This window comes from Ipomoea nil, unplaced genomic scaffold, assembly GCF_001879475.1.
Source record: "Ipomoea nil cultivar Tokyo-kokei standard unplaced genomic scaffold, Asagao_1.1 scaffold0418, whole genome shotgun sequence".
NCBI classification, from domain to species: Eukaryota; Viridiplantae; Streptophyta; class Magnoliopsida; order Solanales; family Convolvulaceae; genus Ipomoea; species Ipomoea nil.
The window spans coordinates 616562-758772 of record NW_017616846.1 but is presented as its reverse complement, the minus strand read 5'-3'; the positions used below and the strand labels follow the sequence as shown (position 1 = coordinate 758772).

The 142211-nt window shown below is 35.3% G+C and overlaps 15 protein-coding genes and 1 pseudogene across 26 annotated transcripts in view; 5 read left to right on the top strand and 11 right to left on the bottom strand.

Annotated features, from left to right (window-relative positions):
- Window positions 1-5234: 5234 nt before the first annotated feature.
- On the top strand, window positions 5235-7094 carry LOC109172588 (tropinone reductase homolog). Its single transcript, XM_019321770.1, has 5 exons — window positions 5235-5426; window positions 5521-5728; window positions 6033-6249; window positions 6330-6442; window positions 6561-7094. Exons 1-5 carry the CDS (start codon window positions 5335-5337, stop codon window positions 6732-6734), a joined length of 804 nt encoding a protein of 267 aa, XP_019177315.1. The 5' UTR covers window positions 5235-5334; the 3' UTR covers window positions 6735-7094.
- A 3765-nt stretch (window positions 7095-10859) lies between these two features.
- Window positions 10860-12581, bottom strand: LOC109172586 (ethylene-responsive transcription factor RAP2-4-like). The gene has a single exon (XM_019321769.1). It carries the CDS (start codon window positions 12131-12133, stop codon window positions 11144-11146), a length of 990 nt encoding a protein of 329 aa, XP_019177314.1. The 5' UTR covers window positions 12134-12581; the 3' UTR covers window positions 10860-11143.
- Window positions 12582-23734: 11153 nt separating this feature from the next.
- Window positions 23735-26794, bottom strand: LOC109172762. Of its 5 annotated transcripts, none has more exons than XM_019322019.1 (5): window positions 26593-26794; window positions 25475-26444; window positions 25259-25312; window positions 24958-25142; window positions 23735-24061 (listed from the first exon to the last, which is right to left on the bottom strand). In XM_019322019.1, exons 2-5 carry the CDS (start codon window positions 26142-26144, stop codon window positions 23966-23968), a joined length of 1005 nt encoding a protein of 334 aa, XP_019177564.1. In that variant the 5' UTR covers window positions 26145-26444; window positions 26593-26794; the 3' UTR covers window positions 23735-23965. The 5 variants fall into 5 exon arrangements, with proteins under 5 accessions (XP_019177564.1, XP_019177565.1, XP_019177567.1 ...); XM_019322020.1 differs by having other exon boundaries at window positions 25475-26150; window positions 26593-26786; XM_019322022.1 differs by lacking the exon at window positions 26593-26794 and adding an exon at window positions 26486-26571 and having other exon boundaries at window positions 25475-26150.
- An 8797-nt stretch (window positions 26795-35591) lies between these two features.
- On the top strand, window positions 35592-38486 carry LOC109172576 (cellulose synthase-like protein E1). The gene is made up of 8 exons (XM_019321759.1): window positions 35592-35945; window positions 36027-36336; window positions 36413-36556; window positions 36654-36785; window positions 36880-37089; window positions 37191-37418; window positions 37511-37858; window positions 37937-38486. The coding sequence occupies exons 1-8, from the start codon at window positions 35659-35661 to the stop codon at window positions 38480-38482; spliced, it is 2205 nt and encodes a 734-aa protein (XP_019177304.1). The 5' UTR covers window positions 35592-35658; the 3' UTR covers window positions 38483-38486.
- Window positions 38487-39197: 711 nt separating this feature from the next.
- On the bottom strand, window positions 39198-42114 carry LOC109172577 (cellulose synthase-like protein E1). Its single transcript, XM_019321760.1, has 7 exons — window positions 41735-42114; window positions 41173-41623; window positions 40944-41075; window positions 40641-40850; window positions 40338-40565; window positions 39899-40246; window positions 39198-39798 (listed from the first exon to the last, which is right to left on the bottom strand). Exons 1-7 carry the CDS (start codon window positions 42022-42024, stop codon window positions 39253-39255), a joined length of 2205 nt encoding a protein of 734 aa, XP_019177305.1. The 5' UTR covers window positions 42025-42114; the 3' UTR covers window positions 39198-39252.
- A 1868-nt stretch (window positions 42115-43982) lies between these two features.
- On the bottom strand, window positions 43983-50024 carry LOC109172581 (annotated as a pseudogene).
- Window positions 50025-51928: 1904 nt separating this feature from the next.
- LOC109172578 (cellulose synthase-like protein E1) lies at window positions 51929-55008 on the bottom strand. The gene is made up of 8 exons (XM_019321761.1): window positions 54676-55008; window positions 54241-54550; window positions 54020-54160; window positions 53791-53922; window positions 53483-53692; window positions 53157-53384; window positions 52715-53062; window positions 51929-52617 (listed from the first exon to the last, which is right to left on the bottom strand). The coding sequence occupies exons 1-8, from the start codon at window positions 54963-54965 to the stop codon at window positions 52072-52074; spliced, it is 2205 nt and encodes a 734-aa protein (XP_019177306.1). The 5' UTR covers window positions 54966-55008; the 3' UTR covers window positions 51929-52071.
- On the bottom strand, window positions 51929-58571 carry LOC109172575 (cellulose synthase-like protein E1). The gene is made up of 9 exons (XM_019321758.1): window positions 58194-58571; window positions 57783-58092; window positions 57409-57549; window positions 57171-57302; window positions 56855-57064; window positions 56527-56760; window positions 56091-56438; window positions 55460-56009; window positions 51929-52058 (listed from the first exon to the last, which is right to left on the bottom strand). Exons 1-8 carry the CDS (start codon window positions 58478-58480, stop codon window positions 55461-55463), a joined length of 2211 nt encoding a protein of 736 aa, XP_019177303.1. The 5' UTR covers window positions 58481-58571; the 3' UTR covers window positions 51929-52058; window position 55460.
- Window positions 58572-59633: 1062 nt separating this feature from the next.
- LOC109172582 (olee1-like protein) lies at window positions 59634-61090 on the bottom strand. The gene is made up of 2 exons (XM_019321764.1): window positions 60782-61090; window positions 59634-60084 (listed from the first exon to the last, which is right to left on the bottom strand). Exons 1-2 carry the CDS (start codon window positions 60942-60944, stop codon window positions 59753-59755), a joined length of 495 nt encoding a protein of 164 aa, XP_019177309.1. The 5' UTR covers window positions 60945-61090; the 3' UTR covers window positions 59634-59752.
- A 6205-nt stretch (window positions 61091-67295) lies between these two features.
- LOC109172579 (low affinity sulfate transporter 3-like) lies at window positions 67296-75792 on the top strand. 2 transcript variants are annotated; one of them, XM_019321763.1, is made up of 13 exons: window positions 67296-67315; window positions 67630-68001; window positions 68101-68149; window positions 68261-68468; window positions 69634-69811; window positions 69918-69983; window positions 70074-70304; window positions 70579-70705; window positions 70838-71124; window positions 71514-71710; window positions 71824-71918; window positions 75183-75259; window positions 75373-75706. In XM_019321763.1, the coding sequence occupies exons 2-13, from the start codon at window positions 67642-67644 to the stop codon at window positions 75511-75513; spliced, it is 2016 nt and encodes a 671-aa protein (XP_019177308.1). In that variant the 5' UTR covers window positions 67296-67315; window positions 67630-67641; the 3' UTR covers window positions 75514-75706. The 2 variants fall into 2 exon arrangements, with proteins under 2 accessions (XP_019177308.1, XP_019177307.1); XM_019321762.1 differs by lacking the exon at window positions 67296-67315 and adding an exon at window positions 67433-67460 and having other exon boundaries at window positions 75373-75792.
- A 317-nt stretch (window positions 75793-76109) lies between these two features.
- Window positions 76110-85630, bottom strand: LOC109172574. Of its 2 annotated transcripts, none has more exons than XM_019321756.1 (8): window positions 85305-85630; window positions 84644-84777; window positions 84292-84365; window positions 80708-83750; window positions 78029-80573; window positions 77127-77581; window positions 76654-76770; window positions 76110-76531 (listed from the first exon to the last, which is right to left on the bottom strand). In XM_019321756.1, exons 3-8 carry the CDS (start codon window positions 84306-84308, stop codon window positions 76382-76384), a joined length of 6327 nt encoding a protein of 2108 aa, XP_019177301.1. In that variant the 5' UTR covers window positions 84309-84365; window positions 84644-84777; window positions 85305-85630; the 3' UTR covers window positions 76110-76381. The 2 variants fall into 2 exon arrangements, with proteins under 2 accessions (XP_019177301.1, XP_019177302.1); XM_019321757.1 differs by having other exon boundaries at window positions 78029-80576; window positions 80726-83750.
- A 4079-nt stretch (window positions 85631-89709) lies between these two features.
- LOC109172737 (MICOS complex subunit MIC60) lies at window positions 89710-96757 on the bottom strand. Of its 2 annotated transcripts, XM_019321979.1 has the most exons (13): window positions 96583-96757; window positions 96287-96350; window positions 94814-95426; window positions 94671-94783; window positions 94483-94581; window positions 93733-93873; window positions 93525-93602; window positions 93117-93209; window positions 92878-92997; window positions 92174-92251; window positions 91373-91552; window positions 90320-90421; window positions 89710-90234 (listed from the first exon to the last, which is right to left on the bottom strand). In XM_019321979.1, exons 1-13 carry the CDS (start codon window positions 96591-96593, stop codon window positions 90001-90003), a joined length of 1926 nt encoding a protein of 641 aa, XP_019177524.1. In that variant the 5' UTR covers window positions 96594-96757; the 3' UTR covers window positions 89710-90000. The 2 variants fall into 2 exon arrangements, with proteins under 2 accessions (XP_019177524.1, XP_019177523.1); XM_019321978.1 differs by having other exon boundaries at window positions 94671-95426.
- Window positions 96758-99759: 3002 nt separating this feature from the next.
- Window positions 99760-105185, top strand: LOC109172570 (regulation of nuclear pre-mRNA domain-containing protein 1B-like). Of its 2 annotated transcripts, none has more exons than XM_019321750.1 (8): window positions 99760-100216; window positions 100309-100408; window positions 102330-102577; window positions 102692-102847; window positions 102937-103093; window positions 103269-103411; window positions 103487-103522; window positions 103976-105185. In XM_019321750.1, exons 2-8 carry the CDS (start codon window positions 100333-100335, stop codon window positions 104741-104743), a joined length of 1584 nt encoding a protein of 527 aa, XP_019177295.1. In that variant the 5' UTR covers window positions 99760-100216; window positions 100309-100332; the 3' UTR covers window positions 104744-105185. The 2 variants fall into 2 exon arrangements, with proteins under 2 accessions (XP_019177295.1, XP_019177296.1); XM_019321751.1 differs by having other exon boundaries at window positions 99760-100408; window positions 103976-104778; window positions 104828-105185.
- Window positions 105186-105358: 173 nt separating this feature from the next.
- On the bottom strand, window positions 105359-118000 carry LOC109172572 (nucleolin-like). 3 transcript variants are annotated; one of them, XM_019321754.1, is made up of 4 exons: window positions 117807-117999; window positions 117326-117465; window positions 116123-116526; window positions 105359-105733 (listed from the first exon to the last, which is right to left on the bottom strand). In XM_019321754.1, exons 2-4 carry the CDS (start codon window positions 117443-117445, stop codon window positions 105730-105732), a joined length of 528 nt encoding a protein of 175 aa, XP_019177299.1. In that variant the 5' UTR covers window positions 117446-117465; window positions 117807-117999; the 3' UTR covers window positions 105359-105729. The 3 variants fall into 3 exon arrangements, with proteins under 3 accessions (XP_019177299.1, XP_019177300.1, XP_019177298.1); XM_019321755.1 differs by having other exon boundaries at window positions 116126-116526; XM_019321753.1 differs by lacking the exon at window positions 105359-105733 and having other exon boundaries at window positions 115857-116526; window positions 117807-118000.
- LOC109172571 lies at window positions 107857-113205 on the bottom strand. Its single transcript, XM_019321752.1, has 7 exons — window positions 112802-113205; window positions 112073-112158; window positions 111683-111829; window positions 111473-111581; window positions 109122-109245; window positions 108429-108702; window positions 107857-108320 (listed from the first exon to the last, which is right to left on the bottom strand). The coding sequence occupies exons 1-7, from the start codon at window positions 112944-112946 to the stop codon at window positions 108213-108215; spliced, it is 993 nt and encodes a 330-aa protein (XP_019177297.1). The 5' UTR covers window positions 112947-113205; the 3' UTR covers window positions 107857-108212.
- Window positions 118001-140226: 22226 nt separating the features above from the next.
- The window catches only part of LOC109172565 (TGACG-sequence-specific DNA-binding protein TGA-1A-like), a 5707-nt gene continuing 3722 nt past the window's right edge, over window positions 140227-142211 (top strand). Inside the window, exons 1-3 of one of the 2 annotated variants that reach the window (XM_019321741.1) lie at window positions 140227-140641; window positions 141238-141439; window positions 141526-141600. In XM_019321741.1, the coding sequence (XP_019177286.1) occupies window positions 141248-141439; window positions 141526-141600 (267 nt within the window). In that variant the 5' untranslated portion in view covers window positions 140227-140641; window positions 141238-141247. The remainder of the gene's footprint in view (window positions 140642-141237; window positions 141440-141525; window positions 141601-142211) is intronic. The other variant, XM_019321742.1, reaches the window with a different exon arrangement.

The window sequence follows — 142211 nt, the reverse complement described above, 5'->3', positions numbered from 1 at the left end:
ACACTGTTGTCATTGTTTTTTGTTGGTGGCGGTTTTTAAATTAATATGCAAGGGGAACACGAAACAATTGGGACGTTTTTGTGTGTGTGTTTTTTAGTAAATAGAAGAATGTTTACGCAGGTAGGTAGTTGGGGGACGGGCGGTGGGTGCATTTTTTAGTTGGCGTTAACATGACGTGCATTACGAGGGTTTTGATGCGATGTGACATTCATCGTGGAGCCGAAAATTATTATTACAATGGGTGTGCGTGAAAGGAATTTGTATGTTCATTTTGAATAATAAATTAGACGGTATCACTAAAGGAATTGTTAGTGCATGAAATGCGGTGTGTGCGTTTGTTTACGACGGAGTATGCGTCATGGGCCATAGTAGTTTTGTGTGTGCGTTTGTTCACGTCGGCTTGTGCGGTGTGACATTCATTGTGGAGCCGAAAATTTTTATTATAATGGATGTGAGTGGAATGAAATTGTGTGCTCATTTGGTATGAATTAGACGGTATGGGTGGTATTTGGTTAGTGCATGAATTCTGGTGTGTGCGTTCATTTACGACGGAGTGTGCACCATAGGCATTAGTAGTATAATGGGTGTGCCGGGAATGAAGTAGTTTGTCTGAAATTAGTTTTATAATGGGTGTGCGTGAAAGGAATTTGTATGTTCTTATTGAATGAATTAGACAGTGTGACTGTTTTTGTGGTTAGTGCATGAAATGCGGTGTGTGCGTTTGTTTATGACGGAGTGTGCGTCATGGGCCATAGCAGTTTTGTGTGTGCGTTTGTTCACGTCGGCATCTGCGTGTGTGTAATGTGGAATATACAGATGTAATTCAATATAAGCTAAGGTGGATTCGATGAACGAAATACGAATTTGAAGGTGAATACTAAGTTTATAAAAATATAATAAAATAAAATATATATATTCAAGGAGTCAACAAGAATTACAATTATGTAATCATCAATTTGTTACGCTCGTGACTAATTTAGGGACTTAAATATTGGCCTAGAACACACCTACTGCCCCTCATAAAAACACAACAATACGCACAAGTTATTAACCTTCGTGGATTTGAAGATTTAACAACTCTCCTAACCCCAACTCGACCACAGCTCTCTTCTGACAAACATTAAACAGCCTCATCGGTGCGACCAATTGCTTGGGAGAAGCACGAATCTTCAAAAGCGGAAATAGTTTCGAGTCATCCACGTCTAGCCCACCATCCTCCTCATCCGAATTCGTGTCTGGTTGCGGAACAGGGGGTGCTTCAACATCCTCGGACAGCATCAAATGTGCAGCCTCTACCGCATCTACCGTCTCTACAGCCGTGACACCTAGACATACCAAAATTAATGCACTATTAGCAACAAAAGATACCACAAAACAGTAAAAGAAAAAATCATCATACTCCTGAGCACTCACTTTTCCCCCGCAACGCACAGACCAGAATCGGGAAACCAGCAGCCCAATATTACGCACTAGCTTATTACTTAGAACGCAACAACCAATTAGCAATTACAGTATTACGCACAAACATCACACAAAGAATGCACACACTAATAGTACGCACTAGCTTATTACTTATAACGCACCAACCAATTAACAATTACAGAATTACGCACAAACGTCACCCCAAGAACGTACACACTAATTGCCAGTACAATATGATCTACACTATTATAATAAATGAGAACATGGCAAAACAACCACAATTAAAATCTACCTTTCATACACCAAAAAAAAAAAAAAACAAAAAAACAAAAAAACAAAAAAAAAAACAAAACAAAACAAAACAAAAAAAAAAAACAACAACAAAATATATGATCTACACTATTATAATAAATGAGAACATGACAAGCCAACCATGATTAAAAGCTACCTTTCATACACACACACACAAAAAAAAAAACAAAAAAAACAAAAACAAAAACAAAAAACAAAAAACAAAAAACAAAAAAAAACAAAAAAAAAAAAGAAAAACAAAATAAAAAGCTCAAACAACAATAAAAAGCTCAAACAACAATAAAAAGCTCATGTAATACTGTTTTTCTTTCCTACCACATCTGTATAGATATAAATGCACATGCCTACATACAACTACGCACAAACCAGTGTCAACACGTCCCTGATAAAAAAATTAGCATTCCGGAAACAAAAAGAATCTAAACATTTGATCCTTGAGATAAATTAAAATGAATCTGGAAATACGATTAAAAATCCATAACCAAACACTAAAACAGATACATTATAACACCATCGTCAAGCCAAAACCACTCGTTCAAGTACAATGCAAAAACTAATGTTTGTCTACGCACACACCATCATAATACTACATTTCAAACAGCAGCCCCCCAATTGTAATATCCTTCAAAGCATAGCAGAACTGCAAAACTACTATAGATGAACCCCTATTCATTTTGAATATACTAATTGTTCAAATTAGAATTCCGTAACATTGCATTCGATTTTACACATTACTAGCTTTGTGTGTTTTGGTACCCTAACATCACACCATCTCAATTGTATTACAGTACTTCTATAGTTCAAAGTATGCAGCAAATAATTTCTCATATTCCCAATTGAAACAGATTACCAATACTTAATGAAAATATGGAATTGAAATTAATCAACAGATTCAAATCTTCTTTTTGGAAAATTCTTTTATTAAGATATTAACCTCAAAACCTAAACGTGAAACAGAAAAAGGCTCAAACGGCCTAAGTCGCTGATAAGGCTAAGATCAACCATGACCGACTGACTCACCAACAACACGAGATCGTTACTTTCATAGAAAATCATGCTAATTTAACAGAAAAAATAATTAGTAATTCATCATCACAATCAAGAGATCCCCAGAACTAAAACTCCAACAAGAAAACGTAATTAAGCAAAATTGATTTCTAGAAAAAAACAAATTAAAGAAAGTAAAACTAAGAGACCGAAGTATCGGAGCAAAACAAGAAGTAGCTTACATTGATGTCATCGCCGACAGAATTGATCTCCTTGTTCGCTCTCTGGCCAATCAAGTATGAACGAGAAGTTGAGAACGAGACTACGAACCTGAGGTGAGGCGTTGACTGGAAAGTGGTGAAGATGGAGGCGGCTCACGATCGGCGACTGAGGCGGGATGAGAGTGAAGACGGAGACCGCGAAGCTGGTGGCCGGTGGCAAGGAGAGGGGAGCAGCTGCGACTCTTGATAGGAAGAAAAACCGAGAAAAAAGGCAACTATCGGCTTTGAAGAAAAATATAGCACAAGGAAACAAATAAAATATCACGATTTTGATAAGGAAAGAAATAAATGTGTGTGTAAAATTACTCAATTACCCTAAGTATATTACAGATCAGCCATTTACAAATAAAAAAATCTGAAATCTGAACCGTTAAAATAAAAAAATGAATGCTCAGGATTACATCTCATCATCTCACCTAACTAGGGGTCTCATTGGATCTAATATCTATATATATATACATATATAAAGTGAGAACGCTTAGTTTGCTTGCATGTTTTAAGAAGTGTAGCATTTTGAAACATTTGAACACTGCTTACAGCCACATTATATTACTTAAACTGGAAACACATTGAACTACATCAGAAGAAAATTTTCATAACTGCTTTGCTAGAAATATGTACTTTCAAGCTTTACCCAAATACCAAAATTTGATCAAAGAGAGCCGCCAACCATCAACACTTCCAACAAATTTTATCACATATGACATACCAAAATTACCAAACACTGGATATTCAATTTAATCAATTACAGACATAATTAGGGCAAAATTCGCAATATATTAAAAAAAAAAAAGGAAAATCAGGGAAAAAACATAATAACATTGCTGGATAAGTTTAAAATTCAAAATTTTTGGCAAACAATTGAACAAATTAAGATTTATAGACGGAGTCGATGAACTACGAACATGAGGCCTGAGGGTGAAGACGGAGCCGGCAATGGTTGAACGAGGTTGGGCACCTGGCGACGATTACTATTAGTTATTAAGTTAATTAATTAAAAAATTTTAGAAAATTTATTGTAGGGAGGCTTGAACTATAGAGATAATTTTCAATTTCCCCACCCCGCATTGCTATTATCACCTGCCCACACCCTTGGTGTTGTTCATGTTGGGTAGCATATATCATAATGGTTTAACACTCGTTTGCCTTCTACAGAATCCAGCACAAATAAGGATGTATATTAATTATTTTCAAAAAAAAACAAAAAACAAAAACAAAAAGATGTATATTTAAAGTAAAAGGTAGAGTTATTCTTAAGAAACAAGAATAAGTACTTGTCTTGGAAGGGGTCGGGTGACTAACTGAGTGTGTATTATGTAATTTGTGGACCATTACACAGAAATGAAGTTTATCTAACACACAATCTTGGATAGTTGTTATAGATTTATTCATCCACTCAAAGAGAATAAATACATGTTACATACGATGAAGTTTGGCAATCTATCAATTTAATGTTGGTAAAAATAATTTTTCTTGTTAATATTTGTCCGTACAGGTTTAGCTTACTGATTTAGTAGGCAATATTTAAGAGAAGAAATCAAGATTCAAAACACCGACAATAACAATATGAGGATTATAAAATGAACAGATTCATTGTGCGCTTGCACACCCAGGCATTTGGCTAGAAATAAGTTCATTTTCATGGTCTATTGAGGGGACTACAGCCATTCAAAATGACAATTGACAAGTCATAAATGGCTTAACGGATTAGCCGTCTTTGCTTGAGATATTTTCTTTTTCTTTTTCTTTTCTTTTTTTTTTTTTGGAAGAAACTTGAGATATTTTTCTCTTCAGAAAAATATTACGCGTAATGTTATTTACCCATTAAAATATTTTTTTCCCTTAATTTCACCCGATGAAGTCATTTAATTCATGACACTCAATGATTACAAATTATGTCAAAAAAGAAAATTAAGAGAGGTAGAAAGCATTTTTCTTTCAAATATTACTTGGATTCTTAACTTTTATTTCTAATTTTTACTGTTTCACTCAAATTCTTGATGTGATTTTTTTTCTTTTATAATCTACATGATAAAATAACTTAGCTTGTCATTACTTGCCATATCAAGAAGTAAAACTGAGATAATAGAGATTGGAACTACATGTATGTAAAAAAATTTCTCTTCACATGAAAAAGGATGATTGTTTAGAAGGGAAAAAATGGGTTGATACTTTATGGATGTTCATAGATGTTGATGTATATATAATTGGACAAAACAAGTGGGCATGTAGCTAGTATATTACTCTATATATATGTGTGTGTATTCTTTGGCGTAGTTAATGGTATTATCATAACAACCAACTAAAGATTTTTTGAGTTCATAAAAATCAAATGGCTGAAACTGAAAATAGGAGTAGTGGAGATGGAAGGTGGTCACTTAAGGGCATGAATGCCCTAGTAACCGGCGGCACCCGAGGTATAGGGTATGTATCTTGAGCAAGTCGCTCACACCAATCAAACTGGTTATAATATTTTGTTTTTGGAGTGTGTATAATGATTTCTTTTTTGTGTATATAGATATGCCATAATAGAGGAATTGGCAAGTTTTGGAGCGAGTATTTATACGTGTTCGCGTAATCAGGAGGATCTGGATAAATGCTTCCAGGAATGGAAAAGTAAGGGATACAAAGTAAGTGGTTTAGTGTGTGACTTGTCATCAAGACCTCAACGGCAAGAGCTAATGGAGAAAGTTGGAGATTATTTTAATGGGAAGCTTCACATTCTTGTAAGTTTTGTTTATTATTGTCACCCTCCCATCCCAGGATTAATCTAGGGTGTGATTGAGTGAAAGAGATTCATCCATCCTTAATCAAAGGTCAAGGGTTCCATTCTTGACTTTGGGTATGAAGCAGCCTTAAATCTCTAGGTCAGCAGTTCCACCCAAAAAAGGTGCGTACAATCCAGCGAGTGGATTAGTCACTATGTCTGTCAGTGGAAATCTTGGGTTCTGGGTATACCAAAAAAAAAAATCACATCCCAGGATTAAAATTAAAGGTCTTTGGTGTGGTAATATTTTGGTTTGATTTTAGGTGAACAATGCTGCAACATCTATTCCAAAGAAAACTACTGATTTTAGTGATGAGGATTACTCAGTGACTATGAGTACCAATTTTGAGGCACCCTACCACCTTTCTCAACTTTCATACCCTCTTCTAAAGGCAACTGGACATGGAAGCATTGTTTTTGTCTCTTCTGTTGCTGGGCTCTTGGCAGTACCTTATTGTTCTCTCTACTCCGGGTCCAAAGGTAGTGTGAACTACAAATCTAAAACTGGATCTAAACCGTAATCTTTTCGATATATCTAACTATAGTTGGTATGAATATAGGAGCAATAAATCAAGTTACAAGAAGTTTGGCATGCGAGTGGGCAAAAGATGATATTCGTGTTAATGCTGTGGCTCCTTGGTTCGTTGAGACCCCCCTTAAGGATGAAGTAGTGGTAAGAAAAAATCTCTTATATGTATCCTCCCTATTTATAAATTAAAATTTCGATCTCCATTCATATATGTATGGTTATTTACTATATTTAATTTGTTGTTTGTTTTTATCATTTCCAGAAAGTTTTTAAAGCAGGAGAGGTAGAGGGGGCAATCAAAAGAACTCCAATTAGCAGGCAGGGAAAGCCTAATGAAATCTCATCAGTGGTTGCATTCCTATGTTTACCAGCTGCTTCTTGGCTCACTGGGCAAGTTATCTGTGTGGATGGGGGCATAACTGCCACCAGCTTCTGATCTCATGAGCATGTATAATATATATATAAAATAAGATTCTGTGGAAATCATTTAAAATCGATCATTTTAAATCTCTTGGAAAGTTTATAAAAGTCTTGATTATATACATCCCGGCCCTAAGGAATTGTTACTTAATTTTTTCATTTTATGAATTTATAACTAAACCAAGCATTACTCAGGCCACCTCATCAAAGCCTGTAAAGGTCGCCAAGAATTGCTTGATTCTTGGCATTTCTTCATCCCTAAACAATATCTATCTATCTGCCTCTCTATTCACACTGCTTTTTAATTGGCCTCTTTTGTATAATTCAATATGCCTTTTCTTTGGTCCAATATCGATCAAGTAATTTCACATTTTGATATATATATGGAATATGTGTTTATATTTGATATTATACTTAGTACATTCAAGGGTGAATTTGAGCTTGGATCTCAATCTTTAAAAAAATTTGTATCATCTAACATGACTTGTGATAAGTGGTTAATTATTACATTTGTTATTTGTAAAATAGGTGACTATGCTATAAATTAATTTGATGAATATATGAATTTTAATACTAAAATTATTCTCTTGTTATATATAAAAAAAAAAAAAGTATCATTTAATTACTCCCTACCTAGCATTTTTTTTTGTCAGGCTATGAGGTGTCCTGAGTAGACCAAACCCTAATACAAAATTAGAAACTATATTAAAAATTTATATTTTTAGAAATTATATTAAAAATATTATTAAACACACAAAAAAATCAAATTTAAAAATAAGTAAATAATACAAAAGAAAATAAATGAATAAGAAATAATTGATTTGACCAATGAATAATAAATAGGACTGATAAAATGGGACCGAACGAGTATAATTTAGAGAAAAAAGTTATAATTTTTCCAATTATTATAATCAATTTGTATAATTCAAGACGGGAATTTGGTTCCTTAAATTGTGTGTAGAATCTTCATCAAGACGGGACTATAAAGCTGGTTAAAAATTTTGTAAATTAAAATTAAAAATTAAAAAAAAAATTAAAAAAAATTTTTAAAAAAAGAAGAAGAACAGAGTGGGGATCTTTAAATTCTTAATTAGGATAACTTTGAAAGATTCTTTCCTCATGGCCTTGGGAGAAGAATAAGGGATCTAAGCTTTTCAGAGTTGCTTTCTTCCTTCAAGATTTTTGGCAGTTGGAAACTTGTCTTTATAGAACGGGACGCAAAGAATCGCACAAAATTTTAAATATTCTTTCAATTAATATAGCCTCGTGAAAATGTCGCAGAGTAACAAATCTTTTTTTTATATATAATTAAGTTTAAATTTTAAAAATTATAATAATATTTTCAAAAGAGTAAAAGACATTTTTGGTCTTAGACTTATAGTGGCTTGGACAATTTTAGTCCTTTATAAAAAAAATTGTCATTTTATGGACAGAGTTATTGTGGCGAGGACATTTTTGGTCCTCCGTCTATATTTCTGTTAGATAACCGTATGAGAGAGGGGCAATTACGTCAATTTAGGCTATCTCTTTATTGTGAGATGGACGATTTTGGTCCCACAACCATGCCTTTACTCAGACCCTCATTTATTTGTAGTTTTGCACTACGAAATGCTCTGCCCACAACCATGCCTTTACTGCAACTTGGACTCTCCGAGTCCTTCGAATTATGACCGAGAAGAAAACAAAACACACATAGATATAATAGATAGAAGGAGATAGCCTAAATTGACGTAATTACCTCTCTCTCAGACGGTTATCTAACATAAATATAGACGGAGGACCAAAAATGTCCTCGCCACAATAACTCTGTCCATAAAATGGCAAATTTTTTTATAAAGGACTAAAATTGTCCAAGCCACTATAAGTCTAGGACCAAAAATGTCTTTTACTCTTTTCAAAATTACGATGGTCCATTTAAAAACGTTTGGCAATGTATTCAGGACGATAGAATAAGGGGATGTTTGGTTCATGGAAAATGTTTTCCAAAGGAAAATATTTTCCTTAAAGTGGAGGAAAATGTTGTTTTCTTGTGTTTGGTTCATGGAATTCATTTTGTTTGGACCAAAATTTGGTTGGAGAAGGAGATAGCCTAAAATTTGAGAAAAACAAAATCCTTGGTTGGACCAAGGATTTTGTTTTCCATGGAAGATGGGAAGAAAAAGTGATATGGAATGCATATTTTACCCTTGGCTACTTTTTTTTTAATTATATTACTTTTATTAATTTGTAGGGGCATATAGGTCTTTATACTCGTTATTCCTTACAATGTCAAATCTAACCAAACAATAGAATTAGTATTCCTAGTAATTCTTTTTCCACCAACCAAACAATGAAATTCATCTTCCTAGTAATTGTTTTTCCATGAAATTTCAATTCCACTTCCCTTAAAATATTTTCCGCGAACCAAATGAGCCCTAAATAACTTGGGGTATAATTGAGTGGAAGGGACTCATACATCCTTAACCAAATGTTAAGGGTTTGATCCGACTTTAAGTATGAAGTAACCTTAAATCTTCAGATCAGTCTCGCCTAACAGAGGGAAGTGCCTTAAATGATTAAAAAAAAAATTCTCTTTAGTAAAAATCTATTCCGTAATTATTTTTAAATTATGAAAGTTGCGGAGGAGTGGAGGACTAGAGGGTCACTGTCATATTTATTGTTTCTAATCTTATCTTTTTGATGTTTAATTTATTTTTATACATTGATAGACAATTACAAAGACTTTTTCAAACCTTATTGAAAGACAATTAAGTTATTGTAATAATTATCTATTTAGTTAAATATTGTATTTAATATGAAATAAATTAAATTACATTATAAAATTTGGTCGACCCTTATACAAATGATATTCTATAATTGAATTTTCAATTTTGGGTGCTAGATTGGAACTGTGGAGTGTGGACCACACAAACCTAACTTTGAATGGCATTCGAATACTTGTCATTTGTCAACTAACATTGGGTGAGGCTAAGAAAATTTTGGGATAAGTTTGAAGATTTGAGGTTTAAACTTAAATATAATGTTGTAGTTAGATAGGGCAAGATAGGCATTCAAAAAAAAAAAAAGATAGGGCAAGATAGACCATAGAGTTTGGCTATCAACGTCTATATCAATGGGAGTGCGAAGAAACAATCAGAGGCTATGACAACAAGTTAGAAACTCTTAGCGAGTGGTGATGTGGATTTACATATAAGATAAGGATTGAATTAAACCTACAATGAAGATTTGGGTATAGTAATTTGGATGGAACTCCAATCAAGTTAATTAGCATATTGATTTGTTAGAGTGTCTCATTAGACTTTTTAGTTTAAATCGATCAGTTATGGACGATCGGAGTGTTTTATTAGACTTCGTAATTGAGTCGATGATGTTAAGATCAAATGCTTATCACTACGCTGAGTCGATGATGTTAAGATCAAATGCTTATCACTACGCTAAAAGTTATAGTTAGTAACTGATAGTGTAAATACGTTGTTACCCGTAATATGGGTCAGATTATATTGGGTCTTAGTATAATCTATTAGTTAGTCTAGGTATTGAGCTCGGGTAGCCAACATGAGGTCATAGATTTCCGAACTGATAAGTGGTAGGTGAAAATGTCTCCTAGCCATACATGCAGTAGAATAAAAAGACACATGCCGGGCTCTCAGCATGAAAATGTCTCCTAGCCATACATGCAGTAGAATAAAGAGACACATGCCGGGCTCTCAGCATGACTGACACATATTGCAGACATACATACAGGAATAAGGAGACACATGCCGAGCTCTCAGCATGACTGACGCTCTCAGCATGACTGACACATGTTGCACATGCAATTGGCAAGCTCGGAAACATTGTCAAAGTTCGATTGGGTACCGAATAGGTGTATAGAACATATTAAGAGATATACTCGGAGAATATTTTCCTATCAGTAACAAATATACAACTTTATTTCCTTATACCCCCACACAGTTTCAAGATATTGGGTACTAACCCTCCCATCATTGGGTGCTAGACTTGGCCTTTATCAACTTCCATCCAACAAATGAGTTAGAACACAATAGGGTGGCTCAACTATAATTTGTGAGAGATCTCAAAATTAAGTTAGAATCTTTTAGTTTGGGATGGCAATTAAGTACATGAATGAAGAGCATAAGAGTGCAGTAATAAACATAAGTCATACATTAAGTTTCTAAACAAACAGACACATTACAAAGTCTCCTTGATCATGGCATAACAAAAACAACAGCCTGACCAAGGAGACAGACACCTTACAAAGTTACATTAAAATATTAACATAAGACATTAATAAAAGACTACTATTCTTTTCCTGACTCACCCACTGCACATGTCAAAAATTCCATTGCAGTGTGACCCTTACATACCTTGACTCTCACTGAAGAAAAAAAAAAAAAAAAAAAAAAAAAGCTATGAAATTTATAATCACAGCGCTGACCAATCGATCTCCACCGACGGGAACTTCTGAAGCGAGAAATTCTCGGATTCCTCGAACGAGGGCTCGGGGAAATCCAAGAACGTGATGTCGGATTCCGGCGAAGATTCCTCGGAGAGCGCAGGGGAATCTGAAGATGAACCCGATTCCGCTTTGATGTTATTGCTTTCCGGTTTGTTCTTCGTCCGCTTTGTCTGAGAGGCCTTCGAGCTCCCCTGTTTCTGCGACTCCGCCAGGTTCTGGCAAATGGCTTGAAGCTTGGCGTCGACGGAGGAAGGCAGCGGCTTAAAGTCGGCGAAATCCTGGCTGAGCTGGTGCCGGAGATTCGGGAAATTCAGCCGCGCGTACTCCCCTCTCAGCTTATACGCCGCCTTGTCGTAAGCCAAGGCGGCTTCTTCCGCCGTGTCGAACGTTCCAAGCCACAGCCTCGTCCGGTTCCTGGGAAGTCTAATCTCCGCAACCCATTTCCCCCAGTGCCGCTGCCTCACGCCCCGGTAAAGCTTCGTGGGTTTATTCGGGGCTCCGGTTTGCTTCATCGGGACGGGTCTGGGTCCGAGATAGCTCAAACAGGAGCTCGGTTGTTGCCGAGGAAGAACAACAGAGGATGAAGCTAAGGATTGTTCCTGGTTTTGCAGATGGATCTGGGCTTGAATTTGAAGGATCTGAGATGGGGTGAGCTGGTTTAGCCCAATCGGACCTCTTTGCTCAAACCCCATACTCTCAAAACCCGAAAACATCCCGGCGGCCGCCGGGATCGGGGTAAATTCATGGTACAGATATGGATCCGTTGAGAAAGAAGATTCAAACGGATAGTACGAGGAAGAAGAAGAAGGGGGAGAAGAAGATGAAAAAGAAGAAGAAGAAGGGGGAGGAGAAGAAGCACCTTTCATAAAAGGTTCAAGTGCCTTCATGAGTTCTTCTCTAAAGGGATCTATATATACGGGACTGCTGCTATTGTATATATCTATAGCTGCTGCCATGGCTTCTCAAAAGTCAAAACACACACAGAAAAAACAGAGATCTGAAGAAAATCAAAAGATCACAAAACAAGAAACCCTGCAGAAAATCAAGAACCTGAGGGATAGAAAAACAGACCCTCCTGGTTGTTTTAATCAAAAGATTTATACTATAATCAAGCTAAAAAAAAAATAAAAATGGATCTCTATTCTGAATCACCTGGCTTTCAAAAAATCAACCACCACCTGTAATCTGGCTTGTTTTTAACGAAAATTTCAGTATTAATCAAAACCCAAAACCAAGAAAAACAAACCGTTTTTAAAATCTCTGAAAATTTCTTGAAAGACAGACGATGACAGAAAGGGATCTCAAGAAGCGGGATGTTAGAGAGGGGGAAGAAAAAAAAATTAAAATCACTCTTTTTTTTTAGATTGCCTCACTGAATTTTTCGCTCTGGTAAAATGGTGGGATGGCTCAGCGTATATAAAGGCCCAGGCCGCGCCTTCCTTTCTCTCTCCCTTCTTTCGCATTAATTCATTTCTATTTTTCTTTTAATATTTATATTTATTTCCACCAAAATTCTTTGCAGTTTAAATACTCCGTATATAATAATAATTTAAAATTAAAATTTAAAAAAAAAATTGCCATTTCGTCAAGATTCGGGAACCCGCAATTCGATGCACATTCACGCGTTCACACCGGGCGAACCTTTTGACGAAAGTACAATCACAAAATTTTATAAAACTATCTCAAATGAATTATACATGTGTTTTCGAATCTTACTTCAATAATTTTATACTCTGCTAAGTTATTTTTCATATACGTCCCGACGGTCCCGTTACAAATGTCTACATCAATATTTTGTATGTAGAATAAAAGTTGGGAGCATAAAGCGAAAATACACATAATATTTTCCTGATTTTTGTTTAATAAAAATACAATACTTTTTTTATATGTGAATAAATGTTATATTTTTAATAAAAATATAATCTGTCTTTTAAAAAGTTATTGCATTAGGGCATTCTCAACTGGTTTTTTTCTCAGTTTTTGTGGATCCAACATCTACCTCATTATCAACTATCTCACTCAAATCACAAAAATTATTCTCATCATTAATTTTTTATTTTTTTTAATTTTTTGTGGACCCACAATTTTACCTCACTATATTTTAATTATTTTTATATCTATTATCATTCTAAAAATTATAATTGTAATTGTAATTATAAATTTGATAACAATAATAATTATACATTTAATAATATTGATAATTAAAAAATTTAATTTAATTAATAATTATAAATTTAATATTATTATTAAATTAAAAATTAAAAACAAAAAAAATGTTAATAAATTACATTAAAAATAAAGTAAAAACCTGGCTATACATTAGTCACGTCTGAAATATATAATATAAGAAATTGTTATAGTTCAAAAATTTAACAGAGTTAGTAGTACTAAAAAAAATTGTCCCGTAAATATAAAATAAAAAGTAATGATAATAAAATTTGTGTTGGAAAAAAATAGCTTAAAATGACATGTTAAGTGACTATTTTGTGGTACAATTATCTGTGGGGTCCGCTTCTGATTTGGGTTGGGTAGAAGTGGATTCAGGTTCTTCGTAGTGAGACGAAGAGATTGATATATTGTACGCTCAAAACTGATAATAGGTGAATGAGATATTGATTCTCAAAATAAACCCATTTGAGTTGGAAAATGAAGGGAAAAAGTTTGGGAGTAGCTTTTGTCCCACATTGGTTTGAGAAGTGGATTTGCACCACTATTTATACAAGAGCTCTTTTAAAATTTATTGAATTGTATAGCATAGAGGTTTTCTTTTGCGCGCTAGGGATGCAAAAATCAAATCTCAACCTCTACCAAACCCGAGTCATATCTCTTCACACTTTCATTCTCAATCTTTTCGTACGATTATTGTTTGGGTTTTACCAACGATATATAAAAAATAATAATCTTTTCGTAGGTTTTACAAACGATATATCCAACAATTTACAGATCCAGCAACACAATCCATGCACTGTGAGATGGCAAACTCCCCGGCCAGGGTGGATGAAATTGAACGTTGATGCGGCTTTGGATGTCAATGCCGGCAAGATGGGTCTCGGATGGGTGCTTCGTGATGACCACGGGAATTTTGTTGCAGCTGCCTGCTCACCATGGACTGGTTCCTTTTCCCCCAGTGAAGCAGAAGCTCTTGCAATCAGGGAAGCCATCAATTGGTCAAAAGCTCTTAATCTGGATCATCTACATGTGGAGACTGATTCTTTATTGGCTGTCCAGGGACTCAAAAGCTTAGCTTATGCCTCCTCTTTTGATTTACTGCTTTTGGATGTAAAAGATACATTGAGTTCTTTTACTCACAGTTGTATCTCGTTTGTTAAGCGTTCTGCGAACTGGACTGCCCACCTCTTAGCTAGGGAGTCTGTTTCTAAGTCTGAATGTATGGAGTGGTTTGCTAACCCTCCTTCTTTCATTTGTAATGCTCTTTATCATGATTTAATCTAAGCTTTCCTTTTCTTCTAAAAAAAAAAAGAAGATAACCTCAGACAATTCATCCTTCCCAATCTTTTCCATAAAATAATAATCTTTTCGTAGGATTATTATTTGGGTATTACCAACGATATATCCAACAATTTGGATGGTTAAAAAAAACCTCAGACAATTCATTCTTCTCAAAAGGTAACAGAACATTTGGGAGGATGTAAATCGTGGTAACTCAACTGAACCACAAAGGCTAGACCGTTGCTTACTGCGCACAAGGAGTCTCCTCACTTTGAGAGATTGCTCTTACAGTGCCGCTAGTGAGATTTAATCATTGGTCATTCTTCCCAAATTTCACCATATGACCACTTGAGTTGTCCATGCGGGCAAAAAACTCAGACAATTCATTATCTTGACGCTGACTGGTGGATTTATGGGACAAGTGGCGGAAGAGTATTGGTTGAATGTAAGCGGCAATCTCCGCGTTAGCTTTAGGAATTTAATACGATGCTTGTCCTATCTACCATTAAATGATGGGAATTCCGGACCGATCTGGATCATTCATTTACCTTGGTGGACCTAAACCATCCATCCGTTGATGTTTCATCCTTGTACAGTACAACTTTTGACCAACTATATCGCATCCGATCTTATTTTATGTGGAGTATATGTATATCTCACTTATTACTTTTAATTAATAATGATTAATTAATTTTTGTTTCTAATATGAATTAAAAGTATATTAAACAAATTAATTTGACCATTTTCACTTACTATTTTTGTCTAACTTAAAATTCTAAATGTTTCATCTAAGTGCGAACCCAAGTAGCGGACCACAATTCCATGAGGGGGGAGGGGCACAAGCAAGACTTACTTTGGCTCATAGCCGACCTTAGTTTGATTGAACCCCGCTTTAGCGGAACACACATTAAAGGACTCAGTCTTGTCCAGAGTAGACATGCTCATGATTTTTCGAGATCACACCGGAGAGCTCATCTTTCTCTAGCCCTCCTAAAAGCCAAGCTCGCGTTGAAGAACCTTTCTCACCTCGGGAAGTCGAGATCGTGATTTGTTGAGCGCATGCCAATGGCCACGCCTCATTTCATAAAGTTGGGCTCATGACATACCCAAGCTCATGAATTGTCGAGTTCATCTCAAGAGACTTAAATGAGTCCAAGCTCGGCCACCACGAGTACAAAGAGTATGAGCATGGGGACTACAAGTGCAAGGAGCTTGAGCTCAGCCTCCAAGAGCACAAGAAGCATGAGCTCGGCCACCAAGAGCACAAGGAGACCGAGCTCGACCACCATGAGTGCATGGAGCCCAAGCTCGGTCACCACGAGTGCAGGAAGCCCGAGCTCAACCACCAAGAGTTCAAGGAGTCCGAGCTCGACCCCTATGAGTGCATGGAATCCGAGCTCAGCCACTAGCACAAGGAGTTCAAGCTTGGCCCCCACAAAAAAGCAGTCACATACCGCTAAACCTACACTTTTAATGGTATGTTTTAGCCTTTTTTTCCAATCTTTTTTCATTTTTCACCTTTCTCCTCCCCCTTTCTAACTTGACAAGAAAAATCAGACAAAAAAATCTCAAAATTAAGATTTGCCGTTACAAGGTTCGGATTCCTCACCATTCTTGTGAAAAAGAATGGCCAATTCAAAACCTATAACGAAAGTGGGGTCACCTCTAGACTAGTGTTTTAGACGTAATGGGTAGAATTTTAAAGGTGAAATAATGTCATACGTAGTAAAGCAGTGTAGCGATGAGTAAAGGGATCGGAGTAGGAGATTATGAAATTGGGGATAGTTGGGCGGGAATTGAATGAACAACATGGTAATAATAGACTAATAGACAGCGACAAGTGGGTCCCAGGTGAGAATAATGAGGATTAAGACGAGAAAAAAAGGGGATTAAATTAAGGAAAAATTATGAGGTTAGACACGGAAGTCAAAGTTCCGGCGCATAAGGTAAGTGAACAGCAACATCATACGTAGTAGTTGTAAATTGTGATTGAGAAGAAAAGCAACTTATTTAGGGTGTGGTTCAGAAGTGACTAATTTATTCTTAATCAAAGGTCAATAATTTAAATTTTATTTTTAAATAATGAACAATTATAAATATTCAGATCAATTGCCTGACCTAATAGACGTATTTATAATTTAACAATAGAATTAATCACGGTGTTCAATGAAAAAAGTCTTAGATTATATTTAAAAATTAAAAAATAAGAAAAAAAAAAAAGCAAAACATGTGGCCATGTGGGTGCGGTGGCACTTCCCACTTGCCACACACAGGGAATGGAACAAATTCGTCGTTAATTGCGGCGCCACCGGATTTCTAGAATCCACTCCCTACAACCAAAAAAAACAAATTCATTCTTGTATTCTTAGAAAAGAATTTTATTTTTCTTTTTCTTTTTCACATATTTTGATTTTGTTAGAAAAAAATTTGTCAATATTTTGTTTAAATTAAGCAAAGCATGTTATATACAATAAATAAAATCAATTTATAAGTTTTACTTTACAAACAAATTATTTATTCTTTGATTATTTTCTTTAATATTTTTATTTATTTTTAAATTTAATTTTTTTATTTAATGTAATTTTTAAATATATAAATTTTATATACTAATACTAAATTTAATGTTTAAAAAATTAAATTAAAAATAATTTCAGTCAAACCTTGATAACTAAATCAGACATATAAAATTGAACGGATGGAGTAATATTTAATTAATTATAAAAGTTTTTATAATTTTTGTTAACTATTTATTCTTTTTTAATTTTAACTAATAAGTTTATTCAGAAAAAAAGGAGATAATTGAATATTTATATTATTTTATGTTTAAGAAATAACTAGTAAATTTTATTATGTGTAAATAATTTAAATATTTTTTTTTATAAAATAATAATTTATGAGCATTATATTCACGGTAGATATCCGCATTTGGTGAGGCGGGACGAGTTTTTTAAAAAAATCTACTCGCTACAAATCTACAATAATCTCTGCATAATAGTGAGACAAGTAAATGTAGTATTGGATACTTTATTGTGATCCTACTTATTATCACATAATTGTTGAGCAATAATAATAATAATAATAATCCAATAGTAGTGTGAGAGCAACTTTTCAAGGTGAGGGGATTTCTTGTGCATAGTGAACACCGGTTTAGCATATGTGCTTTATATTCAGTTGAATTATCATAATTTACATCCTCTCAAATACTCTGTTGGGTTGGAGTGTGGGGACCCTTAGGATTGAGGTTAGCCTTTTTTTTGGAAGAATAATAGTAATGATAAATAAAATAGGAAGCACATGATAACATAGGTGTGTCTCCCTAAAGTGGCGTGAAATTGAAGCATCCCAGAATGATTAAAGACGAAGGGGACATGTGGGTCCCACGCTGACCCGATGAAACGTCGTTTCTTACGTGGATTGCACATCTCCACTGCCTGTCTTGTATTGCACGTAAAGACAACCGCCGCGTTACATACACATTTTATTTTATTTGCTACTCCCTATCAAATTTAACATTATTGTTATCCTATTCCGCTCAAAAACAACATATAATCATATTTAAAATATTTGCTGTCAAAAAAGAAAAACATAAATAATTTCTCCACAATATCATATATATTTTTTTGAAAGCACCACAATATCACATACACACACACATAAAATAAAAAATATTGATCGCTTTTCACTCGATCGATGATAAAAAATCGTGACTTTAAATCACAATGGTGATGATCCAAGAAAATCGAAAATAAATTTGGCCAAGATTAAGCATGCATTCACACTTAAAAAAAAAAAAAAAAAAAAAAAAAAAAAAAAAAAAAAAAACTACCCTCACTTTAACAAAAAAATATCAATTCATGTTATCTTAGGAAAACAAATAAAAAAAACGAACGCGCAAGGTTAGTCCTCATGTTCACACATTACAGGATGTTTGGTTGGAGAAAATTTAAATTCCATTTCCACTCAATTTCCACCTAATTCCAAAGGCCACTAAATTCCTTAGTTTGGTTGGAAGGAATTGCAATTCCCTCATTTTCATGGAATTAAAATCCCATGCCCCCCTTGGGATTTTAATTCCAAGGATTTTAGGAATAAAAAAAATTAATAATGATGAGACGAAATTACCCTTCCCTTTTTTAACCTAAAATTGATGCTTGACAACAACAATGAGCATTTTAGACTTTATACTACTTATTTCCGCTCAATTCCCATGTATACCAAATATTGAAATTAAAATTCCCAGTAATTTTATTCCAAGTAATTCATCTTCCATGAAATTGCAATTCTTTACTCACGTAATTCCCTCTCTCCAACCAAACACCCCGTTAAGACTGGTTCTCATTTGAACGTAACTATATATATATATATATATATATATATATATATATATATATATATATATATATATATATATATATATATATATATATGAGACGGATCATATGAGAATCAACTGCCCAGGAGAAAATTGAGAATCAATCGTAGCCGTTCACGTGTACAGATCTAACGGATCATAAACATTATTTAAAAAAAAATACGGTGGCATTTTCGTAAATAATTGAACTTTGAAGTGCAAGTAAATTGTGTTAAAAGTGTAAGTAACAATTTCATATAATGCACCTAAGTGCGAGTAGAATGTATTAAAAGTGTAACAAATAATGTACACTAAGCATAATATTAAGTGCATCTAACGTTATCATTAGTTGCATCAAACGTTATCATTAAGTGCACTAATGTGAAAGACTTTATCATTAGGTGTACCAATATTAAAAAAGTAAATTACTTGCACTATTAAGTGAAAATGATTGCACTTTTTACTTGCACACTTGCACCAATTACTTGTACTTTTATGTTTTAACACATGTTACTTGCATCAAAATTTGAATTATTTACAAAAATGTCGCCAAATCTTTTTTTTTTTAAATTACATTTTATCTATTAAATCTAGACAAATAGACAACTGCGATTGGTTCTTATCATTTCTTTTCTAAACATTCGTTCTAATCCGAACGCGCCCCTATACATCTTCAACATTAAAAGTGAGAATTGTTACTCCATTAAAGTACATAAACTATACATCTTTTCACTTGATTGAGGTTTAAACTTTAGATTACATTTACTTTAATTCTTCTATTTTTCTATTTTCTTAGTTGTTTATCTTTTATTTTCTATTTTTAAAAAATGTAAGTAAAAATATTATCAATTTTTCTTTTATTTGTTGAAGAAAAAAAAGAAGTTCTCGTAAACACACATTTGTAGTTTCTTCAATTCCAATGATACTATGTATTCCGATATGTTGGAAGTGATGTTGGGTGGTGGCAATCGATGAAGCGATCCAAGTCAAAGAGGATAGTGCTCACCCACCACTCACCACTGGCACTGCTCCCATGCGAGATTCCCTCTCCCTATATTTTATCTCAATTATACACACAACTTAGTTGACTTTGACATGTAAATTAAATAAAAAGAAATAATATATAAACAGTCCGACAAAAAATTTGAGAAGATGTAAATTACGGTGACTCAATAATTTAATAGACAGTGTCAAATATTAGTGCGTACAAGCATTTGACCACTTTAAACATAATTTCCACACTGCTATCACCGAGATTCAAACATTGATCTCTTCTTTCAAATATTACTTACTGAACCACTAAGCTAAGTTCGTGCGGAAATAATTATCATATGTTTTTGTTCATAAAGGTGGAGGTAGTTATCTGCAACGACTTGGACAGTTGGGAGTAGGAACCACCTCGGTGGCCTAAAACTCCTTTGATTATGATATATAATATAATGATTGAGGAAATGTGGGGGGTTCTATTTGGTGAAGGTGTTATTACTTCCATACCTCCTTCATTTTCATGTATTGCTTTTATTTGATTCGAATATATTGATATATAGTTGGGCATATCACTTTTTAATTATGATATATTGGGATTAATTCTCACGAGAACATGTTTTCTTAGTAAAAAGTATGAAAGTATATCATTTAAAACTACAAAGTGTATTCGATAATACGTAAATGTGTGCACAAGATTTATAACTCTAAAAGTGCATTCGATCATATGTAAATACGTACTCAAGTCTCAAGACAGTTGCAGTTTTACTTATCATTGGATGCACTGTGTAGTTTTGTTCGGTGCATTTTTAGCATTTAAAATTTGTAAATCGTGTATGAGTCTTTTAAACAGGCCTTTATCTTTGTGTTAATCTATTAAAAGATAAAAGTCCTGTTTGGTAAAAAAATGACCATTATTTGACCATTATTAATTGTTTGATTTAGTTAAAATATTAATATAAGTGTTTGGTTAATTAACTTTTTGCAATTTCAAAATGCTAAAATCAAAAAGCTACTCCTAGCAACTTTTTCAATTAGCTTTTTAAGAAAAGAAATTATATCAAACAGCTATCATCTAACAGTTAATTTACCAAACACTTTTCTATAACAATTAATGTTATCAACTAGTTATACCATCTAATTAACACAATCAGCTAACAACTAACAGCCATTTAACAAACAAGGCCAAAATTAATATAGAAAATAGCATTATTCTTTATTTAAATTGATTCAAAATGTGCAAAGCTCTAAAAGTGTCCCTGTCACGTACTACTCTTTCCATTTCCATGTTAGTTGGGGACTTAGGGAGAAAGGTATGGAATTGAATAAACTTACGCAACAAAGAAAAGGGAGAAGGAATTAAAGGTAGTCTTAATTAATTAGTTTCATTGTCTTTTCAAAATTAGGAAGATACACAATATCAGGGCAGGATTTTAAACTTTGCAAGCTGGGCTATCGCACAGGGGCCCCAAATTTTAGAGGCTCATTTATTGTATTTTAACTTGGATATCAAATGTTCAAAACTTGCATAATATTGGTTTTAAAAATTGTGATTTTTGTGGAGCTTCATTAATTTACTATAATAGGACCACAAAAACCTAAAATGCGGTCCTGCACAATATTATTGCATTTTGCATATACCAAACACGAGTTATACGAGATACTTGTGCCTGATGACACTTAAAATATATATATATATATATATATATATATATATATATATATATATATATATAAAGTGTTGATTACTCTGATCTTAATCTCCGATCCATATTAAAATATATCTTGAGATAAACTAATTCAACTTTGTAGTTATTAGTTGACAACACATCATAACAAACCTCCTCCACCACTCTCTTAATATGTTATACCATACCCATTGATCGATATATTGGACCCGGAACGAACCGACCCGGAGAGACGGACCCGAGGCGCCTCGGCCCAACCCCTTGGACCGTGGCCGGGTCAGCCCAAAGCAACTCGGTCATGGGCCGAGCCCGGCCACGGACGAGCTCGGTACACCCGAGCTCGTCACCATGGACCCGACTATTGCCGAGCCTAGCCGGTCCATGGTGGACTCGGCTAGCCCGAGCTTGGCACATGCCCGGCTCGGCCATGTCAAGTCGCCCCGCTTTGGACTCGGTCCCGGAGGAGACGCGGTCAAAGCGGGCCGATCTAACCACCCCCGGTTCTAGGGGTGCGGTTGGGGGTTGAGCTGGTATAAAAAGCTCCCTCCTTGTCCTAACAAAGGACCCCTGATCATTACCTAACACAAGAGATTCTTGAACTACTATCTTCTAGCATTATTGTCCTAATCAAGTCTTGTAATAGCTTATTAGCGATAATTAATACAATATACGGTCCCTGCGACCTTATGACATCTCTGCGTTATATTATTTATTTCGTACACATTCTTATCCGGGTTTAATAATTCGGGCACCCCGGGTGAATTAAATCCATCACCCATTGTTATTAATAAATTTAAAAAATTAAATTATAATTTATCAGGTAAAGCTCGAGTAATGTATAACAATTATGTATAAAGATATACTCAAAATGTAAAATGTTGTAGTTGAGCTCCATAATAAACACAAACAAGCTAATCGACAAGCACAAGTTACTTGATCAAACCAAAAAAAGATTAATTTGTTGTAGGTAACCCTAACTAAGTTGGTCGGATGATTAGCTTGATAATATTTTAAGTTTGACTCTTTATGGAGATTGTCTATTGATTTTTTATTTTTTTAAATTGTTCAATTATGAAAAATCTAAATTGACTAACAAAGAGACTAAGTTGTGTATGTGTATGTATATATGTACGGAGTACATATTATATACTTTTATATATTTATTTATTTTAATTCTAATTTTTATTTACTGACTAACAAAGAGACTTTCTTTACTTAAACTAATTATAATGATAAGTATTTGATTCTAATTACAATTTTAATTTCAATATTTGAACCAAAAGCCCTTAGCCTTAATCTAATTGTGTTCTAGCATTTAGTGATGCTTTAATTTGGTGGGACAAAACATGTTTATTTTTTTTATTTGATGTTTTAATTTGATGTTTATTAGTTGCATTGTTGCTAATATGATTCATTCCAACATAAATATGCACATTAAAAACTAATGAATAATTCAGTGTGGGTTGACCTTCTGTACCCATAAATAAAAAAGTGTGAGGGTTGACTTTGTGTAATAAATAAATAAATAAGTTTGGGTTGATTCTGGCCATTATCAAATGTCAACCTGAAATAATTCACTTTTTAATAATAATAAAAGTAGAGAATCCAATTTCTGAAGGAATATTCTATGTAGTAGCTATCTATTACAATTTTATCATAAATAAGTCTTCAACTCTTAATATTATATTTGATATAAAAGCATCACATTTATCATTAAAAATATTATATTTTCAAATATAAGTAACATACAATTTAATTTATTCCTCATTAATATTATATTTTCTAACATAAATATTACATTTTCATTTTAACCTGACTTGTCTCACAAGAGACTCACCCTAAAGAAAAAAATGAATTCAAGGACCAAAAAAAAAAAAAAAAAAAAAGAATATATGTGTTGGGCAATAACCCTAGGGTAAATCTCCACCTCTAGCTTACATGTAACTTATTTATACAAGTGGATTGAGCTTTCTTGGACTAACCCATGTAGCTCAATCCATCCATCCTCAAGTTGGCCCAAGTGCTTGTGTTGATTACACCAACAAGAGTTAACCCATTGAATTGAGTGAGGATAAGTATAACACTTGAGAAAATCAGAAAATGCATCCTTAAATGCCAGAAAACAAGAAAACACCTGAAATGAATTCTACATAGAATCCATCCTAAATGTTCACTACATTGATTGGTTTCAAACCAAACTAGAGCACAACCTCACAATTTCACCTACTTTACAGATACAGGCTAACAAGAGGCTAACCCCAGAATTCAAACGGGTAAAATTACAGACACAGGAAGGAAGACGGGGCAAGAAGATATCAATGCTCGGGTGGCTCTGGAGGCGCCTTGTTAATCAATTCCAGTTCTGCCTTGCATCTCTCCTTGAGATCAGTTAACGAGAGTAAACTAGACTCCTGCCACACGCAAATAGTGCATGGTTAGTTCCCGACATTTGATTTTCATATCTGCACTAGCTAGCAAACACAACGATTTTGTTGGTTATAGATCATACAATCTGATCTCAACCAACTGTTATCTGTTTAATATAGACAGCTATAACTAGCAATCTTGCATTTAAAGAAACTGAAAACGGGAGAGTCAAAGGCAGACAGAAAAACCAACAAAAAGAAACAAATGCGGTGTTCTTGGCATTTTTTCTATTAGAAAGTTTAGGCAAAATATATTGGAATCCTCTAAAGGTGATATAGATTAACAAATTTTAGGACCCGTTTACTAACTGGAAAATTTCTCCAGTTTTCCAAAAAAATAGAGAATTGGATAATAGAAAACAGAAAACATGTTTAATAGCACAGTTTTCCATTTTGAAAACTGAAAACAATTTTCCAGTTTTCTAGAAAACTAAAAAACTCCTAAAAATTGTTTTTTAAATAGAAAACAGAATTATCTATCATATATTCGATTATATGTCACTATAACCACATTACTATGATTACATTCATTACCATCTTCTATCTTTTCTACTTACTTTACTTATTTAAAGAGTGACATTTTCAAATAGCAACATTTGTGTTGGGATTACTTCCGTTCTTAGATTGGAGATTTGTGATAACACACACCAACCAATTCGCTCAAGATGCAAATAAACACAGCAAAACATGCTCAATAACAATAGCACAGGAAATAACAAATAGTATGTGCATGGTGATTGAACAATCCAAAATTTCGGTTGGTGTTTGAAAACAAAATATTGCAGCTTTGGAGATTTCAATGATCACAAGAAGCTTGAATGCTGAATAGTAATTCAAGGAAACTGAAGGAAAACAAGTAACGAGGAAAATGGTTAACTTACAAGTTGGCTGATTTCACACTCGTATATATTCTCCATATGTAAAAAGAGAGACCTCCACTGACCCCATAAACTCAATTCCAAGTTAGACACATCACTGTTATGTACTGTACCATATTTCTGCGGTGCCTTGCCTTTGGAACTTCTTTCGACTAAAATGCTTGCTTCTTTCTGACTCTTCTTTAATGCTAATATGATAATAGTAATTTGATTAAAAAAAAACAGCAATACCAAATGTGAAAACTTAACCTTTAAGTCTCAATATCGTAAATAGAAAGTACAATACTTTTTTGTAGTAACTCACCAGCTATTCGGCCCTTTGCATCCTGGTAGTGGAGGTCTAACCACATGTAAGCAGCTAATCATTTATAAAAGAAATAAACACATCAGTATATCACTTAATATGCAGAAGGATCAAACATTACTATCATATAAATTTTGAATAAGATTCTAAAGGAATTTCATCAATTTAGCAAGCACTGAAAGCATAAAAGGAAATGGTTTAATATAAACTTTTTACCTTTGGTGCAAAAAGAGCACGGGCAAGTTTTGGTGGAGTCAATGCCTATAACCGGTTCAGAGCAACCATCAATAGCCTTAAGTTCTGTGCATTTCTCGGGTTCAACCTGTGATTCCTGTGACTCAAGAAATCTTGAATAGTCAATTGACCCCGACTGACTGATAACCAGATTTTCAGCACCATGCTCCTCACCTTCATTCTGGCATCCATTAGTATCACTTTCGGTGCTTTCAGAACTGGCTCTGTCTCCACTAGCTTCAAACGTTTTCCCAACATCTTGACCTTCTGAACCCGACACACCTGTTGCCCCCGAGATGCCAGCTACATACCCTTTCCTTAAGCCCTCACTAACACTCCTAGTAATAGCATTGTGTTTATCAAGATATGAAACATCAAGGGTCTTGCTTCCAACAGGGTTCTTTAAACTATCAACTATAGCATTCCTTGTCAAAGGATTATTTTCAACAGATTCTCGGGGCGAAAGACAAGCTCTTTTTCCACTGTTTCCATCACTTTCAAGAACACGCTTGGTTCCTAAGTTCTCCCTCTCCCTATCTCCAGGTTTTTTGCCCGAAATCAAAGATGAACTCCTTTTGCCAAGCTGGTTTGTTACATCTCTAAAAACAGACCGTGGCTTATGAGATCCATCAGAAATGCTATCTTCTCTCATCACGAACTGTGCTAGTCCGAGATAAATATATCAGTTAAAAATTAAAAAGAAAAAAAAATGCTTCTAAAATTCAACACAACCCACAACCCCTTATCACAAAATTTACCTGTGCAACAAAAAACTAAATGAAAAAAAAAAAAAAGTGAATTTTTATCACCTAAAATGCCAAAACCCTCAAGTACGCAGGATGATTCACCAAGAAAAATCACAAATTTATCACTTGAGAGACACCCAAAAAGGAAAGCGCCGAAGATTTAAAGCTGCAAGAAAATCCCCAACCCCAAGATTCATGCGACAGATCTATATATACAAACAAATAAAAGCAAAGTAATTAAAATTACAGGAATTCATAGCCTAAACCACCGACGAATACAAAAGATGAGTTTTTTAAGAGCAAAAAACGAATCTTGGAGTGAAAATAGAAGAAGAATGGGGTTTAGGCACTCACCTCTTAGGCTCAAGATTTGGGGAGCAAAATCGCAAGGAGGGCCCGCTTGGCAATTCTCCTAGATGTGGAAGGAAATTGGAAACAATAAAGAAAATGGAGGGAGATAGTTTCAAGGGTTTGTGAGCGGGAAATTAAATTTCGGTAGCTTTTAGGCCCGCCCTTAACTCTTTTGAGTTTTGAAGCTCCGTTTTCGTATCGGGCTGGCCCATTACAGTTGCCCAGTTGGTGTTTACCCATAGCTCACGAGCTTTATGCGGGTTAAGCTCGACTCAACACGCACCAGCAAATTATGATCCACACAGCTGTGTGGACCACAATCCAAAACGACATCGTTAAATATTATGAGTAAAAATAATGTACATTATATGAAAGAGGTGTTAAAATAATATACATTACGTGTTAAAATATGAAACTTCTTAGGTAATATAATGTACATTATGGATTATAAAAATATATGTTGCAGTGTGTTGCGTAAAAAAAAATTATACAAAAATGACGTCGTTTTAGGATTGCACGCAATAACTATTCACACTTTGATTTATAAAAAATTTCACAACCAAAATGCATTTCGAGTGAATTTTACTTTATAATCTTAAAATATTTACTTTTATGACAAATTTGATGATTTTGCATTAATATATGTCATGACACTTGATAGCGTAAATTGAACTGGAGGTTACGATTACACTACGAATACGTATGTTTGTGAACGAGTAGAACAGAGCGCTCATGGGTCAGTCGGGTCTACCGGGCGACGACTGAGCGATCTGAGACTTAGTAGTATTACAAGTAATGAGTAGTAGGTTACAATGTAGTGAGTTGTAGTTGTACTCAGATGAAGATGAAGATCCCCCAAGTGAGGGGTGAGACCCTCCTATTTATACTAAATAAGTCGGCCTACGCATTTAATGCGCCTGTTGCACGTGGCTCGACGTGGCATTTTCCCATTGATTTGGTCAAGCAGTCGCTCTGCAACTATGTGTAGGTTGACTAATCAATGAGGCAGAGCCGCTACTTTTGCAGGCTATCAATCGCCGCTCTGCAGGCTCAAGTTGGCACTTATAACTTGTTGTGTAAGTTACGTTTTCGGCTATGCAGGCTACGTCATCTTGTAGGCCGACCAGTCACCCTACGGTAGACCGACCGGGTGACTTTCCGCCGGCGCGATTCCAAGGGTGATCCGAGAGCATATTCTCTTGTCACGAGACCTATCGGTACGAACGGTACGATTGACCACAAGTATTTTAGTCCTATCGGGCTAATGACTGTGATAGACCGATTTGATGACTTCTTGACGGATCGGTCTTGTGTACATATTTACCCATCAACACTGAATTATACTTTTTATAGATTCTAAAATCTATATATATATAAAAGTAAAATCCTCCAAACCAATTTTCCCCCCAAAACTTAGGGTCATTTATGTGAATTCATATATATTCTGTTTATGGAAATAATAATTATAGATATAAAAAAATAAATATATTCATTTATATATACGTGTGATATTATACATATATATTAGATTTATATATTGGTATTAATAATATATAAATTAGGTAGTAAAATAATAATTAAATATAGTAAATATTCCGTGTGGTATATATATAGACATTATATACATTATACAATTAATATTTAATTTAATCTATATATATTAATAATAATAATAATTTTATTACCTTACTTACTTTACTTTTTATATTTTTTAAATAAATTATTATACTTTCTTTTCGAATTACTATTTTCACCTATAAATACAAATTTATAGACTTTGGCATTCATTCATCTTCCCTCACACTACTGGTTGTTCATGATTTTCAATATATTCCTATGTTTTCTTCAATCCTAGCAAAACTCATTCACTTAATCCCTACTTCAGGTAATTGTTTCTACTCTCCAAATTCTTTTGTTTAAATCTAAGTTTGTTGAGATTGATGATGATGATCAATGAATAATATGCTTCGATTATTATTATTATTCGATTTATTTGATTCACAGGTTTCTTATCAAGGTGGTTAGGATGCTATTAAGGTTGATAGAAAGTTTGCCTGTGAGGGTAAGATTTTATATTCACCAAAATTATTATTTTCCCCGAGTATTGTATGTATTGATATTATATGTGATATTATATGATATATGTTATTCATGTGAACACAAGTACATTTATCGATAAATGGTAATATTGTGAGTGGTGATTCTCGAAATATCAAAGTATGTATTAATACTGGATTATGGACTATAATTATATTTTGGACAAATCATGTGGAGAAAATTGTATTTTTTTTGAAAAATGTATTTGGAGAAAATTACATATTCTGGAGAAAATTGTATTTTGTGGAGAAAGTATTTATTTGTGGAGAAATAATGAAATTTTGAGAAAATAATATATTGTGTGGTGTCCAAGTAAGAGTGAGTACTGTTTACTTGACTATTTACTACTCATTGGGCTTGGACTCACATGAGAGTGTATCACATAAGTTATGTTTCAATTTCCAAATTGTTTGAGTGGTAGTAGGTAAGAAAACCTAACTACTTTGATCATATATTACCCAGTGGCTTGAAATCTTCTGGGCGTGCACATAGGTTTTAGTCCAGTTTCAAAGTGGATTTCAAAAAATTTGGTTACTTCTCCATAAATAACTATTTATTCTCCATACAAGAAAATGTATAACTCCACATGTATTTTAGAAAAGTATGAAATTATATGAGTTTTGAAAATATAAAAAATTCAAACCACTATTTTACGGGGTGAAGTGAAACTTACTTAGCTTATGCTAATTTTTGTCTACATTCTGTTTTTGTGTAAAATTATTTATGCAGGTGAACATGGATACGAATTCGGGATGAACAAGTTGAGAAGGAATAAAGTTTAATTATTTGTTATTTTGAGAAAAATATTGTTGTATAGTAATTTCAGTTTTAATTACTAAGTTGATTTTGAGATATTATTTTATGTTGTAAATTTAGCATAATTACCATAAATAATGTTTAATAATTGACAAATTCTATTAGATAATAAAAATTAGCATTATAAAATCTTTTGTACTATGGATACATTATTTTTAATTATTTCGGTTTAATAATATTATATCTTATTTATAAAAATCAAAGTAATACTTTTATTACTATTGAATATTGATTGACTAAAATAATCTTAATTATTATTAAGGCAATTAATAGGTATTTAGCTTTAAAAAGTCTTCAAATATATGAATTATACAACCATAGAATCAATTAGTAGGACAATTATATTAGGTAATCTAATTAATAATTTACTTTTTAAATTATATCTCCTTTTCAATAATGAATATAAGATTTATTCCGTGGAAATATTTATGGCAATTTTATTAAATTATAATTAATAAAATATAAAATATAATTAAGAAAATAAAATTATAAAATTAACAAAACATGAATATTTATAATTTTTAAAAAATATACATACATACACTTTTTTTTAGATAAATACATACATACACTTATGCACTATACTAATAATAATACAAAATTTAAATGTTGCTTTTAAAAAAAAAAATTCTAAATGTAATTTTTAATTATAAATTGATGAGTGCACATAATAGTGTTTATTTCAGTGTATTTTAGAGAATAATGTTACAGGCTTTATATACACAAAGAATAGCTAAATGATAGGAAACTAACATAGAATTATTCTAACAATTACAATAATGCTAACCGCTCAATAAAATCTATCAATATAAATTATAATTAATGAAATTATATTATATAATTTTCCTATATACATATTAATAAATATTATGTGTATATACAATCTATTATACAATCATATAAGGAAATGCATCTTATTAGAGTTTAAGTTTACTCATACAAAATTTAAAATTTAAATTTTTTTATTGATTTCCAAGTATATATAATTTTGTTAGTTAGTATTCATATTTTTAGAATTATAATATATATGAAATATAATTAGGAATAAATCAACTTAATTATGTGAATTTTTTCTATAAATTTATCTAAATATGTATTGATTAGAGATTCTATTAACCATACAAAATTTAAATTTTGTATATTATGAAAATAGATACTTTTCAAATATGTAAAAGTCTAACTATATTATTATATTGTACAGTTTAACGTCTTTTCATCATTTTTGTCTATTTTCAATTTTAAATTCTTAATAACAAAAATTTTTCGTGCAACGAACAAGTAAAACACTATATTTTTAAAAAATACAATTGGATAAATGTCATAAATTGGTACAAAGTCATTTTTGTTTATAATAATTAAAGAAAAAAATAAATAATCCAAATATGTGAACCAATAATCTCAAAATGAAATTAATATACAATTACAAATAAATATAGCATGATTAGATTTACTTTAATTAGTTTTAATTTTTTAATGAAATGACTTTTCTTTATCAGATTTTGATAGGATTGTTTGTGTTGCCGGAAAATATTTTAAAAATAAAAATACTTAATAATAATAAATAATTTTAAAATATTTTTAACCCTTAATAACATGTGTAAATCTTATATTTTTTTTAAAAAAAATACAAATTGATAAATATCATAAATTAATTAGTACAATATCATTTCTGTTTATAATAATTAAAGAAAAAATAAATAATTCAAATATGTGAAGCAATGATTTCAAAATGAAATTAATCCATCTATACTATTAATTTAATAAAAGTAAATAATAATTTACACCAAGCTATATCTATACTATTAATAAAAGTAAAATCTTCCATTAAAATATCTCTTAACCCTTTTGATACGAGATTGTCCTTCAAGTTCTAGCATAAACAATTCCTGTTGATGCTCGCATATACCATGACTGTCAACAAAAGTCAGGGCCAAACACTAACTCACGTTGGGTTATTACTTAAAAAATCAATCTTTAATCACGATCAATTGTACGTGACTTTTTCCTGAGTCACCTATCTTGATGGCCTGAAGGTTTTAACTCTATACGAGGATGAACAAAATTCTGTTACTACTACCAATGTCATCTAAAAAAAGATTTTTAATAATGTGTAATTCAAGCCAGTGATATTATAAGGAAATAATAATTTACATCAATCTATATCTATACTATAATTTTGGTTTAATTTTATAAGGAAATAATAACTTATTAATTATTATTTACACCACTCTATATCTATACTATTAATAAAAGTAAAATCTTCCATAAATAATGTTTAATAATTGAAAAATTCTATTAGGCAATAAAAATTACTATTATAAAATCTTTTGTATTATGGACACATATTTTTAACTATTTTAGTTTAATAATATTATATCTTATTTATAAAAATTCAAAATAATACTTTTAGTACTATTGAATATTGATTGACTAAAAATTATCTTAATTATTATTAAGACAATTAATAGGTATTTAGCTTTAACAAGTCTTCAAATATATGAATTATACATAGTAGCATTGAATCAATTAGTTGGACAATTATATTAGGTAATCTAATTAATAATTTACTTTTTAAATTATATCTCATTTTCAATAATGAATATTTTCTTAAAGTATATACACGGGCTATGCTTATCAATATAGAATTAAAAGTGTGTGTGTGTGTGTGTGTGTGTGTATATATATATATATATATATATATATATATATATATATATATATATATATATACTTAATGTATAATATGTATTCAAAATAATTTTAAAATATTATTTAACCCCTAAACATGAGAAAAATTTATATCTTAAAAAAAGATACAATTTGATCAATATCATAAATTAATTATTGCAATATCATTTATGTTTACAATGAGAATAATAAAAGAAAAAATAAATAATTCAAATATGTGAACCAATGATTTCAAAATAAAATTAATATACAGTTACAAATAAATATATCATGATTATATTTAATTTAATTAGTTTTAATTTCCTTAATAAAATAATTTTTCTTTATCAGTTTTTGATGAGAGATTAATGGAGCGTTTTGGTTGCTGGAAAATATTTTAAAACAAAAATAATTTAAAAATTTTTCAACCCATAAACATGTGAAAGTTTTATTTTTAAAAAAGATACACTTTGATAAATATCATAAATTAATTATTGCAATATCATTTATGTTTATCATGCAAATAATTAATGAAAAAAATATATAATTCAAATATGTGAACCAATGATTTAAAATTGAAATTAATCTATCTATACTATTAATAAAAGTAAAATCCTCATTTTCAACATTCCCGCCCAAAATTAATATGAATATTAATTAAATAGTAAAAAAATTAATACAACTTAATTGGTAACAATAATATTTCTAATTGACTAATTGACTAGAATAAAAAAAAAAAAAAATTGTCATGATCATTGCATTTTAATTAAAACAAAAACAAAAATTAAAAATTAGACGAAAATATTTCAATATTATTCTACATCATCAATAGGAAATGCATATTTTAAAGTTTAAACAATATAAAGGTAAATTAAAAATATAACAGAAATATTTCAATAAAAATATTATACATCATTTAAAAATGGAACGGAAATTAGGTAAAAATATCACTGCATCTAATAGTCTAATTGACTGAAAATAAAAAAGAATAATTGGCTAAAATGAATCTGATATTACTAATTGACTTAAAATATAAAAGGATCACTAATTGACTAATATTCTACCATTATATATTTTCACCCGAGTCACCATCCTGATGGACTGAAGGTGTTAGCTCTAGACGAAGATGGACAAGATTGTGTTACTATTACCAATGTTGTCTATAAAGATGTTTCAATAATGTGTAAATACAATCGGTGATATTATGTTTTTTTAATGACAAAATTGCTATATATCTAGACAAAAAAATATATTTTTCATACAAATGAATTAAGATATCAATTCATTCATATAACTGAGTTGCTAAAGAACGAGCACATTTGCCTAATTTATAAAAATACTGAACAATGATAAATAAAATCTCCAAAGCTACAACACCGTATGCGTACATCTACACATTAGCTATTAATTTGAGCAATTATTTGCTCAAATTCAAGCAATGATAACATAAAAACACAAAGGATCCAAACCATACTTTCAATTGCACTACATAATATTTGATCTTATAATTTAAATAATTATATATCGATCCAAATATTCTTAATATATTACAACAAATTCATTCCCTGCATCGCACGGGTGAAAATACTAATAACAATAATAATCCAAACAAAACTAAATACAAAATAAAATTAAAATTAAAAAAGAAAAAAAAAGACGAAGAAGATAAAGGGGAGCCACGGGCTCCCTTTGTAAATGATGTGAGATCATTTTGATCCCACGTTGAAAATGTTTGAAAAGAGGAGCTATTGAGCTCTTCTATATAAGAGATACAAACATAATTGTTTGTCCATCAATGTGGCAAGTATTGAGAAGTCAAAATGTTCTTATTTAAGAAACTTTAGTTTTTTTTTTTTTTTTTTTTTTTTTTTAGTTTTTTATTATTTATTTATTATTAGTGGGGTTTGGAAAAGATTAACTTAAAATGTATGTGTTGTTTTATTTTTTAATTAATAATTGATTGAAAATAAAAAATGATCCATAATTGACACAAAAAAATTAAAAAAAAATGGTCAGATCATTGCATTTTAATTAAAAATTGAAGGGAAAATATTTCAATAATAATATTCTACATTATCAATAGTAAATGCATATTTTAAACAATAGTAAAAGTAAATTAAAAATGGAATGGAAATATTTCAATAATAATATTCTACATTATCAATAGTAAATGCATATTTTAAACAATAGTAAAGGTAAATTAAAAATGGAATGGAAATATTTCAATAATAATATCTACATCATCAAACAAAAATGGAACGAAAATTAGGTAAAAATATCATTGCATTTGATATTCTAATTGACTGAAAAAATATATAAAAAAAATAATTGACTAAAAATGAATCTGATATTACTAATTAACTGAAAATATAAAATGATAACTAATTAAGTGATATTCTACCATTATATATTTTCACCTAGGTAACCCGTCTTGATGGATTGAAAGTGTTAGCTATAGATGAATATGAACAAGATTGTGTTGCCACTACCAATATCGTCTACAAAGAGGTTTCAATAATGTGTAAATATAATCGGTGATATTAAGTTTTTTTTTTTTTTTTTAAATGAAAAAATTGCTATATATCTTGACAAAAAAATATATCTTCCAAATACAAGTGAATAATGATAGCAATTCATTTCTATAACTGAGTTGTCAAAGAACGAGCACATTTGCCTAATTTATGAAAATACTAAATAATGATAAATAAAATCTTCAAAATATAGCACCGCATGCGTACATCTAAATATAGCTATTAATTTGAGCAATTATTTGCACAAATTCAAGCAATGATAACATCAAAATATATAAATGATCTAAATCATATCTTTAATTGTACTATATTATATTTGATGTTCTAATTTAAATAATTATATATTGATTTATATATTATTAATATATTACAACAAATTCATTCCGTGCATCGCACGAGTGCAAATACTAGTATTAAATTAAAAATACACATTGAGCATTGAATTATTCGCGCCATACGCATATAATAACTAATTATATATATATATATAATTAAAATATTAATTATATTTGCAGTTCTATAATAACTTGTTTGTATTAGATTCATCCGTCTCACGAATCTCTTATAGGAGACTAACCCTAAGCATAAATATTATTTAACACAGTACCCGTTGTGTGACACGTAAATATGCAACATATATGAATATAAAATGATACAAATCTCTTTCAAGTTTTATCATATGTTTATTTTCAGAAATAAAGTTTCAGATAAGACCAAATAGTTTTACCCAGAAGGGAGAAAGAAAATGTAGAAATTGCATATATACGGACAAATTAAAAGGTCTCATTCGCCAACTGATAGCCGCCATTCAGAACCAATCTCTATGATACCTGTGTAGCACTAGCTAGCATTAAAGAATTATCTTACGTTAATTAACCAATGCAGTTCAGTCAACTTATTCAGCTCTTCAAATTATAAAACTGGAAAGAGGAAAGCCATTATTCTTGCGTCTGGACAAATGGAAACCGAGTTAGTGGAGAATGATAAGTATGAGCCTTTATTTGAAAGCAGGATAGCAAAGGGGAGGCTGGTTTACCGCCTTTTCTCGGCTTCCATTTTTGTGGGGATTGTTTGTGTTTGGATTTACAGAGTGATTCACATTCCAGAAGGTGGAGAATATGGAAGAATGGGTTGGATGGGGGTGTTCGGGGCGGAGTTATGGTTTGGGATTTACTGGGTTTTCACTCAGGCTCAGCGTTGGAAGCCTGTGTTTCGTCAACCTTTCAGACAAACACTCTTGAAAAGGTCTAGATACTACTCCCATGGTTCCAACGTTTTTCTGGTTTTTGTTTCTTTTACTAAGGATTTGGTTGTTTTAAGAAACAGGTATGGGAAGGCTTTGCCGAGGGTGGATGTGTTTGTATGTACAGCTGACCCTGCAACAGAGCCGCCAATGATGGTGGTCAACACTGTTTTATCCGCCATGGCATACGACTACCCACCGGAGAAGCTGAGTGTTTACCTCTCTGATGATGCTGGATCTGAGCTTACCTTCTATGCTCTAATGGAGGCTTCCAACTTCTCTAAGCAATGGATTCCATATTGCAAGAAATTCAACATTGAGCCCAGGTCCCCAGCAGCTTATTTTAGTTCAACTCCTGATGTCAGCAGTGACAGAGATTTCTCCCATGTAAAGGTGAGATGGGAACTTTAATTAATTTCTAAGAATAATATTATTGTATTGAAATAAGGGTAGTTATTTTGACATGCAGAAGGTGTATGAAGACATGAAGAACAGAATTGAGATGGCATGCCAACTTGGAAGAATCCCCAAAGATGAATACCAAAAGCACACAGGATTATTTTCTAAGTGGGATTCATCTTCATCTAGTAAAAATCATGCTGCTATCTTGCAGGTGCCATGAATTTTAAACTTTCTTGTTCTTCATTTTGGCTGTGTTTCTTTAGATGTACTGTGAATTGAAGCATTCTTATTTATTTTACTTTGAAAAGATTGTAATTGATGGAAGAGAGGAAGAAGCCAAGGACAGTGAAGGCCACTCTTTGCCAACTCTAGTTTACATGGGCAGGGAGAAAAGGCCACACTATTTTCACAATTTCAAAGCTGGTGCCTTGAATTCATTGGTCAGCTAATTAAACTCCAACAATATAATATAATATACATTACTAACATTTGCATCAGCCCAATGTTTTAATCTTGTAATTGATATATATGCAGATAAGGGTTTCATCAGAGATCAGCAATGCTCCTATCATTCTTACTCTCGACTGTGATATGTACTCAAACGACTCCGGTTCAGTTCAAGATGCAATTTGCTTCTTCATGGATGAAGAGAAAAGCAGCAATATTGCTTTTGTACAATTCCCACAGTCTTTCCAAAATACTAGCAAGAATGATTTATATGGAGGCTGTTTGAGAGTAGCCTATGTACTATGCCACATTTGATATATATACTTACAGACTGTACACGTAAAGTGTAGCATTGTTTTATGCTCTTGCTTAATTACTTGCATTGTTTTTCCATATAGGATGTGGAATTTCATGGATTGGATGGTTATGGCGGTCCTTGGTATATTGGCACTGGCTGCTTCCACAGGAGGGAAGCTCTATATGGAAAGGAGTTCAACAAGGCAGCTGGGAATGAATTGAAGAGTGACCCTCCTAGAAGGACACATAAAAATTTACATGAGGTTGAAGAGAGTCTGCTGGAACTAGTCAGCTGCACCTATGAGGAAAACACTCAATGGGGCTATGAGGTTCACTTTCGATCTCTTTTTCTGCAGCCTAAAATTTGAAGATATATATATGTTGTGATCATCATTGATAGATTTATGTTTTTGGTTGGCAGATTGGTATGAGATATGGATGTCTAGTTGAGGATGTGCTGACAGGGCTTGCGATTCTATGCAAGGGGTGGAAATCGGTTTATTTTAGACCGGCAAGAAAGGCGTTTTTAGGCGTGACAGCAACGAGTCTGGATCAGATGTTGGTCCAACAAAAGAGATGGTCTGAAGGAGACTTTCAGATTCTATTTTCAAAGTATAGTCCAGTTAGGCATGGACTAGGAAAGTTGAACATTGGTCTTATATTGAGTTATTTGCCCTATTGTCTGTGGCCTCCTAATTGCTTCCCAGTTCTGTGTTACTCTATTATACCTTCTCTTTACCTCTTCAAAGGTGTTCCCTTGTTTCCTCAGGTAATTCAAATATTCTTTAATTTTCTGCCACACCTGTTTACAGATCATCCTATCTGATTGATCTTGTGCCAAATGTAGGTATCGAGTGTGTGGTTTTTTCCATTTGCTTATTTAGTAGTAACGAGGCTTGGCTACAGCTGTGCCGAGTTCCTGTGGACAGATGGGACTCTCCTCGGGTGGTGGAACGAGCAAAGAATGTGGCTCTACAAGAGATCAAGTGCTTACCTCTTTGCGTTTCTTGATACCATGCTGAAGTTGGTGGGCTGTTCAAACTCCTCGACATTTGTAATCTCAGCAAAGGTGTCGGACGAGGATGTTTGTGTGAGATATGAGCAGGAGATGATGGAATTTGGAAGCGATTCTCCCATGTTTACGATCCTGTCATCTGTGGCTATGCTCAACCTCTTCTGCTTTGTTAGGGCAGTGAAGAAAATGGTGACAGAAAGATTTGTGTTTGAGAATGTAGGGTTGCAGATTGTGCTGTGTGGGGTGCTGGTTTTGATCAATTTACCAATATACAATGCTATGTTCTTCAGGAAAGATAAGGGAAGGATGCCAACCACAGTTACTTATAAAGCAATTCTTGTAGCTCTTTCTGCTTGCACTTGTTTCACTTTTTTGTAATTCCTTAGTGACTACTTTAAATGTCATTTTAAATCAATTATTTCAACCGTTCCATAAAAAAACCTCATTTTTATATAAAAGATCGTGATCAATGAGGTCTAACTTGGAATCTAGAGGGAGGCATACTTAATTGTTGCACAAAGAGTCAACGCTCTATTGTGATACGAACATGTGACCTGCCATTTGGGAGAGTCACTGCTACTTGACCACAACGTTAAATTTAAATATAGCTTCTTATTCATAAAATTGTTTTCGTGCTTATGATTAGTTGCAGAGTTAAGGTGTTTTATTTGCTATTTATTACGACTTATAGTTGCTACAAACAAAATTATATAATGGGGGTTACAAATTTATTGAAAATTGTCCCTTTCCATTAAGCACAAACAAGAGTTCCATATAAACAATTGGGGAATAGGCCAAAGGGATAGGAAGTAAGTGTTGTGATCAATAATCACCACAATTAGGGATGGGAAATAGAGGACAATGATATATTGATAACGAAATATATGGATTACAAGCACTAAACAAAAAAGATTAGGTCTAAACAAAGTTAATTAAAACAAGTAACAAAAAGCATAATATTCAAACTAGTAGAGGTAGCTTGAACACAACTAGTACACTTGTTTTGATTGACATAACAAGATGATCGACTAATATGATAAGGTGACACCGCGCTTTAACAATATCAAGAAATAAGTCGGCTAAATAGTTAAGCGTCTTGATGATTCACAAATTGTGGTGTATACACTGTATGTCGAATTGGAATTGAATTACAAAAAAGTGAAACAAGTACAAGCAGAAAGAGCTACAAAAATTGCTTTATAAGTAACTCTGCTTGGCATCCTTCCCTTATCTTTCCTGAAGAACACAGCATTGTATAAAGGAAAGTTGATCAAAACCAACACTCCACACAGCACAATTTGCAACCCCACATTCTCAAACACAAATCTTTGTGTCACCATTTTCTTCACTGCCCCAACAAAGCAGAAGAGGTTGAGCATAGCCACAGATGAGAGGATGGTAAACATGGGAGAATCACTTCCAAATTCCATCATCTCTTGCTCATATCTCACACAAACATCCTCGTCCGACACCTTGGGCGAGATCACAAATGTTGAGGAGTTCGAACAGCCCACCAACTTCAACATTGTGTCGAGAAACGCAAAGAGGTAAGCGCTTGTTCTTCTGTAAAGCCACATTCTTTGCTCGTTCCACCACCCGAGGAGTGTTCCATCTGTCCAGAGGAACTCGGCACAGCTGTAAGCAAGTGTTGCGACTACTATATAAGCAAATGGCAAAAACCACAGGCTGGAGACCTACATTTGGAACATATGATGATGATCATCTGTAAACTGTTGTAAAATAAGAAACAGAAAAATAAATATTTTAGGTGGGAATTGAATTGAATAGAATTACCTGAGGAAACATGGGAACACCTTTGAGTAGGTAAAGAGAAGGTACAATAGAGTAATACAGAACTGGGAAGCAATTAGGAGGCCACAGAGGATAGGGCAAATAACTTAATATAAGACCAATCTTGAACTTTCCTAGTCCTTGCCTAATTGGACTAAACTTTGAAAAAAGAGTTTGCAAGTCTCCTTCAGACCATCTCTTTTGTTGAACCAAAATCTGATCAAGAGTGGTTGCGGTCATACCTAAAAACGCCTTTCTTGTCGGGTTAAAATAAACTGACCGCCACCCCTTGCATAGAATCGAGTACCCTGTCAGCACATCTTCAACTAGGCTTCCATATTTCATACCAATCTGCCAATCAAAAACATAAATAATCAATGATGACTAGAAGATATATATATCTTCAAAATTTACACTGCAGAAAAAGAGATCGAAAGTGAACCTCATAGCCCCATTTCGTGTTCTCCTCATAGGTGCAGCTGACTAGTTCCTGCAGACTCTCTTCAACCTCATGTAAATCTTTATGTGTCCTTCTAGGAGGCTCACTGTTCAATTCATTCCTAGCTGCCTTGCTGAATTCCTTTCCACATAGAGCTTCCCTCCTGTGAAAGCATCCGGTTCCAATATACCAAGGACCACCGAAACCATCCAATCCATGAAATTCCACAAACTATACAGAAAACAATGCAAGTAAGATAGTCTGATCTGAAATGCAGTCTGTAAGTATATCAAATGTGTTTAGTACATAGGCTACTCTCAAACAGCCTCCATATAAATCATTCTTGGTAATATTGTGGAAAGACTGTGGGAACTGCACATAACCAATATTGTGGCTTTGCTCTTCATCCATGTAGAAGCAAAGCGCGTCTTTAACTGAACCCGAGTCGTTTGAGTACATATCACAGTCGAGAGTGAGAATGATAGGAGCATTGCTGATCTCTGATGAAACCCTTAGCTGCATATATATCAATTACAAGATTAAAATATTGGGCTGATAGATACAAATGTTAGTAATGTATATTATATTGTTGGAGTTTAATTAGCTGACCAATGCATTCAAGGCACCAGCTTTGAAATTGTGAAAATAGTGTGGCCTTTTCTCCCTGGCCATGTAAACTAGAGTTGGCAATGACTGGCCTTCACTGTCCTTGGCTTCCTCCTCTCTTCCATCAATTACAATCTTTTCAAAGTAAAATAAATAAGAATGCTTCAATTCACACTACATCTAAATAAACACAGCCAAAATGAAGAACAAGAAAGTTTAAAATTCATGGCACCTGCAAGATAGCTGCATGATTTTTATGAGATGAAGATGAATCCCACTTTGAAAATCCTGTGTGCTTATGGTATTCATCTTTGGGGATTCTTCCAAGTTGGCATGCACTCTCAATTCTGTTCTTCATGTCTTCATACACCTTCTGCACATGGGAGAAATCTCTGCCACTGCTGACATCAGGAGTAGAACTAAAATAAGCTGCTGGGGACCTTGGCTCAATGTTGAATTTCTTGCAGTATGGAATCCATTGCTTAGAGAAGTTGGAAGCCTCCATTAGAGCATAGAAAGTAAGCTCAGATCCAGCATCATCAGAGAGGTAAACACTCAGCTTCTCCGGTGGGTAGTCGTATGCCATGGCGGACAAAACAGTGTTGACCACCATGAGTGGTGGCTCTGTTGCAGGGTCAGCTGTACATACAAACACATCCACTCTTGGCAAAGCCTTCCCATACCTGTTCTTATCACAAAAGAAGAACAAAAACCAGACAGTACGTTTTCAGTTCTGAGAATAAAAAACTTAACGTTGGAACCATGGGATGGGAGTAGTATCTATCTAGACCGACCTTTTCAAGAGTGTTTGTCTGAAAGGTTGACGAAACACAGGGCTCCAACGCTGAGCCTGAGTGAAAACCCAGTAAATCCCAAACCATAACTCCGCGCCATACATCCCCATCCAACCCATTCTTCTTCCATATTCTCCAGCTTCTGGAATGTGAATCACTCTGTAAATCCAAACACAAACAATTCCCACAAAAATGGAAGCCGAGAAAAGGCGGTAAAGCAGCCTCCCCTTTGCTATCCTGCTTTCAAATAAAGGCTCATACTTGCCATTCTCCACTAACTCGCCTTCCATTTCTCCAGAAGCAAGCTAGAATGGCTTTCTTCTTTCCAGTTTTCTGAATATTTTAAGCTCAGAATCCTTACTATAGAGACAAGTGGCTGAATCCTTACCACAGCGGTATCATCTATTAACAGCATCATTCCAGTATAAATTGAAGAGAATAGTTTTGTCAGATTCTGAATAACGTACATTGAATTGAGTAACCAACGTCAGAAAAGTCTTTTTTTTTTTTTTTGCAAGGGCGCAGCCCGGAAGCAAAAAACAACAAAATTAGTCCCCACGGGTATAAGGAACCCCTGTACCATCACACTGTACACATGCCGTCAGGTCGGCATTAGGACAAAAGAAAAAAAAAATCAAAGCCAAATCCGGTTCAGAACCATGATTTCTAGCAAGCCAATCTGTAACTTGGTTCTGTTCCGTAGCGCGTTGTAGCATTTGATGTTCCATCTTCTTTTGATCCAATCCTTGCATTCAAAAATGGTAGTGACGGTTGAGCATATAATGCAATTCATCCCCAAGTTTTTGTTTTAGTTAGGATAAAACACATACTTCAATTGTGATACTAGATGTTGACGAATGACGACCTTTGTCCTTATGCAATTTGTATCTTTTTCTTTTTCTCTGGAATTTTCCTTATTGGTAAAACTTGAAAGATATCATGTGGACACTGTTTTAGTTTGTCGTATGCATGCCATGTTCTTCAATCATTCTTCCAAAAGGCCCCCACACCCCGGCTAGACCGGTGCTCATTGCGCACAAGGGAGCTTCCCTCACTGCCGCTGGTGAGACTCGATCCCTGGTCATTCTTCTAAAGTTTCACCTCTATGACCAATTGCTCCCACACTGCCGCTGGTGAGACTCGATTCCTGGTCATTCTTCTAAAGTTTCACCTCTATGACCAATTGAGCTACCCATGCGGGCGCCATGTTCTTCAATCATTATTGTGTGGACAATGGTCTACAGAAGCTGTGTTGACCATATTTTATACACTATAAAATAATGTGAGTTAATATCATTTGAGGTCTTTCAAATTGATCATATGTGGTCCTTCAACTTTCAAATTTAACCATTCGTAATTTCGTGGTCCAAGTTAACCACATATGGTCCTTCAACTATTAAATTTTAACCAACCATGGTCCTTTCAAGAGGATCACAACTGGTTAAGTTTTGGAACTTGAAGGACCATGGGTGGTTAACTTGGACCACGAATGGTTAAATTTGAAAGTTGAATAACCACAAATGGTCAATTTGAAAGTTTTGGACTAAACGTGGCAAAATCATTATACTCGGAGGACCTCAAATGGTATTAACTCAAAATAATGTATATTCAATTATTCAGTACAAAAATAATGTACTTTTAGTATATTAAAAATGTACATTATATTATATAATGTACACTTAGTAAACAAATAATGTACATTTAGTATATTAAAAATGTACTTTTTGTTATGGTTCACACAATAACTTGCATTATTCTGCTATAGATCAGGGTCTGCTATAGATCAGGGTTCATATTGCATTGTGAATCCTAATCCAAAAATTATGTGTATACATACATTATATACTTGCAATTAACAATTTTTATACATGTAAACAAATTGAAAGCACATAACATAGTAATTACAAGACACAACTGACACATAACATGATAAGTATAGACAAATAAATCGTTAACTGCATGTACATAATATGTTAACAGCAGACACATAAAATGTTGGTTAACATATTACCTGTTTGCAGTTAATATATTTTGTACTTGCAGTTAATAATTTATGTCACTATAGCAATATTTTGTACATACAATCATGGTATAATATAATCACCCTAGCAAATATACATATTTACACATGAAAAACCTTATAAAGAACCATCAACAATAAGAAATAGTAACATTATTACTGATACTTATTTGTACCAAAGCAGTATGCTACTGTTGAGTCTTCCTTACAGCATCCAGGGAGTGATCCAATTAAGGCAGTAGAATTGGAATTACAAAAAAGTGAAAAAAGTGGAAGCAAAGAGAGCTACAAGAATTGCTTTATAAGTAACTGTGTTTGGCATCCTTCCCTTGTCTTTCCTGAAGAACACAGCATTGTACAAAGGAAAGTTGATCAAAACCAGCACTCCACACAGCACAATCTGCAACCCCACATTCTCAAACACAAATCTTTGTGTCACCATTTTCCTCACTGCCCCAACAAAGCAGAAGAGGTTGAGCATAGCCACAGATGACAGGATCGTAAACATGGGAGAATCGCTTCCAAATTCCATCATCTCTTGCTCATATCTCACTCAAACATCCTCGTCCGACACCTTGGGCGAGATTACAAATGTTGAGGAGTTTGAACAGCCCACCAACTTCAACATTGTGTCGAGAAACGCAAAGAGGTAAGCGCTTGTTCTCCTGTAAAGCCACATTCTTTGCTCGTTCCACCACCCGAGGAGTGTCCCATCTGTCCAGAGGAACTCGGCACAGCTGTAAGCAAGTGTCGCGACTACTATATAAGCAAATGGCAAAAACCACAGGCTGGAGACCTACATTTGGAACATGATGATCATCTGTAAACTGTTGTAAAATAAGAAACAGAAAAATAAATGTTTTAAGTGGGAATTGAATTGAATTGAATTACCTGAGGAAATAAGGGAACACCTTTGAGTAGGTAAAGAGAAGGTACAATAGAGTAATACAGAATTGGGAAGCAATTAGGAGGCCACAGACAATAGGGCAAATAACTCAATATAAGACCAATCTTGAACTTTCCTAGTCCATGCCTAACTGGACTAAACTTTGAAAAAAGAGTTTGCAAGTCTCCTTCAGACCATCTCTTTTGCTGAACCAAAATCTGATCCAGAGTGGTTGCTGTCACACCTAAAAACGCCTTTCTTGCCGGGCTAAAATAAACTGACCGCCACCCCTTGCATAGAATCGAAAGCCCTGTCAGCACATCTTCAACCAGGCCCCCTATAGACTTGGGCCCTGGGCAGGTGCCCAGGCTGCCCATGTGCTTGGGCCGGCCCTGTAAACACTGAGCTTTTCCGGTGGGTAGTCGTATGCCATGGCGGACAAAACAGTGTTGACCACCAAGATTGGCGGCTCTGTTGCAGGGTCAGCTGTACATACAAACACATCCACTCTTGGCAAAGCCTTCCCATACCTGTTCTTATCACAAAAGAAGAACAAAAACCAGACAGTTTTCAGTTCTGAGAGATCGAATGAAAAACATAACGTTGGAAGTGTGAGGGAATTAACTGTGACTTTATTGATGTAAACTATCATCTATATATATAGTACATATAAGAGAGTAAATAGCAGCGAGTTGTAACCACAATTCAAACATAGCTAGTCTAAAGGAACATAAATAGAACAAATAATAACTGAATATCATTCTAGCCACATATAGGCTTAACACATCCCGCAAGATGGAGGATCTGTTGGAGACTCCAATCTTAGACTGAAGCTGAAGAAAAAGATGACGATCAAGTGGCTTGGTGAGAAGATTAGCCAACTGAGCCGAAGACGAAACGTGCCGGACTATCAGCGTACCATTTGCAACCATATCCCGAACAAAGAAGTAATCCAAAGCTAGATGCTTCATTCGTGAGTGAAACACGGGATTCTTGCAAACGTACGTGGCGCTCAAGTTGTCACAAAACAGTACCCGAGGCTCAACAAGCCCCAATTTCAACTCATGCAATAGATTCTTGACCCAGAGGACCTTAGCTGATGCGTTTGCCAGAGCCCAATACTCAGCTTCTATGGACAACCGCGAGATAGACTTCTGGCGCGTAGACTTCCAAGAAATTAGATTATTGCCAAGATACACCAGATATGCTGTAGTGGTTCGGCCAGCAGTGGTACACCCACCCCAATCTGAGTCGGTATACACCTGCAACGTAAGGGGCTGACATGCACGTAGGAACAAACCATGACAAATTGTTCCTTTGAGATAACGCAATAAGTGTTTAGCGGCTTGCCAGTGTAACTCCGAGGGTGCATGCATAAACTGCGAGAGCTTGTTGACCGCAAACGCCACATCCGGACGTGTGATCACCAAATACTGCATTAGGCCAAGCAAGCGACGAAATTGAGTGGCATCCGTCACAATATCAGATGATTGCAGTGGTACCAACTTATCCGATGCAGCCATCAGTGTTGAAACATCCTTTGCACCATCCATTTTGAACTGCATAAGTATGCTAGTAATATACTGGCTCCGTGATAGGAAAACGCTATTACTAGTAGGAATGACCTCTACACCAGAAAATGATGTCACGTACCAAGGTCTTTAAGAGCAAATTGTGCTGACGGGGACCCCACAAAACGATCAAGCCAGGTAGAATTGTTACCTGTCAACAAAATATCATCGACATATACTAAAAAAAACAATTACACCATTGGCTGAATAAATAAAGAGTGAAACATCAGCTCGTGACTTAATGAACCCACACCGCTGCAGGAACAACGAGAGCTCCTCGTACTATGCTCTTGGGGCCTGTTTTAAGCCATATAGGGTTTTTGTCAGCCTGCAAACATGGGTCGGATACAGAGGATCAACATATCCCGGTGGCTGCTCCATGTAGACCTCCTCTCGTAACGTGCCATGCAAAAACGCGTTGTTAATGTCCAGTTGCCTCAAGCCCCAACGGTTACTCAACGCAATAGATAGGACCAATCTGATAGTTACCGGTTTCATAACCGGGCTATAGGTCTCAAAGTAATCCCGACCAGCAGTTTGTAAAAAACCTTTTGTAACAAGGCATGCCTTGTACCTATCAACTGAGCCATCAGGTTTGCGCTTGACACGGTAAACCCATTTACAACTAATCGGGACCCCGACTCCGCGAGGGACCAGGCACCATGTTTTGTTTCGATGAAGTGCGTCAAACTCCTCGTCCATAGCTTTCCTCTACCGAGCATCCTTCAAGGCCTAAGCGACGGTAGAAGGGTCTAAAGTGGGTGGGAGGGGATGAGCTGTAATGAGGTTGACGACATAGTCAGTGTACCTGGGATTTGGACGACGCGACCTAGTGGAGCGACGCAACCCATCACGCAGTTGGGAAGAATCGGAGGTGGTGACTGACTAAGAGGGTGGTTCGACGTCGGCAGAAACGGGTGACGAACGAGGCGGAGGAGGCGACGAAACACGGTTGGTTAGGGACGAAGACGGTGAGACGGACTATGGTGAGGCAAGGTCCAGCGGGAGAGACGCAGCTGGAGACACAACAGGAGTGGACAGAGCAGGCGAAGCGGAAGGGGTTCCAAACGGCGGCTCTGTGGATGATAGATGTGACTTGAACAAAAGCTATGGTTGATTGACAGACTGGCACTCAGTTGTATTATCAGACTTGACCTATAACTCTCTGGAAGGAAAAACATTAGGAATAAAACGCACATGCCTCAATAAATAGAGTCGATTTGAGACGAAGACGAGACATTTATAGGCTGAATGACTGTGTGTTTGAATATCCTAAGAAAATGCATGGCCGCGACCTTGGTTCAAGTTTTTTTTTTTTTTTTTTTTTTTTTTGTGTGTGTGTGTGTGTTATAAGGACGTAACCAAGGGAAGCGCAAACAACCAAACGATTGTATTTATCGTAGTTTGGTGTTTGTTTGAATAGAATTTGGTAAGGAGATTGATTACCTAACACTGGTGTTAGAAGTCGATTAATTACATAGACAACAGCCTGAAACGCGTGAGACCAGTACGAGGTTGGCAAAGAAGCAGCGTGGAGAAGTGACATCCCATTTTCGACGACATGCTTGTGTCGCCGTTCAGCCATGCCATTGTGCTCAGGTGTATGTGGAGGAGTTGTAAAATGCAAAATGCCATGAGCATTAAGCAGCGGTATTAATTTAATAAACTCCCCGCCATTGATAGAATACACTAAGACAATTGGCAGACCAAAGAATTTCTCCACTAATCTTTTAAACTGAGGAAATATCAACGAAACATCAGACTTTCGTTTTAAAGGATATAACTAGATGTATCTAGAAAGTGATCAACAAATATAACATAATACGCAAAATCATCAACCGATTTTTCCGATGTGCCCCACACATCAGTGTAAACCAATTGCAGGGGCCTCGAGTGCTTTTAGAGAAAGGTAACTTATGACTTTTATATACATTGCACGATTGACAGGAAAATTTATTTAACGGCGACATAGATGTTGGAACGTTGCAGTTTGCAGTGTTGCAACACAAGATGTAACACCTTATTGGACGGATGGCCAAGTCGATGGTGCCACTAAGACACGCGTGACAGCTGCATGGAATTGACTGTGGGTTGACGCAGGAGTGGTCCATAGTAGACACCATCAATATTTGCCCCTCGTAGCAGTAACATCCCCGTTCAAAGATCCTTTACAAGAAAGTAGGAATCAAAAATTTCAACCGACACTTGGTTAGTTTTGCACAACTGCGATATGGAAATTAAATTATTACGCAACTGTGGCACACGTAGGACATTTTAAAGAGTGAGCACGGAATAGGGAGCGGGAATAGAGGACTGACCAATGTGAGAAATTTCTAAAGAAATACCGTCGCCCAGGCGTATACCATCCGGACCATTGTACTTAGTGAAGGCCTGCAGAGGAGTCATATCTGGTGTGGCATGGTGAGAGGCCCCGCTGTCAAACATCCACGGTGGAGTCACGGCAGAATTAGCTGTAGGAGACTAAGACTGAGAAAATGAAGGTGCCTGCACGGAAAACACGTTATGGGCCTTTAAGAACCGGGCTAGCATACGGCAAACACGAGTTTCATGGCCACCTAGGTGACAAAATTGATACACAACGCCATTGTGCGACCAATTTTGTCTATTATTGGCGTACATGTTGTTGTTGTTGCGGGGCCTCCGATTGGCGGATGAATGCTGATTATTTCGGGAAGTCGAAGGACCACGTTGAGTGGCATTAGCAGTGGCCAGTAGAGACTGGCGAGCATAATTGGCTTCAGCCAACTAACGTTCATGATCCATGAGGACATCGGCTAATTCTTCCAAGGAAATGGGTTGGGCTTGTCACGAATACGAACATCAGAGACGATGGAGCTATACGCGTCCCCTAACTGTGTTAAAATGTACACAACCATGTCTTCATCAGAAACAGGGCATTGAGCAAGGGCGAGATCGTCAGCTATGGACCGCATGTCGTTAAAAAATGCAGTGACTGACCGATTACCCTTCGGATTTCTGGTAAGCTTGGCCTTGAGGGAAATGATCCGTCATCGGGAGGCACTAGCATAGCTAGCAACGAGCCGTTGCCAGGCATCACAAGCAGTGGATGCGGAATTGAAGCTATAAGGGGTTGTATGGTGTCTGAACAGCTCCCAAATAAAGCACGGGTAATTATATGATCTTGGCGATACCAAGTTAAATGTGCCGGGTGTGGAGTTGTTTGTGCAGTATCATTGAATTTAGCTGGTTCTTTGACAGAATCGTCGATGTATCCGAGGAGATTAAAGCCAATCAGGGTGGACTGAGCTTGGCGTCTCCAGACAGGAAAGTTGAGGGAGGTGAGTTTGATAGGAAAATTAAATGGAGCATTAAGCTGGACAATGTCATTGGTGGTTGTATCCATTGATATAAGAATGTCGAAAGAGAAGAGACAAAAAAACTCTTTAGGGGAATATGACTCTTGATACCATGTGAGGAAATTAATTGTGACTTTATTGATGTAAACTATCATCTATATATATAGTACATACAGGAGAGTAAATAGCAGAGAGTTGTAACCACAATTCAAACATAGCTAGTCTAAAGAACATAAATAGAACAAATAATAACTAAATATCATACTAGCTTATCATACTAGCTACATATAGGCTTAACAGGATGCATGGGAGTAATATCTATGTAGACCGACCTTTTCAAGAGTGTTTGTCTGAAAGGTTGACGAAACACAGGGTTCCAACGTTGAGCCTGAGTGAAAACCCAGTAAATCCCAAACCATAACTCCGCCCCGTACATCCCCATCCAACCCATTCTTCTTCCATATTCTCCAGTAGCTTCTGGAATGTGAATCAGTCTTTAAATCCAAACACAAACAATTCCCACAAAAATGGAAGCCGAGAAAAGGCGGTAAAGCAGCCTCCCCTTTGCTATCCTGCTTTCAAATAAAGGCTCATACTTGCCATTCTCCACTAACTCGCCTTCCATTTCTCCAGAAGCAAGAATGGCTTTCTTCTTTCCAGTTTTGTGAATAATCTTTACTATTTGATAGATATCATAGACAGATTGTGCGTACGTTGGATTAATGACGGGCTGGCATGGCAGCGTACGTACTTTTTTTTTTTTTTTTTAATAGCGTACGTACGTTGAATTAATGTTTTTGTAGTGACACTGCAGGTTGACGAATAATGAGGACCTGTTGTCAATTGTCATATGGATTTCGCATGTTTTTTTCTTTGTAATCTTCCTTGTAGTTAAAAATAATTTCTGGTCTGAAATTTGTGTGGAGCGAGGGTGGTTTTGATTGGTAGAACGGATAACTTTCTTGGACTGGCAAAATGAGCTTTCCCGCCTATTGCCTAACCAAGGTAAATTATTGGGTGGATCGCCGATTACGGTCCAAAATTACATCGTTGAATTTTATAAGTTAGGATAATGTATATTATGAGTTAGAATAATGTATTTTATGTGTTAGAATAATGTATATTATGTGTTAGAATAAGATAATATATTTTATAAATTAAAATAATGTGCATTATATATAATTTATAAAAATATATGTTTCAATAGGTCGCGTGAAAAAAATTTACACGAAATGACGTCGTTTTTTTAACTGTGGACCACGGTACACGCAATAACTCAACCCCCATTCTTATAGGCAAATTATGCTATGGACCCGGCACGAGGACTATTCACAATTTTGGAACTATACATTCACAATTTTTGAACTCTATATTCACAATTTTATATCTCAATATATAAAATTACAGAACTCAATATTCACAATTGCAGAACTTTATATTCACAATTTTTGAATTCTATATTTCACAGTTTTTAATCTCAATATACAAAATTGTATAACTTTATATTCACAACTTTTGAACTCTATATTATTCACAATTACATAACTCTATATTTACAATTTTTGAACTCTATATTAATAATATTAGATCTCAATATACAAAATTACAAAACTCAATATTAACAACTGCAGAACTCTATATTCACAATTTCATAATCCTATATTCACAATTAAAGAAGTCTATATTCACAATTACATAACTCAATATTCACTCGTTGAGTTGTTTTCAATATTAAAAAAAAAAAAAAAAACATTAGCTGTGAAAACGGTGCCACTAACAACACTGTCATTTTCACACGTGCAAATTGCGTCGTTTTGGACTTGGGTCCACCTTGCAAGGTGGACCCAGGTCCATGGCATAACTATCCATTCTTTTATATATATATATATATATATATATATATATATATATATATATATATATATATATATATATATATATATATATATATATATATGGGCACGCTCTCATGCGAACGGTCGCCCAGGAGATAAAATGTATTACAAGTGCAAGTAAAATTTATACTGAGCATAAAAATTAAGTGCACCTGACATTATAACTAGGTGCACCTATTGTTATAAGTAGTTGCACATAAATGCATGAATGTTAACAAAGGCAAAATTACATGCACTTGTAATTGATTTTACCTGCATTTTTCCTTGCAACGGTGCACCAACTACTTGCATTTATAACACATTTACATGCACCAAAGTTTGAGTTATTTACGAAAATGCAACCGCGTTGTTTTTTTAAAATTACATCTAATTCATTGATCTGGACACGTGAACGACGTTGAATGGTTCTCAGTTCTCTCCTGTGTGACCGTTTGCATTAGAGCGCGCCCCTATATATATTAGCCCTATAAATAACCATCAACAATGAGAAATGCTTACATTATTGATAAATATTTGTACCAAATTAAAGCAGTATACTGAGCTATTGTTAGTCTTCCTGGCAAGAGATATTGCACCTATGCCACCCACCCAGGGAGTGAAGGTGTAGAATTGGAATTGGAATTGGAATTACATAAAAGTGAAACAAGTGCAAGCAGACAGAGCTACAAGAATTGCTTTATAAGTAACTGTGGTTGGCATCCTTCCCTTATCTTTCCTGAAGAACATAGCATTGTATATTGGTAAATTGATCAAAACCAGCACTCCACAAAGTACAATCTGCAACCCCACATACTCAAACACAAATCTTTGGGTCACCATTTTCTTCACTGTCCCAACAAAGCAGAAGAGGTTGAGCATAGCCACAGATGAGAGGATGGTAAACATGGGAGAATCACTTCCAAATTCCATCATCTCTTGCTCATATCTCACACAAACATCCTCGTCCGACACCTTGGGTGAGATTATAAATGTTGAGGAGTTTGAACAGCCCACCAACTTGAGCATTGTGTCGAGAAACGCAAAGAGGTAAGCGCTTGTTGTCCTGTAGAGCCACATTCTTTGCTCGTTCCACCAGCCGAGGAGTGTTCCGTCTGTCCAGAGGAACTCGGCACAGCTGTAAGCAAGTGTCGCGACTACTATATAAGCAAATGGCAAAAACCACAGGCTGGATACCTACATTTGGGACATGATGATGATCTGTAAACTAACTGTTGTAAAATAACAGAGAAAAATAAATATTTTCGGTGGGAATTGAATTGAATTGAATTACCTGAGGAAACAAGGGAACACCTTTGAGTAGGTAAAGAGAAGGTACAATAGAGTAATACAGAACTGGGAAGCAATTTGGAGGCCACAGAGAATAGGGCAAATAACTCAATATAAGACCAATGTTGAACTTTCCTAATCCATGCCTAACTGGACTAAACTTTGAAAAAAGAGTTTGCAAGTCTCCTTCAGACCATCTCTTTTGCTGAACCAAAATCTGATCCAGAATGGTTCCTGTCACACCTAAAAACGCGTTTCTTGCCGGGCTAAAGTAAACTGATCGCCACCCATTGCATAGAATCGAAAGCCCTGTCAGCACATCTTCAACTAGGCATCCATATTTCATACCAATCTGCATGCCAATAAAAAAACATAAATCAATGATGACTAGAAGATATATATATATATATCTTCAAAATTTTCAATGCAGAAAATGGTATCGAAACCTCATAGCCCCATTTCGTGTTTTCCTCATAGGTGCAGCTGACTAGTTCCAGCAGACTCTCTTCAACTTCATTTAAATTTTTATGTGTCCTTCTAGGAGGGTCACTGTTCAATTCATTCCTTGCTGCCTTGCTGAACTCCCTTCCACATAGGGCTTCCCTCCTGTGAAAGCATCCGGTTCCAATATACCAAGGACCACCGTAACCATCCAATCCATGAAATTCCACATGCTATATATATAGAAACAATGCAAGTAAGATAGTACATATAAAAAGATGTTACTCTGAAATGCAGTCTGTAAGTATATCAAATGTGTTTAGTACTATACATAGATTACTCTCAAGCAGCCTCCATATAAATCATTCTTGGTAATATTGTGGAAAGACTGTGGGTACTGTACATAACCAATATTGTGGCTTTTCTCTTCATCCATGAAGAAGCAAAGCGCGTCTTGAACTGAACCCGAGTCATTTGAGTACATATCACAGTCGATAGTAAGAATGATAGGAGCATTGCTGATCTCTGATGAAACCCTTATCTGCATATATATCAATTACAAGATTAAAATACCGGGGTGATAGATGCAAATTAAATGTTAGTAATGTAAATTATATTGTTGGAGTTGAATTAGCTGACCAATGCATTCAAGGCACCAGCTTTGAAATTGTGAAAATAGTTTGGCCTTTTCTCCCTGGCCATGTAAACTAGAGTTGGCAATGACTGGCCTTCACTGTCCTTGGCTTCCTCCTCTCTTCCATCAATTACAATCTTTTCAAAGTAAAATAAATAAGAATGCTTCAATTCACACTACATCTAAATAAACACAGCCAAAATGAAGAACAAGAAAGTTTAAAATTCATGGCACCTGCAAGATAGCTGCATGATTTTTACGAGATGAAGATGAATCCCACTTTGAAAATCCTGTGTGCTTATGGTATTCATCTTTGGGGATTCTTCCAAGTTGGCATGCATTCTCAATTCTGTTTTCCATGTCTTGATACAGCATCTGCTTGTCAAAATTATTTTCAAGTGACAATATAATACACTAGAATAATAATATTCTAAGCATATATGTTCCCATCTCACCTTTACATGGGAGAAATCTCTGCCGCTGCTGACATCAGGAGTAGAACTAAAATAAGCTGCTGGGGACCTGGGCTCAATGTTGAATTTCTTGCAGTATGGAATCCAGTGCTTTGAGAAGTTAGAAGCCTCCATTAGAGCATAGAAGGTAAGCTCAGATCCAGCATCATCAGAGAGGTAAACACTCAGCTTCTCCGGTGGGTAGTCGTATGCCATGGCGGACAAAATAGTGTTCACCACCATGAGTGGCGGCTCTGTTGCAGGATCTGCTGTACATACAAACACATCCACTCTTGGCAAAGCCTTCCCATACCTGTTTCTTATGCCAGAAGGAGAAGACAAAAAATAAAAATAAACAAACCAAAACCTTAGTAAAAGAAACAAAAACCAGACAGTTTTCAGTTCTGTTGGAACCATGGGAGTAGTATCTAGACCGACCTTTTCAAGAGTGTTTGTCTGAAAGGTTGACGAAACACAGGCCTCCAACGCTGAGCCTGAGTGAAAATCCAGTAAACCCCAAACCATAACTCCGCGCCATACATCCCCATCCAACCCATTCTTCTTCCATATTCTCCAGCTTCTGGAATGTGAATCACTCTATAAATCCAAACACAAACAATTCCCACAAAAATGGAAGCCGAGAAAAGGCGGTAAAGCAGCCTCCCCTTTGCTATCCTGCTTTCAAATAAAGGCTCATACTTGCCATTCTCCACTAACTCGCCTTCCATTTCTCCAGCACGCAAGAATAATGGCTTTCTTCTTTCCAGTTTCGTGAATAAATTAAGCAGAGAATCCTTAGTCGCCACAGTGCCACTATAAATTGAAGAGCTTAGTTTTGTCAGATTTTGAATAACGTACAAAAAACTCTTTACTATAGAGATTGACTGAATGGCCTGTGTAGTTGCGTACGTAGAATTTGAATTGGGTAATCAACGTCAGAAAAGTCTTTACTATATAGACTGGCTGAACGGCCTGGACAGTTGCGTACGTAGAATTAAAGTTTTGGTAGTGACAATCGAGCATATCTATATCTATATATATGTAAATATAAATGTGCAATTCATCTATCAGTCTTAATTGAGATGAAACACTTGCTTCAATTGTCATACTACAGGTTGACGACCTGTTGTCCAACTAACTAATCAACAATAAGAAATATTAACATTATTATTGATAAATATTTGTACCAAAGCCATGAGATATTGAAGTTAGTAGAATTGGGATTACAAAAAAGTGAAAAAAGTGGAAGCAGAGAGAGCTACAACAATTGCTTTATAAGTAACTGTGTTTGGCATCCTTCCCTTATCTTTCCTGAAGAACATAGCATTGTATATTGGCAAATTGATCAAAACCAGCACCCCACAAAGTACAATCTGCAACCCTACATTCTCAAACACCACAAATAATCTTTCTGTCACCATTTTCTTCACTGCCCAAACAAAGCAGAAGGCATTGAGCATAGCCACAGATGACAAGATGGTAAACATGGGAGAATCACTCCCAAACTCCATCATCTCCTGCTCATACCTCACACAAACATCCTCGTCCGACACCTTTGCTGAGATTACAAACGTTGAACTCGAACACCCCACCAACTTCAGCGTTATATCAAGAAACGCGAGGAGGTAAGCGCCTAATCTCTTGTATAGCCACATTCTTTGCTCGTTCCACCAGCCTAGAAGCGTTCCGCCTGTATAGAGGAACTCAGCACAGCTGTAAGCAAGCGTCGTGGCTAGTACATAAGCAAATGGCAAAAACCACACACTGGAGACCTACATTATATTCGACATAATTAAGTTTCTCGTAGATTATACTATGTATATTTAGATCTCACAGGGAATTGATCGAATTACCTGAGGAAACAAGGGAACCCCTTTGAGTAGGTAAAGAGAAGGTATAATAGAGTAACATAGAACTGGGAAGCAATGAGGAGCCCACAGACAATAGGGCAAATAACTCAATGTAAGACCAATGTTGAACTTTCCTAGTACATGCCTAACTGGACTATACTTTGTAAAAAGAGTCTGAAAGCCTCCTTCAGACCATCTCTTTTGTTGAAGCAGAACCTGATCCAGAGTGGTTCCGGTGGAACCCAAAAACGCCTTTCTTGCCGGGCTAAAATAAACTGATTTCCACCCGTTGCATAGAATCGAAAACCCTGTCAGCACATCCTCAACTAGACATCCATATTTCATACCAATCTGCCAATCAAAAACATAAATCAATGATGATCACAACATATGTGCATATATGTTAACTCGCTTAGCCTCAAACCGAAAAATTAGAAACCTCACGACCCCATTGAGTGTTTTCCTCGTACGTGCAGCTCACTAGTTCCTCCAGACTCTCTTCAAACTCATCGACATTTTTATATGTTCTTCTAGGAGGGTCGTCACTCTTCAATAATTCATTCCTAGCCACCTTGCTGAATTCCTTTCCAAATAGAGCTTCCCTCCTGTGAAAGCAGCCAGTTCCGATATACCAAGGACCACCATAGCCATCCATGCCATGAAGTTCCACCAACTATACAGAAAACAATTAATATAATGCAAGTAAGATAGTACAGAAAAAGAGTTGTCACTCTGTAATGCATATCAAGTGTGGTGTAGTACTGTACATAGGATATTCTCAAACAGCCTCCATATAACTCATTCTTGGTAATATTGTGGAAAGACTGTGGATACTGTACATAAGCAATATTGTGGCTTTTCTCTTCATCCATGAAGAAGCAAAGCGCATCTTGAACTGAACCCGAGTCGTTTGAGTACATGTCACAGTCGAGAGTAAGAATGATAGGAGCATTGCTGATCTCTGATGAAACCCTTATCTGCATATATATCAATTATTACAAGCTAGGATTAAAATATTGGGGTGATAGATGCAAATTAAATGGTAGTAATGTATATTATATTGTTGGAGTTTAATTAGCTGACCAATGCATTCAAGGCACCGGCTTTGAAATTGTGAAAATAGTTTGGCCTTTTCTCCCTGGCCATGTACACTAGAGTTGGCAATGACTGCCCTTCACTGTCTTTGCCTTCTTCCTCTCTTCCATCAATTACAATCTTTTCAAAGTAAACAAATAAATAAATAAATAAGAATGCTTCAATTAACACTACATCTAAATAAACACAGCAAAATGAATAAAAAATAGTTTAAAATTCATGGCACCTGCAAGATAGCAGCATGATTTTTACGAGATGAAGATGGATCCCACTTAGAAAATCCTGTGTGCTTATGGTATTCATTTGTGGGGATTCTTCCTAGTTGGCATGCACTCTCGATTCTGTTCTCCATTTCTTGATACAGCTTCTGCCAAATTAAAAATGTCATGTCATAGGTAACCCTAGTCAAGTTGATCAGGCTGATGATTTGGTAAACATATAATTATAAGTTTGACCCTCAGTCGGAGCAACCTATATGCATTTCTTGATTTGAGCTGATCAGCTATGGACAATCTCACCTGACTTTGCATTGTGACACTTTGCTCGGTCACAAGACGGGTTGAATAGAATAATATTCAAAGAAAGTAGTTCCCATCTCACCTTTACATGGGAGAAATCTCTGCCACTGCTGACATCAGGAGTTGAACTAAAATAAGCTCCTGGGGACCTTGGCTCAATGTTGAATTTCTTGCAATAGGGAATCCATTGCTTAGAGAAGTTGGAAGCCTCCATTAGAGCATAGAAGGTAAGCTCAGATCCAGCATCATCAGAGAGGTAAACGCTGAGCTTCTCCGGTGGGTAGTCGTATGCCATGGCAGACAAAACAGTGTTGACCACCATCATTGGCGGCTCAGTTGCAGGGTCAGCTGTACATACAAACACATCCACTCTTGGCAAAGCCTTCCCATACCTGTTCTTATCACAAAAGAAACAAAAATCAGACAGTTTTGAGTTCTGAGAATGAAAAACTTAACGTTGGAAGCATGGGAGTAGTATCTAGTATAGACCGACCTTTTCAAGAGTGTTTGTCTGAAAGGTTGACGAAACACAGGGTTCCAACGCAGAGCCTGAGTGAAAATCCAGTAAATACCAAACCATAACTCCGCCCCGTACACCCCTATCCAACCCATTCTTCCATATGCTCCAGCTTCTGGAATGTGAATCACTCTGTAAATCCAAACACAAACAATTCCCACAAAAATGGAAGCTGAGAAAAGGCGGTAAACCAGCCTCCCCTTTGCTTTCATGGTTTCAAATAAAGGCTCGTACTTGCCATTCTCCACTAACTCGGTTTCCATTATTCTCCAGACCCAAGAATAATGCCTTTCTACTTTCCAGTTTAATTTTCTGAATAAAAAGAGAAGTATTAGCCGCCACAACAGTATTATCTTACAGCTTCATCATTCCAGGCCACTATAAATTGAAGAGCTTAGTTTTGTCTAAATTAAAGAAAAATAATCTTTACTATTAGACAGATATCATAGACAATTAGACATTGGCTGAATGGCTGGCATGGCCGGCAGCGTACGTACGTAGAATATAATTAATGTTTTGGTAGTGACACACGAATGACGACCGGCCTGTTGTCAACTTCTCATATGGAATTCGCATCTTTTTTCTGTGTTATATATATCTTCCTTTTGGTTAAAAATAATTTATTGTCTGAAATTTATGTGTGTGGAGCGAGTGCGGGTGTCTATTATGTTAAGTTTGTGTATTATGTTAGGAGTTTATTTGTATTGTACTATATATAATTATGTACATACTAAACATGAGATTTTTAAAGTGCACAATGTATTGTGCGTCGTCCTGGTGCACAATATAACAATTGGATTTTGATTGGTAGAACAGACAACTTTTTTAGACATGCCCTAACTCTATTTAGAGCCGTTAAAATGAACTTTATGCGCCGAATCAACCCACCCCATTTTTATATAGGTAGGGGTGAGTTTTGGTTTTAGCAGCCCACCTTGATTGGTCCACGGGCCTAGGTGGTGTGAGCCTAAGCGGGCTTAGTCCGCTTATATTAATATTATGAGTTAACACCAACTGAAATCTTCTGAGTATACTAATATCACACACAGTGGTCCACGGAGAAGGCAGCCCACACAGTGGGTTGCCTTCTCGCCGGAGAAGGCGACTCACACAGTGGGCTGCCTTCTCGCCGGAGAAGGCAGCCCAGTTGCCTTCTCCGGTGAGAAGGCAGTCCTTCTCACCGGAGAAGGCGATGATTTATTCTTTTTTTTTTTTTTTTAATGTTTATTGTTAAAAAATAATAAATAATAAATGTTACTTTGACTACATTTATTAATGCTGGCATTTACACCACCTATAAAGCTATTTGACCTACTAAGTAGGTGGTACAAATAGTAAAATAGGTGGTGTAAATAGAATAACCCTTTAGATCATAGTCTATATATAATACAGGGTAGACCTTGGTCCATGCCATGCTTATCCTCAAATACAAAAGAGTGCACATTGATTATGACAACGTTAAATATAAATATAAAATATATGGAAGCTCAAAGCATGAAAACAAGAAAAGTAATTGTTTTGTTGTTCATTAAAAATTAAAAATTGTCGTCGTTCAAATGATAGTGTTGGAGGAGTTGGGGGCAGCTAGGCAAAGGGCGGGCAGTAGCGAAACCCATGCTGTTGGCGAAACGGACGTCGCTGCTAATGCCGTTGTTACGGGTGAGTATGACGCGAGCACGGTCGCGTCCTTGGCTGGGAACGTCGCAGACGGGGTCGGAGCTCTGCTTTAGAACGACGTCGCAGAAGTCGCCGCCGCGCTCGCTCTCCACCAAGATGCTGTACTCTCCCTCCGAGTTGGTTATGCCTTCGATGGTGTAGGTGAGGGCGTTGGTGTCCCTGTTTCTGCACTCAATCTGGACCCTTGATCCTGTCAATTTAACGAACATTAACCAACCAAATTGGTCAAGTTATTAATTCTAGAATCATATAAGTTTCTAAGTTGACTTTTAGTGAAAATGACCTATTGATCTTCTTGATTTGAGCTAGTTAACTATATGCACGGTTGTAAAATCGGTTTAAGCGGTCGACTAGGCACTAGGCTTTCTTAAGCGATTTTTAGTGGGTTTACCAACTAGGCACCCTATGCACCAACTTGGTCGAGTTGAGCGCCTAACTCGGCCGAGTCTTGATTTGGCACCTAACTCGGCCGAGTTGGCGTTCAACTCGGTTGAGTACTTTTCTCTTGCCTACTGGACTACTCATCTTCTATATTTTTTCAGTCATATACTCAACTAATCATATATCTAATATGTGCAGTTAACTAATTTCGGAATTATAATAGTCTAATAATCCGTAGCCCTAAATGAAAAAAGTGAGAAGAGATACTCGAATTACCAGGCCGCCTACCACCTAGGTGTCTTGGGAGCACTGGCCGGCCTGCACCTAGTGCCTTTTGCAACATTAACATGCATATACAATTTAGACTAGTTAATATTCTTATGCAACTATAGATTACCTAGGTTGTAATTTATCTCTACACTTCTAAGTAGTGGAGACTAGTTTCTCTAGTCATAACAAAAAGGATATCTGATGAGAGCTTAATGGATTGAAGAAAATGTAGGTACCGGGGATATATTTGGTGGCGGTGGTCTCGAAGCCACAGTTGCAGGTGTCGCAGTAGACTTTTCCCTTTACGAGGAAAGGGTTGTCTATAAAATTGGCGGTGGCGGTAGCGGCGGAGAGCGAGCAGAGAGCAAAGAACGCCACCAATAATGTTGCCATCGTCATATGGTTTTTGGTTGCTAGCTTCTCAATGCTTCCTAGTAGCCCAGAGTGGATGGGTTGATATAATGGCCGGCCAGCAAGCCGGTAGAGAAATGTTTGGGGAGGGGGTTGTGCTACTACCAAACATGCATGAAATTAAATCATTAAAAGGCATCCCATAAAGAAAAGTAGAAAAAGTAAAAGAATTACTTTTTTTCTTTACTTGATCGATTAATGTTATATAGTCCTTGTTAGTGGATCTTTTTTCTACTCTAACTCTATGAATATTGTGCTCCACCAACTTGCAGATGGATCTAATTTCGTAGGCTCTACTACATTTTTAGACCTAGTTGAAGGCTTATGATGAGCCATTGTAATTTCAAATTGTATTTGACTTTATTATCACAATCAACATTATTACTTTACTTTGTTATTTTTTACTACACACTGTAATTGTTTGTATAAATCTTAAATTTTACGTTATCAAATATTTATCTTATTTTTTACTTAATAGTAATAGGCATTATAATGGATTGTTGCCACATGATGTCATGTATGTGTTAGATTTGGGATAACTTGATGGATGAGAAATTAAAGGTTGAGAGAGGAAAGTAACAAAGAAGTAAAGAACCTATCATCATTGTGGATCACTCGATTCTTTTCTTGGTTAGGTAAACACTAATGATAATTCATAATTTGTTCCACTGCCATTTGTCTCCTATGAATTCAAAGACATTGCAAAATATATAGATACATTATGATTACTACTACTTTTTTTAAGGTACATGTTGGCCTTGCCTTAGCTTGTAGAGAAATATTGTTCATGCATATCTATTTTTAAGTTATCACCAAAAAAAAAAAAAAAATTATTAATAACACTAATTTACTAAAATTAAAGATGTTTAATATAAGGTTTGAAATTTAAAGGGAAAAGAATCAAATAAGTCATTATTGAACTTTACACGAAATAGCAATTAAACTCTTGAATTTTAAAAAGTTAAAATTAAACACTCTAATTAATTAAAATGAGTCCAATAAGTCTTATTTACCTAATAACGTGGCAAGCAGGCCGCCGTTGTGACCATCGTTCACTGTCATTGACTATCGTCCTCAAAAATAAAGTCTCCATTATTTAACCAAAAAAAATAAATTGACTGTTGGTCGATCGACGAAGGCGATAGGATTGGTCGTTTTCTCCAGTAATGATTGACTGGCCGCCTTCTCCACCAAAGGTGACCAAATCCATCGCCTTCTCCATCGTTGCCCTCACCTTCAATGGCAATTAATGTCAACCGGAGACCGTTCACCGGTGGCTAAATAAACATGCCACCACCACCTAAAAAAAAAAATGGGCCGGGTTAATTTGTGACTAATTCTCGTCCTGCTAAAGAAATAGGCCACCACAACCTTAAGTCCTTAATTGCAATTGGCCCATACGAATACGATGATGAAGAGATTGTTGCGTTCTATAACTAGTCCAGCAATAATGCCATTATGTACCTATTCCAATTAGGTAAATTATACCCTGGAAACGTGTTCAATGGTGAACACGGGTTCAAAAGGCGCCGTTTTTACGTAAAAAAAAAAATAAATAAAAAAAAAAATTGCTAATGTGGTGTTAACGGCGCGCGTTTGGTCAGATTATGAATTTTCTGTTATGAGATTATGAATGTACTGTAAATTCATAATCTCAAAATTCATAATCTCATAACAGAAAATTCATAATTTATGAATGTTGAAGAAGCTTGCGCTACAGAGGAGGAGCCATGGTTTCGGACGGGAATGTGTAGGCATGGTTCCAAAGTGAATGTGCAGGCATGGATTCATAATTTATGAATGTCCGAAATCATTGCTCACCTCAAATTAAAGTGAAACCGCGAAATGTGAAAATGAAGAAGAAAAGTCACGCAATTAATTAAGGAAAAAAAAAAAAGATAACAGTGCCCTAACACCATTGGGACCGTGTTTACTAAGGATGGTGAACACGGTTCCATGGCATAACAATTGTTACAATTATGTATCTATTACAATTAACATATTAATAAATTATGTACCTATTAAAATTAACACATTATAGATATACAGTTAACATATTATGTATATTTAATTAATAAATTATGTATCTATTATAATTAAAATATTAATTATGTACCTTGTGTTTACTTACATGTATGTATGGCTTTGTTTGGTAGAAATTTTAACTTATTTTAAAATTTAAACTACAAATAAACTATAAGTTTTGTTTGGTAAAATATATGGAGTTTAAAATAATAGCTTATTTTGAAATGCTACCAAGTAGCGTTTCAAAATAAGGACTTTTTAATTTTTTTATCTTTATTAATTACAAATATGACACCATCTACCCTTCATTAATTAAAATATCTTAGTTTATCTTTTTATGTCTTTTTACACTTATCATAATTAATTAGCTTATTAACTACTAGTTTTTCAACTTTCAGCTAGCTTTTCAACTAAGCGTATCAAACAGAGTCTTCATAATCTGTTAACTGGAGGTACATAATATGTTAATTGTAATTATATAATTCAAATGTTGTTTTGGACCTTGATTCACAATACCAGATGAGCCTTGGTCCATGGTATAATTTCCCTTGTATTATTAACTTAATTGGGTCTTTTGCCTAGATATGGTTAGAAAATCCAAAATTGTGTTCCAAATTGAAAATTCATTACAATATAATCTGTAGTTGTCACATTCCTTTAATGGTGAAGTGCATTACAGAACGGATCGGAACAAAATCCATTGATTGCATCGATCGCCACAAGAAACAATAATTGATTCAACCAATTACATAAAGCGACATCATTCATTGCAATCAATCAAGAACAAGCTAAGATCGATAAGACTAATAAGCTAAGATGTGTTTTAATCTGCAGTACACGCTAAAGAAGGTGAAGATTGTTGCGAAGAAATTCAGCAATGGAGAAGAAGGGGATGATGAGAAAGGGTTACTGTCGGAAGAGGTTGAGAGATGGAAGAGTCAACAACAGCAGCAGAAGATAGACAGAAGCTCCCATTCCCGTGGTGATGATGATAATAAGGATTATTTCAATGTGGGCAACAACTGATCCATTGTTGTCTCATCATGCATGTATGTTTGCTTTGGTTGTTCTGTACTGTGTTGTTGATGTAAGTATTACATACACCTTTTGCTATGTGTGTGGATATATAAAAGAAAAATTTATGGTATCGATTGACTGTGACTCAAAAACCCTCAAATCAACAATCTCTATAGTCATTAATGTCTTTAATTTATCGATTTTTGTCAAATAATTTCTCCTCCTAGCATCTGTAAGTCTTAACTGCAGGTATGTGATCTAACAACACTTGTTAGGATCAAACGCACTACATACTAAAGGCTATAGCTCATCGAATGCTCAACTTTATTTTCTTATATACCACCACTATATTTTGGAGAACCAGAATGCTGAACTTGCTCCTTCATTGACCTCTGCCTAACAATCTTCTTAGCCACCAATTACTAGACTTGATCATTTACCGACCTCCGCCAAACAATTCTCGATCTCTTTTTGTATGACCATGGTTTAAAGAACCACTATGGGATCACTATAAGAAATTAAAACAAAGACAACACAAATTCCTATAAACTTTATTTATTATTTTTGAATTTACTCTAACCTAACAAATGTTGGGATAGGACTGAAATTCGGGACCTTTCTTTAAAAGTAGGTTTTCGTTGACTTTCTATCTAGCTAGCTATTAATATGCGAAAGACACGTCAAAGATTTTTATTTATCGTTAAAATTGAAATGAAAATTTCTGTACACTTTAAATGGATGGAATGGGCACCCATCACGAGTGTGAGGTGTGCCATTTTCCATTCACAGTTCATAGCAAATATATTGAAGTATGACAGTTGGGAAAATTTTGAGAATCCAAGACAATGCCAAATTTTGAACTTATCGTAATGCTTGTAGGATAAGAATGAAAGTAATGCAATAAAGTGATTAGAACATGGTAATCCAAAATATTTGGTGTTAATTCTAGCTAGTTTAATGCAACAAATTAAAGTGATTACACATGGTAATCCAAAATATTTGGTGTTAATTCTAGTTCGAATGCCATTAATTAAATCCGGCAAATTTTGCCGTAGAACCATGTCCACCTTGCAAGGTAGAGACAGTTCCAAAATTGTTCATAATTATGAATATATAGTTCAAAAATTATGAACATATAGTTTTATAATTATGAACATAGAATTGTAAACATAATTATGAATATATAGTTATGTAATTATGAATATAGAGATTCAATAATTGTGAATATGAAGTTCAAAATTATGAATATATAGCTTTATAATTATGAATATATAGTTTAATAATTATGGACATAGAGTTCTGTAATTGTGAATATAAAGTTCAAATATTATGAATATATACCTTTATAATTATAAACATATAGTTCAGTAATTATGAACATGAGAGTGTATTAGGGCAAATTATATCATGAAACAAAGTCTACCTTACATTGTGGTCAATGATATGCGTGCACGACTGCACTTGATTTTTAATTAATTCCTTTTGTTAATTGACAAGTCAACAACACCTCACGCTTCCACTAAGGCTCAATCTCATGACCTCTCATATGAGAGAGGTCATTACATGCCATCTGAACACAAGGTACTTAGCTCTGAACTTGATTTTTAATTAATTCCTTTTGTTAATTGATGAATATCTCATTCGCATAAAATTTTTAAATTGTTCAAGATTTTTGAAATATTCAATTTATACTTGAAAAAACATTCATTGAACCAATACCTCCTAATAACCTAGTGTTTGATTCAATGAATAAAAGTAAAAAGAATAGTGTTTGATTCAAAGAATAAAAGTAAAGAGAATATAATATAATTATAACAGATCTACTATTTAGTTCAAAACAAGAATAAACATGTGATTTTAGGATGAATAATATTTTTGTGTTTGGTTAGACAACGAAATAGAAAAGAACTATTATTTAAATAACCAAAATAATCCTAATAAAACATGTAGGTACATATATATATATATATATATATATATATATATATATATATATATATATATATATATATATATATATACTCGTCAAACATAAAATAATAAAATACAAAATAATACATTACAAATGAACTGAGTTTTTTTTATCGTATCCAACATGTATTTTTTTACTATACCTTCAACTATTGATAAATCACTATGCAATATATATTTAATTGAATTATGCAGGCTAGCTAGATAGATGGATTGAATAGGGGCTGAAAAGAAGGGAAGGTGAAAATGAAGAATGTATTGGGACACAAAGAGGGGAATATTAAGAGTGATAAACCCATAATTAGGAATATAATGATGCGCATGCAGTTCACTTTCTCACTAAAAGCACTACAAATACAACAGTAAATTAATCGGTCATTATATCACAAATGTGTGGACACAGGAAGTCAACAAGCAAAGAGTGGATGTTGGAATATTGGTCTATTCAATCACTGACTCAGTACGTGCAGTGGAGAAACATTCACTTTTGTCAAGTGCCACAGTTGTAAAGAGTTGGTGAACCAAATTAATTTCATTTTCACAGAATTAATAATGGGACAGACATCCAACTCAAAACCATCAAAGAATATCAACAGTCACATAACGAAAACATTTACTCCAACATTGACTTATTCAAGACGGGCAATTATATATGGTGAATAATATAGACTCGACTCCTCATTACTATGGAACCATTACTTAAAGTAAAAGAACGTTGGAGGCCTTACTATAAGTAGGAGACTCTTCGTTAAGCAGGATACGCTCAATACTTTTGTACTGAAATTTTAATCAAGTTTGATTATTTTCTACAATTATTCTGATAACTTTATTTACCGTCACACTTAATTCGTGACAATAATGATTTAATTATTATTTAAACTTTAAAAAAAAATGATCAAGAGGCAATTAACTAATTATGATTTATTTAACCGAAAGAGACATATACTTTTTACCTCTTAACTGTAAATAAAAAAAGTGAAGGGTGCAAAATTAAAGAAAACTAATTGCAATGAAGTGAAGTTGCTCCTGTCCAGTTCCATTGGCTATATATTTGCCTCTTGCCTTTATATGAATTCGATCCAAAAGTAGATTTACTTTTACTAAAAAGAAAAAGAAATATAGAAACTAGTGGTGCCTTCAATTTGCCAAGTGGATGTGTCATTTTCATGGACGTTAAAAAACAATTAAGCATTGGAGCACAAATGAATTGCCCATAAGTGACAGAAGCATTCAGCACTGTACTGAATAGTCGTGTAAAATAATTAATGTGACCATTATTTTGGTTTCCAAATGGAAATTGCCTACCAATAATCGATTTGACTATCTTAGGGTGGGGTTATTATTCAGTAAATCAACGTTCATTATTTGTATGCATAAAATACATTATTCCCTATTCTTGAAGCCTTAAGATGCAATAATTCGTTCATTGTATGCATAAAATACATTATTCTCCATTCTTGAAGCCCTAAGATGCAATATTCATACTGAATGGTAAGAATATTCTCCACTACTACACTAATTACTAGTATTACTACCATTCAAGAGCTAGCTATATACTTCAGCTTAATTAATGGCATGCCTTCAATGCCAGAAGATCAGAGTTTTTGATTAATTTATTAGTGTTCTGAAACTCTACGTATTAAGCTTAGCTTGTATTAAGTATCTGGCCGGAATGGCCATTGCTCCGACGACCGGAGTTGAGATGACTGCAGAATTGGAACTCCCTTACGAGTTCTCCCAAACACTTCAAAAAACCTCCTCAACCCTGCCGCCGGCGGCTGAGCGTGCTAGTTGGGTGCTCAATGTCCCTGAGCCGCCGGGTTTGTCCCGGAAGCTGGAGGGGTCGTTCAAGAAAACGGCGACGTTCCTCGGAACTGCGTTCCAGCGCCTGAGAAAGCGCCCGGTCCAGGCCGTCCTGTCGGCTTCTGAGAGCGTTTTTCCGCTTCTTTCATGGGGCAAACAATACAGTTTGGTCAAGCTTAAAAGCGACGTCTTGGCCGGTCTCACCCTCGCAAGCCTCTGCATCCCCCAGGTAGTCAATATAATATAATATATATACGTTCTGTTCTGTTCTGTCTTAACTAAAAGTTTAAGTTAATAGTTATGTTTATGGGTTTTGTATGTTGTGTAGAGTATTGGTTATGCTGCTCTGGCAAATCTGGATCCTCAGTATGGCCTTTGTGAGTCCATTTCTTGTATATAAACTTAATAACCTTAATTGTATTTGTTTCATTGAAGATGGAGAATTATATAAGTTGGCAATTAAGGTGGTTTTATTTGTTATGATGCAGACACAAGTGTTGTTCCTCCACTTATCTATGCTGTGATGGGGAGTTCAAGGGAGATAGCTATAGGACCAGTGGCGGTTATCTCGCTTCTCATATCCTCAATGGTTCCCAAGCTAGAAGATCCTGCCTCCAACCCAGCTGGGTATACAAGCCTGGTTCTCACTGTCACCTTTTTTGCTGGTATCTTTCAAGCTGCTTTTGGAATTCTAAGGTAACTAAACTCACCAATTCACTCTTCCATTATATTTGGAAAAAAGCTAAGTCAGATTCTAAATACAAGCTAGTATGCACATGATGACATGTAAACAATTCACCACTTAATAAAAAATTCATCAAAATATCCTGTAAATAATGGATGTGAAGTTCTTGATTGGGACGAGGAATTTCGCATTCTGTGAATAAAGAAATCATAAAATAAAAGACGGGTTTACTAGTCAATTATCACCTTTTATCTTTGTAATATTTGACCGAGTGTCACTATATTTGCCGAGCTTTATGGTGTAGTAAATACTAGACTACATATTCCAACAATTTGAAAATGAATATGAAAAATCTTCCGTAGGAATTGTAACGGTCACCGTTCACCATTGGTGCACTTCTATACTTTTTCTCCCCATTCTCAATTTATATATGGTGGGTGTAACTTTTCGAAACTCATTTCCACCGTTCCCCACTAGGGATCGAGTCTCACCAACAGTGCGGGAGCAACCTTTCCAAGTGAGGGGGTTCCTTGTGCGCGGTGAGCAAAGGTCTAGCCTCTGTGGTTCATGTTCAGTTGAGTTACCATGATTTACATCCTCCCAAATGCTCTGTCTTGTCGGGTCGGGATGTGGGAGCCTTTAGGGTTGAGGTTCAGCCTTTTGGAAGAATACACATAACTTTTTATTTTATTAAAATATTTAAATATAATGTTATATTAAAAACACAAAATAATAAAAATATTTGAATTTAATAATTAAGTTATTTATAATTTTCAAATAAACTTATTTATTTAGAACTAAAATATTAAAATTTAAGGTGGATTATAATTAACTAATTAATTAATAATTATATATATAAATGGGAAAAAGGGTTAAGCTCGAGAATTTTATCTAAAAAGTGAATTATATTAGACCCATAAACTTTCTAAAGCAACAATTAAAGTATTTTGGTGTAATGAAGTCCAAAGACCACCAGTTAGTGACTAGCTTGCTATCACATGTCACTGGAGTTTTGGCCAACTTCGACCATATTTCAGACAATAAAAATTGACTGACTACCCTAGAATGGTCGCCGGTGAATCAACGAGGAGCAGGCAACTTTTTGGTTCATCTTCTCACCGGAGATTACGTACCTTCATCTATATATGAATTTTACATGCATGCATAATCCTGCAGGTTGGGGTTTCTGGTTGATTTTCTTTCCCATGCTGCAATCGTTGGGTTCATGGCGGGCGCCGCCATTGTGATTGGCCTGCAACAACTCAAACCTCTGTTTGGCATCTCAAATTTCACAAACAAGACCGATGTTGTCTCTGTCCTAACTCACATCTTCACATCACTGCACCATTCTCCAGTACGTACTATACTTAGCTTATATATTGTCTTTAGCTGTTCAAAGTGCCTAGTTAAAAGAAACAATTAAATTCAACTTACATATACGTGTGTTGGATATTTGGCAGTGGAATCCTTATAACCTCATCATTGGATTTTCATTTCTGAGCTTCATCCTCATTACCAGATTTCTGGCAAGTAATGTGGTTAAAGAAATCAATTTTAATTTTTATTACTACTGCTCTACTAACACTTAATTAACACGTACGATATGATTATTGTAGGGACAAAAGCACAGGAAACTGTTCTGGCTACCTGCCATGGCGCCGCTTCTGTCGGTCATCTTGTCTACTCTATTGGTTTATCTGACAAGGGCTGAAAACCATGGAGTCAAGATAGTGAAGCATGTCAAAGGAGGTCTAAACCCCAGCTCCCTTCACCAGTTGCACTTCAACACCCCTCATATACCTCAAGTTGTTAAGATTGGATTCATTGTTGCAGTTGTCGCTCTCACGGTAATTAATCGCTACTTAAGAGTGTGCATTAGTAAATTAAACCTTGTCTTGATGTGACTCTAGCTGTCAAAGGATTACTAACAAGATAAACCAGCCTAGGTGGTCTATAGTTGACCGACTCATACCAAGAAGACCAATAAGCTGCTCCAATTGGGAGTTGTAACCTTCTAATTACCAAGTAAACAGTCTGACTAACTTGACTGGGATTGTACCGGCAGAGAGATTATTTGATCTATGTGCATTAACGTAACATGCACAATATGTATGTATGTAGGAAGCAATTGCTGTTGGTGGGTCTTTTGCCTCTATGAAAGGATACCATCTTGATGGGAACAAGGAAATGCTGGCCATTGGAGTTGCCAACATTGCAGGCTCATTAACCTCTTGCTATGTTGCAACAGGTAATTAATTAATAAAAACAGGTTAATTATATATTATAGTTTCCCCTCAAAAAAAATATATTATAGTTTAAATACTATATTAAATTAAACCTACATACCATATATATGTGTTGTATATATGCATGCATGCAGGTTCCTTCTCTCGCAGTGCTGTTAACTTCTATGCCGGATGCGAAAGTGCGGTGTCAAATGTTGTAATGGCCGTGACGGTGCTAATATCACTACAGCTGCTCACCAAGCTCTTGTACTTCACTCCGGTCGCCATTTTGGCATCCATTATTCTCTCCGCTTTGCCGGGACTCATCAACCTCAATGAAGCTTATAGTATATGGAAGGTTGACAAGCTAGACTTCCTGGCTTGCGCCGGAGCTTTTGCCGGCGTTCTTTTTGCTTCTGTGGAGATTGGCCTACTAGTAGCGGTACGTATAGTAGTAACACCTTCATTATAATATTCTTTCAACTTGCAGGCCAAATTATAGCCTATTGACATCTATAATATAATCATAACTACTGATTAAGCCTGCATGGTAGCTCAACTGGTCATAGAGGTGAAATTTTGGAATAATGACCAGGGATAGAGTCTCACCAGCGGTAGTGTTGGAGCAACCTCTCAAAGTGAGAGGGGCTCCTTGTGCGCAGTGAGCACCGGTCTAGCTTCTGTGGTTCATGTTCAGTTGAGTCACCATGATTTACATCCTCCCAAATGCTCTGTCGGACCTTAGGGTTGGGGTTCAGCCTTTTGGAAGAATAACTACTACTGATTAAGGTTTTATAATGCAATAATAATGAATATTATTGATGAAGTCAGGTGGGTTTGTCATTTGCAAAAATCATGTTGAATTCAATCCAGCCAGGCATTGAAAAACTGGGTAGGCTTCCGGGGACTGACGCATTGTTCATGGGTATTCACCAATACCCTATGGCTGTTCAAACTCCTGGAGTTTTCGTTATCAGAACCAAATCCTCTTTACTTTGTTTTGCCAATGCCAATTTCATTAAGGCAAGGTGTGTAGTACAATAATCTTCAAACTTTAATTTTTCTCCCTAGCTACATATATATGTGTGTGTATATATACATACAGAAATTAAAGTTTATTTGTTCGAAAATTACTAATAAGGATTCTGAGCCTGGTCATGGAAGAACAAAAATCAGCTGATGAAACCAAAGAAAGTTCTGAGAAAAGAATTGCGCTTATTGTTTTCGACATGTCAAGTAAGTTTCCCATTATATTCATTTTATGTTTGTTCACGTTTTTGGGAAAATAACGCTTTTTGTTCTTATATATATACGAAATAACAATTTCAGCCCTTAAATTGTTGATGCCAGTATTATTAATTGATAGTCTAATCTACTATCTACTATATATATATATCTACTATACTAATAAGAGCCCAAGAGAGTTAGGCCTATAATAGGTAGAAAAAATGGCGGTCAAATTTTTTAATCAAATGAATGGCTCAGATTGATCAGATTTTAATATTTCTACTATACTAATAAAAGCCCAAGAGAGTTAGGCCTATAATAGGTAGAAAAAATGGTGGTCAAATTTTTTAATCAAATGAATGGCTCAGATTGATCAGATTTTAATATTTCCTTAAGATTTACTAATTTATCCTTAATGAATATGATTATCCGTTAACTTTTCCGTTAAATATTATCTTTTCCGTTACTTTCTGTTAGTTCACCGTTAACTTACTCATTGATTTCAATAAGAAATGTTTTAAGTTCGAACCCCATCCTAATCAAAGTTGGCATAATTAGTACTCTATTTTAGTCTTATTAAATTAAATAATAATTTAGTAGCTACAACAAAAAATAATACATATGCATTTCTTTAATTTAGAATTATGTGTCTACAATGTCGTTATTCAAAAAAAAAAAAAATTATTCATTATCAATAAATTAAATAAGAAAAATAATTTCATTAGTTATATTGTCTTTATTTTTCTCCAATATAAAAATTCTTTACATTCAAATTCATCAATTGATTATGTTCGCTACATTGTCCCTACAATGTCTTTACTAAAAAAAAAATTATTCATTATCAATAAATTAATTAATCGGCATAATTTTATTAGTTCTATTGTCTTTATATTTCTCCAAGTAAAAATTCTTTACATTCAAATTTCAAATTCATCAATTGATTATATTAGATTCACTACATTGTCTATTTTTTTTTGTGCAGTATTTTTTAATTAAATATCAAAGTTATAATACAAAATAATGTTATATAGTTGTTTACCAAGTATTTTATTAATACCATGAAAAATTTTAAAAAATATAATTAATAAAGCCAACCATATTAACTATCTGAGGGATTTGTTGACAAAGAGAGTATTCAAATCACACAACAAATTGAAGTGAGAATTAACTCGCAATGTCCTTGTTTGACAATCAGCAGTTAGCGTTAGCGGATTATATTAGCGAATTATATCAACGTTTGGTAAAAAGATATTTGAAAAAATTAGTTGTTGTTTAGATTAACATGTAAAATGACCTAAGGGTATACATATAATAATAATAATAATAATAATAATAATAATAATAATAATAATAATAATAATAATAATAATAATAATAATAATAATAATAATAATAATAATAATAACAACAACAATAATAACAATAATAATAGTTTTAAAAAAATAAAAAATAAATAAAAATATAATTAAGCCAATCATATTAACTACTTCGCAGCATTCAAAAAAAAAAATATTAACTACTTCGCAATGTCCTTGTTTGATAATCAGCAATTAACTTTTCAATATTAGTATATATTTAATATTTTATGCCCTAATTTTAATTTACTTTCCCTTATGTCCGTATTTGGTTTCAACCATACCTATATAATTATTTTATTGACAATTATAATCAATCTTGACTATATTATCTTGCATTTGTAATTTTAGAAATGCCTATTTAAATACGTAAATTTAACATTCAATTATCTATGCACGAACAATTCCAATATAATCTTGCCTTGATATACTTTAAAGTACTTATGCAAACAAAAACAAAAACAAAAAAAAAAAAAAAAACAAAAAAAAAAAAAAAAACATTGGACATTATCCCAATCGCGCAATGCGCGTAAAAAACTAGAGTTGCCGTTAGTTCACCGTTAACTTACTCATTGAATTCAATAAGAAAGGTCATAGGTTCGAACTTCATCCCAATCAAAGTTGGCATAATTAGTACTCTATTTTACTCTTATTAAATTAAAATAATAATTTAATAGCCCATCCCAAAAAAAAAAAAAAAAAAATACATATGCATTTCTTTAATTTAGAATTATGTGTCTACAATGTCTTTATTCAAAAAAATTATTCATTATCAATACATTAAATAAGAAAAATAATTTCATTAGTTATATTGTATTTATTTTTCTCCAATATAAAAATTATTTACATTCAAATTCGCTACATTGTCCCTACAATGTCTTTATTAAAAAAAATTATTCATTATCAATAAATTAGTTAAGAGAAATAATTTTATTAGTTATATTGTCTTTATATTTCTTCAATGTACAAATTCATCAATTGGTTATATTCACTACATTGTCTATTATCTTTTTTGTGCACTATTTTTTAATTAAATATCAAAGTTATAATACAAAATAGTGCTATATATTTATTTACCAAGTATTTTATTAATATGATGAAAAATTAAAAAATATATAATAATAATAATAGTTGTTTTAAAAAATAAAGAAATAAAAAAAATATAATTAAACCAATCATATTAACTACTTTGGGGATTTATTGACAAAAAGAGTATTCAAATCACACAACAAATTGAAGTGGAACTCGCAATGTCCTTGTTTGACAATCAGGAGTTAGCTCTTCAATATTAGTATATATTTAATATTTTATGCCCTAATTTTTATTTTCTCTCCTTATGTCCCGTATTTGGTTTCAACCATACCTATAGAATTATTTCATTGACAATTATAATCAATCTTGACTATATTATCTTGCATTTGTAAACTTAGAATTGCCTATTTAAATACACAAAATTAACATTCAATTATCTATGCATGAACAATTTCAATATATATAATATTGCCTTGATATACTTTAAAGTACTTATTTTAAAAAAAAAAATATTGGGCATTATCCCAATCGCGCAATGCGCGTAAAAAACTAGTTTTTTTTAATAAGGAAGTGATTTCGTTCTCTCAATTGCCAAAAGAAAAGTCAGTTACTTTTGCATTGCATGTGTGGAACTTATTAGTCAATACAGGAACAAATTTGTAATTCTAATTTAAACCATTAAAATCTCTATTAACATAGGTGGAAAAAAAATCCAAAACTATATCCAAACGGACACTTACATGAAAAATGGACCTAAATTATCATCTCGATCAAGAGATTGAAACCACTATTTCCTATAAATATAGACACGAAACGCTATATTTTCCCTACCTTTTTTGTTTGTCACATTTATTCAATTAACATTATTATTAATTGATGAATCTAGATATAATGAACGTGGATACATCTGCAATAATTTCTCTGAAGGAATTGTATGACAAGATAACGTCATGTGGAGTTCAGGTACTTTTAATTAATAAATGATATTATTTATATATTATATATACTATATTGAAGTACTCATCATCAATCTATTGTTAAATATGTGGTTAATTGAATGGGATGCATGCATGCAGTTTGTGATAGCAAATCCAAGGTGGCAAGTGATTCACAAGCTAAGGCTAGCCGACTTTCATAACAAAATCAAAGGAAAGGTGTTTCTGACCATCGGAGAAGCCATTGATGCATGTCTGGTTGATAAGAACATGCAGGCTTAGCTTAGAATTGCCATTATATTGTTGTTTAAGATTAATGGTCTGTGTGGTGTGTGTCCCAAGCTGTTTGTGTAAAAGTGGGGCAAAAAATAAAAGAGATTGTTTCGATCGATCTCTTGCTCTCCTTGCCATGTAAGGTGCTACTGTACTGTAATAGAGCAAGCTGAGAATTGAAAGGGCTCCTAGTAATTTTGTGTTGTGTTCTCGAGATCTGGGCTTTTGACTTGTAAAATTTGTACTATTGTAATTTTATAGACATTTGTATTGTGATTTGTGGCTTAATTGTATGTGATATAGATATATATGTTATAGTATAAATATAGAAAATCAACCCATTTTTCCGATCACCAAAAAAGTAAAAATGTGCATAGAACTCACTAAGTATATCACATCATATCCTTTCTTCAAACTTCTAAAGATGAATGAGATGTACCATTGGGTTGAACTTCATGTTTATGTCAAGATGAGCGAGCTAAATATGCATTTGGATTGAACTTTATGTTCATAGTAATTGAACTATATGTTCATTATTACATTATACAGTGAGCACAATGGTATATATATAATATAGGAAAATGTGGCAAAAAACATCATGGGAATGTCCAAACCAGGAAGTTTATTCTGGTAAAACTCAAATTTGACAATCAACCAAATATGAATGCAAAGGAATATAAGCAATTAATACATATGCACACAGGTACAACAGACTCAGCAAAAGAATACACTGACTACTAGCCGGTTTCAAGACTGAAATTAAGAAAACTATGCAAAACAACTGTAAAACCTCTGCCATAAGCTATATACAATTTTAATATATAAATAAACCCCCAAAAATGCAAGAAAAGGGTAAATGAAATCATATATTTCTCCTCTATTGTTCAGATTTGTTAGACCACTGAAATTCTATCTCCAAATTCCTTGAAGGTCCACTTTTGCTTTCAGGCAACAAAGTGTACTCCCCTGCAACTGAACCCAGCATTACTACACGATCGATCTGGATAGTTACCTTCCCAAATGAACTCTGTTCAGTTGTGGTATTTAAGAAGCTGGTTAGTGCAGGATTGAGAAAGCAAAGATAGAAACAGAAATTTATGTCTGGTAGTCTTTGATTATCGAAAATGGGGATGAGAAAAGTGCATTTACCTTGCCCATTTTGCTCTTGTTCTTGCATGAAATGTGAAGCTTTTGGCCCTTTGGAGGACTTTCAAAGGACCACGTAAAACTCTCATCCCACTCGGGATTAGGACCAGTTGATACAATCTATGAGAAGGGAAGGAAAATAAGAGTTTATGGAATATATGTAAGCAATCAAGGAGAACAAAAGATAAATCATTTTTTCTTATCAATTCCTTTTTATCGTTTCAATAAACAAAAGGTGCAAGTATCTTTTTGATCCTAACTGTAGGAGGCGCCTTTAAACCCATACCATAATCAGACTAATCCCCATTCGCACCGGGCCAGCCCAATTAAGGGGCAAAGTGCTGGTCAGATTGTTTTTTCCATATGAGAGGGGGTTCAAACTCCCGACCTCTCTTAAGGGATGAGAGTGTGCACGGCCACTCACGCCAACCAAGCTGGTTTAATATCTTTTAGTTTGATAAGTAAAGAAGTTGTACCTTGGTTTGCCGAGGTTGAGTATTTCCAAGGGTAAGCTTGCAATACACGCTAGGATTCCCGACAGACTGTCTCATGTTGTTGCCACGCTTAATTATCACCGCCAATGTCCCCGGCAAGCATTGCAGCAGGAACTCCGCCTTCTCCTGAAACCGAGGAGGACCCGATTGTATCAAGTATTGCAACAGCGGAATAGCGTCAGCAGCAGCGATTGATTGTGCTCGAGAGACTTCAGGTGGGCATGCTGACCAAAGCTGTGTGAGATAAAAAAGTGCATCCAAAGCAGCTTCTTGAGTTGCCTCGGAACCTGTCTTGAGGGAAGTGACCAAATGTGGAATACTCAATGTTGCGGGCTCTGTAGCTCTTAGACGGGGGAAATTCCCGAAAAGTGCATTCAGAGCCTTCAGATACTCTTCATTTACAGTTCCGCTTGCCCACAAGTCTTTCTCAATTGCAGCTACAAAGACGCAATAAACTAATTAGTTCTTTCTAGATCAATAAGAAATAACGGTATTGTTGGGGGATTAATGACCGGAAAAGTGTATCTTTCACTTTTTCTACCAAAGCTTGATAATAATGGGGGTGTTTGGTAAATAGTTATTAGCTGATTGGGTTAGTGGGTTTGACTAGCTGATTGCAGAAAAGTGTTTGGTAAATTAGCTGATAGTTGATAGCTGATTATATGCAAAATGACTTTTTCAAAAAGCTTATCGAAAAAGCTGTTTTAAGCAGCTTTTTGAATTTTAGCATTTTGGAGCAATAAGTTGTTACAAGAAACTAATTAATCAAACACTCTTATTGATTGTTTAACCAAGTTAAATAGCTAATAGTGGTCAAATAAGCTAAAATGGCTGATAAGCTTACTATGTTACCAAACAGGGCCAATAATAGAAAGGGAACTTACCAGTAATAGCTCTGACAGTCTCGCTTGAAGCATACTCTTGAATGGTATTGTTGGAAAAGAGAAGCTTAACAAACATGGCTGCTTGTATAGACGTGTCGGGATCACTTGAACCGATCAAATCAAGCAGAACCTGCACACCACCAGCCTCTGCAACTGCCCTCTTATTTGCTCGGCTATACATAACAAGATTCTGTAAGGCACATATTGCCACGACTTTCATCTCTTCGGTAGGCTGATCCTCGAGCAGATTAACCAAGGCTCGGCAGGCGGAAACAGCGTCCGCTGTTCGAGCAAGGGCCTCGTTTTGGAACAAATCGCCAAGTGCGAGAGTCGCCAATAACCTGGCTTGTTGACCTTGGGTTTGTGGGTCCAAGAGGTACTGTGACAACGGCACAATCGCTGACTTGGTAGCTTTCGTATCTCTGATCTTCACATTGTTCAGCAATACCTCGAGCAGTCTCGCAGCGGTTTCTTCGCAAAGATGGCATCTGAGAAGCTCCAAAAGAGCCTCGATTGCCCCACTTTCAGCCATTGCCTGAGCACTGGTAGAGTCGTCGCTTTCCAACACGAGTAGAGCGTTCAATGCCCCGAGTACTGTGGTTTCCGAGCCAGAACGGAGCAATCTCACTAAAACGGCGACGGGCACTTCGAGATAAAACTCGGAGCTAAATTGCAAAATACTGGATAGGACAGAAGCAGCCGACTCCCACAACGAGTGAGGAACCGAAGGATCAGCGTATAGTAGCACTTTAGAAATTTCGGCAACCCCACCTTCTTTCGCTATTTCATTCGGACAAGTCACCGAGAGACAAACAAGAGCCTTAACGGCCCTCTGCTGCAAAATAGGTATACCCGAACCAACCACTCGTACTAAAGGCCCAATTACTTGCTGCGTTACGGGATCCTTCTGAAGATGCTCCTCCGAGAGCATGTGCGAGAGAAGCTCAGCTGCCAATTGCTGCACAGCTGGAGCAGGAGAGTCGAGTAAAGGAATTAGAGGCTCGACCGCTTGCTGAGGTGTCAAGTTGTAATCAGCACGACACTGTGGATGTTCCAAGACGTTTACGAGGACCTGCAGAGCACTATGTTGCCCGTCGGGTCCAAACTCGGGTCTCGTCAGCAGTGAAAAAAGAGGCTCGACCACTTTAGCCGCAGATGGTCCCTTAGCAATGCTAGCGTTATTGGTGAGTATCCTTAACAATTCAGCAAATGCAGCACAGAGGAAATCCGGTGCTTCGTGGAGAATATCGAGCACGCACTCAATAACCCCAGCTTTTACCATTTCCATCTTACAAGAAGGCCTATCTTTCCCTAACTTCACAAGTGCCCTAGAAATCGCCTCGTGAAGCAAATAACTCCGACCATAGAGAAGGCCCACGAGGGGGACGACAGCCCCGTGTGCAGCAACCAGTTCCGCAAGCTGCTCATCGTCGACTAGTTTATCTAATGCACGAACAACCGAATGATGAGCTGGACTAAATTCCGTAACCAGAAGAGAAACCAAAGGCTCCACACAGCGAGCTGCAGCAACTGTAGATCTTATTCTCGTATTCCCGAAAAGAACAGAACATAATTCAGCAGCATCCCCCTTCAGCTCCATCGAACAATTCGACGAAAGGATTTTGCACATAACATCAACTGCATTCAGCTCGACATCCGAAACTGTGAAAGCTCGGGATGGGTTTTCACTGAGCAATCGAACAAGGGCTGCAATGGCAGCATGTTGCTCCTTCTCAAGACCAGTATCTATAATCTCTACCAAAGGTTGAACCGCCTGTCTAGCAGATTCAGCGTTTCTTATATGATCCGCTGAGAACAAGTTTTCCAAGGCTTTGGCAGCACTATACCTTGCCCCTCTTCCACCCAACCGTAATACTGCTATAAGCTGGCCAACAGCTCCATATGAAGATTCGTGTCTCCGAATTTCAGGAGTACTAAATAGGATACCTAATAAATCAGTGGCAGCTTCTTCTGTCGCATCTTGTGGGCCAAGAGAGAGATATTTAGTCAATGCTTCAAGCGCTCCCGATTCAACCATAACAATCTTGTTGGAGGGACAATCTCGGGCCAGCTGCATCATAAGCCCCAGAGCAAGAAAAGGCGCACCTGGGCGATCTGGAATTGGTTTTAGCAAATCAACGAGAGCTGGTATAGCTTTCCTAGAGGTCGCCCCGGTCCTAATATCATCCACCCTAAACAATCTCTCGAGAGCAACTTGATCTGGATTGCGTAACAAAGTGAACTCCTCTGAGAGCTCAATAAGGTCCCGCATGTCATCATCAGCACAACCAAGCAAAGATATGAGCCCTGCAGCTGCCCCTGAATTCGCAACCGAGAGAAGAGTTCCCCTGCTACCATTACAAACAAGACTGGCTATGGCCTGTGCAGCAAAGTATCTGTTTGCCGACTCCTCTGACTTCAGCAAATTTGCAAGCACTGGTATCGCCTTCATCGTGGCATGTGCTCGAATGATGTCTCTATCTTGAAATAAGATTGCCAGTAGCAAAGCACAAACCCATATGCTGCCATCCTCGTTAAAATCAATCTGCAGGAAAGGAATTAGAAAGCAGGCAATAAAATGCGCACGATAAGAACCCAGTAAGACATTGATGAGGGGACACATCTATTAAACAGGAAAATAAACAGAAAAATATAAGAACCCAGTAAGACATTGAATACCTGAGTGAATTGGGATAGAGCTTCAGAGATTTTATCAGTAAGAACTTCAATTGCACCAGCTTCCAAGATCTCAGTTTTATTTTTGTCATCATGACTAGCAAGAGCAGAAAGAAGCCATATAGCAATGTTGGTACCATATATAACTGAGGTAGTTCTCTCCTTCACTGACTCGTCTCCAGCACTCCTAGATATGTTAATTGCAACCTTGTTACCCTGATCTGTCAGCTGAGAAGACTCCAAAGAGCTCAGCATTCCAACAAGAGTTTGAATGAGTAGAACACAAGAACGTGATTCATTTAAATCTTCAACCACCCTTTGATGGTTCACTTTTGCCGTGCAAACAAGGAGAGCAGTTCCTCCAGTTTTGGCCCTTGCATTTGTAGAATCGATCACTCTTTTTGCAATTGAAGAAATGCATCTCGAAGCACAAGCAATTTTGTCTCCTAGAACGGTTGGCTGAGCTTGGCAGAGACATGCTAATATTTCTATAGCTTTGTCTTGCAAAAGGGGGGCAGCATCAGATATGCATGAAACTACTGGCGTAATGTTGTTTGGGTATTCTGCAAGAACTGCCCATGCAGGTTTAATATGCTGACTATCCCCTTCCAACCTTGAAAGATAACAAAGTGCACCTAATGCTTCTGACATAGCATTAGATCCACTGCTAGTGGATTCTAGAAAAGAAACCAAAGCAAGAACAGTCCCAGCACGATTAGCACAGTCAGTTAAGGCAGAATCAACCTGACGAGATTGGAGAAGTCGAGCAATTGCTGCAGCAGCATGGGTCTGACCATCAGTTGTACCTTCACACAGAACTCTAGTGGCAGGCAAGATAATTTCTTCAGGAACAACTTTCTCCAAAACTTCACAATCCAAGAGAAGATTGGCCAAAGCACATGTAGCTTGCTCTACAACTTGTAAAGCTGAATAGTTAGCAAGTGCCAACAATGATGGAAATGCATCTCTAGCAACTGAAGCCACCTCACGATTCTCCCTAATTGAGAGAAATATTGAAGCAAGGCAGTGGGATGCTTCTGCTAAGATGTTTTCAGATTCAACATTTAGAAGCTTCATAACTGGCGAAAGAGTCCTGATTGCAAGACTACTTTCCCGCAAGTCCTTCCTGAGACCAAAGATTCCAGCGAGAGCTGATGCTGACTTGGCCTGAGTCTCTTCCTTGGTAGAGTTTAAGATCTTTATCATTGTCTCAATTGCATCGTTTGCTGCACTGCCTTCACGTAAAATTTCATTGAGAGGGGCCACAGAAAGCAAACTTTTTAATGCATCTAAGACATAAACTTTAGACTCAGGAAGATCACTGGTTAAGAGTGCAGTGAGTTGGCTTATAGTTGCTGTATCTGATTTGTGAATCAAATGATGCAATGTCTTTGCAGCAATTTCTTTACCATTGGAGCTACCATTCTTAAGAAGCCAAAGTAAAGCAGGAACAGCATCAGCACTCTCAACACATGCACGTATATCCTCACTGTGGTTACAGAGGTTTCCAAGAATGGTTGCAGAATCCTCCTTAGCTTTGGCAGATCCAGTCTCTAGAATCTGAACAAGTGGAGGTATTCCTCCAGCCGCTGTGATTGCCCATTTACTTTCATCGTTTTCATTAGAAAGGAGGCAAAGCAAAGCAACAGCACATTCCTGTTGCTGCTCTGAAGAGAGCCCAAGAAGTGAAATCAATAGTTGAATACCTTCACGACCTTCAAGTGCATGCCATAAACTGCCCTCATTTTTGCAAAGAACTAGAAGGGACCTTATTAATTCATCCTGAACTTCATTAGTTGCCATTGTGATCAGACCAACCAACAAGCGTTTTGCATCAGAGTTTGCAAGTCTGCTAGAGAGTACAGCATTTCCATACAAACTAGCAAGAGCTTCTATTGTACGCTCTTGCACCAGAAACGGCAAACGAGGTTTAAATTGCTTAAGCAGTGTCTGCTCCACCTCCAAAGGATCTGAGGCTCTTGAATTTTCCGCTTTGATGTCATATATCATGAGAGCAGAAGCTAAAGCCCCTAATGTGTCAGCAACCTGTGCAGGTGAGGAGCACGAGTCAAGACTTTGGCCAAGACTTGATATGACAAATGATAGGCCACCTGAAATATTAGCAAGAGCACACATCGCATTCTCCTGCAAAGCCTGAGCATACTCTCCCTGCATGAATTCTTTTGAAGGGGCTATTGTAGCATTTATTAAAGCAGGTATACCATTTGAACTTGCTATCTCTCTTCTGGCCTCTTTGCACTGGGCAGAAAGAGATTTCAGAGCACCCGCTGCTTCTGCTCTGACAGAATCCTCATTACCAGGTCCAAGTAGTTTAAGAAGTTGTTTTGTAGCCTCTGAAGCCAAAACTTTAGAGCAAACAGATGAATCCTCCATCATCATACATGCAAGGAGAAAACACACATTTGCTTGAGTACTTGACTGTCCAGTAGCTAACAATTTAACGAGTATATCTAGTCCTCCAGCTTGAATCGTTGCAGACCAGAATCCCTCAGTGCTGGTAGCAAGGTTTTTCAAGGCTCCTGTTATTAAGTCATCGACCAAGTTTCCAGCTTTGAGACCCTTCTGTAATTGCTCCCACAGAACTGGGACAACTCCTTCAGTTGAAAAAATCTTCGAGCCTACATGGTCCTTGACACCACCTTGAGATACAGCATATATCGTTTTTGCTGCTGAAATCTGACCTTCTGCTGAACTTGATTTGAGAAGGCCAAGCAATGGCGGAATACAGCCTCCCAGTAATACTTTTACTCTTAACTCATTTTCCTTGCACAGAGAGCCCAAAACTGTAGCAGCCTGAATCTTTACCCCAAGTGACCCCGATCGAAGTAGAGACACAAGCACTGGAACTGCCTGAGAATGTGACCCAACAGCACTGAAGGCATTTTCTCGTGTATCAATAAGCACCAACAATTGCTTCAAGGAATTTTCCTTTTCCTGCATGGAATAGGAATTTTGACGCAATTGCTCAATGCATTGAGCCACACTTGCGAGTGTCCCATCTGGATCCTCCATGCTACTACGATCTCTGCACATATTTAAGGAACATTCAGGTATAGCTTTTGTGATAAATAATAAGACAATTGTCGGTCACATGAGGTCTGGACAAAATTATAAACTAAAAGAGTTGCTTAATTCTGCAACTGTAAGTCATAAACAATACGACTCCGTAAACAGTTTCTTTTATCACAATTTAAATGTGTATCTTATCTTCTATAAAGTAATAAGGTTCATAATTAAATGATAAACAGAAGAGCAGTAAAACTCCAACGTGAGGTGCTAACATGGGACCTAAGTGACATCAATCTTGTTAATGTGATAGGGGAAGGACAAATCCCTTACTAGAGAGCATGAAATATAAAATAGTCACAACTTAAAATAAATATATCTTAAATTGTAAAGTGCTCTTAATCTTAGTTCCTAGAGCTACATACTCCATATCAGGGAATAGCAGCTGAAAGGTCTTCCTTACTGAAAGCCTCATAAGTATATTGCAAATTTGTGATTAGATAGTAGATAGACAATAAATTAGCCACTCAAAGAAATATATCTGATATAAATGAACTGACCTTGAACCCATTTTCATGAGAGAATGAGGAGTTGGTGGCTCCAAATCATGAGGTTTACCATCTCCATTTCTTTCCTGAAAACACGTGAACAAAAATTGTGCCATGATGAGGAATGCTAGGTGAATGGATTAAGAATCATATAAGACAAATGAACACAAGAAGTAAGTTCATCAAGATTAGATCTAAAGGTGATTTGAATATCCCATTGCAAAAATATTACAAAAATGCATATCAAACCATAAAGATCTAAGAAATTTAGAGAAAAAGAAAAAAAAAAAAAAAAATCAACCAATCTAAAATCCAGATCTTGAATGCAATAACAGAACAGTACAAGAATTGTATGGAATCATACCAGATCAGCAGAGGGAAGGCTGCTGCCATTACTGGCAGCATACCTCCAACCCACTGTCGCCGCCAGCTTTGCTGTGATTCGAGATCTTCACTTAAGATGTAACCCCCAAGACACAGTCAAAAGCTAACAGCTTCCTGCACAGCAGCAACAACATTCAGTACATTCAATACAACATAAGAAACCACCTCCACTAATCCTGTCGGGCCGGGATGTGGGGTTAGGACTAGGGATTTCGCCTTTTGTGAGCAAAATACAACATAAGAAACTGAAAGAGCCTTCTAAGATACTGTAGTGTCTGTATCACATACAGATCAAATCAAAACTATAGTAATTAACTTTCATTTAGAGCACCAGCACTCACTAGGGATTCCAATATACAACATAAAGTGCAGTCAGATTAAAAATCCAACATTAAATTGCACTGGACTTTTGTTATGTAACAGTAGAACAACGTCAAAGACTGCAACTTTCCTATCAATTAAAAGAGCCCAGACTGCTTTTCACACTACACGTAGATCTTTGCTGAATTCCCACAAAGTTAACTGAGATAAACTAAGATCTAAATGAAACGGGCATTTGCTGAACCTCTTAGATTCTGTGAAAAGACAGCAAGAAGATCTTCATAGAGAACCCAGAGGGAGAGAGAGAGAGAGAGAGATACCTGAGAAGAGAGGTACTGTCGAGTGTGTTATAGCATTGAAGGAGTTCCGTAGCAGACAAGCGAAGAGAGAAGGATATAAATGGAGAGCATAAAAAGGCAAAATTAAAGAAAGGAAAACAGAGAGAGTTGCTGATTTGTAGATAGAGAAAGAGACAGAGAGCATGTGTGTATGTAAATATGTAATGTAGTGAGAGAGAGAGAGAATGTGAGCTGTGAGTTAACGGAGAGAGAGAAGAGACGGAGGTTGAAGGCGACGGACCACCGACAGAGTGACAGACAGCTGATGAATGAAGGTGAGGAAGTGAAGTGCAAGCAGGCTTGACTCTTGACGGGCTCCCCATTTCGGCTCGGCTTCGGCTTATCTTCATTTAAGGCAAAGGGGGTATATTTTGGTTCAAAGTATCTGAGATTACCTTGAAAATCTGAGAAAGATAATCTTAGATTACCATGTTTGGTTTAGGTAATCTGAGAGGGTAAGTAATGTAAGATTATTGCCATGTAGAAAATGAGGGTATATTTAAGGTAATGTAATTACCAAGTTTTAGTTAGAGCATCCTTATCAATTGGAGATATTAGGGGGAGAATGTAAGAGTGAGTATGAAAGAGAATAATGTGATAGGGGAGGGAAAAAAATCAAAACTGATTTTATAAAAAATATATATAAAAAATAAGCATGTCATTTCTCTATTGGTTCTCTCTCCTCCATCATTAATTCTTTTTCTTGGGAGAGTAATATCCCAACATTTGCAGATGCTCCCCACCCCTTCTCGATTCTCTCTTTGTCACCATGACATTTTGACCTCAAAAGTAGTGAATTCTCCCCCATTTCTCCTCTGATGTAGATGCTCTTAGGTAATGTGAGATTACTTTTCAATATTTCAAAATTGTCCTCATTTATTTCTCTTCTATTCATTATATAGACCTTATTATTCAATTATTATTATTATTATTATTATTATTATTATTATTATTATTGAATTAGATCTTAACAGTACGCATTATATTATTATTATTATTATTATTATTATTATTATTATTATTATTATTATTATTATTATTATTATTACGCATTGCATCATCATCATCATTATTATTATTATTATTATTCCAAAAGGCTGAACTCCAACCCTAAGGGCCCCACACCCCGTCCCGACAGAGCATTTGGGAGGATGTAAATCATGGTGACTCAACTGAATATGAACCATAGAGGCTAGACCGGTGCTCACTGCGCACAAGGAGCCCCCCTCACTTTGAGAGGTTGCTCACAAACTGCCGCTGGTGAGACTCGATTATTTTGAATTTTGTTAAATTTTGAATTATGAAAAAAAAAACAAAAAAAAAAAAAACTTGCAATTTACACTTTTCAATTTCTATGAGGACATTTAAGTAATTGATGTAATATAACTTAAAATATAACCTTCAACCAAACAAGTTAATGTTACATTCCTACAACTTTAACCAAACACATCAAGTAATCTTACATTCCCAAAATCTCACATGACTTACTCCCAAGTAATCGGATTACCTGGGGTAATCAAAGATTCCGTGAACCAAATGCTCCCTAAGATTCAAATTGGCCACTGAACATTACCTGAAAATGCAATTAGGCCACTAAATGAAAAAAATATGCAATTAGACCACTGAACACCCAAAAATGTACAAAATGTATATTATACAATATACTAAATGTATATTATACAATATAATGTACACTCAATACAAAAATGATGTACATTCCCTGAATGTACATTATTTTGTACTGAATGTACATTATTTTACAGTACACAAAATATGGTTCATGGTCCACACAATAATGATCGAATTAACAGTGTCTTCAATTTATTTATAAACACATAAATTGTTAATTGTATGTACAAAATATATCAAATATGAACACATAATTTGAATGTTATTTTAGATCATAATTTACAATGTAAGGTATATCTTAATCTATAGTATAATTTGCCTACAATAACATGACCAAATTGGCTAATGTTGTCTCTAGTAACAATTGTATTATTCTATTTATTATATAAGTATAATTATATAACAAACTTTATTATATGAACAATATATTGATGGATTCATATGTCCCAATTAATACAGAGAGAGAGAGAGAGATTAGATATAATCTGAGCCAACTAGCCAAGCCATTCCAACAGAGAAGCTCACCTCTCTCTCTCTACCCATTCATTATTTGTATTGAATAGCTGGCAAAAGAAAACATTTTTATTGCGTTTAGCCATATTGTAACACTGTCTACCGTCTACCTATGTTAGCTTTAACTTCCAAATGCATGTTCTTACTCAATAATAATAATAATAATAATAATAATAATAATAATAATAATAATAATAATAATAATAATAATAATAATAATAATAATAATAATAATAATAATAATTGGACAATAAACAATCAAAACTTTCATATGCTTGTAATTAAGAAATTATTTTGGTATTAAAAATGTCACTGATGTTGGCTAAGTGATTCAATCATCTCATTGTAGTTGTTGGAATGAGTTTGCAATTTGAAAGGTGTTAGTCAAAATCTATGTTATCTTTTTCAGATTCTCGGTAATAATTTTTTTTTTTTAAAGATCTTATTAAAAGAAATTTATGAATTAGATTAACGAGAATTTGACATTATTTAAAAAGAACAATGTATGGTGTACGATTATAAAGAAATTAATGTTACAAAAGTACATATTACGGATGGAAAATCAAACTTAAAACATTATGGTTACTAAGTTAATATCCGATTAACTTATTTGGAGTTGTCCCTTAAAATGTATGTTTAGTTGTACTGATATTGTATAGAGACTTGCTCTCTTTTATCTATACGAAATGTCTTTTTTTCGCAACTATTATCTCAAAAAGTTTATATGTATTTTAATATCATTTTATTATTATTATTATTATTATTATTATTATTATTACTCACTCTGTCCCATTTTGTTTGTCTGATTCGGTTAACGAGACTTGACTGAAGTTATTTTTAATTCAATTTTTCATAATATTAAGTTTAGTATTAGTATTTAAAAATTACATTAAAAATACTATTAAACACACAAAAAAATAAATTTTAAAATAATTAAAAACTACTAAAGAATATAAATAACGAAAAAAATATTGATTTGACTAATGAATAACTGAATAAATAAAATGGGACAGAAAGAGTATTATTTATGGAGTACTTGATATTTAGGTGACATGAGATGTTGGTTAGAAAAGATAATGATTGGAACAGTGTACCATATGAGCAAATGTGGTCAGTGGAATCATCGGTTTCTGGTAACGCTAAAGTCGTACTATTAGGATCTGGGAATTCAGATCTCTCTGGTGGACCCCTTTTTAATTTACCTTTTTTTGTTTATTTAATTGAAAATTCATGGAAGTTGATTTGCCACCGCCCACCAGTGTCAACTGTCATGTACTCCGTAATTAAGAATTTAATTATCCAGTCATTTCCTCATTCCTCAAGTTATTTCATATAATTAAATTATATATTAAAAAAATCAACTAACAAGGGCAATAATAGCTTGGTAACCAGATTCATCGTTGGAATGTCATATATATTCATTTTTATTTAAAAATATTTTATATAAGAGACGAATCAAATAAGAATATACACTTTATATAAACATTCTAGATACGTCACAACACTATCAAATACATTTCCTGACATGTACAAATACATTTAAGATTTGCGATTCTAAAAATACATCACAGCAAAATTACAAATACATTCGATGATATGTAAAGAACACTCAAGACGATTAAACTTGTACATATCATAGAATTTGTTTGGTAGTATTGCGAAGTGCACTCAATTTTTAAAATAATTACCAAATTGTAGTGCATTTTTTCATTGATTCAGCATCGTTGATCTTCTCAGAACAATGGCTATGATGAATTATCAAATTTATCCGGTAGGCGTACCCATATATATTATATATAAAACCAGATTTACAAATATTGAAAGCTTGAATGCAACTACTATTGTATAATATAAGAACTAAAAATACAATTCTTCAAAGAAATGATGATAGAGTACTTATTACTAGAATTATAATTTTTTCTAACAATTATATTAAATTATTTGCGTCCAGAAATTAGTTAGCTTGGTGTTGTCGCATAGAAAAATTATCTCGAAGAAATATTGACAATCAAGCTTAACAACCAGAGTGATGTGCATTATGATGCATACAGGATTAACACTAAATTTAATCATGTTAGTAGTACCAAATCAAAGACTACCAACAATACAAGTTATTCCCAAGAAAATAGTTTCCTTTTAAATAAATGAAACCATACCTATATCCCCCTGATCATGACTTTAATCTCTCAAATACAGACTGTAATATCAATTGTCAACAAGATGCCACCAATGTTGATGCTTCAACTTGTAAAACATAGCTTCAATAAAACCATGGCTTTAATCTTAAAAGTATAAATGATTTTCCAGTCAAAAGAATGTTTAGTCTGATACATGCCCAAAATCCAATAACACCTCTATATGAATCTGTCATACAAAAATTTGTTATGTTTCAACTACGGTTTTATTTAATTCAGTGTACTGCGAAATTCACATATGTTACTTATTGAAGGCCGAGCTTTGTCAAGGCAAAATATAGAAGGGAAAACTAAATGTTATGAGCCAAAATGTGAATAGAGAGAATAGTGGGTTATGAAGTTCAGGTTAGACTGATGGTAGTGGCATAAGCTTGCAATAGGGTTAGAGCTTGATCGGTGATAGCTCTGTTTCTAGCACGCCTGATCCATTCATCAACCACTTCGGCGGCTTGAGTGCCCTTGACGCCCTTCTCGAGTTCATCTGCAGCTTCAATTAGTTTATCCTCGGCTAACAAGATCTCTACTCTATTAATGAGAGATTCAATACCATCACCGGATTTGTCAACCTGTCTAACCTGAAATCCACTCACAAAATCAGAAGCTAGGTGTAAATTTGAACAACAATCATAATACAATAGTTAGTAGTTATACTGCACATACCTTTAACCAAGATGCAACCAAAGCCAAAGAATGTGTCAAAATCCCACCTCCCCCCGGGGGAATCAGACTGAAGTGTCGTAGAGATCCTTTCAAGGCATCAAACTGTAAATATAGTGAGACATTAAATATACCACCTTTCATATGTAATAATAATTAATATCACCAGAAAATATAGATTGACTTCATCTAGAAACCTTCACAACACACATACATATAAAGCAATAACCTCCAGTAATTAGCACAAACTGGATTGTAGGTAAGCCACCAATGCCGGTTGGTGTTGCCTTCCATTGTTAGGAGTTCATAATAGTGCTAGGGCTCGTCTGAAAAGTACTTTTAAATAGCAAACCATTCTTTCGAACACTGCTTAATTTCTCATTCACCTCTCTTAAGCATTCACACTGCCTAGGTGGAGGTCTAGTCTTTCAGTTTCAGGGAAACACAACTACTGCACAGCTGATTCCACAAAAGATCAATCTAAAGAACTTATTTCATTTAGTGAAATCCTAATTAAAATCTCAGGTTTATCCCTATCAAGAATACATTAACACCCCACCAAACAACAACAAAAAAATGAATGAACATTAGGTGGTGATGTCGACCATAATAGTCTTTCTTTTTTTATTTCTTTTTGTTATTCACTGGCAAAAAGGGAAACTTAACAGAATGAAAGGAGCACACAGATGGAGATTCAAAAATAATAATAATAATAATAATAATAATAATAATAATAATAATAATAATAATAATAATAATAATATTATTATTATTATTATTATTATTATTATTATTATTATTATTATTATTATTATTATTCCTAGGCAAACAAGTGAGTAAAAACAGGAAATAGTTATTTAGTTGCCACCAAAAGAAATGCTATGAAGAATGGTACATTAGGGCATAAAACTATACTGGGTCTATCATTAGTGGCAAGTTTATTTTAGGATAATAAAGCAACCAAATGTTAAGACTGAAAAGGAGGAATGCAAGAAACAAGCTTAAGCTAATAACACCATAATCGCAATCAGACATGCAATGGCTCCAGATACTTGCCTTGTGATTCAGTTGCAATAAAGTATCACTACCATACTTCTGTGTTTCTTCAGGAAGAGAAGAAAGGACTAACTCTAGAAGAGAGTCTTTATCAATCCCTTTAAGATAAGGATGCAGAGCTTCTATTTCATTCTGAATTGGTAGCCCTTTGGACAGGGAATCCTCCAATGCAAGTGCTCCCTGGAAGAACAGCAATTAGCAAATAGAATTTACTAACCAAAGCTGATGAATAAATCATATAGATCCATGGCTGGGAATTTTCTTAATCTGATATTGATTTTTACAGAGTTCATAACCTAACACTTTCAGCTAACTCATCATTGCAATGCTTGAAAGGAACAACTTTAAGCCTGTGGAAATCTTGTTTGGAATCCAGGTGAGAGCAAAGTTGTTGAGTGAAATTAGCAACAGAAAAGAACACAGAGTAGCAGTCATTACATATTTACATGTACTGAGGCAAATGTGAAAGATAAAAATATAAACTAAGTGACTTTATCTGCAGAGTAAGTTGAAGATAACAGTACAGTAGTAATACAGAAGATGCATTTTATTACATATAAATATGAGTAGAACAGAAGATGGGTTTTATTGCATACAAATATGTACCCATACCACTTAAACACTACTTGTACTTGCAGAATTTAGAAACAAGATGTGTGACTAAAAAAAGCTCCTCCTAAGATAAGTAAGATTGTCGAATCTTCATTAAAGGTTAAGAGAGAGAGAGAGAGAGAGAGAGAGAGAGAGAGAGAGAGGGAAAAAATACAGAGCATCTTAATAGAAGAAGGCACTATATTTTACCAAAGCAAGCTTGTGAACAGAATGAGTCTGCCTAGCTTCTTCGGAGCGTGCATAGAAAGCCATACACAAGGCATTTATCTGCAAATGAATTGGCAAATTTAAGTTAATGTCCTTTCCTGACATATCATGTGCAATCTCAGAAATAAACGAATGACAAATCATTAATGTAGCTTTCTGATCAAACAAGCAGGAGAAAGAAAAGACCAAAACAACAAAGAATAATTCTTTAGCTTGCTTTTTATATTCCTTTTGCCTTTAAAACACACACACATATATGGATCTACAGAAATGACAACAACCCACAATATTTAATTTGTCCTGTTCCAAGGCAAGAATTGGAGAAGAGCCACATCTTGGACAGCATATGACCAAAACAAATAGTGAAGAATGATCATAGTAAAGCCTTAAATCTTATATATGTTTAGAATATGGGGATTTCAATTTTTTATTTTTATAAATATATTGCATAGGATGTTTGAGCAAGTTTTGCAGGTTCACAATATTTATTTAAAAAAAAAAAAAGTGAGGACACTTAATGTCAAGCTACTCTATTTCCACCAAAGAAGACTCATTGCATACCAATTATCTCCCAGTGAAATTAGTTTTGAATTAGATCCAAAATTACTAACATAGTTTTGGTATAAAACGTGACATTAGTTAGGAGCTCCTACAACACAGTAAATTAGTACAGGTAGAAGTCATACATGAAGATTTGCTTCAGCCATCTTTTCAATTTGGGATGCCTTCTCACTTGCAATAGCTGCAGCCAGTTCAGCTTTTGCCAACTCTTGTGTTTTTTTCAGGCTTAGCTCAGCCTCAGTTTCCTGCAGTTACACATATTGGCAATTTAAATTTGGGAAGCCTTCACTTAATTTACAAAAGTAGATGTGCCTTACAAAACTGCATAAATAATAATATATTGTCAAGAGGAAAAGGTTAGCACCTTTTCTTCAAGCTCCATTCTATGCCTTTCCTCCAATTTTTCTTCGAGTGATTTTTGAGCAGAAACTGCCCTGGTTCTTTCTTTCTTTAATTCCTGTCATTACGCCCACTGGTAATTTTTGGTCTAGAACACTAACATTATTAAGGGGGCAGAAAATTATAGAATGACATAAAATGACTGTAATACTCTTAGAATTAGTTTAAACTAATGAAATATGCAAATGAAGACTTTGGCAGTTTGATGATGCAAACAAGCAACAACTTCTTTAGCATGAAGAGAAAGAAGCAAAGAAAATTCATCAATGTCAAGAGTATATACTAAGTATAAAAGTCAGCACACTTGTTGAATGAGGAATATAGAAACAATAATGGGACAAAGAATCAGAGAGAACTAGGATTATTCAAGAACCTTATCAAGTAAAGCTTCCCTTTCAGCATACATAAGCTCCCTGGCTCTTGCATCCTTTAGTTCCTTTTCATACTTCTCCTAATTTGATTAGGAAGCCAAAAAGAAATTCATATATACAACAAAAGAATAAAAAAATTAAGTGAATTACTCGTGTACATAATCAAAGATGTTAGTTTCAAAATCTATAGCCTAGTTAAATGTGGCAAACCTTCATTATTCGCTTTTCTTCAGCAAAGGAACGGGCATCTATCTCAGCCTGCCTTTTTTCTGCTTCATGAATAGCTTGTAGAAAATCAAGAACCAATTTACCATCCTTTGATATGTAAGCATCATTTAGATCTTCAATAACCTTCAGTTTCAAAATTCAACAATTAAGCAGTCCAGATTTGATAATTGAAGAAGAGTTCTTACATTATGAAAAATCTAAGCTAGAGAAGGTTCCACTCTTCTCTTTTCCTATCACTTTGAGAAACTTGGGGGAGTGGGATAGGTGATGTTATTATGAAAATAGATAATAAGAATTGTATTTCTCATATTTTTTTGAATACTATTGACTCTATTACAAGGTAGTATCTGTTCTATACTTTCTCTAACTACTGCAGCCCAAAGAGTCAATACCCACAACCGGGGTTCAATCCGATGACCTTCCCTCAAGGGGAGTCACAGAGGTGCCATCTGAGCACAAGGGTGACCTAGCAAATTAAATATCCTATTAAGTTAGTTTTGGCTGACCTAGCAAATTAAATATCCTGTGACCTTCCCCCAAACAATGCATCTCATATTTAATTTGCTAGGTCAGTCAAAACTAACTTAATGGAAAAAGGGTTATGGTTAGGTTACCATTTTTCTAGATTAGATGCATTGTTTATTCTGCATATTTTCTAATAAATTGTTTACCGGGGGGGGGGGGGGGGGGGGGGGGGGGGGGGGGGGGGGGCGGCGATGACAAAGTATATACCTTGTTGGCAGAAGCTACTACAGTAGCTTCATCCTTATGTCTGAGATAATATTCATCAATGATGGAACTAGATCCTGTCGTTGAACCATGTGGAGCACCCTGTAAATCTGAGCTACTTAATGAACCATAATATAACAGAGGCAAGTGGTATTTCATTTTGGGAGTATAATGTATAAATCAGATTGTACCTCAGGCTCACTTTGACTGCTCACATGCTGTGTGGGCATGGAGCTTATTTCATTTTTTACTGGAACTTCATCACCTTGTTCAAGTGTTGGAGTGTTTTTAACCACCTCATGATGCTCAGCATCAGGAGTCACATATGGGCTCTTTAAGCCAAAACTCTCTTCGATTTGAGTAGAACCACTTTTTGCATCATCAGATGCCATGGTGCTGTGCTGGGAGTTGGATGTGTCTTTGACTTGGACATTACTGACATCTTCATGAGATAATTCTGGGGAACCACTTACCTGAGACTGGCTGTTGTCTTGGTTTCTGCTCAAATCTTCTAGCTGAGATAGGTCTAAATGACTCTCAATGCTTTCCACAGAGTGCCCCACATTAGGAGTAGGCTCATTTGATCTTTCCTCTACACTAGGAGTCGATACATTTGACTCATACACACTAGACTCAGTTATTGGCTTTCCTGATTGCCCACTATCTTGTTTAATGCTATTGCTTTCTTTTGAATCCTGAGGGTATCCAGTAATGGTGCCAACCTTTGCTGATTCAGGTATTGAGAGTGGCTCTTTGATAAGATATTTATCTAAATAGCCAGTTTGATAAGCTGCCACGAAAGCAGCACCTAATGCAACACTTCCAATGACGAATTTTGACAAAATACTTCCAGACTCCGGGGGCTTGCCAGTTGAACCTGATCCCTGAGGTCCATTCTGTTGGGATTTAACTGAAAATTCCTTTCTCAAAGAAAGATATGAAGGTACCTGCTCCCATTATACCAGCAACATGTAAACAATAATTTGTCAAGCATAAGTACGTTAAATCAGCATAACTATTTGGAACAACTCTGAAAATCCTTCATGTGACAGAGACAGTTGTGTATAGAAAACAATATATAGACAAGAAACTCATTCATATATGCACACATAGCAATGTTGGGGATCTTAGATGCATTCAGTGCCAGAAAGATTTCATTTTATCGCTTGCTCTGTCATCTTGCAAAGCCTCCTTGACTCCGACTCACCACATATCAAACCATTCCAACAGGCAAGTTCACACAGGACCCAATGGTACCCGCTTTTACCTTCTATGCTATCCATCTTGTCCAATCAACAAAATACAGAAAGATAATAGGTAGCAATAAAGACACAGGTCAGAGCATGGTCAGGTAATTCGTTTAAGCTCCCATTTCTTAAGGAAGGGAGAAATCTTCACCTAGGAAGATGTTTGCCTCCATGTTTTCTACAACATATGCTGCTACAACCAACAAATATTTCCCAATTATTTCCTAAACCGAGAAAATCCTAAAGTATGTGTATTAAATATTCTTCAAATATCAACAGCTTCCCAGTTGCAAAAACTTATTCGGAAATCCATTAACTCCCCTGCCCTGAAAATCATTTTTAATTCTTCTTTTGATTTCTGGTGGTAATTTTGGGTGGGGGAGGGACTTTTTTTTATTTTATTTTTCCTTTTCCACTCAAGACTGTCATAATACAAGCATTTCATCATGCAAACCTTCCAACTGCATTAATCAACCCAAACTCTACACACTAGTACATGAATTCAGCTTTATACGATAATAACTATTACAGACAGCTCATAACGAAATTCAAAAACATGCCTGCGTCACAATCTGAGCAGGAAGCCTCTCTACTGATCTACGCCTCGAAGCTTCCAAAATGTACCTGCAAAACGTTTCAAAATGACAATTCAGAAACCCTAAATCGCCGGCAATCACAAAATCATAATCGAAAAAAACGAGGAAACCAGAATTAGATGAAACACGGCATAAAAATTAAGCGCAGCCGGGATCATTCAACTCCTTCATTACACAACTGATCTATTAACAATTAAACACGCATGAGTTCATATCATCATCATGATGCCGATACAAGTGTGTGGCTGCGAGTGCAGTACCTCCGCAACATAATGGGGCGTGGAGCAGGAACTGAGAGCGCCGATGAGCAAGCTGCAAACCAATGGCGAATGGAAGATGGAAGTATGAAGTTGTCCTTCTGGAAACGTTCTTTGCTGTTCAGCTCTACTCCATTTTTCTTTCGGGATATTCCTTTTTTTTAGCCTGGTAATTTAGTCGCTAACCGAGGTTAATTACTAATTTACTACTCCGTAATTTAGATGAGTAACATAATAATGTAAGTATGTTACATTGTTATGGACTTAAGGGGAAAGTTAATCAACTCCCTCTTTTATTTTTCTTTATTAATTTAATTTTTTTACAATTCGTAAATTAGTGTTGTAAATTGTTTAATATATATAAATAAAAACAAACCGAGTACAATTTAACATCAAACATCTAACATATTATAAAAATAAAAACAAGTCAAAAACAATTTTATGTATACTTTATTTGTCTCATTTACCTGCAACTCTTTCTATTTATTTATTTTCATTCATATTTTCTCATAATTTTTTTTATTTAATAATACTTTTAATAAAGTTTATAAATATATTAAAGTTTATATACTCATTCAAATCTAATATTATTGAAATTTGATTTGCAACTAACTTAAAGAACACTTGTTAACAACAAATAAATAAATAAATATATATATATATATATATATATATATATATATATATATATTAATACAAATTTTGTACAGTATATAAAACTTGTCTCTTTTTTTTTTCACTCATATTTTTTTTGACAAAATAAAAAATATAAGTTACGTAAAATGCCATGATGAGGTCAACTATGTTTAAATTTAATGAAGTTCATGAAATGAAATATTTGTCTTTATTTGTGACACAATTATATATTTTACTTTCTGACGTTGTTATGAATTAATATGAAAGAATTATATATATATATATATATATATATATATATATATATATATATATATACTTTGGTTAATTTAGTTTTTTTTTTAATGTTTTCATCGATGAATTAATTTATAACAAAATATCTTCTTTATGTATTTATTAATGTGTGTTTTTAATGTAGTTGTAATTTATTTTTGAGAACAACGTAGTTGTAATTTATGATCTTTGAAAATTATAGATTATAGCAATTAGTAAGTTAAATAAGTATTAAATGAAGATAAAATATTAAGTTTTTTTTTTTTTTAATGTAGGTGAACACTATTTACTTTAGTAGAAACTAGAAAGTTATGAAGTATTTTGTGTACTTAGTAATTTAGTTTTAAATACTCATTTTAAACTAATTTATATACTCATTTTATGTATTTATACTAATTTATACTCATTTTAAACTAATTTATACTTTGGTTAATTTAGTTTTTTTTTTAATGTTTTCATCGGTGAATTAATTTATAACAAAATATCTTCTTTATGTATTTATTAATGCGTGTTTTTAATGTAGTTGTAATTTATTTTTGAGAACAACGTAGTTGTAATTTATGATCTTTGAAAATTCTAGATTATAGCAATTAGTAAGTTAAATAAGTATTAAATGAAGATAAAATATTAAGTTTTTTTTTTTTAATGTAGGTGAACACTATTTACTTTAGTAGAAACTAGAAAGTTATGAAGTATTTTGTGTACTTAGTAACGTTTCTCGTTTTCATTCTCGGCTTTTAAATTTTCATTATTCACTTCACATGTGAAAATACAAATAAATTGTACAAGTAAAATGAAATTTGTCACTATTTCACATAATTAAAAAGAACATCACCCAATCTTCCACTCATGTTATTCCACTCTTTTTTTTTCTTATTCTTTTTTTTTTTAATGCTATGACTCTATTACAATGTAATATATGTTCATAACTACTTTTCCAACCAAATGAAGCACAAAGGGCCAATATTGCCTCCACTGATGCTCGAACCCACAACCTCCCCTATAAGGGAGCAACTTGTATTTTTGTTATGCCCTCCTCTCTTTTTATTCTTCTTCTATTTTTGTTTTCTAATACATTTCCCTTCCCATTTAATTGTTAATGAAGTCTTCATTTTTTATTTTTTATTTTTAGTTCCACATGTTCTTATTCTTTTGTCAAGTTTAGTTTATCACCATAATATATATATATATATATATATATATATATATATATATATATATATAACCTCAATATTATTTTTCTTTTACATTTACTGGTTCAATTATTATAATAATAGAGCTAATAAATTTTTCTTATCTACTTCTGTTTTTATAACTATGTAAGTATGTGACGTTCAATTTCCATACCTCGTGTTGCAAAATATTTTGGTGGAGTCAGGTTATGAGTAAGTTGTCCAATAGTTGATAAGAAATAATACGCATATCGACTCTATTTTAAATATCATTGAATCATGAGAGCAGAAGTTGCTAAAACCTCATAATATCAAGTTGAAGCATATTCACCGAGAATAAAATAGAACAACATATGCCTTTATTATCCCATCCATTAGTCGAATAGATATGTGAAAGGGTTTGGTTGTCCCTTTCGCTAAGTTGTTGCAGATTGATATATGATGAGTGCATTGTTCCTCATCCAAAACAAGTTTCAGAGTGTGGTGGGAGCAACTCCAACCAAGTTAGTCATGTTTTACATGCTGAAGATTTATGCGTCGTCCGCCCAGCCGCTTACGAGGGGCGGCTCGCTTCCTCAGGCGCGCCAGCAGCCGAAGGATGATGAGCGAGCCGTCTATGCGGGTGCGCGAGTCGGCGGCCGAGCAAATCGAGGAGAGGCTGAGCGATTGGGCCTACTCCAAACCTATTGTGTTTCTCGATCTCTTTTGAAATTTAGCTTTCGTCATCGTCTCGGTATCTGTGCTAGTGATGAGCCGTGACGAGTCCCCCATGATGCCGCTCAGGCTCTGGATTGTCGAGTATGATTTCCAGTGGATAACCACAACATTATAAATTCAACTCTAAGCAAAAGCGACATTACCGACATATTAATTTGGATCTACCCTGTGCACACTCGCAGATAACAAATTTTCATCTTTGCCACTAAAAGAAAAAAAAGATGAGTAAGGAGGGTGCATGGCTAGCAATTTGTGTTAGGGTTTCCCTTCAAATTATTCAAATCTTAATTTTTAAAAAAGAAGAAGAAGAAGAAGAAACATTTTAACATGAGTATAACAGAAAAACCTACTCAACTGTACCTATATATACAACGTAAAAATAAATTTACCCTCTAAAAGAAACAAAAGAAAACCCGGAAAAACAGCCCAAAGTACAGAGAAACAAGAATCTGCCTCTCTGCGCTCTTCCCTCCTCTTCTCGTCTTACGTTTCTTATGTGCCCCGCCCGCCATTCCCAAACCTTCAAAACCCTCATAAGACACTGCAAACAAACGTTTTTTTCTGGATTCATTCAATCTCGTCTTCCCAGTGTGCGTCGCAGCTGATCAAAACCCTTCCAAACTCTCACTCTTGGAAGCTATTTATTCAGAGATTCGCCAGCTCGATTTGTCGTTGGTCTGAATCGAGGCTTTGTTAGCCGTTTAGCATTGCTAGGTTTTTTTTCTCCTTCACTGCTCAGATGCAAATTTCCAATTTTTGCGTAATTTGTATGAGTCTGCTCTCTGCATTTGCTCAATTGGGTCATTTATAAGAAACCCTTTTGAGTTATTGGCTTAAAGATTCAAACTTTATCAGATTTTCCTTAGAATTTGGGGTTCTTTCCGTATTTCTTTGATTTTCGAATTTGGAGTCTGTTCACGAATATATGTAGGGTGGTGGCGGCGTGTGGGTGGGGATGAATAGTGCTTTCAACGAAGAGATACTTGCTGACAAGCTCTCCAAGCTCAACAGCACTCAACAGTGCATTGAAAGTATCCTTAAAAAAAACAAATGTTTTCATTCTATTGATGCTTGATTTCTGTTACTCTCATTATAATTTCCGAATTTCTGTTATCTTTCTGATGGAACAGTACTTGGAATTGAAATTTGAGTTGCTTTTACATGATTTTAATTTTGCTTTCTGTGTTAATTGGCTACTTTGAGTGGCAACTTGTACCTGGGGGTTTTTGTTGGCTGAATTGATTATTTCCAGTATGAATTACTGCACTGTGGGATAATGTATTGATGTTCTCTTTGTCATGGTTTATTGGCTTGTCATTCATTTATCCTTTATGTAGGAAACAATTACATTATTGGCTTTGGTCAGATTTGGTGATTTTAAGTTCTGTGTTAGTTCGTATCTTGGGTTTGTTTGACGACTGTTTAGCCTCCCTTGACTCCTTATCTTTGTGTCATATTAGTTTTTTGAATCGGTCAACGAACCGTATAGCCCTGGGTGTATTGTTCATTTGCTTGGTTGATTAATGATAGCATTTGGTGGTTTTCAAAAAAAGTTTAGATTTTTGTTCATATTTACAGATTACAAATACTAATGGAAAATTAATTTCGGTTATATGCTTGGCCGTCACTAATTTGGAAATAATGGCATCATGCGTACCCACATCCACGTGTATATTCTTATTTTATTTTATTTTTTGTTAAATACATGCCACGTGTCTTTTATATGGAAACATTCAATGTTCGGGCAGAGTCTGAAAAGAGGAAGCTCTATATCTATTCATGTAAATTCTCCCCATTCTGTCTACTAGGGTTACGAACTGTGACCAATAACGTTTGTGATGAAGAAACGAGATTTCTTTTGTCTTTGCCACAGATGATTCATTACCTAGAAAGATAAGTGCTTCGATTTTACAGAGCCTTCAATTTTGTTTGTTTACCTTTGTTGCCTAGCATTTTGATAAATAGTACCAAGCAAATCCCATGAAAATAGCGGTTATGATGTAAGAGTTATATTTGATACCCTTCAGATTTCTTAGACGGCGAGTTGTTGAGATACCAATGTTGAAAAAATCGCTAGGCGCCTGGGGATTGCTTAGAGCGCCTAGGAGGCCGACAGCCTAGCGCCTAGGCGCCGATTAATCAGCGCCTAGGCGTGATTTTTGCAACACTGTGAGATACCTGCCCTAATTTTGGTATTCCATCTTGTTTTTCCACCTGATACGCTGTCTGATGTTGGGTGGCATGATGGCTATCGACTGAATGGTCTCCAAGATGTTGAGTGTCTATTACTTGTAAACTTGACTAAATCTTTTGGGTTGCATTGACAAAAAGCTAACTAGCTCTCTGAGTTTCTTTTATTTGGGTTGTTTAAAATCCTGCGTCTCTTTGTTTTTCTTAAAACCTTATTGTTTTTCATACAAAGTCATGAAATGAATTTATAAATTAACCATGAAAGTAAGGTTCCATTGAGATTGTTTTGCTGATTTTAGGATTTTTTTTTTTTGTCAAGAGAGAAAACTGGTGTAGGTTGTTCGCTTTTTCTTTTTACCTTTTTTCTGTGGTCTAAAATATCTTAAATGGAGGGCTAGGTCTGATGATTTCCTTTCAGAATAGACCGATGACTCCCACTCAGTTGTTTATTTGAATAAGTCAGCATGAAGTATAAGTTTTCAAGAAATACTTTAATGGTCAAGAGTTCTTTTTTTTTTTTTTTTTTTTTTAAACGTGTCTTGTTCAATGCTAAGGCTGAGTGATAAAGTTGGCATCTTGAAGTTGCTGTTAAAGTTGGCTTCTATTTGCATGATGCTTAAGCTTGTAAGGTGGTATTTGGTCTTTGCTGCTGAAGTTCCATGCCTATGCCTTTTGATTCATTTGCCAAAACAATCTCCCTGGATATTTTTCATGGTTGAACAGAAAGCATTGTAAAATTTGTTATCTTAACTTTCGATATAGCACTGTCCCATTGGTGCATTTTCCACCGGAGTAAAGCTGAACAGGTAGTTGCAACATGGGATAAGCAGTTCCATAGTTCAGAGATGGTTCATAAAGTTCCCCTACTTTATCTTGCTAATGATATACTACAGAACAGCAAACGGAAAGGAAATGAGTTTGTCACGGAGTTCTGGAAGGTTCTTCCTTCTGCACTCAAAGATGTGATCGAGAAAGGCGATGATCATGGAAAGAACGTGATCTCAAGATTGGTACGTGTTATTCCCGTTTCATTTAAGCTATTGGCTTGTAAAGCTTACTCAGATATGAAATCAATGTGAAAGTTGTGAGATATGCTTGACTGATTATGATGAAATGGCTGATAGGTTAATATATGGGAAGAGAGGAGGGTTTTTGGATCTCAGGCAAATAGCCTTAAAGATGTTATGCTCGGAAAAGAACTGCCCACACCATTGCAATTTGGCAGAAAAAGGTCTCGTTCTGTCAGGATAGTGAAAAGGGATTCAAGGTCTATAAAAACGGTGAGTCTAAAAAAAATTTCGTGCTTCTTAGTGTTTGTATCTCTAGCTTACTTGGTGGCTTATCGTAACATTATTGGCTTGAAAACCAGAAATTGACAATTGGAGGTCCAGCTGAAAAAATAGTATCAGCGTTTCACGCGGTGCTGAGTGAACACACGAATGAAGAGGAAGAAATGAATAAATGCAAGTCTACAGTCCACCGAGTAAAAAAGATGGAGAAAGACGTTGATATGGCCCTCTCAACAGGTACGGTGGTATACTTATGAAGTTTATGCTTTAAGAAAACGTTAAAATGCCTACCAATTCAGTTTGGGTGAATGGGCCTATACATTGCGGGGTACTAAAACATTTATACAAGTCGGTTTGCATGCAACTGTATTCATCTTCACCCCACCCGTCTTTCTCCTTGTTCCTTATGCAGCAAATGATCCGAATAGAAAGACATTGTCTAAAGAGCTGGAGGAGGAAGAAAACGTATTGAAACAATGTATTCAAAAACTTAAAGTAGTTGAAGCAAATAGAGCTGTCCTTGTGTCTCAGTTAAAAGAAGCATTAAATGAACAGGTAACAGAAACTAATTCGTTTTATATATACTCCCATTTTGCAGCCAGTCAATGCTAAACCTGAAATTTTTTTCAGGAATCTGAACTGGAGAACGTTCGCACTCAGATACAGGTTTGTTCCCCCAACCCATACGATTCTTTAGTCTTCTCTATCCATGTCTGTGGCTTCGCCACATATGTGAAATTTTTGTTGAGTGACGAGAAAAATCCGCAACCACTACCCGAGGGTGTGCACTGGGTAAACCCCTCACTGGCCCTAGCTGTCAAAGGACCAGAAGGAGGTAAACCAGCCTAGGTTGTTCATAGTTGACCAGTTCAAACTAAGAAGGCCAATAGGCCGCTCCCGCTAGGAGTTGAACTTGTAACTTAAGTCAACAATCTGACCAACTTGGCTGAGGTTGCCTCCTATGTGACATTATTTTGTTTTAGTGGTTTGTATAGTATCATCAACCTTTAACACCGGATTCATATTTGACATTCAGAGATTCATTGGCTTTGCTGCACATTATTACTTGAATTGTCCCTTTTGAAGATGCACTAATATTTGCAGCTAATTGGTTTTCAGGTTGCACAGGCTCAGGCAGAGGAATCGAGCAACATGCGAAAGCATTTAGACGATGAAGACTACGTGGCAGATCCGAAACCTTTGACTACAACAGCTACGTCAGTTGAAGTAAGCGCAAAGGCGGGAGGACAAACGCAAAAAAAGACAGCAGCAGCAATTGCAGCCGAGGTTGCTGACAAGCTTACAGCATCCACCTCGTCTCAGTACATCATGTCATCGGTTCTCTCCACGTTTGCTGCTGAGGAGGCGAAGAATGCGGGCCTGACAAAGCCTTCAGTAGCGTCGACTTCTTTCACATCAACGCCCATCAATGCTGCAAACTATTCTATGACGAAGCCAGAACGGCCCCTCTCAGATCCAAGCGTTCTCATGCCAGCACAGGCGGTTAACCCTCCTCCGAGCAACCCTTATCAGTCGGTGATGGTGATGCACCCGACAATGCAGGGCCAATTCTCCAACTCCCAAGCTCAGTATCATTCGCTCCCAAACCCACCTTCCCAGCAATACTTACAACCCTCGGGTGGAATTGTGGGTTCATATGGGTATGGCGGGATTCCTCCCGGGCCATCTCCCGCCCCTCCATACTTGGGTCCTTTGGTGCCCTTAGCCCAGCCGCCATTGCAAATGAGTCAGCAACAGCTAACGATGCCCCACCAGTTAGCGTTGCCTCAACAAGCACATCCGCCTCCAAATTTCCGGCCATTGCCCGCTACTCAGCCCCCTCAACCCGGAATGGTTTACTATTCTCAACCCAATCGTTCCCAGTGACTATCTCGGCTTAATAGCTCACAGCCACCATACAATCATCAAGGAAGAAGCACCAGACATACAGAGGTGTCCAATTGACAACATTACATAGGTAAATGCTAAAAGCACAGGTTATAGTTTGCCATGTTTTCATGAAGCTCTGTCTGGTTAGCACATTCCTAGAATGTCCACCCACCCCAGTGTTGTCACCATTGTTGTCTCAGGCATTTTTTTTCTTCTTTTCCATTTCTGTAAAATGATGGATAGAGGCAGCTGACAATTTTGTATTGCAAGACAACCTAGATTTATAGTTAATTCTGTTGATGCCATTATATGGAGTCATTCCTTCAGCCTGTATCTAACAGAAGCCATATCTGTACTGCTCATATCCAGATCAGCCTGTATCAAGCTTGTGAAAGTTTCCATTTAGTAATTCAAAAGATTTTCTTCATGTTTGAGTAAATTTTTACTCTTAGTTTCATATAAGTTCTAGAAGTTTTCACATTTGATCCCATCATCCATGGCTTCCTAGCTTATAACTCACATTTCAAACTTACGTCAGACTAATCTTAAGCCAGAATTCTTACCGAAAAGTCGTTGAAAGAGGTAAATCGTTTCATGGCTTCTTTCTCTCCATTACACATAACTAAAGTTGGGTTGTATTTGAACACAAGGTAACGATATACATTGAAATTACATTGTGGGGACAAAAATTGAGACAAGAAAAAAGACAACATAGATACACAAATATAATCAGGCAGAAAAGAAGGCATTCCTGGCAGCAACAGAAAACCCAGAACGAGGTTCCAAAACCTTGTTCATCATCATATTCATCTTCTGTCCATCATCAACAAGCAGCACCCAAGAATAAGTGCTCCTCAGCTTCTGGGAAACAAGGGAGAAACCAGAGAGGAAATCGATCTCTTCACCCCCACCATATTTTCTTGAATTCTTGACCCGCCTCTCGTACTCCTCTGCCACCAACATAGCAATATCCGCCATAGCTATCAAGAAATACTCTTCAGGGAACTAAACTGGATTTGTTTGATGCAAAAGATGATGTTTTGATTATGTGGGTAGATGTGATATTTGGATTGGAGTACTTATAGGGAGAAAAGCAATGGATAAGGCCGGGAGTGTGAACGCATTTTTGTGCGTTCATTATTTTATTCACTCCGTACTGTTTTGTTGTGTTTGGGATGGTTTTATCCTCGTTTTTTATTCCTATGGTCGCCGGAATTTGACACGCAATTACGCATGATACGATGTCTTCTCCAGCGGTTTTCTTCGCCCTCTGGAATATGAATTCCACTCCGCCTTTACCGTTTACGTGTTGCTATGTCTTTGGCCCAACGGAAAGTGCTTTAGCAGTTTAGCTTCATCTATTTAGACTCCCAACACATAACACGTGTCATGTTAGCTGGTTCAAACTTTCATTGCAAACTTTTGTTTAAGCAAAACAAATAAATATTATCATCCATAGATTAAGTTTCCATCAAAACATTACAAATGAAAAAGGAGGGTGGAACAGTAACTCCTCGCAACTTGATTTAGAAACGGTCTTCCGAGTAAGAATATAGACTGTCCAATTCGCAGATCGATTGAAACAAAAGATAGACACATGACTCAAGAGACTAAATCTATCTTTAGAATCACATATAATCAAATCAAGAGGATAGCCCTAAATTAGAATTTAGACCCTGAACTATTGTTAAAGCATCAGTTTCCACAACAATTTTGGGGTGTTTGGTAGCTGATTAAGTTATTGGGTTTGATTAGTTAATAACATTAGCTGATTGTAGAAAAGTGTTTGATAAATTAGATGTTAACTGATAGCTGATTACATGCAAAACGACTTTCTCAAAAATCTGATCGAAAAAACTACTTTGAGCAACTTTTTGAATTTTAGCGTTTTGGGACAATAAGCTGTTACAAAAAACTAATTAATCAAACACTTACATTTGCTATTTAACCAAGTCAAACAACTAATAATGGTCAAATAAGCCAAAATTGATTGTTTGGTAACTATGTTAAATATAGATGTTTGACCATTATTAAATATAGTTTCCAAACAATCAATTTTGACTTATTTGACCGGCAATTTATATCGTGGACCAGGGTCCATAGTGCATTGTGGACCCTGGTCCAATACACATAATTTAACTTCATAATGTATAGAATTTATGTTTATTATAAGTTTTGAATTAATTGATTACAGCTGCTGCATAGTTTTTTTTTTTTAAACAGCTGCTGCATAGTTAAATTAGTGTACGATGAAAACAATAGATTACCTAACTTCTAACAACTACCTCGCACCTGGCACAACAATGTAAATTTGTATAATTAAATGATGGGAGCAAGTCTTAATTAAATGATGTCTGTCATTAGCTATATTTGACCTCGCTATTAAACACAATTTTTTTCCTTTGAGTTCATATGAGGCAATGCTTATACCGTGAATTAGAGTTCACATAAATAGATAATCTCTAATAATCTCTAATACAAGTTTCTTTTTAGTATACCATAAATTCATTTTTAGCTTATTACAAGTTCATTTTGACTTGTAATACAATAAAAATAACACGTATCAAAATATAATAAATCAATTAAAATGGACAATTTTTTTTTTTGAAAACACTAAAATAAACATTTAATATACTAAAAATGAACTTGTATCAAACGCTACCCTGCAACGTAGACCTAGGTGTGAAATATAATTTGCCCATATATGAGAAGACCAAAAATCATCAACATAACCAAAGGTCAAGGGTTCAATCCTTGACTTCGGGTATAGAGCGTTCTTAAATCTCCAAACCAGTTGCCCCACCCAAAAGAGGTGCATACAACGAAAGGATTAGTCACTGTGTTCAACGGTGAAAATCATAGATACACCAATAAAAAAAAAAATCAACATAAAATAAAGTCCAACAAAATTGTAAATTTATTGAACACAATTATAAAATACTCCGTAACAAACAACACAATCAGACTCAATTATTGTTCTTTTTTTTTTTTTTTGAAGACATAACTGGAGAGATTCCACTGCATGTTATAGGTACATAGCATGTTGCAAGATGTTCATACGTATTTATCACACATACATAATGTTCTGTTCTTAACCACCGACCAAGTACAATGAATAGATACACAATATTTATAGACAAATATAAACAGATATAATAATATATATTTTTTCTTGAAATTGGCAGATCCGACAACTCTTTGCACAGCTTCATCTGGACAAGAAAATTAAGAATCCTATCTTTCTTCACAGCACAAAAAGTTAAATGAGGTTTCTGACAATAATAAAAGTTACAAGTGATGGAGTGAATCACAGACAGACGTCATATTTCTTTTATCTGTTAGATGTTTATCTCAGTTAAATATACTCTTCTTTCTTTTAACCCAAAATCACCCGACTCCGCTCGTCTCAGTTCAGTTAGTTCATCTCGCGTTCTTCAGCTGTTTTGAGTTTCGAGCCCTTCAAAGTTTACAGAAGTCCGAGTGATTTAAGCTGCTGAACGTGCTCTGCCGGGAGAGGTGGCGGTGACCAATCGGATCCGGTCATCTCCCCATCAACGTCTTCCACGACGTATTCCTAAACAAGCGTTGATCAAGTTCAATATCGTAACAGGGAATTGATTATTAAAAAGAAAAAAAAAAAAGAAGGGGAAGTATAAAAGATAAAGAAATGGCGGTGGCTTACTTTAGTCAGCATTCGTTTCGCAAGAATGTGATAGTGGCGCTGCCAAATCCTTTGTCCAACCATTGTAGCCACTAACACGCTGTAGAATATACCTATCACGGTAAATAGTCCAAGCACGATTAAGGCCATTATAAACAATAGCGGCAACCCAGCTTCACCAGCACCGCCTAAGCAACCACTACATTCACTGGCCGCACCGGCACAACCTTCGAAGCATGTGGTACAGTCCGTCCACATGCAAAGTGTGCCGGGCAAATGACAATCCGCACACAGCCTGCAAGGAAAAGATTACAAAGATGAAGCACTCCATCGATATGGTTTCAGAACTAAAAATTGCCAATTCATTAAAACAGAGATTCACAGAAGAGAAAGATAATAATAAAGCAACAAGTACAGATAGCAAATGTCAGTAACATATAAGAAGGAGCTACATGTAAGAAATCGACATTCCAGTCCAGGTATTCTTCAGTGAAACAAGAGATAGCTTAATAGCTTATAGGTTTTCTTCAAATCTTGCAAGTTGTGTTCTAACACAACCCCATCCTTCAGACCCCCTGCCCCACCCCCCTCCGGAAAAGGAAAAAGAAGAAGAAGAAGAAGCCGGGGGGAGAAACACAAGAGCACAAAAATTTGTTCTTTAAGGTAATATTTTAGTTGAGTAATGAAACTTTTTGAAATCAACACAAATAGTACCCAGGATGACAGCAGCAAAGACATAACTCTCGACATGGCTGAGCTAAATCATTCCGCACTCTCCGGTCATAGCAGGTAATGAAGCAACCAGAGAGGCCTAGTAAAGCAAAAAACAGCAGGGCGCCTGCATAATGTCAAGAGAAGACAACATGATGGAAGCATCAAATTTCAAAGTTCAAGTTGTAAAATCATCAGAAAAATAAAATTCAAGCATCAACTTGAGGCCAAAAATAGCGGAACAAAGAAATACAAATATATCTTGGTGGCCAAACACATAACTGCAATCCATGTCTTCCTTAAATCTAGGCCTTACACAAAGTGGTTGTTCAGTTCTTTTGATGTACACAGACAAAAGAGATATTTCCCTTTCCCTCCATGACAGACAAAACGTCCAATCAACTTCTGCTAAAAGCCTAAACCTTATCCTGATGTCCCTTCCACCAACTCAAGCTGGCTATTTCATGACTTCGTCCGATCCTTCCTCACTCTTTTTTTCGCCTTCTTATTTCTACTCTCTACTTTTGAAAGATCGCTTGGAAATTCAGCACAATCCAGGGAACATGAGAAAGAAAACCTGGCAACATCTATCTGGCCATATAAACTTCCAAAACTGTACTACACAAAGGATTTGCTAGAAATCACTGAAACCCCATGCCTTTTCATCCAATGTGAGGCTGTCATTTCAAGTATCCAACAAAGTAACAAACATAGCTCCCTTGCACAACAAACAGTAAGTAAAAAATACCATCCCATGTAAACTCAACCTCTCTTAGGCCTAGTTTGGGAAGGTTGGAGTCACTGCCCCAGACGCCCAAAAAAGGCTGTTTGGTTGCATCACATTTGGGGCATTGACACAAGTACACAACCACCATAGTTCAATTTCTCATTGGACCCAAATGGTCTAGTGAGGGCGCTTGAGGGTATTTTCCCTCAAATGCCCTTTAATTTATTTATATTTTCACAGGGAGCCTTAAACAGGCTCCAAAAGGAAATAGGGTGTGTAATTCATAGTGCAAGAGGAGTCTGCTCCTCAACAATTTTGCACTCCATATGGGACAAGGAGAAGGAGCCTTGAGGCTCCACTTCCTTCACAAACAATGTGGGAATAAACTAAGGGTGCCTGTTCGCAGGCTCCATTTGGTTTTAATTTTAATTTTTGTTTTTGGTTTTCTTTATCATTTTTTTATGGTTTGTAAATATAATTTTGTAAGTATATTAATAAATTGCTATTTATTTTTAAAAAGTAAACTTATTAAAATTATGGTATTATAAAAGAAAATTATATTTTTGAATTTTATTTGCCAAATTTTTTAAACAAAATTAATTTATATTAATATTAAAAACTATTCTTTATATATTATATGGAAATGTTCAGAACAGTAATTTGTTATTTCAATCTCACCGCCACCCCTATTTTTCTAAACAAAGGCTTTTTTCATGACTCTAACCGCCACCGCTCCAATCTAAATGCTACCGCTCTAACCTCACCACCCTCCCAAATGGAGCCTAAGTTCCATAGGGCAGGCTTCTACTTCAGTGGGGGTAGAGTGTGACAAATCTGGTAAATGGTAATAGACAACTATCCTTGAAAGTAAGAGATAGCAATTCGGGGGTAACCCCAGCCAAGAATGCAAGAGATCCACGCTTGTAACCACAAGGTCACGAGTTCGAATCCTTGGTTTGAGCCGGTCAGCTATGGGTAACCTAGGCTGGTTTATTTCCTTGTGGTCATTTGCCGACTAGGGTCACAAGGCGGGGTTTACTCACGCCGGAATGGGTTGTGAGGTTTCACTCGTCATCCAAAAAAAAAAAAAAAAAAAGAGCAAATCCGTTAACTCAAGTAGAAGTGGTCATTTGGTTATTTTCAAATTGAATTAAACAAATTTTCATTTTGGTAAAACCGTTCATTGGACTTAAATACAATTTACTAAATTATATTTTGGTTAACCAATTGAATCAACCAAAATTTTTTGATATATAATTTACTTTATATTATATAAAATAATATTATAAGTAAACTATATTTTATATTAAACTTAAAACTGTTAACTAAACCAACATAATAAGATAACCAATCAAATTATCTGAATTAAATTGGTTAACGGTTAACTGAAATTGTTTTGGTTAACAGTTAAACCGATTTTTTTGGTTAATCAAACATCCGCAACTCCAGTACTACAGGCTGTTGACTATTTTTCAAATGCCTTTTGTTCACTACTTTTTCATTCCACAATCACCAACCACGGTAGTAAAAATTGCAAGTAACGCGTGATAAAACATGTCAACCCATCTTTCTAGGAGTTAGTAAGTAAAGCACGCTGAAAATAGTATTGAGTTGGTGAGAGTTTTACCGCATATATAGTAGAAACTTAGCTCGCTATCAAAACCCCAAGTGAGACGAAGCCAAGCCTTCTGATACAAATCAATTAGATACACGAAGTATCCCAATAAAGCAATCACCTATAAATGGGAGAGTGAGAGATACAAAATGAATCTTGACATTAGAGGGATAAATATGGAAAAGGAAAAAGAAATTGAAACTCAGAGGGACAATGACCTACAAGTTGAACTGCTAGAAATATAAACAGAATGTCTCTAGTCACAAAGAACCGGAACTTTAGAGTTCGCCATCTCCTATCAGCAATAACATGAACTCTCAAACGATATGGAGCCTTACAAGTTGTGCAATGAGCAAATGCAAAACCTTCCTGCAAATACATAGAAGGACTAAATTTTCTGCTGAGTTCAAACTTAATACTAATTCACAATGGAGATGTGAATTTTCAGTTGGATATAATCAACAGAAAAAGGATACAGTACACAATTATAATTTGCCATGATGCAACAAATGAAATAGATATTTGAATTCACATTGAGGAACTGAATGCACGAATCATAAGAAACACATAGTTCCGGATATGTTGCCGAAGTAGAGGTGAGTAAAGCCTAACCTTCACAGCACGCCAATGATCCAGGCATTCCCGGTGAACATACTTTGCAGTACCCTTACATTGGCAAGGGGCAATAAAATCCCTACCTGAAAAGGGAAAAGGTAATAATATTCAAGCACAGATACCCTTCACCCTCCATACAAAATGTGGAATATGCATTTTATTTGAACACACAATATCACCACCTAAAAAATCAAACAATGGATAAACAATTACCAGTTCATGCTCAGAAGACATCCCTTTTACCAATTACCAGATCTCCTTATTAAAGAAAAAATCATTTAAATAATACTATAGCAGCATAGGTAATGAGCGAGATTAGCTTTGATGAGACACATAACATGGCCTTTCAGCCCTTTCTCATGTAAATTTATCAAAATTTCTCAACTGTACATAAATGCCACTAGAATTCTCTAGGACCCATACACTACAACTACGAACTATCATACTTTAACAGGCCAACGAAGAGAATATTCCCAGGAGGAGTGTAGAAACTGCAAAAATGAACAAAATGCACTTTCAAATCTAAATAATAGTATTGATTATATTTCGTAGACATCCAGAAAACCAAACTGACAGCCATAATTCGCGGAAAAGCGAATGCTTTTACACTTGAATCAATATTAAATTGCAGATGCAGCATGGCCTAAAAAAGGGGGGGACAAATTTCACAGAGTTTGGGAAAAGAAAGTAAAAATAATAATTAAAAGAGGAGTTGGTGAAAACCACCGTCAGTTTCGAGGCAAATTCGGCACTGAATTTGGTCGTCGGGGCCGGCTTCGAGGTCGATCTCGGTGCTACTGGCGACGGGAGCGGTGATCGGAGAAGGAGCGATGAGAGGAGAGGAGTCGGAGTGAGAATGATGATCGCTCATTTCTTCTTCAACTGCGATTTCAAGAGAGACTGCAAAATTGATCAATCGAACACGGCCATTCCTGAGCTGTGCCCTAATTCCAAATTCTTTATTGCAATGAATAGAAAATGAAAATCATATGTATATAGATGTATATATGTATCTCCTCGAGCCTGCTCTTTTTCCTGTTTCACCACTGTCCGAGGTTTAGATTAAGACAACTTAGTTAAGGAAAGACAAGAACAAATCCATTCGGTTCATACGGAATTGGTATCTGTTATGCGTCGAGTCGACCATAGTTACCCATTGTACGATTATTTTTTAACCGTATCTTAAAATTATATGAAATACATTGAAAATAAACTTCAAAATTTATTTAATATATTCAAAATGAATATTTAATATATTAAAATTAAACTTCGTAATAGTGAATAATAGCATCCTGAGTTGTCCTCATATTTCATTGATGGCTAAAATTTTAACATGTAAAGAGGCTCTCTCTTAATTGAAAGATCGTGGTGTAACAAAATTCCGACTTAAGTCTGACTACATAGGGGTCGTTCTCGGCCTCTCTAGAAAATTTCAATGCTTTTCTTATCTAAATCATATTTTTTACCTCTACTTTTCCATTATGTCGTATTTTGATTTCGTAATGTATTGTCATATTAGTCGCTTAGTGAACCATACTCGTGGCTAAGTATCTTGTGTTCAAATGACACCTCAGGTTGGATTCCCATATAAGAGGTTGTGAGTTCGAACCTTAGTGGAGGTGTTACTGACTTTTTGTGCTTCAGTAAGTTGAGAAAGTAGCTATGAACAGATACTACATTATAATAGAGTTAGCAACATTTAAAAAAAAAAAAAAAAAAAAAAAAGTGAACCATACTCGTGCATTAGCTAGAGCTGTTGGCTCTCAAACTGACCCCGACAGAGCTGTTGGCTCTCAAACTGACCCCGACATTGAGACGATATCCCACTGAACTTTCTTATTACTATTATGTTTGAATAAAGCTTTTCGTTTTCAAAAAAAAAAAAAAAAAAAAAAAAAAAAAAAAAAAAAAAACTTATATGACAATATTCAACATATCATTATATCAATATGGATCCACACGATATAAAGATCGATATGTCCACATTTTAACCTTTTTTTATTCATAAATTATATTTAAATTTGGTGAATTAGGACCACAATTTATATTACACAATATAGATCACTATAAATATTTATTTTTAGTTTTCAAAAAAAAAATATTTTTAGATAATAACCTAAAATTGAACATGCAGGGCACTAAAATGGCATAAGAGTGAGTAGAGGCTTTTTTTTTTTTTTTTTTAAATTAAAAAATTTCTTTTCCAAAGATGAAGTAACGAATATGGACTTACCTTGCAAAGTGGTTGTCAGCGAAAAAGAAAATAAAAATATTCATTAAAGTTCTAAGCCAAAAGTATCAAAGTTATAAAATTTTGAAAGCATAAACGTACGGCGGAGTTGGAAATTTTGTTAACATAATTAATTTGTTAAAATGATTGAAATTCGTAAATACGTAATTTTATAAAAAAAATCGAGGCAAAAAATTAAAGAACTTTAAAATGTGATAAAAGTATTACTGATAAATATATAAAATATAATTAATTTGATAAAAAGATTGAAATACGTAAAATGATATTCGTAATTTTCTTTTATTTTAATTATATTAACTTTAAGTATTTCTACATTAATTTGAAAAGGATGATACACAATTGAAATTTTTATACTACATTGACTAGATACTAGATAGTTTATAAAAAGTATATTTTTTAAAAAAATAATTTCATAATTGAATTACAAAATAGATTTCGTATTAATTAATAAATAAATTTAAAAAAAAATAATTTCATAATTGAATTACAAAATAGATTTCGTATTAATTAATAAATAAATTTAAATAATTATTATCACACATAACACCTTATAAATATCACAATTAATATTAAAAAGGACAAAAATTGAAATATATACCTAATGAGCATTTAAGATGGCAAGAAACTTTTCAAATCGCAAATCACTAAGGACAACATGTGTCCACTAAAATTGGCCATGATTTTTTTTTTTTTTTCTTTCTTATTTTCAGCAACCTTCAACTCCTCATATACTTAAATGGATGGAGCATATCCATATGAGAGCATGTTCTCAAAGTGCAATGTTAATTTTAATAAAATTTGTTAGTGGTGGATTAAAACTTTCACTTTACACTTAATTAAAAGAAAAATTTTATATAGGATAACAATTCATGGTATGAGGAGCCTGGTAAGAGATACATGAATTGAACTTCTCTTGCTAGGTTTGCAGATATTTGAGGAGCCTCTAAAAGGAATATGACCGCTTTAATGGCTCAATATGCAAGTATAGCACGGTCTCAACGTATGTAAAATGAGTTGTCTTTTTTGTTGTATATAAAAAGAATTATGGTGTGTTTGGAATGTAGAAAAATGACTTCTGGAAAACATTTTCTAAAAAACGAGTCATTTTTCAGAAAATATTTTTCTTTCTCGTGTTTGTTTACCTTCCAGAAAACTGTATTAGGGGTGGTGGTGACGGTGACTGCAGGTGATTGGCTACTCCACTGCTAAAAACAAAAGGGGAAGTCATTTTTTAGAAAATACCCTCTATTTTTCATTGACCACACCCCTATTTTCCATTGACTTCCATTTTCCCCTCTAACCAAACACTGAAAACCCGAAAAATAATTTCCAGAAATCATTTTTCGGATTTCCACACCCTTAGGGATTTGATAAAGAAAATGATGGAAAAAGAAATGAATAATATATCATGTTACAATGGAGTAAAATTTGATATAGAAAGTGAGAATCATGTAATATTACTGGCTGAATAAATTTGACAATTTTGTTGATGTATAGACTATAAGACTATTGATTTGTTAAGGACAGTTATGATGTCTCCTAAATATTGAATTTCTCAGGCAAAGCCGCAGCAGACATTTTTTTGCAAGTCAACAAGTATTGCCGCAGCACAAGGTAGCTGTTATACAATGCAAACGGAATAGGAAATACAGATGCGTTAACCTAATTGTGGATGTTCCTGTTTTGTACTAGGATAGTGCTAGAACAACAATCAAAGGTTGTTTTTTCATGTTGTAAATCTAATTCACTTCTTTCTCTTCTTTGGTGGCTGGACTTCTTCTTCGTCGTCGTCCTCCTCCTCCTCTTCTTCCTCTTCGTTGTCCTCATCTTCCTCTGGGTCTTCTCCCTCGCCTCCGGCTTCCTCATCATCGTCGTCTTCGTCATCGTCATCGTCATCCTCGGGATCTTCCTCCTCATCTGGGTCGTCCGGATTTTCTTCGCCTTCATCATCTTCATCTTCGTCATTCTCTTGTGCACCACCCACACCTCCTCCCAGGCCATTCTTAGAGGTGCCTTTGTTGTTAGGGTTATTAGCACCATTTCTTTCATCATCATATGCATCATCATCATCGTCATCCCCATCCTCATCGTCGTCATCATCATTCTCATCATCTCCATCAGCATCCATAGGCTCGCAGGGGCAAGATGAGGAATTGTCTCCCCTTATTTTAGGTTTGTCCATGAGTAGATTTATGTAATCCTAAAAATGGAAACAGGTAAACTTCAATGCTCATTCTGATCTAATAAAATCATTCAGGCCAACAATTTAATTTTATAAGTTCAGAACTTCAAGCAAATAGGCATGTTTAGTATACTTTTTATTCCTAAAAATTGAACTTACGACACAATGAGCAGAAAAGCATAAACCAAAATGTGATTGAAGTATTGAACTATCAAAGAAGATAATGTTAAGTGACAAGACAAAAAGAACAATACGGTGTATATGCTAAGCAGTAAGCATTACATATATTCATATAAAAGGTAAGACTGAGAGCTACAGTGCGATGTGTATGCAAGAAAATGTTCATTTCTTATGATAAACTATTTGTTTGCTTTTGAAATTTTGTTTTATTGTACTGAATGTTGACAACTGGGTGTGTAACGGGACGTTCACCTGTTGCACCACATAAAAACATTATTTTTCCACTGATGGAATGTAAGTGGGAACACAATATCCTCCAAAACATCATAAATCAAATAACCTTCGGGTGATTAGCTAACTCATATAATTGACAAAAGAAACACAAACACGTCAAATACAACTATGGAAGTTGGCTCTACACTTTTATTGAGTATGTTCCAATTCAATTATTTTATATTATCAAGAAACTTGGCTCACTGCAAATCTTTTCTGTTGAGTTCTTCAAGCAAGAATTCTAATAAGAAATAAATAAGGAACCTTGGAACATGCTCAAAGGCACTTACTTAACGCCAAACTAGGTGGCGCAAGATAGCAGATGGTGCAAAATTATGTCTCCTTTCAGTAAGGTAGGTTTTACCTGCATAAGAGAGAGGAGCTGGGTGGTGACAAGAGCGGATGCTAAAGCTTCCACGGCACACGTTACCAAAGTCTGCTTAATTACCATGGCGGCGACACCGACTGAATCTCCACTCTCCATCTCTACGCCTCTTCACCAACCTGCAGCAGAAAAGCGTTCCATGTTCTTAACTAAAACATGCACTTAATTAAACAGAGCAGACATGAGCTTCTGCTAAAGTCAACGCATCTCGGGGAGGTCGAGAAAGTCAAATATCGCCCCAAAAAAAAAGTAAAAACCTCAATTCTCATGAGAATTGAAGAAACTGCAAGGGGAAATGGTAAATTTTAAACAGCAAAATTAAAAGACTCACGAAAAATACCAAAAACGTGAGAAAAAACTGCAGATTCTCAGATCGAGCTTAAATTGCGGGGAATTTCGAATGAAACTCCGAAGAAAAACGAAAACCACGAAGAACCGAGAACGGATAATTGAAACTCACCAGAACTACAGATCCGAGCTCGTATCGAACAGATCGGAGGGTTTGAGAAGCTAAAACCTCGACAAACGGAGAGGAGAGGCAGCGTTCATTCTGGACCGTCGGATCAAGCAGGGAAATCAACGGAGACCGAGAGATATGTATGTATCAGAAGATAGAGAAAAGCGATAGTGGGAAAAAGATTCAGACTGGAGAGCAAGGAGTGTGAGAGTGGGTTGCTTAGGGGGCTGCCCGTAATCTCTCCACAATGGTAACGGGCACTCGGGCAGCATGGGTCACGGGCAGAAACCTCATTTACTTCAAGGTAAGATAAGCAGTAAGAACTACTCTAGTTAACAAGAGTTTAAAGTAAAAATAAAAAATAAAAATAAAAATTATAAATTTGAATTTTATTAATTTTATTTTTTATTTTTTATAAATCATTCATTCACCAATTAAGTTGTCTATGTAGGTAATTTTTTATAGAGAAAGTTTCAATTGACTGACTATTGCACTTGACTTTCAAAAATATTAATTTAGTATTTTGACTATGCAATTTCTATCAATTTTGGTCACGACGGCCAAATGTGACCGGAAATATTCTTAAATTTTTTATTCATGGGCGCAAAACAGTCACTTTATGTTAAAAAAAAAAAAAATTATTTGCTTCTTCTTCCTCAACACCTCCGGCCAAATTAACGAAGACGGAAGCATGGCGAGACCCACCTACCCACACAGCAAGTTGATATACATAATCACAACGGTAATTGCTGTGAACATCACACAAATATTTGAAGGTGTATAAATATAAAAATCACTACCACCAATTTTTGTTTAAAAAAAAAAATGAAGGTTGTAGCCTCTTATAATAAGAACTATATCGATCATTTTATATCTAATTGGGAAATTCCAAATCTAACTCTTTCGATAAAAATAAACCACAAATTCTAACAGCAAAAAAGTAAGCACGATTTACTCAAACAAACCTTGATCATTGTGGCTAAGGTGATGCTATGGACCATGGATCTACCTGAGTTGCAGAGATTGAAGAGCCGACGAATTAGTTTTCCTCCTACTCCGGCTGCTTTTTTTCCGTCAACATCGGTGACAAACCCTAATTGCTTAACGTAAAATGACTGTTTTGCCCTCATAAATAAAAATTTAAAAATGTTTAAGTTTTTCCGGTCACATTTGACCGACAATTTGGCCAGCGTGACCAAAATTGATAGAAATTACATAGTCAAGGTACTAAATTAACATTTTTAAAAGTTAAGTGTTGCAATTAACACAAGTGTAATAGTCAGTAGACCAAAATTGAAATTTTATCTTTTTTTTTATAAATTATGATCTTACAAATAGTCTCACAATTAGAGCTATCAAAATGGGATAAGCTCAATAGCTTGCCTTAGCTCGCAATAAGGCGAGGGTAAGGAATGATTTTTTAAGTCCACCCTTCAAAGTAGCGAGTTCTATCCTATCAATCCACTTTAACATTATTACTCACTGGGACCGAAATATCATGTATTATACTATTAAAAAACATCTCAATCCACGCATATAGCTCAGTTGGCTCTTGAGTGGTATAATGTGGCAAGGACATAAGATCGAGACACAAACAACGTAATGTGGAAGTGACTTCTTGTAACTATCAGACATTATTTCTCTCATTTAATTTTTTTTTTTTCTAAAAAGGGGGGGAGCAGACCCAACAGTCAGTATATGACTCTCACTACATTCGTCTGGCCAAGCAAGCCTAACTCATCTTCACGCAAGATTCTTTGAACTTCACTCGGAGGGCTTTCGAACCACCTGATGGTATCATCCTGTTCGTAGGCGCGTTTGGTCATCATGTCAGCTGCTCTATTTTGCTCGCGGGGTGCATGGTTGAACCGGATTTCCCACTGGTGATTTCTCTCACTTAATTAACTGCTAAGTTACCGTAATTTATCTTTTCACAATCTTATCGACCTGAAATATAAATTATTGAGACAATGAATTTCACCTTTTGTAGGTAAAATAAAAAAAAATAAAAGAAAAAACTGAAATTAGATATATAATATCGCATTGGCTATGTTGGGTCATAAATCAAGCACTTTTGAAAGAAGAAAACAAAACTGAAATGTTGTCAGTGGGCTTTGTTAATGGGCCAGGGGCTCCACTGGACGCAAATTATGCTGTGCAAGCGAATGCACCTTGCAAGGTGCATACGGTTGCAAAACGGTGCCGTTTTGGTTAAAAAAACGCGCGTCTCACTTAAAGAAGAAATCAGGTTCGATTCCCGGCAATAGCATTTTTATATATCCAGAAATTCATAACTATATAACCACAATTTCATAACTATATATCCACAATTTCATAACTATATATCCACAGTGAATGAATGAAGTAAAAATTCACAATGAATGAATGAATGAAGTAAAAATCCACAATGAATGAATGAATGAAGTAAAAATCCACAATGAATGAACTAAATATCCACAATATATGATTGAACTAAATATCCACAATGAATGAACTAAATATCCATAAATTCATAACTATATAACCACAATTTCATAACTATATATCCACAATTTCATAACTATATATCCACAATAATGCTATTGCTGAGAGTCGAACCTGATTTTTTTTTTAAGTAGGACGCGCGTTTTTAATCAAAACGACGTCGTTTTGAACCGTATGCACCATGCGCATGGTACTTTCGGTTGCACAGCATAACTATTGCATAGAGAGAAGGGGCACCCTTTGTTTCCATTATTATTATTATTATTATTATTATTATTATTATTATTATTTAGCGATGAACATTTTACAGATATTATCTCATTCTTTTGTTTTAATTTTGAAAAAATGAATTGTATTATTGTCCACTGGACCGATTTGCCTGTCACACCGGGTTTGAGCTTTGTACGCAATGAAACATTCCCTTGAAATTATAGTTTGGGTGCTGAATTTCCTCTAAATCATTTTTTGGCCCCCAAGTTTGTTAAAATATACTGGGTAGTTAAGGATCATAGAAAGCTATTCTGGAAGATTACGGCAGAATCATATCCTTTGACAATCAAATTTTCCAGGACGCATTAGATTCTAATCCTTTATTCAGTGTGATTACTACTTCTGACCACAACATAATTATGCTGCATGTCTGTCACTAATTATGTTGTGTACCACGATTCCATTATACTCCATATGTACTACTCAAGCTTTTGTTTGTTTGTTTGTTTTTTTTTTTGTTTGTTTTTTTTGTTTGTTTTTGTTTTGTTTTGTTTTGTTTTGTTTGTTTGTTTGTTTGTTTTTACTATGGATTTATCATTTGTGAACCATTAACTATATATGGCTATGATTATACTAGAGTAAATACCCAAAATGGTCCCTCGACTATACTTAAATTAACAAATTGGTCCTTGACTTTCAATTTTAACCAATTAAGTCCTTAACTTTGCAATTTTAACACGATTTGGTCCTCCGTCTATTTGACCGTTTGTTGACTGTGCTTTTTGAGGATATATATATGTAATTTCATGGTCCATTGTCGATTTTTTAAGGTTCTGGTTGCATTTTCAGACTGCACTGTTACATTTGAATCCACCGCCAGAAGCAATCTGCCAAATCCTGTCGCCTTTCTTCATCCTCCCTTTGGATTCAATGTAGTTGAGTTCGTACCAGAGTGAAGATGACAACGTGTTTCTGAACCGGTGCAGCGTCATCCTGGAGGCCTCAATGTGCTTCGATGAGAGCTGCAGGTTCTTCTAGAGATCATCGATGACTGCGCAGGCGCGGGCGTTAATGCAAAAGTGTTCGAAGGACCAAATCGTGTTAAAATTGCAAAGTTAAGGACTTAATTGGTTAAAATTGAAAATCGATGATCAATTTGTGAATTTAGCTATAGTTAAGGGACCATTTTGGGTATTTATTCATTATACTACCATGTTATCTTATATAATCAAGGGAATGTGAATATGATAATATTATAATATTTAGTTCGATTCAATGAAATGTGAGGTAGTTATTATATTGTAGAGAATATAAAATTTTTAAATTTGATTTTTAGTTTTTATGGGTTTTTTAAAATAATATTTGTGGAATTGTGGGAATTGCATTCCTCCCACATATGTAAATACATAATGACCCTGTTTGGTAAATGGTTGTTGGCTATTAGCTGATTGGGTTAATTAGATGTATAACTAGTTGACAACATTAGCTAATTGTAGAAAAGTGTTTGGTAAGTTAGCTGTAGCTTTTTGGTATAATTTATTTTCTCAAAAAGTTAATTAAGAAAGCTCATTTGAACAGATTTTTTAATTTTAGCATTTTTAAAATAACAAAAAGCTAACTAACCAAACACTTATATTGATTTTTAACCAAGTCAAACAGTTAATAGTGATCAAATAAGCCAAAATCGATCTATAGACTAACTATTTTACCAAACAGGGCCAATGTGAAATTTTAGAAGAAAAAAAAAAAGTTACATTACCTTAAAATATCTCTTGAACCAAATTAAACACCCCTTAAATAAAATAGTTGATAAAATGAAGTTTTAGAAATGTTTGTAAAGAGCTTTTGTTATTCGTACATTTGAATTAAATGTGAGGTTTTGAATTATATGTTCACTTTTTAGAGATAGGGAGATATATTTATAGAAGGCTCTTTCACACTCGAGATGTAAATCATGGTCCGATTGTATTTTTAGCTTCCTTAGTTGTACACTCTTTCTCTTAGAAATTGTTTGGTTCAGGTTATCTCACATAACCTTGGAAATGTCGTAGATATAGCAATATCATGTTTCCTTATTTGGTTCAAGAGAATTGAGATACCACATTTTATTTCTAGTTTATTTTTTTGTAGCTTTCATGAAAATCACATTTTTAGTGAAATAAAAAAGTTTATAGTGATAACGATATCGTATACAAACATATTTACGTGTATATATATATATATATATATATATATATATATATATATATATATATATATATATATATATATTATTTTTTGTTATATAAATATTATTAGCATTAGTACTAATAGCATCCAATACAACAGGTAAGTTATAGCCTTGTAGAAGTATCATATAATGTCGCATTACGGATAACATATTGTTCTCTGTTTAGTAAAATAGTTAGCGTTTCAGTCAATTTTGATTTATTTGACCATTATTAACTGTTTGGCTTGGTTAAATAATCAATATGAGTGTTTGATTAATTAGTTTTTTGTAACAACTTATTGTTCCAAAATGCTAAAATTCAAAAAACTGTTCAAAGTAGTTTTTTCGATCAGCTTTTAGAGAAAGTCATTTTGCATGCTAACAACCAAACACTTTTCTACAATAAGCTAATGTAATCAATTAGTAAAACTCACTAACAGTTATTTACCAAACATCCCATTATTTAAGAATTTATACATATACACGTATGTAGACTTATACGTATATATACATAGTGGCAACAAAACTACAAAAGTGACCTAACTTTACTGTAGCGGGAAAATAATTGCATGATCCAGAACTTGGGGGGTAGAGAATCTAAAAAATAAAATTCTAGTGCAAGTGAATCTTCCCATACTATGACGCCACATTAGCCACTCTTAGTGCAGTCCACTTTAGAAAATTCACTTTAAAAAGCACCCACAAATGGGAATGTGAAATTGTTGTTGTTGGTTTTGGGAAATGACGTATATTTTCACTTAAATAGATTTTATATATGCAGGGCATTTTTAGTGTGGTGGCATCGTCCTATGTGTGGTCGTGTGGAGAGATCTATCTCATTATTCGATGAATTCATATCAACGATTATAATACACACACATTGCAGACACAGTACAAGTGCATACAATTGGCCGTGCACACCAAATAACAAATTGTCATTTAGTACACTACAAACTATCTCTTAGTATACTATAGATCAATACTTAGTTCACCATGAACTAGTACTTGGTGGTGCACTACAGACTATTATGCAGTGCACCGTAGACCAGCACAGCAGCACTTATCGCACCATAAAAATATACTTGGTGTAGAAAACTATAGAAAGTCATTTTTTTTTTTCATTTTCATTGATTTTCAACCGTTGATCTCAACTCATCCAATGACACACACACACACACACACACACACACACACACACACACACACACACACACACACACACACACACACACACACATCATTGTGTTTAAATTTGGTTTTTTTGTTGATATTTTTAAAGGTTATATAGAAATCCATTATCTATTGTTAAAAATGTATCGTATATATAGTGTTAAATGTTGCACTGTAAAGTTGACAATAATTACAATAATGCTATCATATTTTTTAAAAATTAGTCTTATTCGTTCGATTATTACAAATGTAGGCTGAAATTAGTTCTTAATTTTTTCTTTTGAAGACATGTTCTCGTGAAAGTATAACCCTATCGAATTAAACATTTAATTAGGAGACTCCGAAGTAGCACCAACTAAAAATTATATCATTAAATAATCACTTTAAATGTCATTTAAGTCAATTTTTTCAACAACCACAACTTGATATGAATAGTTGCGACCCATCCAATATATATATATATATATATATATATATATATATATATAATTGAAAGCTGGAAAAACACTAAGAATATATTGAGGCAGCCAGCACGAATATTATAACTTTACACATAACATCAGCACCATGACCTACTTAAACAAATATTATAATCCCTATCATATCCCTTGAAGTGGATAATTATTTCCCACTGCACATTACTACACTCTCATTGATTGGGCATGCATCTTTGCTTATTATATAATTTTTGTTAATTATAATTAATGTTAGGGTTTGGTACGACATTAATTAAAATTAAACAAATTAAACGTCATCATCTCAAACTATTCCTTTCTTGTACTTATTTATTACTCCTTCGCTTACTCCCGGCCACCTTTAATTTGCATGTCTGCGTGAGTACTTACGTTTGCAATCCAAACTTTTCTGATCTATAATGTGTAACTGTATTAATTTAATCACTAATTAACAATACCATCAAGGTGGCCGGTTGGTCTTCGTCATAAAGATTCGATCATTGGCCTTGAGTATAGAGCAGCATTAAATCTCCAGGCCAGTTATCATACCCATTAAAAGTGCCTACAATTCAGCGAGTGGATTAGTCGTTGTGTCTGACGGTGGAAACTCAAACTCAAAGCCTTAACTTCTTCATTCATTTCGGGGTACCGAGTATGTGTGTGTGTGTGGTGTGTGTATATATATATATATATATATAGAAAGGGCATGCTCATGTGAGAATTGACACTCATGTGGCCAGAAACGTGCACCGTGCAACATTACAAGTGCATCTACTGATATATAATAGTGCATCAAATTTACGACTTATATATATATATATATATATATATATATATATATATATATATATATATATATATATATATATAAAGGGCATGCTCATGTGAGAATTGACACTCATGTGGCCAGAAACGTGCACCGTGCAACATTACAAGTGCATCTACTGATATATAATAGTGCATCAAATTTACGACTTTAAAAATGTATCATGTAGAACTATAAAGGACATCAAGTTATATGTAAAAGTACACGGCTACACTTTTACATATTATATAGTGCACTTCGCGGTATTGCTTAATGCACTTAAAGTTTTTAATAATTATCAAATTACCATTATGTTTTCTCCTTACTTTAGAGTCGTTGATTTTCTCTGATATAATTAGGATGAATTCTCTATTTTTTATCTCCTAGGTGTAGATTTTCATATGATCCACTTTATACACACACATTTAATAGTGTTAATAACTTAGAGCAGGGAAAAAAGTATATAATAAATGTAAAATCAGGAAAAAATTATAAATTATAAATATATAAAATAGTAAACACAATATACATACGCGTTTACTGCAATTCGTTGGATATTATACCTGACGATAAAAACGTTACCGGTAATAATATTAGAATAACAAATGATGTGACAAAGTAACAATAGACGTAACAATAGTTGTATTGCCTTTTGTCTCAGTATAGAAAGTACAGTGTGTCCTTGTCCAGAGTATTGAACGTGTCCCCTGCTCAGCTGAGGGAAGTTCTATTTATGCTAGGTCCTAACGGTAACAACATGAAGAGACATCTTTGGGGAGCTGAGCTAACGGCAAGAATATGAAGAGTCATGAATGAGGCGTTGAGGCTTTAACTCTCTCTCATCAATGGTGGCATCAAAGGTGGCTTCAATGACAATAAATGTGACACCTGTTGGATTCTAACAGTTGGAGTTCTGCCCGTTGGGTTCCCATGTGATGCTGAGTCAGATGCTCATTTGTGATCCGGGTCGGGTGCCAGCCCTATTATCCTGTCACCAGTCCCCCCCTACTCCTGAGTCAACGGATGTGTTTGAGTTGACTTGGGAGTAAGGCTGAATCTATCTTGATCCTGTGTAGAATCCTGCTTGATTTAGGATATGTGATTTTATTTGATCATGTGTATGTGATTTTATATATATATATTTTTTAATCACATATAATTTTATTTTATTTCTTATGTTAGCCGAGATAGGCTTTGGCCTAGGTTAGCAGAGGTGCGTGCCTCTGGCCGAGGCGTCGCCTCGACCGATCGTGGCCGAGGCGTGTGCCTCGACCGATCTTGGCCGAGGCGTGCGCCTCGACCGATCTTGGCCGAGGCGTCGCCTCGACTGATCGTGGCCGAGGCGTCGCCTCGACTGATCGTGGCCGAGGCGTGCGCTTCGACTGATCGTGGCCGAGGCGTCTCCTCGACCGATCGTGGCCGAGGCGTGCGCCTCGATCGATCTTGGCCGAGGCGTCGCCTCGACTGATCGTGGCCGAGGCGTCGCCTCGACCGATCGTGGCCGAGGCGTGCGCTTCGACTGATCGTGGCTGAGGCGTCGCCTCGACCGATCGTGGCCGAGGCGTCGCCTCGGTTGACCGTTGCCGAGGCGTCGCCTCGGCCGATCGTGGCCGAGGCGTGGCCTCGACCGATCGTGGCCGAGGCGTGGCCTCGACCGACCGTGGCCGAGGCGTCGCCGACGCCTCGACCGATCGTGGCCGAGGCGTCACCTCGACCGACCGTGGCCGAGGCGTGCGCCTCGACTGATCGTGGCCGAGGCGTCGCCTCGACCGATCGTGGCCGAGGCGTCGCCTCGACCGATCGTGGCCGAGGCGTCGCCTCGTCCGATCGTGGCCGAGGCGTCGCCTCGACCACTCGTGGCGGAGGCGTCGCCTCGACCACTCGTGGCCGAGGCGTGCGCTTCGGCTGATCGCGGGCGAGGCGTAGCCTCGAACGATCGTGGCTGGGGCAGGCTCCGGCCTTTTTTTTTTTTTTTTTTTTTTTTTCTTTGGCCGAGGCGGGCGCCTCGGCCGAACCGTGGCCAAGGTGTGCGCCTCCGCTAACCATTGGCCGAGGCGGGCGCCTCGGCCAACACTTGGCCGAGGCGCACCTCAGTCAGACTGTGGCCGAGGCGGGCTCCTCGGCCATCCGAGTCGAGTTACGTCTCGGACAACCTGTGGCCGGGGCGTGCGACTCGTTCTTTTTTTTTTTTGGAAACAACATGGGCGCACCACAAGCACGAGATACTATTCCAAAAGATTTCAGAATGCAAAGCGAGCGGACCGCGATTACCAAACACTAGTCCCAAACGACTACTAGAATATTAAGGAAAATACTTAATCAAATATTCCTAGCTCCATACCCGATCGATTATCTTTACAGATGGTGTGGACTTATGGATCATTTCTGCCAATCTTTTTGCATGCTTTAACGTAACAACTGCGGGCTGCTCGCTGGTTTCCTCTGACGACCCCTATCCCATTCGGAGTAGGGAACTTCATACACAAGTGTTCCACCGACACTATGGCCTTGAGGTCCTCCAGTGCCGGCCTCCCCAAAATGATGTTGTGCGCACAAGTGAGTCTTACCACGATGAATTCCATGTCAAGTTTGCGAATGTTAGGGCTCGTGCCTATCTCCACTGGTAAGGCCACCGACCCCTTCGTCTCCACTGAATCACCCGTAAATCCAGAGAGTGGGGTACGTACTTCTTTGAGCTGGTTCCTAGGTATCCCCAACTTGGTGAAGGCATCGTAATACATCACATTGACTGAGCTTCCCGTGTCGACTAAGATGCGGCGGATAATGACATCGTTGACGTCCATCTCAATCACCAAGGCGTCACGATGGGGTAGCGGGCCCTCTGGGAGGTCATCATTAGAGAAGGTGATGGCCTCCTGTCTCTGTTTCTTTTCTCTTGGAAGACTCGCCACTTCTCCCACGTATATCTGTCGGCTCCACTTCTTTCTTTCTGCGGGCGTGTCGCCCCCTGCCGGTCCACCATAGATAAAGTGTATGGTGTGCTTCTTTTGTCGTCTGGGCGCCACCTCGGTTTCTTTCTCGCTATCACTCTGCTCAGATATTTGGTCGTGGTCTCTTTTTTTGGCGTTTGAGGTGGATGGCTCGGTGCCATCCTCATTCATCCAGACATTTTTTGGTGGATTGTGTTGCGGCTATTGCTGCTGCTTGGATCGCTTGACGAAATGTCGGAAGTAGCCCTGCTGGATGAGGTCTTCTATTTGTCTCTTCAAAACGTGACACTCATCCGTATCATGTCCGGCATGCCTATGAAACCTGCAGTACTTTGTTTGGTCTGCCTTTGGGGAGACCTTCATGCACTCCTCGGGGAATTCTACCATTCCCATCTCCTCAGCTTGCTTTAGAATGACACTGACGGGATGGGGTAAGAGGAGTTAAATTACGCAAGGGGACTAGGCGAGGTCGTTCGTAGTCTCGGCCCTTCCCTGCGGTCGGGTGGTTCGAGAGTGGTGCTTGGCTGGGCGGACCAGCTTTCCCAGGTTTCCCGTTTTTCCTGTTGTCCTCCTCATCTTTCTTTTTCCTGTCGACGTCCTCTGCCTCGGCATAGCGGCTAGCCGTCTTCATCAAATCTTCGTAAGAACGGGGGTGGTGGGCGTTCAGCTGCTTGTGGAAATACCCTGATCTTAAGGCATGGATAAATATTGGGATCGCCGCCTTGGAGTCGAAGTCGTAGACATTACTGACTTCCTTTTTCCATTTGACCAGGAATTTTTTTAGGCTCTCGCCTCTATCTTGCTTCACTACACAGAGGTGAGAGAAGGGTTTCTTACGCTGTATGCTACCGGAGAAGTATGTTAGGAAGCTCTTGGACAACTCCCCAAAGTTTTGGATCGACCCATCTGGGATGGTGTTGAACCAGTCTTGGGCCGCTCCATCCAGGGTGGACAAGAATGCTCGGCACATGATGGCGTCCCCTGCCCCGATCATTACCATAGCAGCTTTGTACCTCGTCATGTGGACACGTGGGTCAGTGGCCCCCGTGTACTCCTTGATAGCGGGCAACCTAAAGTCCCTCGGCAAAGGTACGTCCATGATGCTTGGGGAGAATGGTGCTGTCATCCGTACCTCGGGTTCCGGCGACTGCTCCCGTGCCTCCACCCTTCTTGCTAACTCCTCGATTCTTCTCTGCAGCCTCTCGACCAGGGCTGACTCGTCAGGGTGCCGGCGCGGGGCCGGCTGCCGCTCCTCCATGAGTCGTCGTGGAGCTAGTTCATCAACGCGTCGCTTTCCCGCCGAGTGCCGTCGCGGAGCCGGCTCTTCGACGCGTCGCTCCTCCAAGTGTCGACGTAAGGCCGACTCATCAACGTGTTGGCGTGGGGTCGGCTCCTGAGACTCGCCCACCTCCTCTGTGGGTGATCTCTCGGCTTCTCTGTTTTCGTGTTGGCGAGGACCTCTGGTAGAGGATCCCTCGGCCCGTGATCCTAATCTTTGCCGCACGGGCGCCCTTTGTCCCAGTCGTTCTGGTGCAGATTGGGAAGGGCCTGGTTGTCGTCTGGCCGGTGCACTTCTTTGGGTCTCCACCTTTATTTCCTGGGGCCGCGGCGGGGGCACTTGACCTTGCAGTCCCACCGCCACCTGATTTAGCGCCGCCGTCACTGCTTGCTGAATGACATCGGCAGTCGCCTGGAGGTTCATGACTTGGTTCGCCCCTCCATTGTGGGGTTGGTCTCGGAGGTCTCCTCCATTGTTGAGTTGGTCTCGAAGGTCTCCTCCATTGTTGAGTTGATCTCGAAGGTCCCCGGGCCTCCCGTTGTTGAGATGTTCCCGGAGGTCCCCTCCGCGATTGTTTGTGAGTAGGTCACGGAGGTCACCTGAGGCGTTGCCATTGTTCACGTTGCGAGAACCGTGGGAGCTGCGGGATGCCATTCTTTCAAGCTTGCTGTTGAAAGAGAAAAAGAGTTGTGTTGTAGCCTGCTTGAGTATTGGACTCAGGCTCTCAATGAAAGCACCAATGACGGTAAAAACGTTACCGGTAATAATATTAGAATAACAAATGATGTGACAAAGTAACAATAGACGTAACAATAGTTGTATTGCCTTTTGTCTCAGTATAGAAAGTACAGTGTGTCCTTGTCCAGAGTATTGAACGTGTCCCCTGCTCAGCTGAGGGAAGTTCTATTTATGCTAGGTCCTAACGGTAACAACATGAAGAGACATCTTTGGGGAGCTGAGCTAACGGCAAGAATATGAAGAGTCATGAATGAGGCGTTGAGGCTTTAACTCTCTCTCATCAATGGTGGCATCAAAGGTGGCTTCAATGACAATAAATGTGACACCTGTTGGATTCTAACAGTTGGAGTTCTGCCCGTTGGGTTCCCATGTGATGCTGAGTCAGATGCTCATTTGTGATCCGAGTCGGGTGCCAGCCCTATTATCCTGTCAATACCAATATATTTTTTTAATTTATGTTAGCGAGTCTTATGATTATTGGATTTTATATAATTTTTAGATATAATGAAAATTTTATAATATTGTGATATACTAATGATGTCGGATTCTTGCCTTGATAGGAGAATACATAATGGAATTCTTTAAATTAAATGATATATTATGAAAATTGTTAACATTATCTTTTACCTTAAAGAGATCAATGTAGAATATAATAGTTCCATGGCTTCAGTAAAATAAAAGAGATTCAGTATTCTTTTAACCAAGTTGAAAAAAAAAAAAAAAGTTCTTTTAACAATTGATATTTACCGCGCATTAAGGCAGGATTAGATTGAAGTCCACTTGCAACTAATAGGACAAATTATATCATATGGATCAACGTCTACTTTGCAATGTGAATCCTGATTCAAAATAACTTCCAGATTATATGTCTTTAATTGTCATATTTTGTATATGCAATTAATAGTTTATGTGCATGTAAATAAATTGAAGGTATAAGACATGTTAACTACAGATACATTATATGTTAACTGTAGACACATAATATTTTAACAACATATTATGCATGTGTTTACAATTAACATATATTATGTGTCTGTTAATATGTTATGTGCCTTGATTTTTTATTTTTTTATTTTTGAAGATCAACCAATGTGGTTGTATTTATAGATAAACCGAAATAGAATCAGGTGGGATAGCATCCCAGTACATGGCTGTAGTAGAAGTAAAAGTTGTAGTAGCTAAAGTATGTGCTAATAAATTTTGTAATCTATTTATTTACAAGCATATATACTATTAACTGCAGGTACAGAATATGTCGAAAGCATACACAGAATTTTTGGGCCAGGTCCACAAAGCAATATGGATTCTGATCCATGGTATAACAATTGCAACTATAGGTAACAACACACAATTAATGACTGAAGACGCTTTTTTTTTTTTTTTTTTCCTAAGATGACAAGGAAAATTTACAACTATTATTTTAGTGTCAATAACATCCTAAGGTGTTGTACTTTATGAATTAAAACTGTTACTTGCACTTTTAACACATTTTATTTACATTTCAAAGTTTGAATTATTTTTTAAAAAATGTTACCATATTTAAAAAAAAATTACTGAAGATTTGTTAGATCTTTTCAAACGAACGATTATGATTGGTTCATAGTTATCTCGTATCCACTATATCACATTTGATCTGATTCCTCTATATATATATATATATATATATATATATATATATATATATATATATATATAACAATGGGTATCTAAAAAATGGAAGTGAAAGTGGGACCTAACTAAAGGAAAGAATCTATTTTGAACGGCAACTTGCAGAAAATTATCATCACTTTTATGCAGGCATGAATTTGTTATTAAAATAAAAATAAAATTAGAATGTGGACCGACGGACCCTCCACAAACATACATCAATAGCATGAAAAAAAGAAATTGAACATTACACACACACATATATGGGAGAATTTTCCACCTCATTTCTTGCTTATTTGCTTAGTTAGTAATGCATGATAGGGCAAACGTGAATGGAAAATTACGTGTCAAAGAAATGGAATAGTGCTTCCACGGGCGACTTTGACAAAACAGCATCTCCGTGGTGCTATACATGCTTTACAACATTATTCTTACTTGTAATCAGTATGATCAGTTAATTTTTCGTTGATTTTTTTTAATCAATATGAATATAATTATACAAAAATTTATATTTTATATTTTTTATCAAAGGGAAGGGGAAGAATCCTGAGTTAACAAGCCTGCTCTGTGATAATCACTCTATGCACACTAACAACCCACATCATATCTTCAAGGATGATTTCCTCTAGCCCCCCGGGAGGGGGGGAGGGGGGGTCATGCTCTTATACTATATCCAATTTTTATCCAATCATATATTTTCGTGTTTAGTTATATGACCATGAACTAGACTAATAGTTCTTGATTGAATACATATATATCTGAAAACGAGATTCACTACTTGTCGAGCTACTTATATAATTTACGGGCTTATTGACTCATCAGCAACGGTAATAAATTACATTTATCACTCGCTTGTATATGATACAATTAACACAAATATGTGGATTTTTTTATTTTATTATTTTTTTAAAAAATTATTGGCACCACATAATATAATAAAATGTTATATAGTGCTATAAGTAACCTGTTTCAATTCTAATCAGGGTCAAATAATGTATGGGATAAATCACTGGTGGGGATTGAACCCCACACCTAAGAGTATGCTGCCAAGTGCCAAGTTGAGCTAGTCAGCTCCAAATTTAGACTGTATATTTTTTTTTTTTTTACTTGATACAAATTAATAAATAATTTATTGCAAATTAACGTATATACTTAAGATAAAAGGTAGAATCACCCATCTCAGGAATTCTTACACCATGATCCGACAGTTTATGAAGGGGTAAATCATGGTGACTCAATTGACCAATATAGACGACTTAGTCTCTTACTCACTGCGCACAAGGAATCCCCTTCATTTTGAGAGGTTGCTCCCACATTGGGTGAGACTTAATCCTCGGTCTCTTGTGACAAATTTTATATATGCATGTGACCAGTGAGCTAGACATGCGGACTCCGAAGATAGGTGGATGAGGTAAATCGTGGAATGTGCATCAATTAACCTAAAGCTTTTAAATGCTTGCACACTAGAGTCCAAAACACACCTAAATGTATACACTTATTATTATTATTTTTTGTTTGTCATTGATAAGATTCAAACTTTGCATCATGCGATTACTAGTAAAGCAAAACTTATAAGTTTATTTTGAATTAGTTGACAAATTGAATTGTGCTCCAGCCTCCGGGACTAATGAATAACTATATTAACAATAATATAAATAAGTTGATGAAGTTGATGCGAATAATAGGATTAAGATAGTCCGCATTCCAAACTATATTGTATAAGATATTTTGTCAAAAAGAGGTAAATGTGAAAGTAATATAATAGTCCTGAGATGTGATGATTTAGTGAATTAGTTAATTAGAGGCATAAAGAATGGTTAGACTTTTTGTATATGAGAAGTGTTAATGGTTATTATTGTAATATAATAGTCATGAGATGTGATGATTCAGTGTTTATGAGAAGTGTTAACGGTTATTATTATAATTATTATTATGAAGTATATGTATACTGTTAATGTCATTTTACATATTAACCGCTAAAACAATTAATTTTATTAAATATTTTTTTTTACAAACCACTGATATAATCCGCTGGTCAAACCCGCTAATACAATTCGCTATTCACTATCCGCTAATAGATAACAACTAATTGCTAAATGCCAAACAAAGTCTAAATATGCTAGCTTATCAAGGTGCATGGTTGGCCAATTTAGTTACTACTTGGCTTAAAAAGTTCATAACTTTCACCGAGTTAGTTTTTATTTAGCAATTCATGTATCGTTTCCTCCATATTCTTAATCAACTATCACACAATCTTTACAATCCTTTAAAATGATTATAACTCACTCTTTGTGGAAGCTTAAAAACAAAAATTCATTCGACGAAAAAAGTAAAAATAATATTTGTTATCCATCTAAACCGCGTTAAAAAACAAAAATCAATTTAGCAAAAAAAAAAAAAAAAAAAAAAAAAAAAAAAAAAAAAAGAGTTAGCATGACAAACATGGGTAGCTAGTGCCTAAGAACACAATCCATGCATGTCTCTATAGATATTGAAGGGGTGTTAGGTAAGCAAGATGAGGGTGCGGTTGACGTTTAGGCTACAAAAAGGGTTATCAAAGTACATATAACTTTTTTGAATTTGCAGTTTTAAAAAAAGCATTCCCCATTAACATAGTACAATTTCTACTAACGGAAAACCTTAAAATAAAGACAAGAAAACTTATTACTTCCCTGTACTACAGCTAGCTACATCGTACATATATATTTATCTCCAAGAATATACCATACCGCCCACCTTTTGTGTTAGGAACATATATTGTCTTTTCATGCATATATATGGCTACATCACTAGGAATCTCCTAATAACGAAATTTTTTGCTAAAGTCAAAGTCGTACCACCGGCCATATATAAAATGTTGGGTTCCCCTAAATAAATTAATTGCCATGCCTCGGAATTAATGTCACAATTATTGTAAATTTTGACACCAAAGATCCCCTTTTCTAACCTATCCATGATCTCATCATATTTAATGCAAACTTTTTTTAATGATTAAATTTTTTAAAAAATAAATACGCCAATATTTTATAGAACTCGATTTCTTACCGAAACATGAATGAAAAAAATGGGAAAATCTTATTTTCTGTTTAGGTATAAAGATTATTCTCCATCCCTAGCCATTTCGGCCCTATATATATATGGCAATTTTATGATGCTAATTTGCATCCGTGCCTCTTGCGCATTGTACCATCTAAAAAAAATTAAAATTTAGAAGAAGCTTAGGTTTGTACTAAGTCATACCCGATGTAAGAGGTATTGGTGTCGATTAACTACATATATAGGGGCATGCATGGTAAAATAAAAACGTGTGCCCAGTTACAAACATGCACCATACAAAACTATTAAATACATATAATGATACGTAAAATGCATTCACTAATGTGTGCATCTTATGATATGAGAAAATGCAACTGAAGAATGGATATGATACTTTTTTTTTGTAATTTTGCATGATGCACTTTTAAAGTTTACACGTTTTTAAAATTATATTACACTTTTACATACACATCATATATGCATGTTTTAGTTTTGAGTAATGCCATATCGATTTTTGAGTTACACTATTACAAAAATTTTATCCCCGTGTGGGGGCAGGGGCTTTGACAATGAATATGAAGGGAAATTGAGGTTGGAGGCGGACGAATATGTCTTGCATATTCCTCATTTTGTTGTCATTCATCTCTAAATATATAAAATTTATCATACATCTATTCCTATGTACTTAAGATATTGCTAGATGTATATATTGTATACATTTATGATAAACCAAGTAAATTAAGGAATAATAAATAAATATAAAAACTAATAAATTTATATCAATTTTCGGTTAGGGATCGGAGGAATAATGAATTTAGAGCATCACTATCCATGATTTTTACAAGATTTTTTTTGTATATTTTAACGCTTATGTGGAGGTGAGGGCATGGGAGGTGAGCGGAGAGAGAGAATTTTACATTATTACAAATACATATTTTTTTTAAGATTCATTAGAGAGAGATTAAAAAAAAAGTCAAGTGCGAATTGGACACGTATATATTACTTATTGTTAATTTTTTTTTGTCAGATGTTTTTTTTTTCTTTTTTTCCTCCCATTTTTCATCTTTCCTCTTCATTCTCTTTTCTACATGTCTTCCAACACACAAAAAAAAAAAAATTTAAAAAAATTAAAAAAAAATTAAAAAAAAAAATCCTAAAAAATTTATACTCTTGAAAATGATCTTAATTCCATAGTTATTGGAGTCCATATCATTAAATCCAAGCACAGTTATATATATATTTTTAAATGCATGTGACTCGAATAAAAAGTATTTGATAAATCTTTTATATTCATCCTTTTTAAATTCATCACAAACTATTGAAACTAATTAAATGAAATTACATCCGCATACAACCTTGCAATTCAATTAGAATATTAGTCTAGCAAAAGGGTGCTGCAAAATTATATTTATTTAGTCTTTATTTATTTATAATTATTTGAACCGTTGAAATTATTATTATTATTATTATGCCTCCACCAATATCGATTATAAAAACCTCCTGCCACGTAATGACGAACGTAACGACACACCAAACTAGCAGCTTGCTTTCGTCAGATCAGTTCCCGCGAAAATGACAACAAACATTTAAAACAAACTCTTTCTCCACGCACCTTCAACGACCGTGATTCACACGCAATTGCTTTTATTTTTATTTTTATTTTCTTTTTTTAACAATTCAGTAACATCTTCAATGGTCTAATTTTTCTTGTCAAGTGGGAGACAGGGAGGAGAAAAAGGAGAGAACAAAAACATGAAAAAGAACCCCCCCCCCCCCCCCCCCCCCAAATTATATTAATGAATAAATAAATAAACAAAAAAACCATTAAAAACATCACTACACGCATTTGTTGAGTACAGAAAAAATCTCGGTTGCAAGAGCATTTTGTCTCTTCTATCTCATATTTTCTCACTTCACCACATTGCCAAAAACTATTCTTAAATATAATTAAGTGTTTTCATATCTCTTTTAGGAACGTTTTATCTCATAAATTTATATAAAATATATTACAATGCAACCTTTCGAAGTTGTCTCACTAGTTTTAAAACGAAAAATGATACCACCCTTACAATAGTTACTCACAAAACAATCACTTCATGATGTGGCAAAATGGTAGACACTAATTTTAATTTTAATTTTATTTTAACCTTTAATCATATGGGGTATGGAGTAATTATTTGTGAGTAGTAAAATTAAAGTATGGGTGCATAACATGATCATTTTAAAAATATTTTTTTTCTTAAAAAAAAAAACTAGTGAACAATTAATATTTATGCATATTTAAAACAAATTTTTTACAAATACACACATATTTTTTATATTTGTATTTTTCCTTACGTGTTTCATATTATGTATAGGAGTGCAGACAAATCAAGTTGCTCAGCTCATAAAATATTTAGTTAAATTATAATTTTAATTGGCTCATTAAGTAATTAAGTTGATTTGAGTTTTAAATTTGTTGGTTCATGGAGTTGCACACATATATGTTGTCTAAATTCATGCTCTATTCTAACTAATAAAATCAAGTTCAAGCATTGTAAATATTAGTGAACTGAACTCGAGTTTATACTTTTAAGCTCAATTGAGTTTAAGCTTGAACTCCAAACTGTTTAAGATTGAGCTTGACAAAATTAATTAGTTTGCACTCTTAATCTTGCATAAAAAAAAAATTCGTGTAATACAAATGCAAATTCATTTGGTTAAATTCAAACAAAATAAAAATGCTTATATAGATTCAAATTTGCATGGTGACAAAAAAAGTTAAGGATTCTTATAATTTTATGAAGGTGGCAAAAAATGATGATGCTGATGGAACATGTTTGAATGTTAAAACATGTGACAAAGATGAAAAGTTGTCATTATATTTGTAGGATTAAAAGTTTTTTTTAAAGCATATAAAAGACCACAAATTATTCTAACAATGCACATGACACTTTCCAATTGTTATTTGTATAGCTAGAAATAACAATATTTTTAAAGTTAGAGAGCTGGAAAAAAAATTAAGAATTAAGAGTAAAAATGGTGGACATTGCCCATCGGACTCATTAGACAAAGTATACAATATTTTTCTTATTATGTGATACATTATAGATTTTTTCTAAAGTGTCGATTTTATATATATTTAGTTATATCCAGTACAACTATTGACAGAATAATGGAACATGTATCTAATTTGGAACTACCCAAAGAAGGCCAACAATCACATAACGGAATCATTTACTCTAGGTTTATTCAAGATACGTGACAATTATGGTGAATAATGTAGACTCGACTCATTATGGCTATGAGATCGTTACTTAAGCAGAAGAACGTTGGAGGCACTAGTATATGTAGGAGGCTCTTCGTTAAGTAAAGGACACGCTGAATATTTGTACTGAAACTCTAAGCAATAGAACTTGTTTACTTTTATAATATTATCCGATAATCACATATTTACCGTCAACTATATATTTATGCTTAATTATCCTGGTTATTGAATTGTTAGCACTTGTGCCAACAATAGAACCAAGTATGTACCACGTACAATTCAACAATATTATTAACACCATAAAATTTGTCATACATTATAAGTGTACCAGTTACCGTCAAGACTTTTGTCAACCATACCTAATATAACTAGGTATGCACTAGGTACAATTCAACACTACTGCAAACACCATAAAAATTCTCATACATTATAATTGTAGTGATTACTGTCAACACCTGACTAACAATACATGATAAAACCAAATATGTAACATGTAGAATTTGACAATAGTGCCAACACCATAAAAATTCTCATATATTATAATTGCATTAGTTACTAATAGCACCTATACCACCAAATACTTGGTAAAATCATGCATGTATCAGGTGCAATTTAACACTGATATAGTGATGTTGATACCTAAGAAATTCTCATACATTATAATACTAGTATTGTGTACGTGCGATGCGCGAAAAATTCATGCCCAATATTAAAACATTGATAAATATAAATAATTAAAAATTATAATTTGAATTATATATATACAAATAATATATGTATTTTGTACACACACATATATAATTTATCATTCATAGAAATTTAATTAAAATATAATTAAGTATTAAATTAATATATAATAATTTTAATAAAATGATAATTAAAAATAGGAAAAAGATATGATAGATATAGGTGTATGGTAATAATGATGTGTTATTAAAGTTAGAATTAAAAATTAACGGTGTAAGGATAGTTTTGTCTAATACCATTGAAATGTACAATATTTAAAGTAAAATGTACACATTTATTTGCATACAAAAAGAGGGACATAAATCAAGGATATAACTTTCATTGAGGCTTATTATGTTTTTAGATAAACTAACATATACAGAGTAAATCATCAAACATATTAATCTCAAATATAATTAAACTTTGATTAAAAGTAATCTATTGGCGAACACCCTCAAATATCACAAGGGCACAAATTTAATTCTTGGCATAACTCTTTTTGTTAAGTTTATTGCACTTTTTTTTTTTTTTTAAATGTGATTCATATCTCATGTGTGGTTTGTGAGTTATTACATGCAAACATAATTTATTTGATGTGGATCATCAAATAATGATAGTGAATTTTCCGAGTAAAAATATTTTTTTAAAAATCTCTTTTTAAATAAGTTTCAAATCCGTATCTAGGGCAATTAACGAATCGAACACAAACAAACAAAGATTGTTCGTGTTCGTTTGTTAAGATTTTTAAAAATCTTGTTCGAATTTGTTTGTTAAGCGTTCGTTGTTGTTTGTTAGTGTTCACGAACACGTTTGCGAGCATGTTGTTAACATTAACGTTAACGAACACGTTCACGAACGCTGAACAAACAAACACATGTACATGTTCATGATCATAATTTGTTCGTGAACAAGAAATAGTCTATATTCACGAACAATAACCAAACAAACGACATAACAATTAAAAAAAATATTAACTTTTAAAAGCAGTATCTTAAAATAAAAATAAATAAATAAATAAATAAATAGCACTTAAATGAGTATGTTCGTGAATCATCTTAAACGAACATATTCCCAAACACAAAACAAGACGATGTCTATAAATATTATTAAACAAAGACCATAAATATTATTAAATGAAACTGACAAACACTTTCACGAACTCTTAACAAACAAACATATAATTGTTGAGATATATTCGTTTACCTTAATAAACAAAAACTTACCAAAATAAACATAAATAATTTATCAAAAACTCTTTTGGTTAACCACCCCACTCAAATCCTTTATCTCCCCCACAAATTAAAATTAAAATACTAGAAATGGGAGAACAGGGTCTGACATATGATACCAGAAATATAGGGTGTATGTACAGAGGGGAAATGTGGCAAAATTTGATTTGACTGTAACAAACGACAACACACAAATTCACCATTTTTGGTATTATAATACTCCCATATGGATCACTACACACACACCACGCATAGATAGATGCATATGCTACGCACATCATTCTGCACATATACATACATCATCCTGTACGTATACCCCCGGGGGAGGGGAGAAAAAGAAAGTCGGGACATTTTCCTTTGATTTTATATGGAATTGCTGAAAAGACGTCAGCGTCCACCTTCTTCTTCTTCATCATCTTCATTATCATCATCGTCTTCTTCTTCTTCTTCTTCTTGCTGCTGCTCTTGTTGTTGTCGTCCTCTGTCCTCTGTAAAAGCCGCATGAGCTGGAATCTGAGCTAGGGAGTAGGGTTAGGAATTGGCGGGAATATTATTATTATTATTATTTTCTGTTCGAGCTAGCTTGCTAGGCACTGTTTGGTGCTGCTGGAGGAATTGAACAGTTTTGTGGAAGTTTGGATTGAGAATTTGGGTTAGTTGAGTTTTTGAGTGAAAGTGATATTTGCTGGTTGTTGCTTTAAGCTTTTGGTAGCGCCTTTTGTGTGTGTGTGTGTTACTTTCTCTCTGTTTGTTTTGTTTTTGGCCAAACAGATCTTCGGATGTGCTAAGCTTCTTTTACTTTTTTTTTGATTGTACAGAGAGCAAGAGCTCAAAGCAATAAATCCGTATTTGTATTTATAATTCTGTGTTTTAGGTCTTTAATCCTTCTTTTTGTTGTTATTTTTTGTATATTTGTGACTTTGATCGAGTGTTTTATACAGAAACTTGTACATAATTGGTTTAGTTTTTAGGAAATAAATCTGTTCTCTGTTGACTGACAAAACTAAGAAATTTTGTTCTTAGTTATGGTTTCTATGGTCTATGAAAATTTGGTCCTAGATTCGTCTATTTGATTAAGAACACTGATTGAGAAAGGGAAAAAGAATTCCTGAGATTTTAGCTATTGAAATTCTTCTGTTTTTTGAAGAAGATGAAAAATGTTTGTCTGTGTAGAAACCAGAAAGCTTGTCTGATCTTGTGATTACCTAGTATCGAAGAAGCTGATTTAGTTTGTTATCATTTCATCAGTCCAGGCAAAATGAATTCTACGTATACGCAGTTTGTTGCCTCCAAAAGAATGGGCATCTGTGATCCAATCCATCAACTCGGGATGTGGGGAGATTTCAAGGGAAATGGCTTCGCAACCCCGCCTGCAGCAACCATGATTCTAGAAGTCGAGAAAAGCCTAGACAATCCGATGCCAGTGATTGCGAAAACACTGGACAACCAGGTTTGTGTCAGTCTCTTTATATTTCATGTGATATACTGCGTTGTTATTTGCCAAACTGAACTGATTTATACCATTGGAATGGCTAGATGGAGGACTTGTCACAAGGATCTTTAGGACCTTCTAACAAGTATGAACACGAAGCAAGTAAACCAATTGAGAAGGTTGAGACATCTATTACCTTGTTAATTCTTCTATTGTGAATTACTTTTCCTGATATTACATACTCCCGTCTTATATAGGTTAATCAATCAGGAGTTTTGCATACTTTTTGCTTCTTAGTGCTGTATTTTGTGTCTTCTCACACATCTTCGTTTAGCTTCACATCATCAGTTTTACTGTATTGATAGATTGAGCTTTCACTTTTTCCGGTTATAGAGTTGCCTTTGGTCTGATGTATCATTCTAGCTTGAGGAAGATTTTCACTTAAAAAAAAAAAAAAAAAAAAAAAAAATTAACTTTTTTCTTTTTTTTCCATATTGTGGTTTCATACTTTATACACCACCTACTCGATGTGTTCCATTTCTGAGAAGTATTTATCAAGACGTTTTTGTGTCTGCAGGTTTTTTTTTTCTTTTTCTTTTTCAAATTGCTTCTTGGATTGATAAATTTATTCTATTAATGTAATAAAAAGACAGCTGTTTTTTTTTTAAAAGTCATATTCTGCTTCATAATTGAATGATTTATTAAGAAAAGTAAAGTTCTAAGTGCTATTATATACTTTATTGTTGAAGAGAGTGATGCATCCAGTGCTTTAAAGACTAAATTGAGTTTG

Coding starts and splice junctions, on each gene's coding strand:
- LOC109172588 (XM_019321770.1), top strand. CDS start 5,335: ATGGCTGAAACTGAAAATAGGAGTAGTGGAGATGGAAGGTGGTCACTT. Junction 5,427..5,520: donor GGCGGCACCCGAGGTATAGG/GTATGTATCTTG, acceptor TTGTGTATATAG/ATATGCCATAATAGAGGAAT. Junction 5,729..6,032: donor ATGGGAAGCTTCACATTCTT/GTAAGTTTTGTT, acceptor GTTTGATTTTAG/GTGAACAATGCTGCAACATC.
- LOC109172762 (XM_019322019.1), bottom strand. CDS start 26,144: ATGAGAGAAGATAGCATTTCTGATGGATCTCATAAGCCACGGTCTGTT. Junction 25,313..25,474: donor GTGCTCTTTTTGCACCAAAG/GTAAAAAGTTTA, acceptor ATAAATGATTAG/CTGCTTACATGTGGTTAGAC. Junction 24,062..24,957: donor AGTGTGAAATCAGCCAACTT/GTAAGTTAACCA, acceptor TGCGTGTGGCAG/GAGTCTAGTTTACTCTCGTT.
- LOC109172579 (XM_019321762.1), top strand. Junction 68,002..68,100: donor CAAGCCTCTGCATCCCCCAG/GTAGTCAATATA, acceptor TATGTTGTGTAG/AGTATTGGTTATGCTGCTCT. Junction 71,919..75,182: donor TATTGTTTTCGACATGTCAA/GTAAGTTTCCCA, acceptor TGATGAATCTAG/ATATAATGAACGTGGATACA.
- LOC109172574 (XM_019321756.1), bottom strand. Junction 77,582..78,028: donor GACTGTCAGAGCTATTACTG/GTAAGTTCCCTT, acceptor GCGTCTTTGTAG/CTGCAATTGAGAAAGACTTG. Junction 76,532..76,653: donor ACAAGAGCAAAATGGGCAAG/GTAAATGCACTT, acceptor ACAACTGAACAG/AGTTCATTTGGGAAGGTAAC.
- LOC109172586 (XM_019321769.1), bottom strand. CDS start 12,133: ATGGCAGCAGCTATAGATATATACAATAGCAGCAGTCCCGTATATATA.
- LOC109172576 (XM_019321759.1), top strand. CDS start 35,659: ATGGAAACCGAGTTAGTGGAGAATGATAAGTATGAGCCTTTATTTGAA. Junction 35,946..36,026: donor AGACAAACACTCTTGAAAAG/GTCTAGATACTA, acceptor TTTAAGAAACAG/GTATGGGAAGGCTTTGCCGA. Junction 37,419..37,510: donor ACACTCAATGGGGCTATGAG/GTTCACTTTCGA, acceptor TTTGGTTGGCAG/ATTGGTATGAGATATGGATG.
- LOC109172582 (XM_019321764.1), bottom strand. CDS start 60,944: ATGACGATGGCAACATTATTGGTGGCGTTCTTTGCTCTCTGCTCGCTC. Junction 60,085..60,781: donor CGCCACCAAATATATCCCCG/GTACCTACATTT, acceptor TTAAATTGACAG/GATCAAGGGTCCAGATTGAG.
- LOC109172575 (XM_019321758.1), bottom strand. CDS start 58,480: ATGGAAACCGAGTTAGTGGAGAATGGCAAGTACGAGCCTTTATTTGAA. Junction 57,303..57,408: donor ATCATGCTGCTATCTTGCAG/GTGCCATGAATT, acceptor TACTTTGAAAAG/ATTGTAATTGATGGAAGAGA. Junction 56,010..56,090: donor GGGTTCCCTTGTTTCCTCAG/GTAATTCGATCA, acceptor AATATAATGTAG/GTCTCCAGTGTGTGGTTTTT.
- LOC109172737 (XM_019321978.1), bottom strand. Junction 93,874..94,482: donor TAGTAGCTTCTGCCAACAAG/GTATATACTTTG, acceptor TTGAAACTGAAG/GTTATTGAAGATCTAAATGA. Junction 90,422..91,372: donor TATTGCAACTGAATCACAAG/GCAAGTATCTGG, acceptor CTATATTTACAG/TTTGATGCCTTGAAAGGATC.
- LOC109172570 (XM_019321750.1), top strand. CDS start 100,333: ATGAATAGTGCTTTCAACGAAGAGATACTTGCTGACAAGCTCTCCAAG. Junction 100,409..102,329: donor CACTCAACAGTGCATTGAAA/GTATCCTTAAAA, acceptor CTTTCGATATAG/CACTGTCCCATTGGTGCATT. Junction 102,578..102,691: donor AGAACGTGATCTCAAGATTG/GTACGTGTTATT, acceptor AATGGCTGATAG/GTTAATATATGGGAAGAGAG.
- LOC109172577 (XM_019321760.1), bottom strand. CDS start 42,024: ATGGAAGGCGAGTTAGTGGAGAATGGCAAGTATGAGCCTTTATTTGAA. Junction 41,624..41,734: donor AGACAAACACTCTTGAAAAG/GTCGGTCTAGAT, acceptor TGATAAGAACAG/GTATGGGAAGGCTTTGCCAA. Junction 40,566..40,640: donor GCTGTTTGAGAGTAGCCTAT/GTACTAAACACA, acceptor TTTTCTGTATAG/TTTGTGGAATTTCATGGATT.
- LOC109172572 (XM_019321753.1), bottom strand. CDS start 117,445: ATGGAGAGTGGAGATTCAGTCGGTGTCGCCGCCATGGTAATTAAGCAG. Junction 116,527..117,325: donor AGCTCCTCTCTCTTATGCAG/GTAAAACCTACC, acceptor TTCCATTTTTAG/GATTACATAAATCTACTCAT.
- LOC109172571 (XM_019321752.1), bottom strand. CDS start 112,946: ATGAGCGATCATCATTCTCACTCCGACTCCTCTCCTCTCATCGCTCCT. Junction 111,830..112,072: donor ATCATTGGCGTGCTGTGAAG/GTTAGGCTTTAC, acceptor ATGTATTTGCAG/GAAGGTTTTGCATTTGCTCA. Junction 108,321..108,428: donor CGAAACGAATGCTGACTAAA/GTAAGCCACCGC, acceptor ACGCTTGTTTAG/GAATACGTCGTGGAAGACGT.
- LOC109172578 (XM_019321761.1), bottom strand. CDS start 54,965: ATGGAAGGCGAGTTAGTGGAGAATGGCAAGTATGAGCCTTTATTTGAA. Junction 53,063..53,156: donor ACACGAAATGGGGCTATGAG/GTTTCGATACCA, acceptor ATTGGCATGCAG/ATTGGTATGAAATATGGATG. Junction 52,618..52,714: donor GTGTTCCCTTGTTTCCTCAG/GTAATTCAATTC, acceptor TCCCAAATGTAG/GTATCCAGCCTGTGGTTTTT.